Source organism: Amblyomma maculatum, chromosome 4 (assembly GCF_055883805.1).
Source record: "Amblyomma maculatum isolate TAMU_Amacu chromosome 4, ASM5588380v1, whole genome shotgun sequence".
NCBI lineage: Eukaryota > Metazoa > Arthropoda > Arachnida > Ixodida > Ixodidae > Amblyomma > Amblyomma maculatum.
The window spans coordinates 10021441-10147892 of record NC_139347.1 but is presented as its reverse complement, the minus strand read 5'-3'; the positions used below and the strand labels follow the sequence as shown (position 1 = coordinate 10147892).

Genomic DNA, 126452 nt, shown 5'->3' with positions numbered 1-126452 from the left:
GGCTATGGTGATACTCTTGGCTGTGCTATGTTTCTGCTATGTTTGGCATGGGTAAACACGCACAGACAAGAATGACGACACACACATGTTACTCGTTTTCATCTTTTATTCAAATACTCTTCGGTGATCTGTGAAGAAATTTTGACACTTGGTTTGCACATCACTCACTTGCTTCTGCCGCTGATTCTGCTGCCGAAGACGCTGAGCGTTTTTTTCGCCTGCAGGCTGCATCTTGAGCTCGTCGCTTGGAAAGCCGTTCTTCTCGTTCTTCTGTCTCCGTAGCTCGCTGATGCTTTCTCTTTGCAACCTGCCGAAGCGTCTGGAGGCGGCATCTCATGGGCTTGACGAGAAGAGCGGGAGTCAGGCCGCGGCCGTGGCCACTCTATGGCCGTGGCTATGCGCCGCGCAAGGCGACGGCGTGAGATGGGGCCCCATTTTTACACAGATGGTATGACGTCACGCAGCGAGGTCACGCGAAAGGTCAAGCGTGGCTATGCGGCCGCGGCATGGCACGGGCTGAGGTGGTAGCTAAAGTATTATTGCTTTGCAATACTACTCTTCTTTCTTTTTCTCTCCTTTCTCCTTTAAACTCCTCATTCCCGTTCCCCAGTGCAGGGTAGCAAACCGCGGAAGCTTTCCTGGTTAACCTCTCTGCCTTCTCTCTCTTTCTGTCTCTTTGCAATAAAACTCCGCGCCGTGCCCTCTTTGCCACGACCAACCCTTCTTTAATTCCCACTCCCCGCGTGGTGCAACGGCGGTTATTCCCTCAATAGAGGAGACAGTTGAAAGCACCACGTTACCCCCTTTCTACCATCCCCAACCAGAACATCAATCCTCCTCCTCCTCCGCGCCGTGCGCGTTGTGCCACGGCGCTTGTATAGTGCCTAGAATATAATATAGCGCTTGATCTGGCACCCATGCCTGGCCACGGTCGGTCTCGAGGGAGAGCGCGCGCTCACAAGCTCTCCCTCGAGACCGGCCGTGGCCTGGCACAGCCTTCGCGCCCGCTACACATCTTGTGGTAGTGAACTCTTTTACTGCGCCCCAAAACAAGGGACCAGTCAAAGGACCGGTTGCGCTGGAGAAAGGAGGTCGGCGCGGGATGCGGGATCCCTTGGGATGGCGCGGCCTTCACCGCGAGCCCCACCCCTCTACACGTCCCATCTCCTCATCCCCCGGACACCAAGAGTGCCGCCGCGACAGGCCGGCATAACCCGTGTCCGGTACCCCCACAAAACTTAGAAGAAGATAAGGCAGCGTTGGTCTGCTAGCTGGCTCGGAAGTATATGTACGCAGGAGAGACTCCCACGTCTCTGGGGTGTTGCAGTGTGTACAAGCTCCACGCCATGTGTATGAGAGTGGCCGGAGTTGAGCAGTGTTTACACATGGGGGCTATCTGTTCCGGAAAGTGGGGTGTGGGAAGCTGCCAGTTTGTAGTTTGCGCGGCCTCGCGTCAGATCGCGGTGAGCGGGAGGATATGTGTATCTTTGGAGTCGGTAGTGCTGGAGTATGTCCGGAGCTCCGGAGTATGTCCGTGTAGCAGGGTGGCTTATTATACTCTCGGCTCGGCAGCTGAGATCTCGAGCGAGAGTGTGCGCGGCGTTTCCGCTGAGCGACTCGTGGGCTGACATCCAGACATACGCTACCCGTGATTTTTTGCTCACAACGTTAATTTTGCTTGCGCTTATTGGCAGAGGATGACAGGTGCTAATGGTGGTAAAGTGAGTTATAATTTTAAAACTGGCAGGTGACAAGGCTGTTTCACACATACACGATTATAATATTTTTTTTTTATTAAGAATTGTATACACCGATTATGGTTATCATCAGCAAACACTGGCTTTCCATTCAGAGCAGGTTGATACCTTTAAACGCTTTTTTTAAAATGTTTAATTATTTCAAATAGTATATATTTCATCAATTGCACACTATTTTAATTAGCATCATCAAGCATTGGCTTTTCATTCCGAGCATTTTGACACATTTGAACCCCCCTTTCACAATTTTTGTTCATTTCTGCAATTCAGTTAATTGATTATAAAAACAATGATTTCATTAACTCATCACCACCTATCACATATCAATGAATCGTCAATCACTAAAACCAGAAATTACCATGATAAATTTTTTTTACGCAGCCCGATTATTTCTGACATACAGTGCCAACTATATGCAGACAGCTTCGCAAGTCCGAACGAGATTTGTAAGCTATTGCAGAAAAAAATTTTTTTTCCTTCATGGTCGTCGGTTTGTGTGACACGAAGAGATCACATGGCCAGTCAAGTTGGCAGCCTCTGCTAATAACTCCCGCTTTACCTCTGAGGTAGGGTAGACATACAAGCTGCCCCTAGGCCATGCAGTCTCGCCCATAACGGCCTGTTTAAAGTGGGGCTTTATACAACTGCAGGTTCAATGTATGGTAATAATGCAGTAAAATCTCACTGAAGAAATTCCACTTTGTACGTTTTTCGGCCAGTTAAGATATACTGCACACCGAGATCTGAGCATGTAGCTAATTAAGTGATGAAACTGCAACTTGTTTCAGCAAGTTTCAGAAAATTAAGCTTGAGTCTGGATATTGAGAAACAAAATGTCCAGCGCACAATAACAGGTTTTGGATTGCTGCAATAAAAGCAAATTCTGTGCCAAGGATATGTTTCGTCGCAACCTTTTGAAGCCAGTTTTTGATACATTCTCGAAGTTATAATTTGAAATGTCTGTGTGAACACTATCAACAAAACTTCACTGCATATAAAGAAAATAATTCTGATCCAATATGTATCTAATAAATTTTTTATTTAACCAGATATCTATTTCACGCATGTTCTTATAATGGTGCTGGAGTGTTCGATTTTTGGCCCACAGTACCTATATACTGGTCATAATTTTAAGCTAATTTTTCCCCGGAAAATAATTATGCTTATGCATTACTAAAAGCGAATAGCGACTGCAGTGATAGTTGTAATGGAAAAGCTAATTTTTAGGCTTCCCACATCCTTTTTACCACACTTTCATGCCATGCCACCTGTTCAGTTAGGTATATAGCTTGGGTCATCGAATCATTTTTGTGTGAAACCTTATTTCACCCAGTCCTTGTGCACCCTGATGAAGCATTTCTTAAAAATCGTGTGAAACCCAATTTCCACTTGAGAATGCACCTTGCTGAATTCATGCCCAACAGTAAAATACTTCGTTGCAAGCAGGCTTGGATCTCAAGTCAATCCTATCTATATGAGGGCAAGTCAGCCCTCATATATATATCTCAGGTAATTTGTTGATACCAAATGCATGCCTATTTTAGACGTACTAGAGGCAGGCACAGCTCAATTTTAAGAATGAAGGCTGCAGTTTCATCTTTGTCCCAGTGCTTTGCACTACACCTCTAGTACCTGGTGGCCTAGTTGCTCCATTTGTAACAAATAGACTATAAATAAAAAGATCTGAAAGATCGCACAACAGAAATGAACATTTACAAGTTCCTCGCAACCAGGAAGCAGGAAGACAGTGGCAACAGTCAAACTCTATTGCACGCAGATATTGCATCACTCAAGCAAAAAGAACTTTGACCAGATTCAGGAGCACCTGCCATTGTCTCGCCACAAGAATTTCAAGATGTTTGGCCAAGGAATCAGAGGTCAAAGGAAAATCCCAGCCTACAGTTTGATCTCTTATGTCGGCACCATGAGATATAAATGGAAGCCACACAGTGGAATCAGCACGGTCAGTCATCTGACTGACTTTGTGCAGATATACTGCAAAGCAGCAAAAGGGAGAAGCCAGAGATTTCAGATGAAGTACTTGAAAGAAGTAAACGAGAAGGGCGAAGAAAAAATGAAATGTATTGCACCAGGTCAAAAGAGGATGTTAGCATTTACGAGTCCCTGCACATAAAAGGAGTGCTGAAAATCAACACACGGTTCTATTACTACCCTTCCAGTGCAAGAAAGAAGCAGGCCATAAGACTTTGACAGAGTGAATGCACCAAGCAGCTACAATGTACATGGTGGCTGCGACCAGCAAAAAGATGTTATTGCTATGGACTATGCAAAATATGCACAAAAAATGAAGAATGATGTGTGTCAAGTTGAGAATGTTTAGGTACTTTTCACAGTGTTGTTCATTTTTATTAATGCGGACGTCAGTATGTAGGACAAACGGGTCGCTGCCTTAATGACCGTGAGCATAATCAATGTCATCAATAGAAACGAACAAGACGGTGAACTTGTCAAACATTGCAACACGTGTACAAACTATAGGCCATTACTCGACAAGTGTGTTTTAGTTGGCAAAAGTAAGTACCAGCACACCCATGAAATTATTGAAGCGGAAAAGATAGCCAGATTAGAAAATGGTTGTGTAAGCACTCCTTCCAACTCTAAAAAAAAATTGCCTACCTACAATACTGGCGATTAAACATGCTTTTGGTCGGCACGGCAATGATTCATGCATAAATTGTTGTGCATTTGTTTTCAGTAAAGTTGTTGGAGTGCTGTGTGTGTGTACAAGCTCTTCGCCCCTTGTCTTTTGCGCTATTGCTCCAAAGTGTTTGAAAGTTCTTGAGCCAAACTGAGGTGGAACACTATGGAGAAGATATAAGAAAGCTTCAAAAGCATTTCAAGCTTTAAATTCATCTGAGCACAATACATACCTTGCAATGCATGTTGAAGATCTCAAATTCTTCTGTAAAGTTTTTGGAAACTGGCAACCATGTATCAAGTGTTTTTAATCAAGCTTCACAGATTTGTTCTGGTAATTTACAATACATATATATGTGATTGTAATAAGTTTAGTACATATGCTAAATGGCAATGGTAATGACTTTTTTTTTTTTTTGCTAGGTTGTTCAAAACTTCAGATTGTGGTACTTCAACTGCAGTTCGATAGGCTTTTACAGTCCAGCCCACTTATAACAGCCGCAGATATAACGAACGCTCGCTTAGTACAAACAAAGGCGGTGCTACCGTCAAAATATATATTGGGGCAATGGCACAGTGTCTCACATAGAATGAACTGTTGTGGCCTTAACACTCGGTTAGAGCGAACCCAAAGCTGTCGGGCCCCCGTAGGTGACCAAGCCGGCGGTGTTTGGCGCGGTTTCGCTTGACTGCGAACCCGCGGCAGGCGAATTTCGCGCACTTTGTGTTCCCCTGACACGACGCAAACACAGAGCGCACAAAGCGTCCCCCAGCGCTCCTTTGCGGGTAAAATAAAGTAAAAAAAGAAAAAGTGCGCGTTGAAAAATGAAAATGAAAAAGCGTGCGCGGTGACGAAAGAGAAAAAGGCACCACCTGCGTTGCTGTGATGCATCCATGTGATCTGCGTCGGCCAATCGGGAAAGTCACGCGCCTGCTCTACCAACTCAAACCGGTTCTCCATTTGTTGCTCCGTTGCTACCCCGCGCTGAGGGCATTGCGCCGTCGATTCTTTCTGTGCGATGGCACTGCGTTGACATCGTTGCCGCATCCGTGGCTTTCCCAGATAGGGGAGTTAAAGGCTGCCTCAACACGCGAGCACAAGGACTTGACTTGCGCCTGGTGCGATGGAGGACTGTACGTCGACCTCTTCAGGTGCTAAAAGGAAAGCTGTCGAAATCGCAACGAAGATGGCCATTGTTAATGAACTTGCTCAAGGTGCAAAAAACTGCGAACTGGTCAAGAAGTACGGACTGTCGAAATCGACCATTTCAACCATTGCTAAGGGCAAGGAAAAGATTCTTGGTGCTACCGTGAATGCTGACCTGACGACTAGAAAGCGCCTTTGGAAGGCGACCTACGCGGACGTTGAGGACGCACTGCTGAAGTGGTTCGCTGACGCCCAGTCTCGCAACGTTCCGATCAGTGGACCGCTGATGCTCTCCAAGGCTAAAGACTTCACCTTCCTCTTGGACTTTCCTGATTTCAGCCCAGGCAATGGATGGCTCCACCAAAGGCTCGCCACGGAATTGTTTTCAAGGTGGTCGTCGGCGAGGCCGCGTCTGTGAACAACGAGAACGTCGATGCGTGGCTTTCCACAACCTCCCAACAATCACGAGCTATGCTCCACGGGACGTTTACAATGCCGACGAGACTGCGTTGTTTTATCAGATGTTGCCATCTAAAACGCATGCCTTGAAAGGCGAAAAGTGCGCAGGAGGGAAGAACAGCAGGATGCTGCTCTATCGCCGGTTGCTGTGAACGCTTCAACCGCGATCGGTTACATCGCGTCGCTTAAGGAACTCGTGTGCAGCAGAGGCCTTGGCGATGAACATATTACCGCGCTGGAAAAATTAGAAACGGCAGTGATGCGATCAGCTTTGAAGAAGCAGACATGCATCACGGATTTTTTTCAAAAATAAAGTTAACTTTCGTCTCGCTCTTTTTGCCCGTATTATAGGTGGTCCACTTACTACGAACTTTGGATACGACGAACAAATGCTGCGTGACGATCAAGTTCGTTATAAGCGGGCTGGACTGTACATCAGCCTAGTTTACTGCTTTTGTGACTCGGGTCAATGCAACAACAGGGAAAAAAAAACCGCTCTTTCAACATATAAACCTTTATTTTGTAACTCTCCACAATTTCAGGCAAGCTCAAGGAAAAAAAAAAATATATATAGCACTAGCATGGGAAAGAACAGTAAGAAAACAAAATCTGTACAAATGCTCTTGTTTACAAATTGGGTAATTACAGCCTAGTGTTCAAACACACACATGAACATGGCAGGCGCACTTGTAACTATGCCCTCAAAAACAATCCTATTTCAGCTTATGCTGCATGGGACCAACATGCCATGCAACATCACTGACACACATTTCCATCTAAGACAAAGCTAAACAGGTGCCAGTTAAATTACCCTCATTTCAGACAGCATGAAATACATGTGAAAACAGAAACACACATGAAACAAGCAAAAAAGACTGTGGGATAAACAAACACATACATTATATTAAAAAAAAAAAAAAAAAAAACTGCTGCCAAAATGCTGCCAATTTAAAAGATACTGCTCAATTTGTTCATGGCATTCAGGGCAGTATCATGAAGTGTGCTTGGAAGAAATGTATTTGAGAAATTGAACAGTAGACTTTTCATGCTGGCCATACAAGCATCTTACAAGATTTTTAATGAATGAGGTGCTCATTAATTACACTTACATTGTTCAAATTAACCTAATTTATCACACTGACAACAAAAAAATGCAAGCTTGCAAGGAAGATTGAGGTCAGGAGTGAAGTCACATCCTTAACTGGACTAGCAACTTGCTTCAATGCCACATGACGGGTGCAGACAGGATGTCCTCCAGAAACACGAAATAAACACTAATAACTCTCAATGGGCTTTGCTGAAGAAATTACTTATGTTTGACATTAGCCAAGTACGTTTTCAGAGATAAGTTGAAAGGTAAATAATCCGCTAATCCGAAGGGCGACTCTAGATATAAAAAGAAAACTAATCAAGATATCCCAGCATTACCAGTTGAGACTTTTCATTCCTTGTTCAGAATTCAGTTCTCAACAACAACAAACAGGTCACACTCTGAAGATGGGGCTCATTTATTTGTTTACCAGTGTCAGAACAGTTAAATATCATAGCATTTAATTAAAAAAATAACAGTCATTATGAATATTTTTCTCGCTACACAGTTTAATTCACACATTGAAATTAATCTTGTGATGAGGCAGATGCTTATATGCACAATATTCCTGTCTAGTAAAATTCCAAAACTCACAAATTTCGGTGCAAGAAACAGTATTTAAAAGACAATATGTCAGCTAAGAACGAGCAAATAGCATCATGCTTTTGTGTCAATCACATGATTAGACAAAAAAAAAAAAAAAAAAAGAGCCATGCAGGTAATACAGTAGGCTGGAATTTCGATGGTGCAGAGTGAGACATCAAAACATCCACAATGCTCAGAGTTCAATCAAACCTTAAGTGTGCCAATCTGCCGGCCCTAAAGTGTCAAAGAATGAATGTGTCAGACGAGTTCATGTCAATCTAAGGTTCAGCTGCAGGCGGTCCACACAGTAGCACTTTTTGCAGGTGGAAGTTCACAGACGATCACATTCAAAGGTCCTGCCAAATTTTACGCTCTAAGTGCCTTCACTTTCTTTGAGTGCACTGGAAGTGCAGACGGGAGCCTAGTACACACAACCAGATTCCACAGGGACAAATGTAGTGTAGCAGTAGTCATGGTTTATGCAATAAAGGCAATGTCAAAACAAAGTGGCCATGATGGTTCCTTTCCTCTGCTATTTATGACATAATTGCTGTGACATAGCTTCACCATCGATCTTACTTTATGACACCACATACTTTCTTCTTCGAAGCGCACATGGCAGAGTGTGCCTGTGTGGATGCTTCTTCTGGAAGCGACACCTGGTTTGCTTTCAAGCGTTGTCACTAATGCTGAGCACTTGCAATCTAATGTGCACAGCTGCTTTGAGAACAAATTAGATGACGAATTCCAACTCCATCACTTCAAAGTCTCCTAAAGCCACCTATTGAACTGTGCGCTGAAATAAAAGTGGATCCTTCAAAGAAAACAGGCGAGAGCAACAACAGTCAGGGAAAAGTGAAAAAGGCATAAGCTTGTGGTGGCAGATGTGTGCTTCAAGAACAATGAGTAGTGATGGCAGAAAAAAACTTCGCTGGATAGTGATTGTATATGATGGCAGTTCATGGGAAAACCCAACAAAACACACACGCACAACCACTCTCAATGAATGCGACTCAGTTCTTCAATGATCTTGATGAGGTCGTCCACGGTGGCATCTTTCTTCATGCCACTGCCATCATCCATCTGAGGGGAGGAAAAGAGATAAAAGTTTGAAAATGAAACTAGCAAAATGCAGCACAAATATAGTGCTACAAACACACCACAAGTCTGTCTACATGCCTAGTCCCAAATGCCGACTTTTCCGGGGTCACTGCAGGAGTGTGCTTTCCTCCCTTCAGGATAACGTCACCTTCCATTCACTTCTTTTCAAACCACAAACACCCAATTTGTGAAGGCTGCTTACAGCCAAGCAGCGCTCACATTCCCAGACAATTTTCTCACTGAAATGGGTCTCAAGTGGCCTATGCCAACTCTGCACAAACTCAAGAACGAGGTTAAAGCTCTGCATACTAATTTTACAGCTGTGGATGCAATCCTTTTGCGGAGGACAGTACTATTCTCTTTCAATACAAATCCCAACATACCTAATTGAACAATGAAGAATTAGTACGTACAGTTTCAACCTTCTGTACAGTGCTTCCTTTACGGACATTCCAAGGCCTCAAATGTAAGGCCGCAAATCTGCCGAATCCAATTCGCAATTCACTATCTGAATCATCCTCGCAGGTTTTTAAGGCGACAGCAATAAAGGCTCTGTTCTGCACAAAATCCAGCATTGTGTGAAAATAATTATGGGCATGGCTCCGGCAGGTGGCAGTTGGCACGTGACATAGCCGAGCACTGATTCTTCGATGGTTTGTGCGACATAATGGGACCACATTATATCACAAAGTTTGGAGCAGCTGCCAACTCTGGTTGTTTGTTTCAGGTGGGAGAGTGGATAGGAATCGACCTTCCAAGGGCTCTTGGATGTCAAGTCGGGCACTATACTGCATGCAATTATCTTGTCTTGGTTAAAGTGGGGCTTGATATTTATGTCAAATGGTCGGCTATGACTGGTATCTGTATAATGCGGTTAACTTAGGACTGTACACTAATTAGAATGTGTAAAATATTACAGGCATAAATTAAGAAATTGGTAATTAAATGAGCAGAGACCTACATGTAAGTGAATGAGAAACCACAAGTGCAGCCACAGATGGGAGCGATTAGCACTATTGTGTCATACCCTTAAAAGCGGAGCTTAAGCGTCTCCGTAATTTTTGTTCATTTAAACATTCTGAAAAAAAAAAAAAAAAAAAAAAAAATTCACAGATGATCAATGAGATCTACGCGGCCTATATGCGAGAGCGCTAGCTTTATACAGTTTGCGCCATGCAAAACACTCTTGCATCGTGACATGTGTGAGTGCTCTGTTGTGAAAGTTGTGAAAGAACGGTTGTCAGCGCGGGGAATGCTCGGACTACCGCCCCCGCTCTTTCGGACATTCGGGTGGTCTAATTTATGACCTCCTGGCTCCTTCGAGGAGGACACCGCTCGACGTTCCTGGAAAGTCCCGCTCAACGCAGGAGCCTCGAGTGCGGAGAAAAGAGGGGTCTTCGGGGCGAGGACGCAGGGAGCAGGGACAACAAGGAAGACGAAGGTGACAGTTGGACTCAATGGCAACCAGTCGCTAAACGAACTTTGTGTTAAACAGACGCGTTGGAAAGTGCTTCCTTTTTCATTACCCAGTAAATTCAGTTCATTCGTTTGCTTTTCTTTCTTAACGACAACATATTAACGAAACGATTAGACATAACATGCTCAAACACATCTGTGTCACGCTCATGAAAGTACAAGAACTCATCCGCGCCCCACTGCATTGTCTACGGGCGCAGTAACAGCCAAAAGAACCAGCTGGATTCCTGAGCACTATGTGCAACAAGCACGGCGTATGTAGAGAGCTCAACCACTGTGGAGCGTTTAGCTTACATCATGTTCCAACTATGACTTGCCTCAAAAATGAATGTCTGCAGTATAAAGAAATAATTTCAAGCGAAGCAGGAATGCACAAGTATGTAATGTGCTTGAAATGTTCAACTTAACAGAGTGGCCATCGCGCAAGTTTACCATTCAGTGAAATAATTATGGAACATGTAGGCATGCTTGCAGCATTTTGGCAAGCAAGCACTGATCAAGCAATATCAATTTTGCTTCTCGTGTACAAAAGAAAGATTAAACAAGCTTGCAGCTAAAGCTTTTCTTTGCTGTATTTGCATACTAGCGGCACTGATTTGTGTTGTAGCATTGAAATAGTGTGGCAAATGGTACTATGACCCATTGAAACGAACGAGTTTGGTCGAGTGGGGCGACCCACCGTGAACCCATTTTAGTCATTGGAATCACCCAGCTTGCATCTGTGGTTTTCGAAAAATTGAATCTTCTGAGTGGATACCGCTTCGCCAAAATTCCTCTAACTTTTCCCTTCTCGAGTTTTGTAAGTCGTAGTCACACAAGCATGTTCATAATTCATGACTCCAAACATCTGGCAGTCTAGGAGGGTTTGAGATAACAGCTTGACAAAACCACATCAGTCTGCTATATACATATATGGGTGTGTTCCGATAAGAACTGTAATTGAGGTCCCATGACCATATTTTGCTTTCAATGAAACTTTTATATGTGGTGGGCAAATGTTTCCACACAAAGGAATGGGCTTTAGTTTTTCAAGATACGGTGTAGTTTTCTCGGGGAAAAAAAAAAAAAAAAAAAAAAAAAAGAAAGAATAGTATATTACTACAGGTAGAAAACGCCGTTTTTGCCATTTCAAAAAGTTGCAAGTTTGGAGACCTGCTGCCAGCATACTAAAATTTTGTCATCTATTTTTTTATTTGCCCACTAAATCTATGCAACCATTAGTTTTATGAGAATTATTAAAAACATGTTTTGTTGCTGCAGTTGATTTAGTAAAAAATCACAAACATTGCTCCACAAGCAACAAACTACAAAAAAGCCCATTTTAAATCTTAAATATGGGCATGATGCATCATGCTCTTAGCATTAAGTCTTTTTCCGTTTACTATTCAGATAACTTTCTTGGAGCTCTAGACTGCTAGGTGTGTCCTCCACAATGCATCAAATTTGCCCAAGATTCAAAAACATCAAGAAAAGCGCAACTTTGATTTCAATTAAAAAAGATATATATAAAAGCCCCTCTGAAGAATCCTCATTACCTCAGATATATTATGGCCTGAAAAAGTGTTGCATTATATTGTTTAAAATTGTAAAAATAGGTATAAAACTGAGGACCAGTTTTGAAAATTGACAATTTTCAGCCCTACATTCTAGCACGACTTAATAAAGTGTTGCAGCTGAAACACTTATCCATATTAATCAGGACTAGTTCTCATATTTCTGCAAAAATTGGAAGCTCTAGACTTGTTTGTTCTTTCTCCACATTATTTTGAAATCGTCCAAAAATTCTAAATTATCAAAAAAATGGACAATTTTGACTCAAATTTAAAATACTATTGCATCTTCTATATTTATCGAATTCTCCTAAAAACAATCCTAACTACTTCATAAGCATCCGGTACTAAAATGCATTGCACTGTGTAAGCTAAAAATATCCAAAACAAACATAAAACTGAATGCATGATGTCATTTTAGAGAAGTGCTTATGTCTTCCCCTTAAGAAGTAGGCGTCAAAAGTTTAGTGTGGGTGGCAGATTGCACGAGTTGGTTGTTCATGATGAAGACTATTGCGCTCGGAAATATGGACAACACAAAGAAGAGTACACATGCGCCAACTTTCTTATGAATGTTTATTAATTGCATGTACATCTTTTTATACAAAGTAAGTGCATCAGAAGGCATCCTATCGCACTGCCATTAACAAAAACAGGACACATCTAATAAAAGAGATCATGGAGGCAAGACAGATAAAGAGCCTAGAAAGCAAATGTGTGAGCATGCCTTCTGTATCTCTTTCAAGGAAAGAATTGCTGTTTCTTGAAGGCACAAACAAAAACTAGTATCTGTGGCATTAGTGACTGCAGTGCGATAGGACTGCAAAATGCCTTCTGATGCACTCACCTTGTATAAAAAGATGTACAGCCTCGTCCACTTCTAGCTGTAACACGCTCACCGCCTTCAAAGCGCTGTTGCGTTCGAACCGGCCACACAATAAAGCTAAGTGGCAGGCCATGTGAAGCAGCACATCCGGGTCCCTGTGTGCGTGCATCGATTTGCATCGATATGTGGCTGTTTCGTTCGTAATGTTGATTTGAAAGCAGTGTCTGTGTTATAGCTAGAAGTGGACGGCCCTGTACGTGCATGTAATAGGTGGTTTCGCTCAGTGTTGGCTCGCCATTTTTCTGGGCTACATAGCCAAGTTGACAAGAATGCTCATCATCTCGGCTCATTCGTGCTGCTGCTATAAAGAAATATAAAATCCCACCTAAACTCTAATGTTGCAAAGTGTTTTGCTTATGATTGTAATTACGTGCACAATAAAAAAATGGTCTTCAAGAATAGAGAATTTTTTCTTATAAAAGAGAAAGGAAATACTAATATAACTAAGAACTGGACTGAGAGCACAACACTTCGAAAAAAAAAAAAAAAAAAAAAAGAAGAAGAAGACAGGATAGAGAAAGAGTTCAATCTTCACTTGTATTCCCCCATGAAATTGCCAGAAATAGTGAATTTATTCCACTTTAAGCAATCATTAGCACTGCCAACAAGCAGAAAATGACTTTACTAGCATTGAGAAGGCTTTGGATATTGCATAAGTTAAACTGTAACTAAATTCAGCAAATACTAAAACTTCTGGCGCCTTACGCCTTAGGGAGAAGACATAAGCACTTCTACAGAATGACAACATGCATTCAGTTGTATATTTATTTTTATACCTTTAGTTTACATCGTGCAATACCTCTTAGTACCTGATGTTTATAAAATACTTAGGATTGCTTTTAGGAGAATTCAATAAATATCAAAGATGCAGTAGTTTTTTAAATTTGAGTCAAAGTTGTCCATTTTTTTGGTAATTTTGAATTTTGGCCAATTTACTAATTCAAACACAAAAACAAAACATATTTTTAATAACTCTCATAAAAGTAAAAGTAGCATAGATTTAGTGGGTAAAAAAGAATTGACGACAAAATTTTAGTACACTAGCAGCAGGTCTGTAAACTTTCAACCTTTTGAAATGGCAAAAACAGCGTTTTCCACCTGTAGTAATACACAAATTTTTTCCGAGAAAGCTCCACCGTATCTTGCAAAACTAAAGCCCATTTCTTTGAGTCAAGACATTTGCCCACCACATATAGATTTCATTGAAAACAAAACAAGGTCATGGGACCTCGATTACCGTTCTTTTCTGAACACATCCATATACTATATATATATATTGTCGTACTACAGTCAATGCATTAGTGGACAATATAATATATATATATATCGACATGGTTTGCTTGTGACTAATGGGCCAGAGTTGAATTCAATAATTGAGAATTCTTCATTCTACCCTGAAGGACTGTCCACCCTCCGAAACTGTTAGAATAAAATAGATAATCGGGAAAGTTGTGTGACATCCTGTTCTCTCTCTCTCTCACACACGCACGCACGCACACGCGCAACGCGCACACACACACACACACGCACGCACGCACGCACGCACGCACGCACGCACGCACGCACGCACACACACACACACACACACACACACACACACACACACACACACACACACACACAGGTACTACTGCATCATCATGTGACGGGCAGGTGTACAGACGATCGGTTTTGAGGAATGCTGGCTGCCTTACTCAAGCCTGCCTGGCCTGGATCAAAGTCGTTCATTGCAAATTATGCCGATAAAGCGTCATGATGCATTTTGCAGTGTGCCAGTGTGCTCTTTGCAGTGTGCAGATGAAGCTATGTGATGTTAAGAAGATAGTGAGAGACCGGAAAGCGTGGCGTGACATGGTCCATAGGGTCACGAAGAGTCTGACACAACTGAACGCCTGAACTGAACTGAGTGTGCTCTTTGTGTCGGTCACCTCCCGTGGCAGTCCGCAAGCTGTGCTCTTCTCCATGTCCAATAGATGGCGTTAAGGAGCTTTCAATCTGTCAGCACCTAATTTTTCTCTCTGCTCGGGTCGATAGATTATGTCATTGCCAATGTAAAGAAATGATGGCGGTATCGATGGCCATTTGTGAATCATTTACTATAGCTTTTCAATTAGTGTGGCGGTCTTTATTAGCAGATGTAACTCTCACACACAACTACAACTGCTTCCAACACAGGGAGGTACCCCTCCACGCACATCTCACACCTTCAAATGAGTGCCAGCACAGCAGTGCGCCTTTGAAAAATCACCGCCCTGCCATATAACATGGCAGCCACCACTGCCAAAGGCATGTTCCTAATTTGCAATATGGGGGTTCAATCACTACCATGCTGCATGCTCGTGATGAGAGGCAGCATGCTATAGGTAAATTCTTTTGAAACTGCAAAGCTTCAAAAGGTCGCCATCAATGCTGACACCAACAGACATTTTTCTACAACATGGATGTAAAAACACTCCCACGTTAACTTATAAGTAGTATGATATGACGACATCATGTAAGGGCTACCATACATACAAAAGCGAGATAAGCTATGAGGTGAGGGGTGCTGTAGTGGACGATCCCAAATAACTTCCGACCACTTGGGGTTCTTTAACGCGCACTGGCATCTCAAAACAAGTAGGTGCCTTGCATTTCATCTCATTGAAACCTTCAAATGAAACCCTCATAAAACTCTGAGTAGACAAATGTTTATGGTGCTCCATGCTATGGCACATTTAATGTTTAACATCAAGAAAGAGCTGATTTTCCACATACTAGAAATGTACTTGAATTTCATCTATGCATTTGCATGCTTGAGGGTTTACAAGGCCCTTGTGACAAACACTTTGCACACCTTTAATTTGTTCTCCTGACCGGAAGAAGTTTTTCCAAGACATTGCCATGCACATACTTTCAAGATCTGCATTCTCAATACTTTGCCTGTCCGAACCTGTGTACGTCTGAACAAAGCTGCTAGCAAACTGAGTTTGGTTTAAGTTACAAGCAAATGGACAGCTGAAGCCACCATTCCAGATGCAAGGAAACTTTTTTTGCCACTGCAGCTATATGAAACGTGGCACACTGACCTGAATTCCCTGAACAACCTCCTGCATCTTGTCCCTGCTGAGATCGAGGAAGCTCTCAATGAGGTCACCGTCTATAAACCCTACTGCCTGCTCAGTCTTCCTCTCCGTCGAGAACGAGCGCCAGGTGCACAGGAGGTAGTCAAGGATCTACACTATGATCACATAAAGGGACACATCCCTTGTCAATGCTGACAAATATTTCCCAAAGCACATTCTCTTGTGAGACAAATGCCCAGGCTCTGAGCAGCATTATGGTATGAATAAGCATGCCTCAATATGCCAACCAAGCTGATAGCTCCTGGTACACGTAAACTGGACAAGCCAACCCAAGGCCACTAAACGGTCATTTCATGTTTTGGTTTGGTTCAATCATTAACAAGCCAGTTCAACAAAAGGCCATACTAAATCATTAGTGTGCTGTGAATGACAGAAAAAAGAAATGAAGATTAATCTGTACTATAACAGGACAAAGAGTGCACTACGCACAATTAACTACAGTCGCCGACCGTTTTTTCAGGACTCAGTGGGACCTGGAAAATGGCCTGAATGACAGAACAGTCCGAAAAATCTGTAAACTTGAAAAAAAAAAGAGAAGAGGAAAACCCAGTTTTCTGTGAAAAATCAGCTTTACAAACCATCAACTTCACTGCTCCCCATGTTTCGTTTATATTATTATGTCAATTACGCTGCGGCGCGCTGTGTTATGCATGTGCAAGAGGGACGATTGCCCTTGTAAAAAAGGAGAACGAAGTGGTGGCGCATAGACTCGCTTGGGGACAAGATTTGCTGAGACTGCTTGAGACTGTACGTAGCTTACATGAATCCCCGAATACTCTGTAAATATTAAACCCATTTCCCCTGTAACAACTTGGTGGAGGTGTGGGGTCGTGGCCGAGTGGTTTGGGCGCCCGTCTCGGCTGCGGGAGGTGGTCAGTTCGAAACCCGCTGCCGGACAACTACCGGTACAATTGGGTACAAGCGTCCCCCGGCCCGGCGTCTGGCTCTTTCAGGGGTGTGCGTTTGAAAGAGGCTCTGCTTACCCTGCTGTGCTCCTTTGAGGGCTTAAAGTTTCAAACAACTAATGGCCTGCAAAGGCCGGGCTGACAGAAAAAAAGGCCACATAATGGGCTTTTGCCGCACAAGGCGGACTTATTGTTGTCCGATGGCAGAACTGATCACTGGCACATCGGAGCAACTATTTGAGACCATTTCCCCCGTAACAATATGTCTACTACAGTGAAGCTTTACTTGAACGAAGTTCAAGGGACCTTAGGAAAAAGTTTGTTTAAATGAAAGTTCGTTGAACTGAAATAAATGTGTGGAAGATTGTTTCCATTAGCTCCAAGAAACGTAGGTTGTACAAATCTTATCTGAGCTCATTTGCAAGTGAAGAATGCGTAACCTTTTGCAGTACTTTTGAAAGGACTGCAGTGGTCATGAACTCAATCACTGTGTGCAAGCTCCCAAGAACCTTTCCCATCACAACGGCCTGCTCAGGAGAAAAGGCTGTCATTTTCTCCAAGCAGACCATGGTTAACCAAAATGCACACGTTTGCAATTCTTGCAGCTAAAAGGCCTAGTAGGGCTGAAGATCTGGCTTTGACTGGCTACAACTGTACAGCTAATTAAGCGTGCAAAGACAGCTATGGATTCAACTGGTTATAAGCTAGTTCAGACAGCCAATTCACTTTAAAGCTAAATAACAGCCAGTTTTCTTTACGCGATAATGAAGAGTGGTTCTCAGGATAAAAATATGCAACAAAGAGTGCGGGTTGTGCTTTTTTAAGTGCTCATTATGACGTTGAAGGTACAGGATGGCGCCGCAGAAATTGTTCGTAGAACTGAACTGAGCAATAACTGAAGTTCGTTAAAATGAAAGGCGTTTGCATAGTGTTCAATAGAGCTTTGGTGGGGGGTTTTAACAAAGTTCGTACAACTGAATACTACTTCGTTTAAGTGACGTTCGTTCTAGTGGTATTCTACTGTATAAAGAGTTATAGCATAGTGCGATCTGATACTGTGATCAAAGTTCATGCGCCGCCCATGCGCACGGGCTAGCGTGATCCAACGTGGCAGGTGTGTGCGTTGAAGAAGCGGATCGTGCTAAGCTGTAACCGCTATAACTCTCCAGTCAGGACATCTCGGTCATGCTTGTATCATGTCCATGCCATTACTTGACATACTGTGATGCAGCTGCAGGTCATGCTCATGCCGCGAATGAATGCACGCACTGCGCGAAGCAATAACAATCAGTTTCCATGGTTAACAAAGGTAGCAAAGACTGCGAGATGGAACTCATGGGAAAAAAACCTAGCGTAGTGAGAGCCTCCGTGAATGCACCAAGGTGCCACTGCCTCAAATGGACACGAACAGAGGACCAACTAGTCCGTCCAAATGGAAATGCTTCGCCTAGCTTTCATCATCATCATCAGCCTGACTATACCCACTGCAGGGCGGAGGCCTCTCCCATATTTCTCCACTTAACCCGGTTCTGTGCTAGCTGCATCCACTTGACCCCCGCGAATTTCTTGATCTCATCCGCCCACCTAACTTTCTGCTGCCCCCTGCTACGCTTCCTTCTCTTGGAATCTAGTTTATTACCCTAAGCGACCATCGGTTATCCTCTCTTCGCAGTACATGTCCTGACCATGCCCATTTCTTCTTCTTAATTTCCACTAGAATGTCGGTAACTTGAGTTATTTCTCTGATCCACTCTGCACGCTTCCTATCTCTTAATGTTACCCTACCATTTTTCGTTCCATAGCCTTCTGGGTTGTCCTCAACTAAGTAGAACTCTCTTGGTTAGCTTCCACGTTTCAGCCCCATAGGTGAGTACAGGTAAGATGCAACTGTTGTATACTTTCCTCTTGAGCGATACCGGTAAGCGGCTAGTCATAATCTGCGAGTGCTTGCCAAATGCGCTCCATCCCAATCTTATTGTTCTTGCTATTTCCTTTTTATGGCCTAGCTTTCACGGCCGCACAAAGTGGCTGTTTGTGACAATTATGCCCGCTCGCTCTATGTCAGGCTGAAAAAACGAGCTTTCAGCCTAAAAGTGACCTCTGCAGTATTGCTGGCGCCAAACTTGGTCGCCAAAATAGAACTTCCAGACACCATCGGTCGTGAAAGTGTGTACATTCTAATGGGGTGCGGGAAAGTTTCTGAATGAATTCCGAATTATTGAAGTCTGAAAAATCGGTTGGCTACTTACATACAAAATGACAAAATAATGGCAGAAAATATGGTGGCCTTCATTTAAATGTGTAATATACAGTGAACCCTCCTTTCCTTTGAAAACCATAAAATTTAAGCAATATTTGTCATTTTTGTTTTTACTCCACAAGCAGAGTGAAGCTCAATAAATGGAGCGAACATGCCTAACAAAAACATACGAACAAGTCAGAAATGCCTGACCAAGACCTCCCAATTAAAGCACACCTTGCAGTAGGTGCCCGGGTATACCACTTAAATGTTTATTGTGCTCCAAAAGAAAGCCATTGCTATGCATGTCTTTGCCTCATTAAGAATGAATTTTAAATGCACCTTTGCAAACATAAAAACACTTTTATGGGAAGCCCAGTAAACACTCGAAGCTCTCAACCACAGCAGCACAATTCAAGTTGTCATTTGACTTATTGGTCGTTTCGTAGTCATGGTGGGTCATGCCTAGTCATTGTAATAATTACCACTCATTGCAAACTTTTACTCATTTCCAATCAGTTGCGATCATTTCAAGTCGTCGTTTTGCATACTGGTAATTTTGTAGTCGTGATGAGTCATCCCTAGTCATTGTAGTGATCACCACTCACAGTTAAACATTTTTACTCATTTCCAATCAGTTGCGTCATTGTTTGTCCTACTGGCCATTTCGTAGTCATTAGCAGTCACGATGAGTTATGCCTAGTCATTTTACTCATTTCCAATCATTTTAAGTCGTTTTACATATTGATAATTTTGTAGTCATGATGAGTCATACCTACTCAATGTAGTCATTACCACTTATCGCTAAGCATTTCTAGTCAGTTGCGGTCATTACAAGTCGTAGCTTGACATACTGGCGATTACAAGTCATTTTTAATTATTATTAGTCATTAGCATTAGTCATTAACTATATTGATGTCTATTTATAGCTTTTATTCATTTCCTATAACCATCACTCGTTTTTATTTTAAATCTCCCTCCTCACACATCCACTTTTTGCGAGCGACACGTTAGCGCACAGATATGCGACGCACAGATCACGCGCACACATTTTCGCTAAACGGGCTAGCCTAGAAAGGTATTTCTACAAATCTTTCCGGACTCATGCAGCTTGCTGCAGCTGAAGGCGCTTTATTCCGGCCTTCTGCCACTAAGTACTTCTTACAAGAAAAAAAAAAATCCTGAGCAACAAAACACAGACGTGAAATACAGCAATTGCTGCACACGCACTGTAGTGAAAGGAGTCCACACTGTGACTGTTTGGAAGCTTGATGGCGAAAGCGAGCCGCGGCGCATCACGTGACCCATGCTGACTATTTGGTGGCGCAGCAGTGTGGGGAAAAAATTCGCGGTACTGTGAAAATTATCGGACTACAGCCCTGACATCGCGCACCCATACAGGTGCCTTTAGTTTTCGCCTCCATCAAAAAGCGGCCAGAATCCTTGGACACAGCAGTTGAGCACCCTAACTGCTGCACCACCATGACGGGGCTGTAAGCCTATTTTGAGTGCACGACAAAAGGATATAATGCATGGTCGATCTTGCCCACACTCTTGATGACTTTGGTTAAGTTCTCCTGTACTTCAAGGAGGAAAGTGTAGAAGTCGGCCGGCAGTTGTGTCACTAGACCTGAATGGCGAAGGATGAATAACAATCAATAACAACAAAAAAAAAAAAAAAAAAGCAAAACAAGGCAAAAAAAGGGAAAGGGACTCACCAATAGCACCGTGGATAGTGCCGAAGAGGACGGAGCCCTGCGTTGGTGAGGATGTCTCGCCAGGGTGCTGCATCACTAGCGAACCATGCCGGAAGACATTGACGAACTCCCCAAGGTGAAACTGCCCCACTTCTTGCAAGTGCTGCCGCTCTTCGTCTGTTGTGGCCGCACTGTTGGTAAGCACAAAATGCGAGAGGAATGCATACCATCAGGCAAAAAGCATCAAAATGTTATGCGACATGTAAAATTTAATGCCCCAAAGCTGCAAATGGGCTATGAGAGAGGCCATAGTGGATGGCTCTAGGTTAATATTATAGCGGACTCTAGAAGATGACGAACTGAGCAGTGAGCAGACAGAAGCGCTCGTGACAGATTGTCGGGTACAGTCGAACCCGGATAATTCGATTTTCGGTTATGTCGAAGTCACGGAATATCCCCTTGAAAATCCCATGCAAAAGTAAAGGAAAGCTGCGTCGTATATCGAACTCAATTTCAGCGGTCATTCGATATATCGAACTCCACACCACGCATTGGACGGTGTGCCTTCCCCAATGACGATCGCATCACCCTCGATCGTTTGCCGTGTGACGTTTTCAAGCCACGTGCGGAAGGAATGAGAGGGCACAGTTAGGCGACGGCTGGTCTAGGGCAGCGCCACACCCTTCCCCAAAGGCGCGTGCATCTGCCGCGCGCCAGCATGTGACGTTTGAGAGCCATGTGCGTGAAGGAACGAGAGGGAACTGATGCAGCTGTGGTGTTCGGGAGGAGAAAAACGCGATAGAGCGAAGCACAAGGGTGTGCCCACTCTACTGCCGAGCTTTATCTCTCCCCTTCCTCTCTCTTTCCCGGTCTTCGTCCGTAGCAGCATGCACTACACATGCGCGGATAAGCCAGCTCAGCCCGTGGTAGGCGGCTGACGCGCGATACGCATCTCGTGTCGTCGTGCTGAACGTGCGTAAGCTACTGCGACTGCGGACGCTAAGAAGCAGCAGATCCCTTCTTTCTTCTTTTTGCGAGAGTCGTTCATCCTTGCTGTCGTGCTGAATGTGCGACGTAGCGTATGCTATGGCGGCTGCAGACGTTAAGAAGCAGCAATTTTGAATTCTTTTGCTTTTGCGAGAGTTGTCCTTACTTGTCGTGTTGAATGTGTGGCGCAGCGTAAGTTATGGCGGCTGCGGACGTTAAGAAGCAGCAGATTTTTTTATTTTTCTTGCGAGAGTCGTTCATTCTTGCATCTATGCTTTGAACCAAGCAATCAAGCCTGCATCCATAGGCTGCAAGCCTGCACTGGTGTTAAGTGGGAGGAGAAAAACTTCCACAACTTCAGAGCTGTTTGGTATGCAGTGCAATTGTCAAGCACCAATGCCACCTTCCTGCCTTCACGCTGCATCCGCTGATCAAACTTGACCAGTCATTCACGGAAAAGTTCCATGCTTTCCCATTATGACAGTAGCAAACCGGGATCCTCGCGACACCACAAATACAGTGGGGATTCTTGGACTTCCCCATGACGAAGGCGGGGCACTTCTCGCTACTGCCCATATTGGTACACGAGAAAACGATCGCGCGCAATTCGCTTTGCTTGCCGCCCTTACAAGGATCACCTCTGACAGCGTGCGTCTTTGATGGTAGCATCTGGAAACACAGCCCAGTCTTGTCCCCATTGTACAAGTCCTGGTCAGGGTGTGCTTCTCGGATGCAAGGCAGTGTTTCCTGAAGCCACTTCTGCCTAGCGTCGACATCGAGCAATCCTGCCTCGTTCACAATTGCCTTGTAGACGATTTCATGTCTATCCTTGAACCGTTGAATCCAACCACCACAAGGCTGGAAATCGGTGCTATGCAGGAAGTATATACGAAGTGCTTCACCTTCTCTGCTGATATCGGGTCACTAACTGGCAGGTTTGCTAGACGGGCGTTTAAGAAACACTGGTAGAGCAGCTGTTCTACGTCTTTCTAGGCCCCATATTCGAACTCGTTTCCGGCCGTCGTCCATCGCATGAGCAGCACCGGCATAGCTTTCGTTCTCAATTTTGAATGCGTTGCGAATGATTGCCGATACTGTCAGTTGTGTCAGGCCATATTTGCGCACCAAGTTGCACACTTGCGTTGTCCTTGTGCTCACATACAATGTTCCACTCAACTTCCAGTAGTATTGCCGTTTGCTTCCTCTTTGCGCCAGTTGTGTCGCTCTTCCTGAAAAAGGATCCTCCATTACTGTTCACAGAAAACCCAGGGCCAGCAAGACCGTGGAAACGATGATGCCACACTAGGAGAGCCTCGCCAGAAAGACACGTGCACGAACGCTGTTGCGCGCCTGCCGCATAACATGTGCAACCGTGAAGCGTAGGCGTGGGCAAAGGAAATAGGGGAGGATAGTGCAGCGCACCCCGGTCAGTGCACCCTCAGAATGGACTTCTCCATCGTGCAGAGACAGAGAGGACATAAGTTCTGAGGTCTCGAAGAGGAGCGCTCAAAGTTCTCCCTAAGAACGGCCATACTTAGCAGCGTCTTACGCCTTCCCTCCTCCACCATGTGAGGAAGTGCTCCGTCCTACCCTGCGTCTCCACGGCATGCAAGCTTCCCCAGCACACCAGGCCAATGCATTGACTCGATGCGCTCTGTACTGATTTTCTTTTTCTCTTTTATGTCGCTGTCTCCTGTTGCTGCCTCCAAGTATGCGTGCACTTTTGTGGTCGCCGCATTTTTGCTGACTTTCAGTTACCATATTTGAAGGTTATAACTGATAATATAATATGCCATTGTAATAAGCGGTTCATTTGCTATAAAACACATGGCAAACCTGACGATGCAGAGGATGTTCATAGTTATATCTGATATATTGTTAAAACCGGTATTGTTATAAGTGGGTTTGACTGCATTTTAAGTTGATCAGGAAAGTCGTTTTAGCAGATGGTGACACCATATACTGTGTCCTTTCATTGCCACCAACATGTCATCTGTTTGGAGTGTAGAAATGATATACTATACTAAGCCACAATGTCATACAGACAGTTATTTGTGTTCATATCAACAAGGCAGCCTATTTTTTCCATTTCAATAATTTACAGCTACTTTTATTCTTTAATCTTGCTTAATTTGCTTTTAAAATGGATTCGAAATGAAAAATCACTCAACTAAAGACACCACCATACTTGCAGTGTGCTATAGGCAAGAACAGCTGTTGGTATCTGTGGTAAATGTTGGCGGGTGTGGTTATTTGTTTCATTCTCCTTCAAGCTACTGTGGTACTCTTAATTATAGTTTTAACAAAATCTACGCACTTCAGTTGATGACACGCTCTGCCCGCAGTTTAAGTGGCGCTGGAGTCGCTGTGCCAAAGCTGCATATTGTTTTAATACTAACCGTATGTCGTGTCCACGATGTGTGTTTGTAGACAAGAACTACCAGTAAGAAAATGAAACTACCCTATGGAAAAATTGTTTTAAATTGTTCTGCCATATTTCTCAGAAGAACGGCTGATTGGGCGAGTTGGTGAACCATGATGGACAGTAATATAAGTGCGCAACAAAGACGAGACAAAGAGGAGAAGTGGACAACGACGGCGCAGAACTGACAACTGATTTAATGGAAGAACGGAAGAGCATATATATATATACACACACTCGTTGTACCCACATGCGCAAGTCAAAATTTATAAAAATATATAAAAATATATCAGCACATGTAAAACGTCCCCCCCATCACATGCACGTGGTGAAAACTGCCGACGCACTATCGATTGTGCAGCATGGTCGTCTCTTTTTCTGTCAATGTGACAGATGTTTTACTGACACAAACATTTTGCTTCCGGTTAATATGGAAAGCCTCGGCGATTTCTCGAGTAGTCTGGTCTTTATGAAGAAACAGTATATTAGTATCAACAAAGAAAGGTACACACTCACACGCGCTACAATGTTTTGCTAAGTTTGTTTCATTCTTTTTTAAGGACTGCGCATGCTCCATCAGTCTAATGTTGATGCAACGGCCTGTCTGCCCAACATACGTACAGCCACAGGACAATGGTATTTGATATACTACACCCATCCTACAACTAACGAAACTCTTGGCGTGATTAACCTGGCATCTGTTCTTACTTCTTGTGCCACCCAGCTTTCTTTGAACTGCTGCACCTACCTTGCCAACCTTATTACAGGCGGAAAACAACACCTGTACGCCATATTTTGCACCTGATTTTTTAAACCTATGTGACAATGCATGTATATAAGGCACAACTGCAATTTTATTTCTTTCATTTTTTCTTTCTATCTGTCCGGAACACTTCAGAGAACGCAGGACCTTATCAGCACTAGCTACAAGCACTGAGTCTGGATAACCAGCCTCCCTACATCTATTAGCTTGGATTTCAAGGCTCTTAAACATTTGACAGCCATCCTAAAACAAGCTGTTACTATTCCAGATTTAACAAGTTCGGAGTGACATGACTTGTAGTTTAGAAGAGGCTTTACACTCCTAGGAGAGTACTGCCAACACACGATTCATATTAAAAGTAAACTTTAAATCTAAAAATTTCAATACATTTTTTTGAGGAACCTCAGAAGTGAACTTCAGTCCTGTACCATTCCGAGCAAAAATGTCAAGGATCTGAGGCACACTTACAGCATCCAAGGATCTAACTAAAACAAGGAAATCATCCACGTATTGGAATATACGAATGATCTTTCCAGTTAAGTCGCTCCCTATTTTTCTGTGAGTGAGTGTGAGTGTGTACCTTTCTCTGTTGATACTAATATACTGTTTCCTCATAAAGACCAGACTACTCGAGAAATCGCCGAGGCTTTCCATATTAACCGGAAGCAAAATGTTTGTGTCAGTAAAACATCCGTCGCATTGACAGAAAAAGAGATGACTATGCTGCACAATCGATAGTGCGTCGGCAGTTTTCACCACGTGCGTGTGAGGGGGGGGCGTTTTATATGTGCTGATATATTTTTATATATTTTAATAAATTTTGACTTGCGCGTGTGGGTACAACAAGTGTGTGTGTATATATATATGCTCTTCCGTTCTTCCATTAAATCAGTTGTCAGTTCTGCGCCGTCGTTGTCCACTTCTCCTCTTTGTCTCGTCTTTCTTGCGCACTTATATTGCTGTATTTCTCAGCTCCATAGCTGGATATTCATTAACTTGGGGATGGAACTTTGCAAAAAAGCAAGAAAAAAAAAAATAGTTTAAAAAGCCAGAAGACTGCCTCTTAAAAGCTAATTAAGCTTTTCGAGGTGACATAGTAAAGGTTTCAATGAGAAATTACAACATATAAAGCAGTGCTGATACCACATAATATATTCTGGTTAATTAAAAGTCATTGACAGGCAAAAAATATTCATCCAAACCAAGGAAAATAAAAGTAGAGGGATGCTTAAGCTTTGCCTTAAGAGTAGACATGATTACACTTTTGCTTCATTCTATAATTTTTTTTTAAAACCTCTGCAAATTAAAAGATTTTCTTGTTTATTATTAAAATTTTAAGAATTCTTAACACTGCAACATCAGTACACATTCCAAACACATGCTAGTAAGTCATACGCACCATAATGCATTTACTATAGGTGCCCCTTTAAAACGCTTAGTATCAATGACCCTGCGTGGCCTATGAATTACATGCATAGGCAAGCCGAGTTCGAACCTCAATAGTGACAAATTTATTTTACTGAATAACTTTTATCTTCTGAAATACGTCCTGGCCAATTTTGTTTCATTTGGACCCTCTCCCAATTCTTTAGCTACATTTCAATGTAGGGTGTTTGAAATACCCACGTAGGGTCATGAGGTTGTGACGTCATGACTCCGTTGACCAATCAAGACTTTCCTTGAGCTCTGTTTACGGCGGTGGCAGCTTTTTTGCGGAACAAGTTGTATATGCTATCATGAAACGAATTGGACCCAGGCAAAATATTTTGTTGTGGGAAAACACTACCTTTAGTGGACCAACTTTGCAGTTGCTGTATATTCAGACAACCCAACTGGTAGCACTTGCTTATAAAAAAATAAAAAGATTGGCATACACACTCACTACTGCTTACATTTAAGATTGCTGAAGCGTTATAACGACTGTGAGTCATAATTATAACTCATGACTGCGTAATGTTTGTACACTCTACACCTTACATTATGTTACTTGTAAACTGCTGAGCAATGATACTTTGAATGTACTGAGTCATGCATACAAAAAGTGTATAAAAAGTTGCATTGTTCATGACTATTCATACATTGTGACACTTTGCATTGTCGCGGTGACATCCTCCAAATTTCATACCATGGATGTTAATGGGAGACAATGATAAATGAGTGAAAAATCAAATTCCGTTTCTAACCTTGTGTTAACACTTGCTCACCAATATATCTGTACCCACCCCTTATGTAATACCCTTCGTGCATCTTTAAGGTAATAAAATGAAATGAAATGAAACCTGGTTCTGTTTCGGTTGGTTTCAACTGCCCAGCGGTGGCTGTGACATCAAAGTGGAGTCTAGTAGAGAGATGATACCGGTAAATTACCGAAGCAGGTGAAAGATTTGATTAAGAAATGCCAAAGCATGAAAGCCTCCAACTCAAGAGACAGGATAGAGCCAGCAGAGCTACAAAGCTAATCAACAGGTGGAAAGTGTTCGGCATAAGGAAGTATAACAAGAAAACCGAGCATGCTCTAAGAACAGCGGCAACCTTAAAGCAGCGTAGAGGAAATTAGGCCTAGGCAAAAGTTAGGTCAAGCAGGTTTTCAGAATGGGTACTGTACTATTGATCACATACATACTATCATAGAAAAATGTTTAAAATATAAAAAGCCCTTTACATAGCATTTGTTGATTACAAAAAAGCATTCGACTCTGTTGAAACATCGGCAGTCATACAGGCATTGTGGAATCAGGGTGTAAATGAGCCGCAATTGAAAGTACTGGAACATCTTTACAGTTGTTGCACGGCAACCATAGTTCTGCATAAAGGGAATAATAAAATTCTCGTAAGGAAGAGTGTTAGGCAAGAAGACATGATCTTCCCAGTACTATTCACGGCTTGCTTAGAGGAAATATTCAAAGACTTGGAATGGGAGCAGTTAGGGATAACGGTTGATGTAGAATACCTCAGTGATCTGAAATTCATTGATGACATTGCCTTGCTAAGTAACTCAGATGAACTGCAAGGAATGATTTATGACCTAGACAGGAAAAGCAGAAAGGTAGGGTTTCAAAATTAATATTCAGAAGACTAAAGTAATGTTCAACAGCCTCGGGAAGGAACAGCAGTTTACGTTAGGTAGACAAGCACTGGAAGTAGTAGGCGAATATGTCTACTTATGACAGGTAGTAACCGCAGATCTGGACCATGAAAAGGAAATAACAAGAAGAATAAGACTGGGATGGAGTACGTTTGGCAAGCACTCCCAGATTATGGCTAGCAGCTTACCGGTAGTGGTGAAGAAAGTATACAACAGTTGCATCTTACTTGTACTCACCTATGAGGCTGAAATGTGGAAGCTAACAAAAAGGGTTCTACATAAGTTGAGGACAATGCAGAGGGCTATGGAATGAAAAATGGTAGGGGTAACATTAAGAGATAGGAAGCGTGCAGAGTGGGTTAGAGAAATAATTCACGTTACTGGCATTCGAGTCGAAATTAGGAAGAAGAAATGGGCATATACAGGACATGTAGTGCGAAGAGAGGATAACCGATGGTCGCTTAGGGTAACAAACTGGATTCCAAGGGAAGCAAAGCATAGCAGGGGACAGCAGGAAGTTAGGTGGGAGGATGGAGTTAAGAAGTTTGCAGGGGTCAAGTGGATGCAGATACTAGTTGCACAGGACCGGGCTAATTGGAGTAACATGGGAGAGGCCTTCGCCCTGCAGTGGGTACAGTCCGGCTGATGATGCCCAACTAGAGGTAAATATTGCTCAAATGATTCATCATAAAGAACAGACAATATTAAAATAAACAGCTTTATATCTAAATTTATGTTATTTAAATTGCAAGGCTATGTTCATGCTCTCAGCGTCATATATGTGTTTTGGCAGTGGTAAACAAATGTGCAGGCTCAAACAGGCTTCCCAGTTCCCAGGCACGCTAGTTGCCTGGTGTCCTATCAGCGTGCACAAGGTCATTCACTAAGCGCTCTTGGCTGGAAGGTACCATGATAGAAAAACGTGCATGTGTAGCACGAACTTGCAGTCTTTCCACAGTTACAGCACATGAAGAGCACAGGAGAGCACAGGAACCAAGGGAACAAACACAGGAACGAGTCACGCAAATGGGCATGGATCTGGCTACTGCTGGCTATCGCAGAGTGTCAGGCCACCAATGCAATATGCAACAAGTTGTTAATTTTTTTTTTTTCTGGCCATAATTTGGAATTTTGCAGAGAAGCTTTATGTATTTTTATATACTATACATATATACTGCCAACTGATGACGATGATCATCATGTGTGCAGCGCCAGCACTGGCATAGCAATCTAACTTGTCGAACAGATTTGAGTGGGTACATGTAGCATGGTCCATCTTGACCGCAATACGAAGTGCCGTTTGACAGCAGAATTATATACCACAGCTCTGTTGAGAATGACAGTTATGTGTGCCCATTCAAGGAGGTGACAAGGCTGTCGGGAAAGGCAAGCACCTAGTAAATCAGCAAAAAAGCAGAGAATGCTTCGGTGCGACATGGAGAATAAAACTGTTTCATGCTTACATCTACTCTCGATTATGGAAGAGGCAGTTTTTTTTCTGGGACATGCAAAGATGGTGTGCTTTGCACACCGACCATTAGCATTGCTTCCCGGTGAATCTCGTTTGTTCTGAGGTGCTGTCACTTCACCCGCATGTGGTGAAATCGGGATCGGACATTCTTATACGGCACCCCAGGTCTCTGAATAAATTGGGCTGTTGCAAGCTAGTATTTCACGCTACACAGCCAAACCAAATTACGATACAGAAGAAAAATTTTCGAATTATCCAAAATTTTGAATGTTCAAACAAAACTGGAGTGGTATAATTACACTTTACTCACAATGCGGAGAAAATTATCAAAATGAAATTACCTTCTTCAAATGAGCTGTATTAGCAGATGCCGCACAACCAAATTATGCAAACTTTTTACGTATCTTGCAACTTAAGCCGCGTTGAGACTATACGCGCATCCGTCGTAAGTATCGTATTTATCGTAGTGCACATAGCTGCTGGAACTCTCGTTTATGTAGCTTGCGACCGTGCATGGTCACACTGGGCCGTTCGGTAAGGTACGTTCTTTACGACCGGCCAATCACCGCTCTCAACATGGCGCCGTACAGTAGCTAAAAAGCCACATGAGCTCATACTAGCTCCAAGAGGCACACTGCCCGAGCTGCGTTCATATCATGCAAAACGTCAGCCCCCGACAGGTTTCCACATAGGTAATACATTTGGGAAACAATATCCATGTGAATCTATGCAACTTAGCATTTTCGGGATGTGAAAATGTCACTAACGTAAGGATTCACTGGATTAACTGAACACTGTAAAGCCCAAGGTAAAAAAAGAGCGCGGTTCTTTATATTGTTACAAGCTTTGTACGCACGAGGGGTTTATTTACAGGGATCGGTACAAACAGGACTGCGGTGAAGCATACAAACGTTCCTCTGCCCTTGCTCTTCTTTCTTCTTCACCGATCTACCCGACCGCTCTTCTTTGTCTTCCGTCGACGTTCTACGAAGGCGCGTGACATTTCCCTCCTCGCAGACGAAGCCCGTCAGGCGAGTTACAGAGATCCTCTGGAATCAAATCGCTTGAGGCGGGCTACATGCACCACCTGCGACTGCCGTGACCGTCGACCATTCGCCGTTATGCGTGCTATGACGTAATTCAGGTCATTGATGCGTTCTAACACAACAAACGGTCCGGTGTAGTGTGACAGCAGTTTTTGACAAAGACCACGCTTACGGAGAGGTGTCCACAACCACACATAGTCACCAGGAGCATAGGAAACTTGTTGGTGTCGGGCGTCGTAGCGGTTCTTAGACATTCTTGCGAAGATAAAATTCGAACTCTGGCCAGCTGGCGGGCTTCTTCAGCTCTGCAGAGTGTGGTAGCAAGAGAAGGTTCGTCATGAATGAAAAATGGCAGTATGGTGTCGAGGGCACAGCGAAGCGTGCGAGCATAGAGAAGGTAGAAGGAACTGTAGCCTGTTGTCTCATGTTGCGCTGTGTTATATGCATGCGTAACGAACGGTAGAACGCCATCCCAGTCCTTATGGTCTGCAGCGACGTACATAGCCAACATGGTGGTAAGCGTCCTATTAGTTCGTTCTACCACACCGTTCGTTTGGGGATGATATGGCGTGGAGTGGCGAAAACTGCAGGCGCTGAGGCAAAGAAGTTCTTCGACAATGTCCGCTGTGAATTGGCGTCCACGGTCACTAATGATGACTGCAGGAGGGCCGTGCCGAAGAATGACGAGTCGAAGTAAAAAATTTGATACTTCAGACGCAGTAGCGGATGGTATCGTGGCTGTCTCACAGTAGCGGATTAAATAATCAACGCACACAAGAATTCATCGGTTTCCTTTAGAGGACCGTGGAAAAGGTCCAAGAAGGTCAATGCCAACTTGCTCAAACGGGGCTGTTGGAGGTGTGACTGGCTGCAGTTTTCCATGTGGGCTTGAAGTCGACAGCTTAAAGCGCTGGCATTGCACACAGCTGGCTACATATCGCTTGATCGTTGAACGCATCTTCGGCCAGTAAAATCGCTGCTGTGTGCGGTGGAGTGTTCGGGCCACTCCCAGGTGACCAGACGTGGCGTCATCATGCGTCATTTCAAGAACTGTGATACGTAGGCTTTCCGGAACGACAAGAAGCATACATGCTCCCCCAGAGGCGAAATTTTTCTTGTAAAGCACTCCTTCGCGAATGCTAAATGTGTTCTTCATAGGATCGTTGGCGGAATCAAACAGTGAAGTTAATGTTTTGTCTTTGCGTTGCTCGGTTCGGAAAACTCGGAGATCGGGGAAGGTTTGCGAAATTGGAGCCAAATATTCATCGCAATTGTCTCAGTCATTATCAGTCGTTTGAAGCGGCAAACGTGAAAGACAGTCAGCATCTGAGTGTTTATGGCCGCTTTTATGCACCACAGTAAAATTAAACTCCTGTAGGCGTAAAGCCCATCGAGCGAGCCGCCCACAGGGGTCACGAAGACTCACGAGCCAGCAAAGGGAATGGTGGTCAGTCACAATCGTGAAAGCATTCCTGTACAGATAGGAACGAAAGCGCTGTACAGAGAAAACAACGGCTAGACATTCTTGCTCCGTAACAGTGTAATTTCTACCACATTTACTCAACGAGCGGCTGGCATACGCTATCACGTGCTGATCGCGTCCATGGCGTTGTATAAGTACAGCGCCGATACCGATACCACTTGTGTCAGTGTGTACTTCAATTGGAGCTGATGGGCAGAAGTGGCGGAGGATTGCGCCCGAGGTCAAAAGAAACTTCAGATGACGGAAAGCTGAGTCACATTCGCTGATCCAATTGAATGGTGTATCTTTATGCAGTAGACTCGTAAGTGGGTAAGCGATGTCTGCAAACCTTGGTATAAGATCCCTGTAAATAAACCCCCCGTGCGTACAAAGCACGTAACATCTTGGTGAGAGGTGCTTGGGTAGCGACCACGGAGCGTTTCATCTACCGAAGAAGCCGTAGACTTGCTGGCCTACCACCAATACCTGCTGGCCTACCACCAATGCCATCAGACATGGTTGAAGACGGCAGTACCGAGCAGCCAGGACCATCCACGGCGAACAACTGGCCCCATTATCGAGAGCCGCGTACTTTTTCCGGAAAACCTGAGGAGGACGTTGATGAGTGGCTGAAGCACTACGAAAGAGTGAGAAAATACAATCACTGGACCGCCGCTACTAAGCTGGCTAATGTGGTGTTCTTCCTTGCCGCCACTGCCTTTGACTGGTTCGATAATCACGAGGATTCATTAAGTATGTGGGCTATCTTTACAAGCGAAATCAAGAAAAATTTTGGGGATGAACCTGCAAAGAAGAAGCGCGCAAACTTTGTTTCACCGGCGCAAGTACCCGGAGAAACTTGTACTGCATATATCGAAGCCATCTTAAAGCTATGCAAATTCGTCAACCCCACTATGCTTGAAGAAGACAAAGTCGGTCACCTCCTGAAAGGAATAGCGGAAGACGTTTATAATTTTCTTATTAGCAACGAGAACCTGAACACCACCGCTGATGTTATAAAGCATTGTAGAACATTTGAGGCTCTCAAGCTGCGACGAATTACACCTAAATTCGGAAGACTGGCCAATGTCACCTCTGTAGCCAGTGTTGAAACCTGTCCTTCAGTTTCCATGGCTGATATGATATGAGAGATTGTACGCGAGGAATTTTCAAAATCTAGGGACGCCATCTGTAGTGAAGAATATGTGCGGCAGAGTTGTGCACCGCAGGCAAATGTTGCCGCCCTGTCCACTCCGTGGGTTCAACCTAGCGGCGCTTCGCATATGGACAATCAGCGCAGCTGTACTCAACGTTATGACCACCAGCCGATGGAAAAGAGGCCCGTCTACTCTGAAAATGTGGTTCGTCAGCAGCGAGAGCCTCGCTACAACCAACGTCGCGACTTTGTTAGTGGGGACTCTTATGCTGATCGCTGGCGCCCTCAACCTGCGTGCTACAGGCGAGGCATTGCGGGGCATATCGCTAGATACTGCCGCCGTCGTTTTCCAACTGTCCAAGATTACCGACCCCACGCGAACATTCACGGACGGCTGCACACCGAACAACAGCGATCCCCGACTATGCCTACTGGGGACTCACACCATTCGACATATTTGCGGAATTCATCTCCTGCATCTGATCGTAGTGTGACGCCGCCACCCCAGCGCCCGCGCAGGTCACCTTCCCCTCGACGTCGTTCTACCCCTTCGCCTCAGGGAAACTAAGGGGTGCAGCCGATGGAGGTGAGGCCGCCGGCGAGTCGATGACGTCCATACCTCTGCCCGTGTTTATGTTAAAGAACAAATTGGAAATGTTTGTTGATGGTGTGAAAACAATGGCTCTTGTGGGCACTGGTGCTACAGTATCTGTTATGAGTTTGAGTTTTAAGAACTGTTTAGGTAGAAAAGTAATGTTCAGTGGTGACCGTGCAGTGTTATTCCGTGGTGTCGGTGGTGAACCTTTAGTTCCTCTTGGTGTGTGTGCTTCGGATGTTGTTATTGGCGGCCTCAAGTTTAGAGTAGAATTTGCAGTACTGCCTCGGTCTACGCATGATGTGATTCTTGGGATTGATTTTCTGCAAGTGTGTGGTGCAACTTTAGACTGTGGTACGGGAGAGATTGCTTTGAATCCTTCACTACTTTCGGTTCTTGTGGATGACTCGACACCTGAATTTGGAGCATTTGCTGTGGAAGAAGACACAATTGTGCCAGCGTTATCTGTAGCATTCGTGCGGGTTTTCTCCATTCGAAACCAGTGCGAATCTTTTGAGGCTATAGTAGAACCTACGAGATTCACCTGCTCTAAGAAGAGTATCCTTGTGCCTCGTTGCGTCATTCCCGTGACTAGACGCCGCACTGAGCTATGGACAGTGAACCACTCCGAAGAGCCAACTGTGTTGCCTCGGGGCCTAAAACTCGCCCGTTTCGAGGAAGGCATATCCGGTTCCGTCGCGGCGTTAAACAGCTCTGTCACTGAGCAGCAGGTGCGACCAGGCATGGAGACCCAAGTTACGACTATGATTAGTAAGTCTCTTTCTACAACTGAGCGTCATATTCTAGTGGAACTACTACTGAAACACGTGACAGTGTTCGACTTTGCCAAGGATGACTCAATGCCACTGCCTACCAGTCGTATTCATCACACGATCAACACTGGGTCCGCCCCTCCAATACGTCAGAAGCTCTATCGAGTCTCAGCAACTGAACGTAAGGTAATAGATGAGCAAGTTCAAGACATGCTAAAGCGCAGCATTATTCGAGAGTCCTGTAGTCCTTGGGCAGCTCCAGTTATCCTTGTTAAAAAGAAAGATGGCACATGGAGGTTTTGTGTTGACTACCGCCGTTTAAATTCAGTCACGAAGAAAGATGTCTACCCCGCACCTCCACCAAGATGTTACGTGCTTTGTAAGCACGGGGGGTTTATTTACAGGGATCGGTACAAACAGGACTGCGGCGAAGCGTACAAACGTTCCTCTGCCCTTGCTCTTCTTTCTTCTTCACCGATCTATCCGACCGCTCTTCTTCATCTTCCGTCGACGTTCTATGAAGGCGCGTGACAATGTATAATATAACCTATGAGAAATATGAACAGCAACAGTGACCCCCCCCCCCCCGCACACACACACACAATATAAAAAGCTCGCACAGAGTTCCAAGCCTCCAGAGAAATCCTACCTGTCCTTCTGGCAAACAAACAAGTTAGTTGTGGACTCTGCCCCGAGGAAAGTGTCATCGTCCAGGATCTCTACAGAAGTCATCCAGTTGGTCTGGTAGTCTCTTGCAATCTGGTAAGTGAACAATGCAGCAAATGTGGACAAGGCAAAGTGTAAGGCCTGTGACTTTACTTGCTCACACCACAAGGAAGCTAGGAATGCCCTTACAAGCCCACAGGTATACAAGCTGATGTATTACTTCAACTACATCAACGAAAACAAAGGATAATGCAAAAAGGACTAGATAAGGCAGTATACAGCACACTACAATAAATAGATACCAGTGTGTGTGAGAAAGGGTAATACTATATTGTCCTCTTCAACAAATGCAATTCACAGTGTCACATGAATCATCATTTTTTTCTTCTTTTACCTGACAGCACTCACCATATTGCTTTGCTATACTAATGGTACTTCCCATCCCCATCCGAAAAGCGTTGCTCATGAAGGCAAGAGCTAGCTGCGGCCAATGAGAATTCATGTGACCAGGCACAGAATAGAATTAAGTGCAGTCTTTTGCTTTCTCGAAACTCCTATCTTGGTAAAAATGACAGATCCCCTTTAGTGCCTTTAAAACAGTGCACTGATTAAGTTTTGCAACTTCTCAGTCATCAAACGTCAGGCAATGATGTTGACTTCCATGTAGAAGCCTATAAAACCTTATTCCATGTTAAGAATGCTAAGTGCAGCATGTTCCATGTCAGCATTGCTGGAACATGGAAAAGGTAGCCCTGCGCTGAGCAAAGGAAAAGCAACTTAGCGATGGACAGCCAGTAGAACCGACCGAGCAAACAATGATGGCCCTGTGAACTTGCTTGCCTAGCATTCCAAATGGGAAGCAAGGCGAGCACCAAACTGTCTATATACGACATTCTGACAGCATTCAATTCCGCACAGTGGGGGTTTCAACAAACTGTTCATCCCTTGGTGGCCTGAACTGTCAGCAAAACTTGAAAAGAAGTCATGGCAGTGCTCCCGAACTTTAGGTTATGCAGTTAAAACTTCACATACTGAATTCTTTGCTTTTACGAAATTTCTCAAGTTCCCAGTTACACTCCCACTGAAGTGCGCATGTTTGTGTGCTCTGTGTAGTTAAGGCATTGTAGCAATTGACCTTGATATAATGGCTAATACCTGGTGCTTGTTGTTGCATGCAATCTGAGAGAAACTTCTGTCACTGCAACGAGCAAAATGCAAGTGAATGAAGTTCACATTATGCGACAACAGGGCAAGTACAGCAGCCTCCAGAGCTCTTGCTTTTGTAGCATCATGCCAAGTGGCACTACAACACTTCTCGCTTAAAAGCATAGTAACGCAACAGAACAAAGCAATAACACAGACAGGAAATGGCAGTGTGTGCCCATGGCCACCGCATGGCTGCCTGTGTTATTCTGGTGCCAATAACTGCATTTCCTATGACCATGGCTGCTAGGGAGGCGGGTGCCTCTGAATCCCACCCAAAATTTGATTCGAAGGCTCATTGTGGTGCATGCAATTTCGCTGACTGAATAGCTTGGATTTTGATACCTTTTGTGCTAATAATAATGAAAATTACCTTTATATTATCACAATTAGGAGTCCTGAAGGCAATATGCGAGGCTGAAGAGAAAAACGAGACCATCGTCTGAATATGCCCACCAATTGCTCACTTATGGTTGAAAGAAAAATGTGATAAGCTTGGTTAATAAGTGCCCTTGAGATATGCGGTTGCTTATTTATTTAATGCTATCATAGCGCACGCATACCCCCAAGACAACCTATCTGCAGAACCATCGATCATAACTGAATATGTGGATGGCAAACATTTTGACTTTTCACAATTCTTTTTCAAAACTGCATTTGGCCACATGAACACTGATCAGTAAATAACGATAATGGAGAAACGCATAACTAAATGTTAAGATTCCGTGCGAAAGTTTGGTAAGTAAATGTTTCAGCAATAAATAATGCCATACTTTTTCAATTCGATAGAATTCTGGTCTAGTTGGAGGGCGTTCATAGCAAAAAATTGTGGGCGCATGTCCTCTTTCCCTGTACTTGTAAATTGTGCAACAAAAAAGTTTCATCGCAATCACCTTTTTTTAGCGTTCATGACTATGCTCTCCAAAGCAATAGCGAACAAGAAGCAGTGGCTGGCATTCTGTGACAAGCAAGGTGCTGTCGTGCGCTTTTAATAAAAAGAACCAAGAGGAGCCATTCTACACCCCTGGACACAATAACTTTCTTCCCTCTCTGAACGCCGTGGAATGCCAACCAGATTCACAGCGACCAGCAACATCTCTTTTGTGCACCTGAGAGGTGCATGCACACAACGAAGAGGGTGCCAACGACGCGAGCAGCGCACGTACCAGTCGAGATGTGTTTTTTTTTTTCTTTTCTCCAAAACAAAACACATTTATTTAAAAAATAAATACAATGCAGGTGGTGCATAGACCGAGTGTTATCTAAAGGATCTAACATTCATGTTTGCACTTATAAGCTTGTGTAGGCAAATCCGACAGAACAAGACAATAATTCTTGATTGCGCATATAGGTACATCAGTGAAAATACCCTCAAGGGGGCATTGAGAAAAGATCGGCGTTTGGAGGCGAAAAGGTGGGAGTGTTGGGTTATATAGTAGCGAGGACATGGGTTCTATCCTGCGATGTGCAGGGAAATATCAATGCGCTCTCCCGGCGACATTCCCGACCAGTATAGTTAAAAAAGGCCGCCAGAGCTGGTGTGGTGGGAGCAAACTTCAGGTGCGTTCCCCTATAGCTCTAACAACACTGCAAGGGTACTTGTGAAAGTACTTGTGAAAGGATGTGTGAGGTGGCTGTCACAGCGAGATGCAGAATGAAACTGCAGAGCAGTCTCACCTCTTCGAAGCTTCCCTCCAGGGGCTTGTACGCCAGCAGGGACATGGACCGCATAAGGTCTCCGACTAGCACAAAGTCACCCTTAGCCCGCAGGTAAAGTGCCAAGATGTTGTTGAAATGGCTGCACTCATTCCGAAGCTCCCGCTCTGCATTCCACTCAAACAGGCGCACTGTGCTGTTGATAGAAGCCAGAAGCTTGCCGTTGAACTCCAGCAGGGAGTAGGGTGCTCCCTTGATCTCCTGCTCCGCGACCTGCTCCAGCTTGCCTGCCAGAGCCAAAGAGAGCAGTCTTTGACAGACACACATGACAGCAGGCAGTGCAACTTATTGCAAGATGACATTATGGGGTCATGACACTAATTTTCAAACATTAACTGAGTACTGCATCTCATTTCTGATGTGGCAAACTACTAAACTTCAAAGCTTCAGTTCCAGTGGTGTTGCACATACTTAATACACATAACATACCATATTCATTGGAACATAGCGAGAGTTTTTGTGATAATTTTCTGGCTCTCAAAGTCTACCCTCGCGTTACAATCGAATACTGCGACATTGGTTAGCCTAAAGCAGCACGGCGGTGCAGTCATATTGGATTCGTCATCACTCGATTTTGGTTCCCGCAGTTTTACGATGTTATGTTAGCAACATGGTGCCAGGGAGCAAAATTCTTTTATTTTTCTTTTTTTTTTCCATGTTCCTTTTTTCGTCAGATCCCTTTGTGTGATCACACGTTGAAAAGGGTACGGCTTCATCGCCATCGCTATTGCCATCCCAATCCATGCCAAGTCAAAATGCTGCGCTTTCTGTATGTAGCATACATGTAGGCTCAGAATCATGTCACCTTTATCACGCGCTTGTCGCATCTTTCACAGTGGATTAGTGTGGCTACTTGTGTTCTTATCCCATTTCGCACGATAGTAACGCTCCGTGCACAATACGACGCTCGCTTCGAAAGAAAAGCTATTATGATAGCAGAAGAAATCGGAAATTCTGCAGCAGCTCGACGGCTAGACGTAAACTATATTTATTTATTTATTCATTTATTTATTTGTCCTTACCATCAGGGCCGTGCAGGCATTTCAGAGGGGAGTAGGCAAAAAGAAATACAGAGAAAACAATGTAAAAAGCAGGTACAGATCTGGGACCCACACCAAACTAACCTTACAAAAACACTCGAATCCGTCCAAAACAGAGCGGTAAGATTTGCCTTTCCAGACTATTCATATCACACAAGTGTTTCAGCATTAAAAGGTAAAGCTAACCTTGTAAGCCTATAATCTCGCCGTAAAACCACCAGGCTCTGCCTTTTCCACAAATTCTATCACTCACCTCTGCGCAATACCGTTATCACCCCTGCGCATCGCCACTCAGCCCGGATCAACCATCAACAAGCCGTCCAACCCTCTCGTGCATCTACGTCCTCTCATCTGAAGTCATTTTTTGTTCTAACCGCAAAAGAGTGGAACTGTTTGCCTGCCGAAGCTGTGACTCATCTAGACAATACGCGCTTCAAATCATTAATTGAAAATATAATAACTTGACGTTAGCCCACCCCTCATGTAATAACTCTCGTGGGCCTTTGAGGTACTAATAAATAGATCCTATATATACAATATTAGCTATGAAATCGGCAATAATTGTATTAGTAAAAACAAAACTAGTAGTGCTTATACAATCCAAGTTAAAGCTTTGCGAAAGTTGTTTGTATCAGTAATAGATGTAATTTCATTAGAAAGATTGTTCCATTCTTCGGAAGTATGGGGAACAAATGAGCGTAAGAAAGCATCTGTTTTACATAAGGGGATGGCTGCTTTGCAAGGATGATCAATGCGATGTGATATGTAATAGGGTCTCTGAAAAAAATTGCTGTGTAAGACGGAATGATAATATAATTTGTGGAATAGGGTTAGCCGGCAAACTTTTCGTCGTGAAGCCAATGATGGAAGACTCAAAATAGTTTTCATTTCTGTGATGCTTGCTCCACGGTTACAGTTAGAAAAAATGAAATGAGCAGAGTTATTCTGAACGCGTTCAAGCGCAGTAATTAAGTAGTCATGGCTAGGATCCCAGAATGCTGCTGAGTATTCTAATTTTGGAAGTATTAAAGTTTTATAAAGGACTGCTTTCAAAGTAGACAGGGTGCAGGAAGAATTATGTCGCAGATAACCTAGCGTTTTGTTAGTGTTGTTGATGACATAATCTATATGAAGCCTCCAATAAAAAAAATTGCTGTGTAAGACGGAATGATAATATAATTTGTGGAATAGGGTTAGCCGGCAAACTTTTCGTCGTGAAGCCAATGATGGAAGACTCAAAATAGTTTTCATTTCTGTGATGCTTGCTCCACGGTTACAGTTAGAAAAAATGAAATGAGCAGAGTTATTCTGAACGCGTTCAAGCGCAGTAATTAAGTAGTTATGGCTAGGATCCCAGAATGCTGCTGAGTATTCTAATTTTGGAAGTATTAAAGTTTTATAAAGGACTGCTTTCAAAGTAGACAGGGTGCAGGAAAAATTATGTCGCAGATAACCTAGCGTTTTGTTAGTGTTGTTGATGACATAATCTATATGAAGCCTCCTAGTTAGGTCGGATACCACACTTGGGTGACGGACGAAACGGGATGTGATTTTTAAATGTGAGCCTGACCGCGAAGGCTTCTGACGACATTGTCTGGGAGGATGAGAGCGAAAATGATGATTCTGTTTACAAGAACTCTGCTTCCGATGATGCCGATGAATGAGCGTTTTTGATGAGACTGCAAAGGCCATAATGCCTATTAAAAGCTACTTTTTCAAAAGCTTATCTCGCGTTACATTCATGGTTTTATTTTTTCTCATTGGGCAATATGCAAGGTCACCCCTCGCGTTAAATTCGAGTAAATACGGTGCATAACAAATTTGTTTTTTTTTTTCTGTGCAGCCTGCTGGCCTGGCAAGTGGCTTGCTAGGTTGCTGATGACAAACAGACTCTCCCATACACCATGTTGTTTGCTTCACTTTTGCGGTGTACAAGGCTGGCATGCTGTAAATGGTGAGCATTTTAAAGCTTTCTTTGTTCATCGAAGTAACAGCCATTGTCTTTCTTCTTCCTTCTGCTTGCCTACAGTACAGTATGTGAACTTAGTGATCCTTGGGAAATCAAATGATCATGGGGGCACCCTGAAACAGTCATAAATGAGCAAATCCTTGTCACATATGTAATGTAGTTGATCAGATATTTACATCATCCATGTGCTTTGAGAGAAATGCCCTTCAAGAATTGAGTGACAATGCTCTCAGGGTACGTGGCACATCACGTGATCATCTCCACTAATACGCCCCGAGAAGGATGAGGCAATGGGCTGCATTCTCGACTGACACGATTGTGTTGTGACAAAGTTAAACCAGCATTAGTCACTCTGTATAGATCAACACCGTGCTTACAAACACAGGGCACGCTTGCGCCACCGCAGAAGACTGGGGAGGAAAAGTAGGCTCATTGCCCATAGGAATACAAGGAAGAGAAAGTTTTCAAAGCAGTTTTCTAATTTCACGGGGCACCTTTGATGTCGTTTTTTGGTACAGAGCAACCATGAACGTCCTAGAACAAATTTTGAAAGCATAAAACGCTATTTCAAAGGCATAGTATTTTTCAAAAACCACGAAAAGTATTGAGGTTCGAGTTGGGAGAGCGACTCATAAAAGCGCATGTAAACACAACTTAGGTACTGTTCTCGCTTAGCACAGCACCAGCACACATGTCCAGTCGTTAAACATTAGCACGAGTTTTAAAGAAATGTGCGACAAAGCATGCTATGTCATTTAAGAAGGCAATTTATTTTTAAAACACCAATTTATTTTTAAAACACCACTAAAAACGTGTTGTGAAGCTGTACATACCGCCAACAGGCTGGCAATCAGCTGTGTGTTTCAATGAATTGTGCAAGCTTCTCTTGTAGCCTGATATGCTGCCATGTGCATTGAATATTCTTACTCATAACGTTCATTCAACGTGTGCAGCCTAGGGAAAACTATATTCAAAAAGCAATTTTCAAATCACCGTGACGAAAGAACGAAAAAGAACTGCTCACTGTAACCGATAACGGCGCAGATGCTGACATCCGCGAATGCGACTTGTGTGAGCACGCAGAGCATTTTGGCCGTCTGCTGCTGCATGCAGTTCTTTTGTAGTATTGTGTTGTAAGTTTGTATCATTTGAGCAGCAGTATTTAAGCGGGAATGTATCCTGCGCGGCAGCATGTCGAACAACACGAGAAGCTGTTGTGATTGCGAGAAGCACCCAGCAGATAGCTAGTTTTTCAGGGGTATGTTGGGCTTTACAGTATACATTTATCGAGGCACTTAAAAATTGATTGGCTTCAAGATGATGTGGCAAGCTCTGTCATGCAGTTTCTTCAAAACATACGCTAACGTTTAAGCATCTGCTGTGTTTACCGGTGCTTTCGAAGCCTGAAAATTATTTTCGTATGTTTTCCTTGCATGAGTTTCTATGAGCTCCCGAAATGTATCCCCACACATTTCGCAGTGTTTTAAACATACTCAGCCTCTGTAATAAGGTTTCATAGTTTCACAATGGATTCTACAATGTTCATAGTTATTCTGCACTAAACGATGACAATATAGGCACACTGTGAACTCAAAAAACTGCTTTGAAATAATTTGGTTGCATGTATTCCTATGCATGCTGGCCTTCTTTTCACCCAGTCGGCCCAGCCTGGCGACAACAGTACCACCGCATCTTGCTCACGTCATAGATCAATGTTGGTCTATAGGCACAAAAGAGGCCGCTAAGTCTGCTGAGCGAGACAACCTCAATCGTTGCTAAGGTGTCATGCACTGCAACTGAAGATGGATTGAAACCAAGACAAGCACACTTTAGCTTGTCCTTGCATTTCCAAGCATAGCACCTTGCTGGCATTGCTGTCATAAAATTAAGGATATGTGAGAAACACATGTGAGCAGGTGCACTTGCAACGACCTAGGTGTGAATCGATTAGGGTTAGCAAACATACCATTTGTACGACCGAGTAATTGTGCATGGTTACAGGTATGAGAAACATATAAGAATAATGATATTCATGCCTACATTTTTTAGCTTGAGTTGCTTTGGGACGTTAAGCCCTGCAAACTAAGCCAAACCACCTTGCGAAATGTTTAGGGGTTGTCAGCAGGTGGTAACATGCAATCTACTCTGATGAGAGACGGTTCCCCAAGACAATGTCAATGTGTTTTCATCACTGTGGTCTTCCCTGTGTCGCCTGTGCTGTTTTGCTGTAGCTGACGATCATGTCGAAGATGGATGTGGGGCAAGAACTAGATTGTGCTTCCCTACAGTCTGCACGCTGTTTTTATGAATCTACTCTGTAAATCATTAAGAGCCATGATGGGTCATGACTCGTAAGCAGGGACACAATTACGTGTGAAAGTGCGAGCATGGCTTGCACGGTGTATTGAGAACTTATTGGAGCCAACATTGCAGATGACCTGGCAGCCAGTGCTGGTTCATGATATCACCAGAGGCATTTCAACTTGATGGTCATTGTCAGTGGGAGCATCTTCATGGTCTGAATTTCAGTCGCTTATTTTGGAACAAGGAACGCATCCAGGACATCATATTTTGTAAATAAAATAATAAGGCTCATAAATATCGCCGCATAGAACCGCCGCATATTGCCGCATTATTAGCCAGAAACTGGCTGACACGGTGCGCAAAGTAAAAACCGAATGGACTGGGCCAGTAATAAGAAGTGCTGGGGGCCTGCTACTGGCACCGACAGGGAAGTGCACTGCTCGGATAGGGATAGGAAACGCGGTGTTTGTTGGCAGCTCGTTATTCTCCCTGACTGTTGCAAAGATCTCATCTTGGGCATGGACTTTGAGTCTTCATGGGGCTGTAATCAGCATTCGTGACAGCGTCGTTGCCTTCACCAACAATTATGAAGACCTTGGTTATGCGGAAGTACCATTGATGCCCTTATGCGTCACCAATGAGACAGTGACATTACCTCCGCGATCATACTCTCTTGTTGAAGTGAAGTGCGACATGGCGCATACCGGCGATGGTATCGCCAAAAGGGCAGTTGCCCTGGTACTAAGTCGAGGTGTTTCTATAGCTCGAGGGCTAGTCAACTTGACCAATGGACAGACCGAAGTGCTGCTGACAAACTTCAGCGACGAGCGTCAGCAAATTCCGAAAGGCACAACTGTGGCCTTTTTCAACAGCCTCCCAAATGCGCAGCACTGCTTCGCACTGCAACAGGAAGGATCAATGTGCAAGTCGCCCGTAACCATCGTCGATGTGAGTCCAAGTTTGTCTTCTTCAGAACGGGACCGTCTTTTGGATCTTATAGATCAATTTCGAGACTGCTTTGCTTCCGAATCGCGGATCGGCCAAACGCCTTTGACAAAACATCGAATCATCACGAATGACTCGATTCGCCCGATTCGACAAAATCCTTACCGTGTAGCTCCGAAAGAAAGTGAAGCCATTCAGCGCCAGGTGGCCGAAACGCATAGAGACGACGTTATCCAGCCGTCACAGAGCCCTTGGGCTTCCCCCGTGGTACTTGTTAAAAAGAAGGACGGCAGCTTACGATTTTGCATAGATTACCGCAAGCTCAACCAAGTAACTAAAAAAGACGTGTACTCTCTTCCTCGCATCGACGATTCCCTTGATCGCCTACGAAATGCACGTTACTTCTCATCAATGGACTTGAAAAGTGGATATTGGCAGATAGAAGTAGATGAGAGAGATCGGGAGAAGACAGCATTGCATGATTTTGTACGAGTTTGTATGAGTATGGATTGTATGGATTGTATGAGTTTAAGGTCCTTCCGTTCGGTTTATGCTCAGCACCAGCAACATTTCAGAGGTTGATGGATACTGTGCTCTCGGGACTTAAGTGGCAAACATGCCTGGTGTATCTTGACGACGTGATTGTGTTTTCGGCCACATTTGAAGAGCATCTACGCTGTTTGCTAGCTGTATTTCAGGCCATAAGATCTGCGGGCCTCACACTAAAACCCGAGAAGTGCCACTTTGGGCACGAGGAGCTGAAGTTCTTAGGTCACGTCGTTAGCCAAGAAGGTGTCCGGCCTGATCCTGAGAAGCTCTCCGCAGTCGCCAAGTTCCCGACACCTACGGACAAAAAGACATTGCGGTGTTTCCTGGGTCTTTGCGCCTATTACCGCCGGTTTATTGCTGGTTTCTCACGAACTGCCTGGCCCTTAACTTCGCTGACGCGTGACAACGCTGTCTTTCACTGGGGTGAAGAACAGGAACAAGCTTTTAATGAGCTGCGGAGACGTTTACAGACACCACCTGTCCTGGCGCACTTTGATAACGACGCCCCTACACTGCTTAATACGGATGCCAGCAACGTGGGCTTAGGTGCTGTGCTGGTGCAGCGCCAGGATGGTGTGGAAAAAGTAATTGCTTACGCCAGCAGGACCCTATCTAAAACAGAAGCGAACTACTCGACAACCGAAAAAGAATGCCTTGCAGTGGTATGGGCGGTTATGAAGTTCCGCCCTTATTTGTACGCTCGCCCCTTTCAAGTCGTTAGTGACCATCACTCGCTCTGTTGGCTGACGAATCTAAAGGACCCTTCAGGGAGACTTGCGCGTTGGAGCCTTCGATTACAAGAATTCGACATGGCAGTTATTTACAAATCTGGAAAAAAGCACACGGATACTGACTGCCTTTCGCGAGCGCTGGTCGAACCTTCTACTATGTGGGGATTCACGATCCCCTTTCTCCATTATAACGCCCGCGCGTAATTAACACGCGTGATTACGCGCGCTGGCAGAGAGGTTTGCAGAGGAGAGGGCATGCTGGCCACCCCCCGCCGCCTCCCAGGCCTGCGGCGACGCTGCTGCGGGCTTCCCTTTTTCCTGCCGGCGTAACCGGAAGACCTCCTCTCCCGTTCCGTGTCGAGGAGCGCGACTGTAGCAACTCGCTCGGGGGTTCTTCGGCGAATGGGCGTGCACGCGCGCGGTTCATGATTTCCGCCGAGGAGACCACTGCCGTCACCGAGAATCGCCCATTGACCGTAGGCACTTACCGCAACGGGATGTGAGCGAGAAGCAGTGTCAGGTGAGAAGACTCTTCCTCTCACCTCCCTGGCGCGCTTCCCTATTAGGTGGTTTTTATTTCACCCCCGTACGCGGCGTTCGCTTGCTATACGGTGGTTGTTCTTGATTGCTATTCCCTTGCCGTGTACTCGAGCACAATAAACTCTGTTCGAGTACATTACTCGTGTTTTTCCCCTCTGGCCCGAACCCGCCGCAGCGATTTCTCGCACCGCGGGTTGGGGGTCACAGCTCTGTCTGCTAGGGCTGGCACGTCAGGGCTAGAAGGCGACCTAGCGTCTAGCCCCCCCGTGGCGCATTCTTGCGAGAATAACTCCCATAACTATGACCGATGAAGACACTGCGTTTTTAGGTGTCATAGATGACGCAACGCTTTCCCAACAGCAGCGAGAAGACCAGGAATTGCTCCCTCTTATTGATTTCTTGGAAAAACGAACTACTGTTGTGCCTACGATTTTCACCCGAGTAATCTCTTCATTCTTTATTCGCAACAACGTACTTTACTTGAAGAACTTCCGCCCTGGGGGAAACAGTCATCTCCTCGTCGTCCCATCTGCTCTCCGCAGTGAAGTTTTGCAAGCGTGCCACGACGAGCCAACCGCCGGTCACCTAGGCTACACCCGCACGTTGGCTAGAGTCCAGCATGGATACTACTGGCCAAAACTGCCGGCGACAGTGAAACGCTATGTACGTAGATGCATAGACTGCCAGCGCCGTAAATCACCCCCTGTAAAACCAGCTGGCCTACTCCACCCTCTTCAAGTGCCAACAACACCTTTTAAGCAAATCGGCATGGACCTCCTGGGACCATTTCCGACGTCCACAGCCGGGAATAAATGGATAATTGTCACCACCGATTATCTAACTCGCTACGCGGAGACCAAGGCTCTGCCAAGGGGTACCGCTGCCGAAGCAGCTCGGTTCTTCGTGGAGAACATTGTCCTGAGGCATGGCGCTCCGGCGCTCATTATAACTGACCGAGGAACTGCATTTACGGCCGAACTTTTGGAGACCGTTCTCCGCCTCAGTGGTACCAGTCACCGTAAAACTACAGCCTATCACCCCCAAACCAATGGGTTGACGGAACGCCTCAATAAAACCATCGCAGACATGATTTGCATGTACATTGACGTGAACCACAAGAATTGGGACGAAATTCTTCCTTACGTCACGTTCACCTATAATACAGCACGCCAAGACACCACTCGTATGACATCATTCAGCCTCCTTCACGGGCGACCAGTAACAACTATGCTGGATGCAATGTTGCTCCCGAATGCCGACACCGACGATCTCGATCAGGACGCCAAGGAAATCGCTCAGTGTGCAGAGGAAGCTCGCCAACTAGTGCTTGTGCGGATCAAGAATCAGCAAGAGCATGATGCACGACGCTACAATCATAGACGCCGACATGTCATGTGCGAACCTGGCGACAAAGTGTGGGTGTGGACGCCTATTCGCCGCCGTGGACTCTCCGAAAAACTATTGCGGTGATATTTCGGCCCATATGTTGTTCAGCGACGTTTAACCGACGTCACTTATGAGGTGGTGCCAGACAAGGTGTCGACCTCAAAGCGACGCCAGCAACAAGCCGACGCCGTCCACGTTGTACGCATGAAGCCATACAACTCGGACTGACCTTGACCTCCTACTCCCTTTTATGCTCATCGGGACGATGCTTCCTGAGGAGGGGGGCAAATGCCGCATAGAAGACGTCGCCAAAGATGATGACTGGCCCCACAAGCGCGAGCCTGGAAGAGAAGGAAGTTGGAGCGCAAGACTCGTCCAGGTTGATTATTAAACCCGTCCTATCTTTGGGTCCTCCTTGGCGTTCTATCGAGACGTGACAATATCTATTGGGATACCAAATTGCAATTAGTCGGATAGCTATGTCATGACCCCTTTCAGTCAATGTGGGCCAGCTAAGCCACTATTTGTAGGTGAGGCAAAAAAGCACACCTACAAATAAACATGAAATGAAGCGCACTGCTCAGTCAGTATCTTGGGGGAATATGAGAGTGTTTCGACTACCACAAATATGTCGGATAAAAAAACAAGTAAAATAGAGCACTATTTGATAGCAGTCAATTAATAAGGGAATTGGCAATGTCACCGTAACCAGTGTTGGCCTCTAATGTAACTGCATTATGAAGTTAATCAATTAATTAATCAGGAAATTGGCATTGTCACCGTAACCAGTGTTGGCCGGCAATGTAACCGCATTATGAAGTTAATCAGTGCCCCACCAAAGACAGGCGCACAAAAGAAAAGGTAGCCTTGGGGGACAGATGCTGAAAAGGTACAGCAAGACACAGATGCCACTCACCGTCCACCCAATGGAAGACAATCAACCGGCCCTGCTTGGGATCTGACTCATCGGGCAGCACATTTGCAGTACCAACTATGTAGTAGGTGTTGGGGTCGTTGCCCAGACGAGTAGACACAATGCTCATCGCATATTCGGTCTGCATGAACTGGTGGGCATGTAAAACTGAAAAGGAAACAAGAGACCAATCTACTTTCACAAGTTGATCACCACAATGATGTAGGCTATGAGCAGTGTTTCAAACAGCCACCCGTTAACAGCTGTGCACAGTTCTGAGACTTCAGCTATAAAGGATAACACTGCACTTACCAAAATTTAACACAACCACAACTATATAAAGCAATGGCCCTTTTTGTTACCACAATATATATACACAAAAAACAATTAATTTATCACATCACACAGTAAACTCGAAATCTTTAACTGATGCTAAAGGTGCTCTGGACTTGTCAACACCAGGCGTATTAAAAAACGCTACTTTATTCAGACTCTGCCCAATTTCAAGAAATTTTCTGTTCGCTCTGAGTTCAAACACGTGGGGTGACTTTGCATTCCTGTGAGCATAAACCAGTAGAAAAGAATGCACACCGTTAGAGAAAATATAGTGTCAGCATCCAAGCTGGCAATGATAATGAGATTCTAACGGCAAACAAAGTAGGTTTGTGGTTCAGTGCTGGCAACTCTTTTTTTTTTTTTTACAATACAAAAAAAGTAAAAAGCAACAAAGAGAGCAGAGAGACAGAAATGCATCAAATATTCTCGTGCACCTGACAAACACGGGCACACGCCACAAAGGGCCTCCTTACTGGTAAACAGGTTTTCTACACCTAAGTATGTACCATTTCAGCTAAAACCAAATTTCGAATTGCAATAATGCTAGAGAAAAAGAATACTTTTATTTTAGAAATGCTTAAAACAAACGAAGAACGATACCCATGAGAAAATTTTTCTTTATTATACAATTTCTTCTTTTTTCACGAAAAGCCCACACTGAATGAACTGTTGCAATTAATGCTGAAAAGCCACTGGCTAGGTTCAGAAGAGGTTGCTCAGATCTAGAAATGTTTAGCAATTTGGCCTGCAGGGAGTTGATCATTCTCAAAGCTTCCTGGTGAGACGCAACCTGCAAAGGTTCAGGTTCGTCGACATCGCTACTCTCACTATCCTCTATGCCAGTGACTGCTGCGACGATAGCCTCGTCAGTCAGCTCTTCATCTGTTGCGACTGTATCGTTGGCATTTAAAAATTCCTGAAGTCCTGACGCATCGCCGTCACTACCGCTCAATGTGGACTAAAGTTTGGTCATCACTGTGTCGACAGGAGCTTCGCAACCTTTCACGTCGCCAGCATCCACAGCAAAGCCCAAATTCCTGAAGCAGTTCATGATGGTGGAAGAGCTTACTTCTGCCCATGCTCCAAAAATGAACTGCACTGCCATCAGGAGTGAGATCTGCAAGCCTGGTGCCGGTTGGTGTTCTCGGACAGAAATATCAAAGTTCAGCGCGAGCCTGCTCAAAACACGTTGGTGATAGAGTGCCTTGAAGCAAGCAATCACGCCTGCATCCACAGGCTGCAAGCCTGCAGCGGTGTTAGGTGGGAGGAAAAAAAATTCCACATGCGAGAGCTTCTCACATGTTTGGTGTGCTGTGCAATTGTCGAGCACCAATGCTACCTTCCTGCCTTCGCGCCGAATCCGCTGATCAAACTCAATCAGCCACTCGCGGAAAAGTTTGCACATCATCCATGTTTTCCTGTTATGACGATAGCGAACCGGGATCCTCGCGGCAGCATGAAAACAGCAGGGATTCCGACATTTTCCTATGAGGAAGGCGTGGCACTTGTCCCTGCTGTTCATGCTCGCACACAAGAAAATGGTCACATGCAACTTGCTTTCCTTGCCGCCCTTACAGGGATCGCCTTTGATGGAGTGCGTTTTGATGGTAGCATGTGGAAAAACAGCCCAGTCTTGTCCCCATTGTACAAGTCCTGGACCGGGTATGCTTCTTGGATGCCGGGCAGTGTTTTCTCAAGGCAATTCTGCCTAGCGTTGACATCGAGTGACTCCGCCTTGCCCACGACTGCCTTGTAGACGATGCTATGTCTCTCCTTGACTCGTTAAATCCAACCATCACCAGGTTGAAAATCAGTGTTGCGAAGGAGGTATGCGAAGTGCTTCGCCTTCTCCGCTGAAATCGGGCCACTAATCGGCAGGTTCGCTGCACGGGAGTTCAAGAACTACTGGTAGAGCACCTGTTCTACATCTTTGTAAGCCCCGTGTCGAACCCTTTTCAGGCCGCCGTCCATTGAATGGTCAGCACTGGTATCGCTTTCATTCTGAATCTTGAGTATGTTGCGGATGATTGTCATGATACTGTCGGTTTCAACAGGCCGCACCAAGTTGCATATTTTATGTTGTCCTCGTGCTCACGTTACATGTTCCGCTAACTTCCAGCGGTGTTGTCGTTAACGCTTCCTGAAGGAGGATCCTTCATTGCTTTTCATGGAAAATTCAGGGCCAACAAGATTGTAGCAACGATGATGGCATGCTAGGAGAACCACGCTAGAAAGACCCGTGCATGAACGCTGCTGCAAGCCTGCTACAAAATATTGTTACGTGGTTTATTTACATGATGGGTGTTAGATGCGCTGGTCGTTAGCACACCCAGAGCGAACCAAACCAGCTTCCTCTTCAGCTTCTCCTGCAAACCCTCATCTTCCTCCAATACAGGACCACCGCGGGACGTGCGTGACACTGCCCCTTCACAGACGAAGCCCGCTGGGCGAGTCAAGGTTAGTCACGCTGATAGCAATGCTTCATGCGGGCCACGTGAACTATTTGAGTCTTTCGAGAACGACGACCATGGGTGGTCAGGCGAGAGACTACAAAGTTGACTGCGCTGATGCGTTCCAGCACAACGAAAGAACCAGTATACTGGTGCAACAGTTTCTGGGACAGGCCGCGTTTATGCAACGGCGTCCAAAGCCACACCGAGTCACCAGAGGCCTAATTAACATCTTGGTGACGCTTGTCGTAGCGTTGCTTGTAGCGTTCTTGGGAGGCTAAAGTGCGGAGTCTAGTGAGTCGGCGAGCTCCTTCAGCCAAAGAGAGATTATGCGCTAATGAAGTTTCAGCTGGGAGCGAGAAAGGTAAAAATGGGTCCAGAGTACTTCGTGGAAGTCGAGCGTAAAGAAGAAAAAAAGGACTGTAGCCTGTCGTTTCGTGCTTAGCAGTGTTAAATGCGTATGTTATAAACGGAAGGACTTCATCCAAGTTTTTGTGGCAGGAGACGACATACATTGAGAGCATATTGCTAAGCGTACGATTGGTGCATTCGATAAGGCCATTTGTTTGTGGGTGGTAAGGAGTTGAATGGCGAAAATTACATGAGCTGAGACGAAGAAGTTCTTCTGCAACTTCTGCCGTAAATTGTCGCCCCCGGTCACTTATTAGCACACGAGTAGGCCCATGTCGAAGAATGATGGACCGTAGGAGGAAGGCCAAGACATCAGAAGCAGTGGCAGACAGTATGGCAGCAGTTTCACAGTACCGCGTAAGGCAGTCTACGCACACCATGATCCAGCGGTTCCCGTTGGTGGAACGGGGAAATGGTCCTAGAAGGTCAATTCCCGCCTGTTCGAATGGAGTTCGTGGTGGCGTTATAGGCTGGAGATGACCCGGCGGAGAGCAGGTTGGGTGTTTGAAATGCTGGCACTGGAGGCAGCTGGCCACATAATGTTGAGTAGTTTGACTCATCTTCGGCCAATAAAAACGTTCCTTAGTCCTGTGTAATGTCCTGGCAAAACCCAAGTGTCCAGCCGTGGGATTGTCGTGCATTACCCGAAGAACCTGACACCAAAGACGTGTAGGAACTACCAGAAGAAACCATGTACCTACTGACGAGTAGTTCTTTCTGTATAGTAGACCATCACGAATGCAGAATGAGGTCGCAGGGTTCGGGGAACTTGCCGCATCAAAATGCGGCGCCAACTCGCTGTCGTTCCGATGTGCAATCTCGAATTCACCAACATCAGGGAAGCTTGGAGAGGTAGCAGCTATATATTCATCCAAGCTCATCTTAAAAGACGCAGTAAAATTGAATTCCTTGAAGGCGCGAAGCCCACCGCGCAAGGCGTCCTACTGGGGTCACGGAGGTTTACAAGTCAACATAAGGAATGATGGTCCATCACAATTTTAAATGCACATCCATAAAGATATGACCGAAACTGTTGCTCACCGAAAACAACAGCTAAGCATTCCTGTTCAGTTACTGTGTAATTGCGCTCAGCCTTGCTTAAAGAACGGCGTGCATATGCAATGACATGTTCATTGCCATTGTGGCGCTGTATGAGGACTGCACCAACTTCGACTGCACTGGCGTCAGTGTGAAGTTCTGTTGAAGCTGATGGGCAGAAGTGGCGTAGTACAGGTCCTGATGTCAAAATAAATTTTAACTGACGAAAGGCGGAGTCACAATCAGTAGTCCACTTGAAAGTCACATCTTTTTGCCGAAGACAAGTAAGTGGATGTGCTAGATCAGCAAACTTCGGAACAAAACGTCAGAAGTAGGAGCAAAGCCCCAAAAAACTCCTGAGCTGCTTTAAAAATTTCGATGGTTTAAAACAAGTGACAGCTTCAATTTTTTTCGGATCAGGCCTGACCCCATCCTTGTCTACAAGATGTCCAAGTACCCCTGTCTGGCGTTTTCCAAAACGACATTTCTTGGAATTGAGTACCAGACCAGCTTTCTCAATACATTCCAAGACAACCTCTAATAACTGTTGTGTTCACGAAAGGTAATTCCGAATATTACTACATCCCCCAAATAGCACATACAATGTTCCACTTCAGTCCGCGTAAAACTGTATCCATGAATCTTTCGAAGGTGGCTGGAGCGTTGCATAATCCACACGGCATCACATTAAAATCATATAGTCCGTCTGGGGTAATGAATGCCGTCTTTTCTTTGTCTTCCGGGTGCATGGGGATCTGCCAATAGCCTGATCGCAGAGGAAAAATAGGAGGCAGAATGCAAATAATCAATGGTGTCATCAATACGTGGCAGAGGATACACGTCCTTCTTAGTAACAGCATTCAGCTTTCGATAATCGAGACAAAATCGCCATGTGCCATCTTTCTTTTTGACTAATATCACAGGGGCAGCCCACGGACTAGATGATTCTTGAATGATGCCCTTATGCAGCATATCACGAATTTGTTCTTCGATCGTCTGACGCTCTGATGGGGATACACGATAAGGCTTCTGACGGATTGAATCAGCAGTCCCAGTATTGATTCTGTGCTGAGCACGGGAAATGGGAATCCGTGGTGGCGAGTATCGAGAGAAATCGAAAGCCGCAGCATGTTTCAACAGAACTTCCACTAATCTGTAACGGTCACTTGTTGGCAGAGATTTGTTAATCATGGTAAGAAATTTTGTCTTATCTACTTCTCAGCATGCGGTAGGCTGGGAATTGTCTGTGCTGAGTACTGCCACTGATTCAACAGCGTCTTCGTCAAAGTTGGCAAGCTTTAGGCCACGTGGTAATACAACAGGTTCATTAGAGCAGTTGTCGTCCACAAAAAAGAATGGCAATTCCTGACTGAAATGATGCAACGAGAAATCGGAACATTTTTCCTCGCGGTTGAGAGTGAGTGGTTCAACTACAGCGTCGAAGGCATCACTGGTACAGCTTGAACAAACAACTTGCATAAACTCTGCTGACATTGCAGGAATGACTACATCATCCACAATCGAAAGCGTGCCAGGATTGGTTGGCGAATTTTCACACAAAGCAGATTCAAAGTGAGTATTCATAGAAATGTTCCCATTGCGGAAGTCGAGGGTGGCCCCACATTGTTACAGAAAATTGAGACCAAGAATGACGTCATGCATTGATCGATCAAGTACTGCAAATTTGGTTCGGAATATGCGGCCGGCGATTACGAGGTTCACGGAACTGACTCCAAATGGGTTAAGTGATTCGCCACGAACACCACACAGTGTCGTCGCTCTATCCCAACCAAACATAACTTTACGACCAAGGCAGTTTTTAAAAGCGAGGCTTATAATAGAAATGGTTGCACCTGTGTCCACCAACGCCATAGCCCGTACACCGTCCACAAAAACTTAAATTCTGTTCTTTAACATTGAAACGGGTAGAGGCATAGGTAAGCTCAAAAAATTTGCGACCTCACTTTTATCGGTCGTACTGACTAGCATATATTGCAGCGTACAAGTCGACCTTTTTTTTTTTTTTTTTTGGTTTGGTTTGGTTTAAAATGTGCTTCCAAAAGTTGGGGGGTCAACTTACAATCGGAGTCGACGTATATGCGGAGTCTTAAAGACTGCTTATATGCGGGGTCAAAAGTAATTTCGACCGAGTCGCGGATAATATCATGCCCTGTGCGCTCGTAATTCCATAAAAGTTGTCAGATACAATGCGAAAGTGGAACTGCTTATAAAAAAAAAAAAAAAATTTTAATCGAGGTTTGCACCAAAGGTCTGTTTTAATGCGATAACAACTTGTTATCGACAAACCGTGGGTGTTCCATGGAAAAACGGCCAAAGCTGGGCGGGCTGGCAATGTTTGATACAAATGGGACAGCTACAAATCCAACCCAATCCAAAACGACCACAAGCGACCAGTCAGAATACTTCAGTCCTTGAACATATATATTTACAATCTACAATGCACCCTGGCCATTCCCCCGCCGTGGGTATGTGCCATTTTGTCTGAGATCATCATCACCATGAGCCGAGAAGCATTTTTGCGTGTTGTGTGCATTTCGCCATTTCTTCTCGTCGCACCGCCTGGACTCTAGCCGACATGACAGCTAACAGCAGTGCATGTGGTTTGTGTCAATCGACAGACGCCTTGCAAGATGCCGTCGCAACCTCGGCAACAGTACAGCGCTGCTTTCAAGCGGCAAGTCATACTCTACGCCGAGTCGGAAAACGATGTCGAAGCAGGGCGGAAGTTCGACATCTCAGAAAAGTGCGTGAGAGGCTGGAGAAAACAAAGAAGTAAGCCTTTTGCGTGTGCTGCTACATGCCATTCCTTTCGCGGGCCGAAGTCCGGAGGAGGCGGTTCGAGATTGGGTTCACGACCAGAGAAGCATGAGCCTGGGTGTTTGCTACAATGACATTGAAACAAAGGCACGCCCTGTCGCGGAGGAGGTGTGCATCCCGCGTACCGAGTTAAGAAATGGTGTAAGTGTTAAGAAATGGGTGACGAATTTCATGAAGAGAAACGGCCTAAGCCTAAGGCGACGAACGACTGTATGCCAACGGTTGCCCGAAGCCTACGAAGAAAAACGGAGCGCCTTTCTGCGCTACGTGAGTGACCTGCGGGCAACACATTCATTCCTGCTTGGTCAAATATGCAATGGTGACCAGACTCCAGTCTGGTTTGATATGCCTAGCAATAGGACCATGTCCGCAAATGGGGAGCGCCAGGTCCGCCTGCTGACAATGGGCAACATGCACAACCGTTTCACTGTCATGTTATGCTGTACGGCAGAGGGGCACAAGTTACCACCATTCCTTCTGTTCAAGAGGAAAACGATCCCGACGAAGGAAAAGTTCCCGCCAAAAGTCATCATGCGGGTGAATGAGAAGGGATTTTTTAATGATGAAATGGTCCTTGAATGGTTTCGTCTTCTGTGGTGCAGGCGTCTGGGGGCACTGCTGAAGCCCCGCAGCATGCTCATCCTGAACTTTCCGCGGCCACATAACCGACCATGTAAAAAAAGCGGTAGCGGACGCGGGATGCGACCTGGTCATTATTCCGGGCGGATTGACACTTATTCTTCAGCCACTGGATGTGGCGGTGAACAAACCATTCAAAGACCACATCGGTGCATTCTACGAGTGGCTCCAGCAAGAAAACCCAAAGACACCAACAGGGCGGCTGAAGCGAGCTTCTTTGGGCGAAGTGGCTCAATGGGTCAATGATGCCTGGTATGGACTACCAACAGACATGGTTTTTGCGGTGTTCTTCACGTGCAGCATCTCGGCACTGCTTCCGACGACCAGCGGCAGCAGTGGCTCATAAGATGATCACGACTGTGTTCTCACAAGCGATGACAGATGTCTCGTGAATGAATAAATGTTTCTTTATGACTCAGCTTTCTGAAATACCTTTTGGGCGAGCTAGGACCGCACAGTGCGGTAGCATCGACCTAAATTCGGAGTATAACTTTTTTTTGCCCAAAGGGGGTCGAGAGTTGGGGGGTCGACTTATAATCGGAGTCGAATTATAATCGGCAATATACGGTAGTTTCCCGAAGGTGGCGACCATCGTCGGGGAGAAGGTGAGAGTCGTAAGCGCCGAGATGGTGGTGTCAGGCTGCGGTCAGAGGCCGGTGATTCATTTTGTTTCAGCACCATTCTGTGCTCTTGTCGGCTAGGTATTGCTCTGTACTCATTACCGCCAGGTGTTCTTCTATATGGATCAACATTGTCAGCGGGAAACCTTGTATGGGAGTTTACCCACTGTCGGCGATACTGCTGGTATGGACGGCGGTTGCAGCAAAAACGCTAAACGTGGCCCATCATTCCACAGATATAGCACACCGGCAGCTCACATTCACGTGATGACTAAGGCTCATTGTGGCTTGGGTCGAACGCTTCATGGTCTGGATGTTGATGAGGAGGACGAGCGTGCTGGCTGTTGTAGGCATTGATGGTGGCAGGTTGAATGTTCGGGCCATGAGCAGCAGAGCATCGGATGTCCCAAGGAGATGTATCAGAGGGAGCATAACAGGCAAAAGGTGGACAATCGTCTGCCAAAGAGATTCCACTGTAGACGGGTCTGCCATGACCCCCAATATCGTGAAGCCTCCGAAGCTCTTCGCGGACAATCTGTCGAATTGTATCTGCCATGCTCGTCGCTTCAGGCACATCCACACTGGCGACAGTTGTGACATTCGGCAGCCGACCAAACTTCGGGATGATACGGCGTCGCTTCAAACCTTCAAAGGTGCGGCAGTGTCAGGTAACATCAGTTAGTCGTTTATTCTTCCACGTATGAATCAACGAAAGCACGTGGTCAGCTGCGATCATGACGCCCGCCCTAAGCGCGGCGTGATAAATGGAACCAGGCTTGTGCAACCAAGCCATCACGGGCACTCTGGCAAGTTCGCTCCCCGCCACCGCAGGAGCTAACAAAAGATAAACGCACCGCCCCGCGCCTTGACGTTATCGTTGCGCAGCGTCTTGGCACGCTGCCAAGAAATGAGCTGCGGATGAGACGACCGAAATGGAGTGGCGCGTGCCTTCGACATGCAGCGAAAACGCTCGCGATTTCTGCCGCGGCGACACAGAAACCTTGTTCCGAGCTGCCGCGGTGGCTCGAGCGGCGAGAGGGACGCAGTTCCAACAATTTGGAAATTTTTTGCTCTGTCGCTGCCGCTCGTGGCTGAGATCGCTCAATCGCTTGCAATGTGAGCGAGCTGGCCTTAACGCTTTTTTTTTTCTTTTTCCAAATTCTCGGGTGCAAAAGTGAAGGGTGGGTTCATTATGCGAGTGGGTTGATTAGGCGACAAATACGGTATCGTTTTTTTCGCATCGTAAGTGCCGTCACAAGGCGATTTCTGTATATCGAATTATCGATATATCGAACTATTTCGCGATCCCCTTCGAGTTCGATATATCCGGGTTCGACTGTAATACATGACAAACTTGACGGTGCAGCGGCTGCCCATTGTTATATCCAATATATTGTTAAAGCCGGCAATGTTATAATTGAGTTTGACTGTATATGAATTTGCAGCTCTTATTACAGTAGAACCCCGCTATTGTTAACTTGCATATTGTAAATACTCCAATATAGTAGAGTGAAACTGAAGTCCCTGTTCATCTTTCATAGACGAATGCACATTTTCCCCCCTTTATAGCATTCTTGGTAAAAATCGTATATAGTAAAGTGCATCTGGCCGCAGCGACGACTTCCCAAGAAATGCCATCACCGCATGTTCGTGAGGCAATTTTCTTCTTTTTTTGAAGAAGAAGAAAAAAAAGTGTTCTTTTAAATGGCTTTACCACCAGGCTTCGCAGCACTCGGGAGAACCCAACTTTACGTAAGCCTTGGAACCGTGAGGGAAAGCATGCACCATATAGGAAAACAAAGAAAGTAATGCTGTCTGCAAACATGGAAAGATGGCAGATTGGTCCATTCAAAAAGTAGAGTCAAGATGCAGCGAGAAATAGAGAAGGGAAGAAACAGCTTAACATTTGCAGCACTGTGCAGCATGAAGCACAAGGCAGCGGTGGCAAGAACTGGGGGCGTGCGTGGTTTCGCAGCACTTGACTGCGGCATGCATTTCTCATCTATTGCCTTTTAAAAGACAGAAATAGCGGGAGATAATGCCATGTTCATGAAAGGCTCTGGCTTTCACATGAAATCAAGCTTGGCTATATTCGCAGCCACGTTGCCCTCATGCTTCCTTCCACGAGATGTAAACAAAACTGAAAAAATGACGTGAGGAAATGAGAGAGATAGATGGTATTTTAGAGTGCCTTTTCATTAAGCAACAAGACGTGCTCAGTAAGTGGCCATTTAATTACCAGGCAGCATCTTCAGGATCTTTTCATCATCAAAAACTGATATACTAGTAAAGACCCTGATATAGTAAAGACATCTGCCGGTCCCCGTGACGTTACTATAAAGGGGTTCTACTGATATACAGGGTGTCCCAGCTAACTTGAACCAAGGGTTACAAAATAATATATTTGAGGTAGGTCAGTGAAACCAATTGCATACAACTGCCAGCCTGTTTGCCAACTACAGGCAACTTTTTGTTTTCCAATTACTTAATTGGCTAATTATGTAAATTTCTCTAATTTATTAAATATAGACTTTAGACCAAAAATTTGAATTGGAAAGTTGTAGAGCACCTTCAGAAACCCCCATTCCATTAATTGCGATAAAGAAAGTCTCACGTGTATCTTTTTTTCCGGGCTCAGAAGAAAGCCCGCGAAATACAAATAATACCACGTGACTAGTGCATTTGTGCGCCGCGATTGTGGTGCTCTCAGTCGTGGTTTTAGCGAACGAAATTAGCTGCGGCCGTGTCTCCTTGGCCCCGTTAAAGCGGCAGGCCGATATGCCTGCGATGGCTTCTTCGCCCGCTTCAGACAGCCGGCCCACGTGACGGGGCAAGTAGCAGCGAGAGCGGCAAGCTGACACCACCGAGATTCTAACAAGGCCTCCTTCTCTCCCATCAGCGAACGTCGCGACACACGGATGAGCGATAAGGTATCAGCCACTGAATCTCAACATACAGGCTTGGGTAAAGGGGTGAGATGACATCATGTGACTCGACTAAAATTAGCGCTGCACCTTCATTTGCCGGTTCTTTATCGCCATCCGCCTGTCGCAATGTAGGCTGCTGCGGTGCGCAGGCCTGGCCAAAATCACGGTGGCGACGGGCGAGCTCGAGCTCGCTCGAACCATTGCCAACATTTCTGCCTGCCGCTGCAACGGGATCATCGGGTCACGACCGCAGCTGATTTCGTTCGCTTCAAACCACGACTGAGCGCACCACAATCGCGGCGCACAAATGCGCTAGTCACGTGGTATTATTTGTATTTCGCGGGCTTTCTTCTGAGCCCGGAAAAAAAGATACACGTGAGACTTTCTTTATCGCAATTAATGGAATGGAGGTTTCTGAAGGTGCTCTACAACTTTCCAATTCACATTTTTGGTCTAAAGTCGATATTTAATAAATTAGAGAAATTAACATAATTAGCTAATTAAGTAATTGCAAAACAAAAAATTTCCTGTAGTGCGCAAACAGGCTGGTAGTTGTATGCAATTGGTTTCACTGACCTACCTCAAATATATTATTTTGTAACCCTTGGTTCAAGTTAGCTGGGACACCCGGTATATGGCATATATATGATATACTGGAAAAGGAAAGAAAATTCAGTATTAAAGAAAAGGAGTAAAAATTACGCACAAAGTATTTTTTTTTCTGAGCACATTCGAAACGGTTGGCAGCGTTGAACCGTTTGAACTGGAACGGAATGTGTCTTCGGAGCCGAAACCATTTCTAACCCGAAAAATTTACGGTTGAACACCCTAGTTCTAGGTATGTCCTGTTGTGCCTGGCTAAAGCCGCCCAGAAATTCAGCTGGACGCCAAACTTCTTCGGCGAACGCCTCCTTCACAAACTTTGGATGCTTCTCTGCAAAGCACCAGTGCACTGGAGGCGAGCCGTACCAAAGGGAGAGAGGCGACGTGTTTCAACATGAGCTGAGCATCCAGACAGCACGGCGCCATGGCCCTGACGGTGAACCCCTTCTCGCCCCGCGGCATATTTGAAGCGAGAGCGCAGCGAGCTCTCCCATTGGCCCTGCGAAAGTGCTGCCGTCGGATTGGACCATTTTGAGCGTCAACGGTTCTCGGCGACGGAGTCTCAAGTGCTTCCGTTCGAGACTCCGAGTGTGAGTTCGTCACTAGCGTCCATCGGGAGCAGTTCGCCCCCTGACAGTGCGGACGCGGCGGAATCTCCCCGGCCGTCGCTGCGCGAGAACAGTCGCGTACGGCTATGTTAGCTTTCGGCCCCAGAGCCGAACTCGTTGTTTAAATGCCTGTAAATAGTGTATAAAGCCTTTTCTTCATCTCACCAGCGCCGACTCGGATTCATCGCTACCGCCCAGGGAGCTGACAGCCCTCGTTCACGAAACGGGTGACGAGCGCTGCGTTACCAACTCCTTGGCACAACCCTGTTGACGGTGGGCTACTGTGTGATAACCCCACCGGCACAACATTGGTGGCAATTGCGGGATCCACTGGCACAACCCTGTTGATGGTGGGCTACTGTGTGAAAACCCTACCGGCACAACATTGGTGGCAGCGGTGGGATCCACGGGCACAACCCTGTTGACGGTGGGCTACTGTGTGATAACCCCACCGGCACAACATTGGATGGCAGCTGCGGGATTGACCGGCGTCAGGCATCTCGGCGCGGTGAGTATCTGAAGTTTCCCTCAAATGCCAGACTTCTCTAACACACAGGGTAGCTTAGAGAAAGGCTGAGCGTAGCATTGTGTTAACCTGGCGTGTTTCAAGCCTACAGGAAGTGTTTTGAAAACCAAGGGATGCGAAGAAGGGAATCAGTGTGAGAAAGGCTTGCGCATCTCTAGCTAGGAGTGAGATAGCGAACGTATAGTACACTATTCTAAAAAGGCAAACAACTAGAGGCCGGTAAAAGATGGAGAGTTACAAGGTCAAAGAACTTCTCCAAATTTGTGATGAGTTGGGCATCGATTTGGGGTCAGCGAAAAGAAAAAAGGACATTCTTGCGATCATGCAGGCAGAAGTGACGGTTGAGGAAGCCGCAGAGGCCTGGGATGATATTCAAGAGAGAAAAGGGAAGGAGGAAGCCAAAAGGCTAGAACTCCAAAAGCGCGAGGAGCGTGAAAAGCTAGAAAGGCTAGAACGCCAAAAGCGCGAGGAGTGTAAAAAGCACGAACTCGAGTGCTATGAGCGTGAGAAGCTTGAACGCCAAGAGCGCTATGAGCGTGAAAGGTTAGAACGCCAAAAGCGGTTTTCTCGCTTGGAGAAGCTTAGGCAGCTTGAGCTTTCGGCATATGAAAAACGTGTTGAAAGGCATGACGCTTTAATTGCCATTCAAGGTAACAGTTCGAAGCCGCGAGAGTGTCTGCAACCGTTCCTCATCGCTGAGGACATGGCAGAGTACTTGGCAGATTTCGAGCGTGTCTGCAAAAGTAAGCGCTTCGAGCGAGATACTTGGGCACAAAAATTGGTCGCTCTTCTCTCCGCTGAGGTGTCGGAAGAAATCAAGCGCGTGTTAGACGTTGACTTGAAAAACTACGATTACTTGAAAGAGTCTTTACTGAAAAGACATCGGCTGTCACCAATGGAGCTTGGGGACAGGTATCGGCGTGAGAAAAACTGTACCAAAACGTTTTTGGATTTGGCGTGTCAATTGAAAGCCGATGTAACCGAATGGCTAGAAAGTCAGGAAGTCTCGGAGCAAATTGTGCTTGCACAAGAGAATGAGACAAAGCTTGGGGAAGCGGCCGAGCAAAGCGACCGCAGCAGCGAGCTGATCGAGTCTCGAATAGAAGTGTCTAGGGTTACCTTGGTCGAGCCACTGGCAGCTGAGACGGTTGGAGCCGACTCCATCGGCGAGAAATCCACAGCGACACCGTCCTGCACGCCGCCCCATGTAGCTGTAAGCAATCCACGAAACGAGAGTGGGGAACTGGCAGTAAATGAACCGCCTGACAACTCAGAAGCAGAAGTTGCAAAGCGTGGCGGAGATGTATTCACGCTAGGAGATGGCAAAAGTGCAATTTCCAAAGTCAGCGTCGCCATCGATCATGACACGCGGAAAAACGAAGTGGCACTCATGGAGATTGCGCAGCCCACGAGTGTTGAACAGCTAAGGCAGACCCATGACGTGGATGCTGTCGAGAGCCACAACAGCGAGCACGACAGCGAGCGACTAGACAGCAGCCATGAGTCTTCCTGTGGCGGAAACAACCTTGGTGCGAACATGGACCTCACGCGATCCGAAGCGCCGCAGCTGTCGGACGAACGTGATCGTGCGCCGGTTAGCGCTGAGCGATGTGGCACACTGGCAGATCAGTGTAACTTGAGTGGCGAGCCTGCAGACGATATGCTTAGCTCAGGGGCTGGCGTGAGCGAGCCTTGTCCTTGTTCGGACAAGACTGGCAGTGAGTCATGCGCTGCTGGCCGTGATGCAGGCGCGGCGCCGCACTCCGACGATGTCGGCGCCATACTATCTCCGGTTACCGGCAGCTTGAAAGAGCTGGCACCAAAAGAAAGAAAGCAAACATTCAAGTGCAGCCGCCGAAACGAGCGGAAAGGCAGGTGCATGAAAGAATGCTGTCACCGAAAGGTGAGAAAACGCAAACGATCGCGAAAGGAAAAGAAGCGGCGATCTCAGCGGCACAAATGGACCTGTGCTCTGAAAATGCGCGATTGGTGCGCAAAGCGTAAGGAACGAGACAGATCGTTCAACAAAGCGAGTAACTTCTGCTCGTCTGTTCTTTTACGCACAAAGTGGAAACAAAGGTCTCGTAGAGAAATGGACAGCCGAAGCTGTAGCGGAGGGAGGAGAACCAAACCGCCCGAATACTGCTTCGCGTTCTGCCGCTTGCCGAAGAGAGCAGCACAATGCGAACTCGGATGCTTTGAGTCATGCATTCGAGACATAGCTACCTTCGACGAGCATTTCGTCGCTAACGGTAATGCTCTAGGCAGATCGGGGCAAAATTGAATGACATCCTTGCTTCCTCAGTTATGGTCTACGGTCTAGGTGATTTCAAGGAGACTCTTTTCCATTACTGATCATTAATTTTCCATCCTATTTATTGTATCATTAATGTACAAAATTGTTGTTTGAACCTTGTGTACTGCATCCTATACACTTGTCTCTTGTTGTTGTGGGAGCAAAAAAAAAAAAGGGACAACAATTTAGCTAATTGAATTTGAAATTTTGCCTCTGTCTGGTGTTTGACGGGTGACCGAGGGTACTTGCTTGAGTTGGGTGTTGCCTGTTGTCTGTCGGTTTTGCAAGCCGCAGAAAAGTCTACCGTTACCAGTGGCGAGTGACAAGGGCATCGGAGCGACCCGAGCGAAGTTGATCGGCGTGCCCCGGCAACAAGGCTGTCGGCAGAGATCCTCACCTGGCGAGTGGAACCCGAGGCACGTGAGGCTGCCTGGCGCCCGGACACTGGACGTGAGCTTGGAGGAACCTGGCGAACGAGCGCGCCCGGCATCCGAGCCACATGCGAGCAGCTCGTCTTCCCGGCGCATTGTCTGATGGCGGGGGTGCTGTTGTGCCTGGACAAAGCCGCCCAGAAATTCAGCCGGACGCCAAACTTCTTCGGCGAACGCCTCCTTCACAAACTTTGGATGCTTCTCTGCAAAGCACCAGTGCACTGGAGGCAAGCCATACCAAAGGGAGAGAGGCGACGTATTTCAACATGAGCTGAGCATCCAGACAGCACGGCGCCGTGGCTCTGACGGTGAACCCCTTGTCGCCCCGCGGCATATTTGAAGCGAGAGCGCAGCGAGCTCTCCCATTGGCCCTGCGAAAGTGCTGCCGTCGGATTGGACCATTTTGAGCGTCAACGGTTCTCAGCGACGGAGTCTCAAGTGCTTCCGTTCGAGACTCCGAGTGTGAGTTCGTCACTAGCGTCCATCGGGAGCAGTTCGCCCCCTGACAGTGCGGACGCGGCGGAATCTCCCCGGCCGTCGCTGCGCGAGAACAGTCGCGTACGGCTATGTTAGCTTTCGGCCCCAGAGCCGAACTCGTTGTTTAAATGCCTGTAAATAGTCTATAAAGCCTTCATCTCACCAGCGCCGACTCGGATTCATCGCTACCGCCCAGGGAGCTGACAGCCCTCGTTCACGAAACGGGTGACGAGCGCTGCGTTACCAACTCCTTGGCACAACCCTGTTGACGGTGGGCTACTGTGTGATAACCCCACCGGCACAACATTGGTGGCAGTTGCGGGATCCACTGGCACAACCCTGTTGACGGTGGGCTACTGTGTGATAACCCCACCGGCACAACATTGGTGGCAGCGGTGGGATCCACTGGCACAACCCTGTTGACGGTGGGCTACTGTGTGATAACCCCACCGGCACAACAGTCCAGAACTAGATGTCAAATGGCTGGCACTTGCATACAGCAAGTTTTTGCTAGGAAAAATGTGAACAGAGTAGCTGACATAAGCCTGCAAAATTCATGCCACAATGAAAATTGATCACGAATATCAGGATGGAGTTACTTTTAAGCTGGCAGCTTTGGATGCCAGATGTAAGAAAGCTTGAACAAATTATTTTGTTGGGAATTGTCCGATTCAAATTCAAAGCTCACACATTCACTCCCACACCTATATCTTCTACACTCAATGTGCTCCTCAGCCACTGGACTTCTTCGGCAACTTGCAGTGTGTCGAAAGGTTTGCAATCTAGAGGGACGAGAAACACAACAGACTTGTCCACCCTACCTTCAAATGTGTGCTGGTCGATGATGAGAAGGTTGTGAACTTCCACCTCTTGGCCAAGCTGGTCATTGCCGGTGCTGACTGCACCAGGCTTGAACACAGAACTCATGTTGGAGCTGCAGAGACAGGCAAAAAGCAATCCAACACTACTCGTTCCGCTTAGGCTTGCATACAGCTGCATACCCCAACTAATATGGTGGCCAGCATCTTATCTGACTGCTTCATTTTATGCCATCCATAGTAAAACATGTACCCATACTTCACAGGGCCTCCGTGCAAAGTATGCAAAAATTTGGGGGATGAGCAATAAGAATGGCCTTCTGCATAGGAAATTCAAGACACAGGGGAGAACAGACCTGTAGGTGACATTCTGTGCCTGGGTGCTTGCACTGGGCCTTACGGGTGTCAAGCCGTTGTTGCCTTGGATGTCGTTGCGGATGGTGATCACTCCAAACGTTTGTGTGGCTTCCTGGTAGGCGATTCTCCTGCAGAGCATGGCATCAATATTTGCGGGCGTCAAAGTGGCGACAGGTGCTGTAGAACAAAACTTGTCATCTTTTGTTATGAATCCGTGCTAAGCAGTCAAGCACATAGAAATGTGACAACGAAACTGATGACATGGAAGAAATGGTCTTCAGGCCTGTCTACTGGAGAAACTCATTGTTTCTGCTTTCGTGTATTTCTTTTTTTTCCCTAGTGAGCATGGCACGGTGAGTATGATGATCAACCAGTGCAGCCCTGGCCTTTAAAACTGAGCTCTCGGCTGGTCCAAGCAACCATGCAAGCTGCTTTCCGAAGTTTGCAATCATGTATGGCACTTCTAGAAGTGCTGCAAGCAATGTGCGAAGACAGCAAGCAATCTGCGAAGACAGATTATGTTGTAAAATAAAAAATGCAAGGCAACACTGCCAGACATGGCACAGATTCATATGAGCAGCCCATCCAATGGGTGAGTGGGTCAATTCCTTTGTAGACTACACCAATGCAAGTGCAATGTTCACCGAGTATTTCCAGCTTCAATGAAGCTAGAGAGTAATGACTCGCTTCTTAGCAGGGCAAGGAAAAAAGTGTTTCGCTAATGTTTCTGTTGATCATTTTAAAATAATTATCCACAACAAATAAAGGAAGAACAAGTGACCAAAAAACCTATACCATCCGCGAGGTGCAGGCTGTCCTGATCATTCTCTCAGCTTGGTGCTCACTTACTACAAGTGCCTGACTGATGTCAGAAGCAATAGATACTTCTTTTGTTGGGGGGGGGGGGAGTGAAATGTTTTTCAACAACAGCGAAGAACTAAGCGTCCAGACTTGCTTTTACTGCTTTCTACAAAAAACAAAAAAAAAAGAAAAGAAAGAAAGAAAGAAAGAAAGAAAGAGAAAGAAAGAAAGAAATGGAATGGAGACAAATGCATAAAAGACGGCCAGAACTTGCCTTGGCAGTTCCCCGAGAGGGACAGTGCGAATGTGGAGCTTCTGGATTTCATCAATGGTGCCAATGAGAAGGGTGTTGTCATTGGCGAGGGCAAGGCTACAAACAAGAAGAATAAACATAGAAAATTTTTTTGCTCTTAGTACAGAATGAAAAACACGTGGTGCCTATGCAAACCCAGCACCAAGGCTTACACACAAAGAAAAGCAAGGAAAGGTACCTGCACTTCTGTTACTGTCATTCAGGAATACGCCAATGTGAATCCAGCAACGGCTGGAGAGGGCAAATAAGCTTTGAAATGATCCCCCAAGGTCATATAATGAGAGTAATTAAATCAGCTTCCATAGAGTGGCATTTCAGGTGACGTACGTAAACATCATACTAGATCCGTTGAAAAAGGATGCCTGCATCTGCTGCCCAGCATCAAGTAAAACACAGGTACAAATTCATCTATATTTAAATGTGTGCGCATGAAGGGGTGACTGCTGTAGTCTGCTTCCTGCTGCTCCATCGTACAGTCTGCCAGGGCCACAGCTGTCCTCAATATGGACTCTGCCCTTGACTCGCGCATGTCACGCACTGCAGACCAACGGCGATCGCATGCATTTCAGTGCAGTAGTACTAAGTACTCATTCGCTTATGACATGGACCTGCATAAATGGCGCCGGCAACATAAGGTGTGCCACAAACAACTGCAGTCAGGACATGAAGTAACCACAACAGCTCATTTGAGTTAAGGCGAAAGCCTTTCTAGGCTCATGAAACGAAATCCCATGCATGAGATTTGTGCACCAGATCTGTAATATTCAGTGAGATTCCACAAGATGTGTTCTTGTCTAGTGTTTCTGCCATCTGCAATCCCACATTTGAATGCGTGCCAAGGAACGCCACTTGCCGGAGAAAGTGTGACAGATACTGCGCCTTTCCTTTCCTGTAAACCAATTATAGTTACATGTGGCAGTGCAACAAAAGCTGATAAGAGGTAAACGAAGAGAAGAAGGGTAGGCTTTCGCCATTCTTTTCTTAAGAGACATCTAAGAGACCCTCTAATTTTTCGTCAGTGCAATATGACAGAGATGAAATCAGATTTTTTTCAAGCCGATTTTGATATATAAAATATCAGGAAAAGAAACTTGTGTAAGCGACCCTTTGCTGACGCTATCTAAACAAGAGCAGGAATTCTAGGAAAAATAAAAAAGAGAGAACAAAAGAGAGAACAAAAGAGAAAAATTATCTTTTGTGTCAGATGTACACATTTATCCACAGATACGATTGCAACATTGCTGACTTGATGGTTTTTGAGTTGTTTTTATGTGTGAATCATGTGTGTTTTCTGCAATAAAATTTCAGTAGATAGTTTGTGCTCCAGTGTCTCGTGTCGTTTTCTACGTCTGTTGATCAAAAGCGCAACGATGTTCGAACATGTCAATCCAACTAGCCCAATTTGAAACCCTTTTGACGAAACATTCTTGATGGCGACATGATTTCCATTCTCCTAAAATGGACTTTATAGAATGCAGCTTGTTTATTTCACCCTCCTTTTACCCTCCCATGCGGCCTACCACTTACCATATTTTACAATGTATAAACCCCCGACCCCTCCAAATTTTTTTGTCCGTGTGTCTTATCCACCGGTGGGCTTATACGCGGAATAAACTAGGGCGGCTGCGGCCGCTTTTGTTCCGCGCCCGAAAAGGTCCTTTAGCGCTGCACGATATGGGCGCAATTAAGCGACCCAGGTGATCTAAATTAATCCAGAGCCCATAACTATGACCTCGCTCATAGCCCATATGTCACTTCGGGACAAATCCAACAATTTGCAATTTTTACAAGCCAAAATATTGGGTGGGCAGCGCAGGCATGCGCCCAAGGCGGAAAATGCCACACCCCAACTGCGCGCCATCTTCTGCCATGCACATCAATTGCATTTCGAAAGAACTCAAAAGTAACATCAAATTGCTTTGCAAAAAAGAAATGCAATTCATACATTTTTACAGACAGTTTCTTTCTAAATGATGAAAGTGCATTTTTAATTTTGAAATGGTAGCAGGGCTCCCCCGCCTTTCACAGTGTTGCAAATATCTTGTGAAATATAGTACAATTAATAAACAGCAGGCGCGGCTAGAGTTGGACGCCGATGGCCGCATTCCAGATCCTGTCCTGCCTTGATTTAGCACAGACACAGTGGCTGACATGTCCGCTATGTCCAGCATTCAGCTGCTGAGCATGGTGGCGTGAGATCGGTGACGGCTCTTGAATTTCAATGGAAGAAATTTATATGTGCATATGCGGTGGTATGTATTTTTGTTACATTTTCTCACAGCGGGACCTTCAATGAGTTTTCTACCGAGTGCAAAAGGTGCGTCTTATACACCGATGCGACTTTATGTTTTTATTGAAAAAACTGTCTTTTGGAGGGAAGTGCGGCTTATACAAAAGTGCGAGTTATACACAGGAAAATATGGTAGTCCTCAGTTTCTTATGAACTGATTTCAAGCAATCTCTGTGTGGCATGTTGATTTGGTTTATTTGCATATTTCTTGCTCATGCAGCCCATACATATGCTCTTTCATTATTCCTGATCACAATGTGATAGGGGATCTAGCAGAATTTTGTGGTATGTCTGTGTCGTGACCTTTGCTATATTGCGTATGACGCTTACTATCAGTGGTTCAGCAGCATTTTTGGAGCTTAATGCAGTTTGAACACGTAAAGAATCCATGTAGACGATGCCTCTATAGTAAAGTCACTCTTATCAGCAAAAATATTTACTATATCAACGTCTTTGCTATACTGGTTGTTGCTGATGGCAGGGTACTGAGGATGCTGACTAAACACTACAGTGTTGGTTTATAAAAGAAGCACTAAGGAATATCTTATTATCTCTTTTCGTGAAAATGTTTCATTTTTGGCACTCATGTTGTACCCTTTCTATGTCATTCATATCTAATGGAGGTACCACACTTGCATGAATGCGACGTGAATGCAATGCAGCTGCGAATTTAATATGAGTTTGATTCTATATAAAAAGTAAAGCTTTATGTGAACATTTTCTGTTCTCGACTCGTGCATAGCCTTAAAGACTTTGTAAAGTTGGCTTCTCAGTGAAGTCAGATAGACAGTGGCTAAGCCATCTCAAAAGCTGCCGCTAATTGTCTCTGGTATCTACCGTATTAACTCGAATGCAATGCGAGTTATTTTCATAATTTTTAGCTTTCGAAGTCTACCCTCACGTTATAATTGAATACTGTGATTCAGTTGGCCTAAAGCCATGCCGTGGTGCAGCCATATTGAATCCGTCGCCACTCAGTTTCGGTTTCCGCGCTTGTGTGTTGTGTTGGTTTTTATGCCGCATAACCAACTAAGGCTATCATGCGCCAAGAGCAAGGTTAATATATGTTTTGGTTGCAAAAGAGGAAATGGATATGTTAAATACCTATAGTTTGTTTAAAAAGTTTCCTTCTAGGAAATTGAAAACAGATGCTAGGTCTACCAGTGCTCTTTCTCTTAAAAGTAAGGTGGGGTGGAATGGGATGGTACGATTGTAAAATATAGTAAAATGTTTTCTCCATAGTGCCTCAAATTTTGAGCATGTAATTAGAATGTGGTTTACAGTGAGTATCTCGTCGGATTCTTCACAGGTCGGTTTGTTATGTTTCATTAGCAGAAAGTCATGTGTAAGATGCGTATGTCCAATACGAAGACGGCATACTATCACTTCCATAAAACGTCGTTGATGCGTGCTAGATTTGCATTCACCTAGTACAGGCTTTATGAGGCGCAACTTATTATTTTCTTGGTTGTTCCATCTGGACTGCCATTTATCCATCTCTCTATGTTTTATTAATTTCAAGCAATCTCTGTGGCATGTTTACTTTCTGAATCAATTTGTTGCGGGCAAGTGCAGCACATTTGTCTGCTCTTTCATTCCCGTCGATGCCTATGTGACATGGGACCCAACAGAACACTATGCCCTTGTGTCAGTATCATTTTCACATTATTTATTATGTCACCAAGTGGAGGCATAGCAGCATTTCTATGATTTAAAGCCATGAGTACGCTCAACGAATCGGTGTAGATGACACTGTTCTCAATGCCTTCATTCACTATTCTTTCTACAGCTGTCAGGATAGCATAGGATTCAGCTGTAAAGATTGATGCGCACTGAGGAAGCCCAATTATTTGTTCCTAGTTCTCTTCCACTACGGCACAGCCAACATAAGTAGAAGTTTTTGATCCATATTTATAAATCTCTGTATATTTACTGTACTTTTCTTAGATTGTGCAAAATTCTTGTATTATATGCTCTTTAGGAGTTTGGCTTTTATTGAAGTGTGTTAGAGTGAGATCACAGACTGCTGGAAGTTTGTACCATGGAGGCAGGGGGCTGTTTTTTGGTGCAGTATCGGGCAAGGTGTCCAGAATTTCTAGCTCACTGCAAATGTCTTCGAAACGCATTATTAGTGGCCTTGCTGCTTCTGGTTTATTTGTGAAAATTATTTGTGAGCGGCATGTTGAAACTATTGGATAGCAGAGGTGTTTTTTCTGTGACCTTATTCTAAGGACATAAGCACACGTGAGTAAAGCCCTTCTATTTTTCAATGGAGGCTCATTTGTCTCCACATACAGACTATCAACAGGGGATGCTATGTAAGCGCCACAAGAAAGGCGCAAACCTAAGTTATGTACTGGGTCCAATTTCTTTAGATATGACGGTCTAGCTGACCCGTAGACAATGGACACGTAGTCCAAGCTAGACCGCACAACAGATCGATATATATATATATGTAGAAGACATGCCCTATCAGACACCCAGTGTTTCCAGGACAAAACTTTCAGTATGTTTAGAGATTTCATGGCTTTCCTTTTTAGAATGTTTATGTGAGACAGAAATGTCAGTTTTCTGTCGAACGTTACACCCAAAAATTTATGTTCGCTCTTTACTGGTAACTCAATCCCATTTAGGTGTAGGTTGGGACTGATCGGTATACCTCGTTTCAGCGAGAACATTACTGCCAGTCTTCTGTAGGGAAAATTTGAACCCATTTTTATCAGCCCATGAGGCTAGTTTATTTAGTGTTAATTGTACTTGTCTTAAACATATCTATATGTTTGAGGATGTGCAGGCTATTTGAAGGTCGTCGACATACAGCGAGAACATAATGAATTTTGGGATTACCTTGCTAATCGAATTCATTTTAACGATAAACAAAGTTGTGCTTAAAATAACCCCTGAGGTACCCCATTTTCTTGAATAAAGTTCCTTGAGAAGGTGGTATCGAGACATACTTGAAATGAACGACCTGATAGAAAGTCCTTCAGAACATTGAGCATCCGGCCCCGGATGCCCAAATCTGCTATGTCGCGTAGGATCCCGAACCTCCAAGTCGTGTCGTATGCATTTTCCATGTTAAAGAAAACAGCCAGGCAATTTTGTTTATGTATGAAAGCTTCCCTGACAGTATTTTCAAGACGCACTAAGTGATCGGTCATTGCGCATCCTTTTCTAAAACCATACTGATGAACATTAAGAAGTTTATGAGATTCTAAGATGAAGGTTAGCCGGATGTTTAAGACACTTTCAAAACATTTTGCTAAACAAATGGTCAGAGCTATAGGCCTGTAACTGCCAGCTGAGGTCGGCGGCTTTCCCGGTTTTAGAAACGAAACAATAACAGCTTGTTTCCAAGCCTCTGGGAGTTTGCCCAGAGTCCAAATTTGGTTAAAGAAATTCACAAGTGCCTCTACAGAGAATTCAAATAAATGAGCCAGCATTTTATAATGGATTTCGTTAGGGCCAGGCGCAGTTTGTTTTCCAGCAGCTAGGACATTCTTTACTTCTTGGAGTGTAATAAAACTATTATATGATTAATTTCTGCCAGTCCTTGTTCGAAGTTTTTGTTTCTCAGCTATGTTTTTGTATTTTAAGACTGTTTCTGTGTAGTGTGACGAACTTGAAACGTGTGTGAAATGTTCGCTTAGTATGTTGGCCTGTTCTTCTATGCTAGTCTGAACACCAGGGGCTGTGAGAATGGGAATTGTAAAGGGGGAAAAGTTTCCACTGAGTTTATGAACTTGTTCCCACATTTTCTTTGACGTCATTGAGCTATTTATTGGCGTGGCAGCGAACGCGTCGGTTAGATGGTATCCTCGAGGCACTGCAGATGAAGTTATGTGATGTTAGGAAGATAGTGAGAGACCGAAAAGCGTGGCGTGACATGGTCCATAGGGTCACGAAGAGTCGGACACGACTGAACGACTAAACTGAACTGAACTGAACTTCTGTCAAGATTCTTTTTTGGAGTTGCAACGGATGTATCAAGCTTTAGCTTTGGCCTTTTTAAAAGCTGTAAAATTTTCGTGTGTAGGGTACCTTCGGGAAACACCCCATGCTTTATTTTGTCGCTTTTTGGCCTCCTTACATTCCCGAAACCACAGCATCTTGTGTTTTTGTCTCACCACCCCTAAGGACTGTGGAATGGCGAGGTGTGCGGCAGTGATAATGCATGTCGTGAACAACTCATTTAGTTTGTCGACACTAAGGGCACCTGAGAAAAGTGTTTCTAAATTTGCCTCTACTTTAAAAACCTCCCAATCTGCCAAGTGAAGTTTCCACCGTTTCGGTTTGGTCGGCATAACTGATGGTGAGAATGATAAGCTGATTGTTGCTGGTAGGTGGTCGCTACTATATGGGTTGTTCAGAACATTCCATTTAAAATCATTACAAAGGGAAGGTGAACTAAAAGCCAAATCTAAAAAACTTATTTTTCCTGACCTTGATGAGCAGTATGTGTGGGCTTACAGGAGTTCAACAAGCAAATGTCTGAACTAAGAATAAAATCCTCAATAAGCTGTCCACGTGTGTCGCTTTTTTCACTTCCCCACAAAGGAGAGTGTGCATTAAAATCTCCTACTACTAGCTAGGGCTCTGGTAGTTGGCTAAAAAGGTTTTTTAAATCATGGAGAGTTACTTTAAAATTTGGCTCAAGATAGACAGAACACACACTAAGAGTTTTAAAGGCAATTATTGTGGCTGCTACAGCTTCTAAGGGAGTGTTTAATTTCAGTTCTTGAGCTAGAACTCCGCTTTGCAATATGATGGCCGCACTGCCCGAAAGCTTGCTTGCTTGCTCTCGATCTCGGCGGAAAACCTGATATTTTTTCAGTATATCTGTGTGCTTGGAACCTAAATTTGTTTCCTGTATACACAGTGCAACTGGCGAGACTGTATCTAGGATGTCTTTTATGTCATTAATATTCTTTAAAAGTCCTCTACAGTTCCACTGTACCAGGAATGCCATCTTATTTTGTTGAATGCTGGAAAACTAAGTTAGGTTTTTTTCAGGGCCCGTGATTCGGGCCTTGTCTGTTTTGGTTCGTTCCAAGGAGCTCCGCCGTCTCTGTGACGAAGGCGGCAAAGAGTTGTCCTGGCCTGTGTCCATAACCTCTTCTGGGGTGCTGGACGAACGTGCCAGAGGCACGTGTTCTTTCTTTTTGGGCAGAGGTCTTGTGGCCCGCCGACCCTGAGGGACGTGTAGCCTGTTTTGGGGGTGGTGGAGGAGCGTGAGCTGCTTCCACCGGGGCAGGTGATGGCACTACCCCAGCCTCGTTTGAGGCCTGGGTAGGTGCCGAAGGCCGTTGTAGTGCCCCGCCCTGTCGCACCACATCGGCGAGATTTGGTTTCGCTGTGAACTGAAATGTGTTCGTGGTTTTGTTGTACTGGGTACGTGCCTCTTTGTATGCGATGTTCTTTGTTGTTTTGTTGTTTTCAGTGTTATGATCTGCTTTTCTTCTTTCCATTTTTGGCAGGATCGAGAGTATACAGGGTGATCCCCCTCACAGTTTGCACAGCATGGGTCTACAGTACAGTTGTCAGAGTTGTGGTTGTTCGCAGCACATTTCGCACAAGTTTTGCGGCCACGGCAACTTTGCGAACCATGGCCATATTTCTGGCAGTTGAAGCATCTCCTCGGATTCGAAATGTACGGTCGGACGTTTATGTTCATGTATCCGACTTCGATTGACTCTGGGAGGGTGCAGCTATCGAAAGTCAGAACCAGATGTTTTGTAGGGATCTCATTATCATCCTTTCAGATTTTTATTCTATGAACAGCTATATCGTTTTCGTCTGCTAGTCCTTCTGCCATTTCATTTTCAGTGAGAGCAATGAAGTCTATTTCAGATATTACTCCTTTTACAATGTTCAAGGATCGGTGGGGAGTGATGGCGACGGGGATGTCTCCAAGTGACACAATGTTTTTCAGGTTGGAGGACTGGCACTTGGTTTGTACTTCTAGCAAGAGGTCACCATTTGCAAGTTTTGATACTTTGTATCCAGGGCCCAGGTTTTTTGTGAAACACTTTGACACAATGAAAGGGGAGATTTTTCGAGCAGGTTTTTCAAGTTCCTCACTATGTACGACGTGAAACTTTGGGAACGACTTTCGTTTTCACAAAGAAATGGCTTGTAGCATCGGTCTGCCCTCTTTTGTTTGGGATAAAAAATCCATGAAAGGGTTTGTGTTTTCGGTAGTTGTGCCTGCCACCCACCATGGAGCCCAACGAGGGGACGAGACAAACTTGCAAGAAGTCCTGCCCACGCCAGTAGTACACCGCTACTATAACTAAATATAGGCAACTCAGGGTAGCTACTACACAAGGTTGACCCTCGCCGCCAAGAAAAAAAAGGAAAAACAAGAAATGAGGAGGAGACAGGACAGTGCATCTTTCACAGTGGATTAGCATAATTACTTCTGTTATCACATTTCACATGATGGCAATGTGCCATGAACAGTACGACGCTTACTTCAACAATGCTATTTTGATAGAAGAAATCAAAAATTCTGCGGCAGCTCGATGGTTAGGCGTTAACTAATCTACTATACATGGGTGGCGGATGCAGCAGGAGGAGATTTTTAAATGTGAGCCTGACCGCAAAGGCTTCCGACAACATCGTATGGGAGGACGAGAGTGAAAAGGAAGACTCGGTTACCAAGAATTCGGCCTCCGATGACAACGATGATTGAGCATTTCTGATGAGACCTCAAGGGCCATATGTCTTAATTTGCCTGGTGTAGATTGGGATGCACGTGTTCCAGGGACTATGGACCGGTCTCATTGTGACACCATGTTAGAGATTATGACTAAGTACGGCCTCATTCAGACGGTCCAGAAACGCACCCGAACGCAAGGAAACTGTAATTCGTTGTTGGATCAAATATTTTTGTCAGGAGAAGCTTTTGATTACAAAATAGATATTTACGGTGGAATTTCAGACCATAAAATTGTACTTGCTGCTATAAATATTAACAAAAAATGTACCTCTAAACAGAAGACTGTAAACATTTACAGTTTCTATGCAGCTGACGACACTTCAGTTATTGACTACTTGGGATCTGTCTTCGATGCAATGCCACAAGATGATAGTGTAGAGAGCCTGTGGCAATATTTTATCTCAACAGTGAGGCATTGTTTGAAAAAGTTTATTCCACTAAAAAGAAAATGGTTTCGAAAACAAAATCCGTGGATGACGTGAAATATTATTCCCTTAAAACGTTGCCTGCAACATGTTCGTAAAAAGAAACCCAGACGTGACAGTGTGGTTGCAACTCTCAGTGCGCAAGTGCGAAAGGAATTGAAGAAAGCCAAAACGCATTTCCTTTCTACCACACTGGCAGAGTACAGTTGAACCTGGATGTAACGAACCTATATAACGAATTCCTGAATTTAACGAAGTTTTTAAATTCCCCAAAGCCACACCTATTGAAGCCAATGTATTTTCGACCTCTACGTAACGAAGGCATTGCGGCGGTCAACCTTGATGTAACAAACTCGCGAAGCTGATCAGCCATTAGCTTTTACTAAAAATTTGGCCGAAGAAATGCATTTTAGTGAATATTTTAGTGAATTTAGTGAATATTAGAACTCTAAGAAGCCAGCAACTTCGTGAGCGCCTGTAATCACAGAAATTAAGCAAAACTGGTGATGATGATAGTACAGTCGAACCCGGTTATATCGAACTCGGATATATCGAATTTTGGTTATATCGAACTCACGGAATATCCCCTTGAAAATCCCATGTAAAAGTATAGGAAAGCCGCGTCATATAGCGAACTCAATTTTACCGGTCGTTCGATAGATCGAACTCCGCACCACGCACTGGAAAGTGTGCCTTCCCCAAAGACGATCGCATCACCCTTGGCCGTTTGCCGCATGACGTTTTCAAGCCACGCGCGGAAGGAATGAGAGGGGACAGTTCTGGACAGCGCCGCGCCCCTTCCCCACAGGCGCGCGCATCTGCAGTTATCGTTTCTCGCGCGCCAACACATGACGTTTGCAAGCCATGTGCGTGGGTCTGCTCATTCTTTTGCCGAGCTATCTCTCTCCTACAGCACGCGCTACGCATGCGCCAAGCCAGCTCAGCCCGTTTTCAGACAGACGTCGGACGCTTTCTCCAGCGTGTTGCGAACCCTCTGCCTGCAGCGGCTGACGTGGCTATGGCGCCTGCGAACGTTAAAGGGCCACTGTCCAGGGAAGGCCCTTTTGAGCAAAGGAGCCCAGTGTTTCGATCAGGTACCGGAGATAGTTTGTGCGAAATGCTACAGTGACACGCGCGCCGCAAAGCATCGAAAATACAATTCAAAGCTCTCTCATGCTCTCCTTTGGGAAGCCAGCTCCCCCTTTTCCTGCGCTGGCCCGACGGGCCACAGTAATGACGTACGTACCGCGAACGAAGTCCATTGGTCCATCTCGCTGACTGACGGGAGAAGGATGGGTGTCTACCGCTCGCTGCGCGCTTTTCCCTCGCCACGGCCAGACTGAATCCAGCGGAGCGCGCTCCCTCGGCCGGTTTTTTTTTTTTTTTTTTTTTTTTTTTCCGCGCTCGCAGAGTGCCACGCCCCACCTCCCGCCAAGCGCGGGGGAGGAAGGGGAATTTGTCTTGCGGAGGCTAGACGACCTCGGGCAGGAGAGTGAAAAACCTTTGCGAGGGAACGGAAGCAGAGAAGCATGACAGAATCGGGTGATTGCGGTGGCTGTAACTGCGTTATTAGTCACTCTTTTCAAAAACATTTTGCGGCCTTGCATTCTAGGGGCGAAGTCTCACAGTCACCGAGGAAAAAAATATTTTCGACCGGAGGGTGGACAGTGGGCCTTTAAGAAGCGGCAGCTCTCTATGTTTTTCTTTTTTTTTTTTTTGCGAGCCATCCTTTCTTATCGTTGTGCTGTACGCGCGACGTAGCGTAAGATATGGCGGCTGCGGACGTTAAGAAGCGGCAGGCCTTTTTTTCTTTTTTTTTTTTGCGGGAGCCGTTTATCTTTGCATGTATGAATCAACGGAAGCACGCGGTCTGCTGCTGCGTTCTGCTGCTGCGTTCATGACGCCCGCTCCAAGCGCGGCGTGATAAATCGAACCAGGCTTGTGCAATCAAGCCATCACGGGCACTCTGCCAAGTTCGCTCCCCGCCACTGGAGGAGCTATAAAAAGATAAACGCGCCCTGGCGTTATCGCTGCGCAGCATCTTGGCACGCTGCCAAGAAATGAGCTGTGGATGCGACGACCGAAACGGAGTGACGCGCGCCATCCACATGCAAGCGAAAACGCTCGCGATTTCTGCCGCAGCGGCACAGAAACCTTGTATTGAGCTGTCAGTGTTTGCTCGAGCGGCAAGAGGGACGCAGTTCCAACAAGTTCGAAATTTTTCGCTCTGTCGCTGCCGCTCGTCGCTGAGATCGCTCAGTCGCTTGCATGTGAGCGAGCTGATCTTAACGCATTTTTTTTTTTTTCAAATTCTCGGGTGCAAAAGTGGAGGGTGGGTTCATTATGCGAGTGGGTTAATTATGCGACACATGCGGTATCGTTTTTTGGCATCGTAAGTGCCTTCACAAGCTGATTTCTGTATATCGAATTATCGATATATCGAACTATTCGCGATCCCCTTCGAGTTCGATATACCCGGGTTCGACTGTATTAAAGCCCCTTGATACTTGGAAAGTTACGCCAACGATTGAACTTTGCCGCCGCCGCGCTACCTCCTCGCCTCCTCCTCGCCCCTTGCGCGCCCCTTCGCTGAAGGCCGGCTCTCCGCCCGATTTCCTGAGCGACGATTGGTCTCCCTGCCGTTGCCATTGGAAACCGACGCGCGTCCGGCGTTTTCCTTGTGTTTTATTTTTCCTTCGCGCCATTTTTCCCCCAGTCTCTGCGAGCGAATATTGCGCGCTGTGCTTTTATTGCAGCGTGCAAGCTCTATGCCGTGCTGTTGCGCGTACAACTGCAGCAAGCGACCTGAAGATGGTTATGCGGTATTCATGATATCTCAAGGCAAGCGTGACGGCTTGCGCACGAGTCAATGGATTCACAAGATTAGTCGAAAGACGTTTATTCCTAGAAACAACAGAGTTGTTTACGACGTCGAGTGCCTTTCTCACTCCCCGTAATAACACGTCACCTGACGCTGCGTTTTTATTCCTGCTTGCTGCTCAATATTTTTGCGGCGGCAGCATGTTCATTGTATAAAAATAAGGTTGTCCTCTGCAGCATGCTGAATATTCTGCGAGGCTCCAAGGCTCCATCATTTAACACGCTTCGACTTCTGTACAGTGAGAAACAGGGCGCTATAATCTGATTTTTGCTGTCAGAAATAACTGGAAAATTACAGTCTCTCGATTGCATTTGTCGCGATTATGCTAGGATCCCTGGCCCCCTTCACTAAAAATCAAAATTCGGGCTTGTAGAGGAGCTAGCCTTTCCAGCTTTTACTTGTAGTGTGCGTCGGTTACTCGGGAGCATTGAATGCTGGCCCTGAAAAACTCTTTGGCAAGTAAACCCGAGGTATTGCGGGTAATCTGCACTAGTTAGGTCGTATGGCATTTTTTTTTTTTCAATTCTTGAATGTGTCTTGCCATGCTTCGACGCACGCGTGGGTTAAAAAATATGCGTTCGTTTTATCAGGGATACGGCCAATGTGCAGGAGGTGTTCATATGATCACACACGCTTCACTTTGACCATGACTACAAGGCGTTGGCAGGTTACCTTCGCTTTGAAAGCTGGAGCTCTAAAAGCGCGATTCCGCGTATTCATTTATTGCGAGAAAAGTTATCCCATCGATGTCAAATCAGCCGGAATCATTGCATCAATTTTCTGTATTTACGATACTTAAACAATCAATGATGATTATAGTTATTATGTAAAAATAGGGGAACATTTTGCGAGCAACAATTCTTAACACTGTAACATATTACTCATTTCAATTGTATGCAAGATTTTTTTTTTTACCTAGCCTGAGTAATTATCTCATCGCTCTATGTTCTAGCTACATTTCACTGAAGACCAGTTTGAGCCGCCAATATTACACGAACTCGAAAAAAAAACAGACCAAACGCAGTTCCATCAATTTTCTCTCACCGACCTGTCCTGAAGTAAAGGAAGCCTCCTCGACAGAGACATGAACCTCGCGCTGATAGTAGTCAGTTATTTCTGTGGCTTGCTCTTTTCTCACCTCCATTTATGAGAAAACAAGAAAGTATAAGAATTAAAAGTCAATGTATAGTTGTCTCGTCAGATATTATGAGATAATAGAGATATGACTGACAACGTAAGTCAATGAAAATTGAAGTATATCAATGGGTCATGGGACGGCATCAGATTAAATAGTGATGGTTATGAATAGTGATAGGTAATGATGGTGACTGTTACGGATAATAATAGTAAATTATAGTAATAGGCCCGGATAGTGAGGTGATAGTGTTCGTTGCGGATAGTGACAGTTACGATAGGTCTCTGGCATTAGTAGATATAGTGATAGATAGGATAGCGATAGTTAATGAATTGGCAGTTATATGCTTTCTCATTTCCGCACGTTGAAGACCTATGTGCACCTTGTAATTTTTTTATTTGATTGTTGCGTTCAATGAAATCAAGCTCTTTTACACAGCGCATGAGACCACAGCATGCTTGCCCCAGAACTTCAGTGTATCGGCAATAGGGCCCACCACTTCTCCCAGTGTACCCTGCTGTCTTTTAACCACACGCGGTCAGTGAGGGGCCACGTACTCATAAAATTATTTAATTCCTCCATCAGCATCATATCAAGACTGCCGTGGCAAAACTGTTCCTTGCCTCGAAGCAGCAAGGAACAGCTCAAAATTTGATTTTATACAAAATTAACTAATGAACGCAGATTATCGCGGATCGCTAACTAGCACAGTGCCATTACACTTGGCCTAAGCTTTCCAACGGTATACGGTTCGGTGTTGCAGCTAAAATTTAGATTTTAATTGCAATTTACTATCAATTAATTTGGCCCAGTAATTGATTGAAATACATGTACAATTAACCAATAATCCAATCTCATGGTTGATCACGTGACATATACTATGCTTAGAGAGATAGCTTGACAGTAGCGAAATAGACTAAGTCCTGCTTTAACCTTGTCTAATCTTGAAGCTCAAAGCACCAGCCTGGATCGTTTTCTGAAGTTTTACCGCGGTGACAGATTTCACGCTCTAAAAAAAACAAACATAAAGTCAGAGGTAGTACTAGATTAAGTGCACAAAGTAAAACCTTATCATGAGACTTAAAAAGTGTCTGCAGCACAGAACTCGCCTGAAAGCTTTGTTTATCAGCATTCCCCATTCAAACAGTTCTAAGAAGAAAGCAATCAATTCATGAACTTTACTATAGGCATTCTCAATGCTTTTCTCGCAATTTTTCAAAAATTTTGTGCACTCCTGGAGCGCAGACCTGGCCCAAAAGCTCGCGCTTCACTCGCTGCTGCGGCCGGCCGGCGGGCATCAGGGGGAAAAAGCGTGTCGTGCGCAGCGCTCGCCGCCGCCGCGCGAGGAGAATCGAGGAGGAAAGTGCGGCGCGGAGGAGAGTGTCGTTACTTTCAAATTATCAAGGGACTTTAGACTGTATTACCTTCTAGCGCCGCTCCGTGGCTAACGCAGCAGCCTCCTCAGGCATTGGTAGTGTAGTGCAATACCAGGTGGCATTAGTGGCTGCAGTTGATTTCTTTGTTGGTACTATACGTGCGTGTAGCACATGCAATTTTTGCGCACGTTGTGCATTCGCCATTCTGTCTGTTGTTCTACGTCTCGTGTGTCTGCGGATTTGCAGCGTTGGTTCGCCAGACGTGTTTCGGAAGTGTTAGGCCAGCCTTTCTGCTTGTATCCGTTGGGCTCCGCTTGTATCTGCGGCGTCAGTTCGTCGTGATGAGTTAAACGGCCAGAAAACGAAAAATTTTGTCATTTCAAAACAAACGCTATTTTAAATGCAGTCTCCGCAGGCGAGAAGAAGAATGACGTCGCAGCTCGTTTCAACATCCCAGCGCGCACCCCGTCAACAATTTTGAGTGTGGAAGAGAAGATTCAGTGGAGTTGGGAACAAAGGCAAAGAAAAGATTGAAACTGTCAACATATGATGTAGACAAGGCAGTGTTCACGTGGTTTTTGGACACGCGAGCCAAGAATGTGCTCGTAAGCGGAGCGATATTACAACAGAAGGTGAAGGATTTTGCGTGCATTTTGGGCCATGATGACTTCAAAGTAAGCAACGAGTGGCTACAAGGTTTCAAGAGCCGGCACAATGTCATCGGGAAAGTAATCTGCGGTGAATTTGCCTCTGCAGACAGCGATGCTGCTGCTTCATGGGTGGCTGATACGCTTCCTGGAATACTGAATCGCTTCGATAATGCCGGTGAGACGTCTCGGCTCTCTTTTATCAGATGCTTCCGGGCTGCACGCTAGCACGGAGATGACTGCCGCGGCGGAAAGCAGAGCAAACTCCGCGTAACAATTCTACTGTGCACCAACCTCGACAGCACTAACAAGCGAGTCCCGCTAGTTGTTGGAAAAAGTGCCCGCCCCAGGTGCTTTAAGGGGATGAAGCGCATGCCTGTGAAATACACGGTGAACACTAAAGTGTGGATGACTCGGGCAATATTTTCTGAATGGCTGAAAGACTTCAACCAGGATGTCAAGCGGCTAGGCCGTCAAGTTTGCCTACTTCTGAACAATTGCACTGCACACCATGTTCAAAGCCTGCAGCTGTCTCACATTGAACTGCACTACTTCCTGGCTAATTGCACATCACTAATACAGCCGCTGGACAAAGGAATATTCAGCAGTTTTAAATGCTGTTACCGGCGCCGACTGATACAGAAGCTTCTTCTGAACATCCGTCTGGAACGTGAGCTGAAGATCGATCAGTCAGTTGAAATGCTTGCTGCCTCCTGGCAAGAAGTCACGGCTATTAGGAAGTACTTTATGAAGGCAGGGATTACAAAAAACGCACAGGCTGGTACCGACGACGAGGAAAAAGAGACTTCAGCTTCATCCGATGTGGCTGAAGTGTGGGATGAGCTACGCAGCAAATGTGGTGTCCCCGACGACGTCGACCTGAGCAACTTTTTGTTTGCCGACAACGCCGCTGTAGCTACAGAAGAAATGAATGATGAGGCACTCGCCGAAAGTGTGCAAAATCCCGATGTCTGTGATGATGGTTCCTGTGAGCCAGATCGGTGTGACGTGCCCACCGCGAAGGAGGTGATGAACGCAATCAACGTATTGCGCCGTTTCATCGGCTTGCGCTATGACGAAGGAGCATTACATGATTTAGCTTCATTAGAGTGCCGTGTTGTGCCTTCGCTCACGCGAAAACAAGCAGAGATTACGCAGTTTTTTACTGTAAAATAAATGCCTGAAGGGTGTGTTCCCCTTCACTGATATCTGTAGCCTTTCGGTTTCTTTTCTGCATTATTCATGCGAGCCTTCATACAAAACCTGCATGTAACGAAAAATTGCGAATTTTTGTCAACTTCGTTATACAGTCAAAGCTCGTTATAATGAACACGCATATAACTAATTATTGAATATATCGAACTCTTTTGAAATATTTTTGTCAAACACATGTATTTTTAACTTCCCATGGCGAACGTGGTTCGCCATGAAACGGATATAACGACCTTCGCAACGCCAAGCACTACCTCACTTTAATAACAGGAGGCAGGCTTTGTTGCACTACAAGTGTGTTGTGCGGCGCAGCAAACATTCAGGACTACCTCGCAGGCGCTGACAGTGCCACAAATGCTACGTCGGCATTGAGAGTTGTCAGCCAAAGAAATCGTTTGCATCTCACAATCGCTGACAGCGCCTCTTTAGCAGTGGCGTGATCGAATGTTGCTTTTGCCCTTTAGTGTTAGCAGCGGCGTGGCCGTCGTAGCGTTCTGTGGAGGCTGCGTCGGTGGTCGTGCTGGTGTGCGTAAGTGCTGTGGCGGTGAACGTGAAAAAAAGAGCAGCACTGATGTTAAAGACCAAGCTCGAGATATCGTATATACGCGTGTAATGGCCTCACTTTTCTTGCCGAGATTGGGGTGAAAATCAGGGGGTGCGGTGATTACATGAGAAAAAAAGACAGCGAAAAAAATTATTTGCGGTGGTACCTGCATTTATTATTGTCAAAAAACTCCTCGTCCTCCTCTGCTAAACTCGTTGGGATTTCAGGCTCGTCCCGTGTCCAAAACATCACTCCTCGTCGTCGTCCTCCTCCTCCTCCAAACTCGTCGGCACTGCAGACTCGTTTTCCTGAGGGCATCTTCTTGGGAGCACCATCATCGTACACATTTTTCGTCAACGCCGAACTTTCGTCCAGCCGCTCTTTTTCCTTCTTCTTTCGCGTAGTGAATCACTTTCAGCTTAAAGTGAGCGGTATAACTAACATATTTTCCCATCGAGAAAAAAGAAAGTCTTCAGCTCACGAGCGCAGAACAAATCAGGGCAGCGATGCGTTCCGATTGCGAGATCGCACGTGATATGCTTCGGGCGATCGAGGAAATGGCTGTAAAACGGAGGAGCGAACAGACTTTGATTGGATTGGATTGGATTTGCTGGCCTCATCCTTTGTAACGGGCGGGCATTGCTGCGGCTAGGAGCGCCCCCTTTGTAACGGAGGTGGTGGCCGCTGCCCACATGCTCGACTTTTTTTTCCTCAAATATTTTGTTCTTAATTCTTATTGGCAATTCTACTTCTAACCTTACGCTTCATTTTGGCTTTCACTTGATTTTTGGGCCCCACCTGGCGGCAGTAACCACTAAACGTTCCGTATTTCTTGCACCGCACAGTAGACTGCACTGCCCAACTTCCTGAAATTCATGGTGCGGCTTTTACTCGGGAAATTTTTAAAGTTTTTTTTCCCTATTTTCTTTCTAAAGTTCGGGGTGCGGCCATTACACGCATGTATACGGTAATTAAACGTGTTGAGAACGATGAAAAGTGAGTTCTTGCGGACTTATTTGGCATAACAAAGAGCACTTTGAATACCATTCTGAAGAACAAAGCTGTCATCAAGGCACAAGCACAAGAGACTACGCGGACAAGTGCACAGGTCTTCGGCCCCCTGCATTCAGCGACGTGGAGAATAAGCGCTCTACAAATGGTTTTTTGGATGTCAGAGCTCGAAACATACCGGTGTCAGGACCGATGTTTCAACAAAAAGCAAAAGACTTTGCCTGTATCCTCGATGCCGAAAACTTCGTCGCCAGCTCCGGATGGCTGCAAAGGTTCAAGGCATGCTATGATATCGTAGGCAAAACGATCTCTGGCGAAAGTGAGACGGTTAACTGCGAGACCATCAGAAAGTGGTTGGACGAGGAGTGGCAGCAAATCCTTACAAGATATCAGCCTAAAGACATCTTTAATGTGGATGAAACGGGCCTATTTTGGCAGATGCTACCCAGGCATACCCTTGACGCGCATGGAGGGCCGTGCCATGGCGGGAAGCAAAGAAAGGCCCGGATCACTGTTTTGCTTGCCACCAACATGGACGGCACTGCGAAGCTGCGACCCTTTGTCGTCAAGAGATTTAAAACCCCCGAGATGCATGAAAGGGGGCCGCATACTCCCCGTAGGATATGCTTCTAACAAGAAATAATGACGCGTGAACTTTTCGCGAAGTGGCTGCATGCTTGGTACTGCGAGCTTGGGCGCAAGGGTCGCAAAGTGTGCATCCTCATTGATAACTGTACCGCACACAACACAGATGTAGCACTCAATAACATTGAAGTTCGCTTTCTTCCGCCTAACTCTACAGCCAAGCTGCAGCCTTTACACCAGGGCGTCATCAGAGCCTTCAAGACAGTTTACAAGAGGAGACTGATTGACACTCTTCTCGTGAAGTTTCGTATGAAGCAGGACTCGAAGATCGACTTGCTGGGAGAATTAAAGCGGCATGGGACAACGTGAAAGGCGAAACGATTGCCAACTGCTTTCAGCGCGCAGGTTTTGTTCCAGCAGAGGCCCGTGTATCAAGTGACAATGGTGACGATCCCGACGAAGCAGAAGTGGAGCTCCGCGAGCTCGATGAGGCCTGGAACGATTTTTCGCATCTTGTTGGTGACATGCCCACAACAATGACTGTAGAAGACTTTGTAGGTGGCGACGACATCGCAGTGACCACGGCTGTACTGACGGACGCTGAAATCGCTGCGGAAGTCTCTGAACATCCCGCAGACGAAGCTCAGGCTGACCCTGCAGACGATGAGAACACTCTGACTTCACAAGAAGCGCTTGCTGCATTGGATTTACTGCGCCGCTACTGCAGTGCTATTGAGGACATTGGGTTTGCCCTTGTTGAGTGTTTGCAAACTGTAGAACAGGGCGTGATATGGAACGCGATCAACACAAAAAATGAAAGGTGGCTTAGCTCTGCTATGCCTGGATATACGTAGCGAAAAGCAGTGACTACCTCGGGATCAGAAGAAGTTAATTTCTCCAGTCTTCTGCGCCATTCTCCAGCAGCAAAACTCTCCTTGGCTTCCATGTCTAGCGCGTCTAAGTTCACCAGCGTTCTATAATTTGTTTACAGGAAAGGAAAGGTGCAGCATCTGTCACTCGCAGAAGGCAAGCGCCGGCCGGCGGCATTGGAGTGCACTTGTTCCCTCTTGATCCTCATAGCTGATGGCAGATGGGTGACGTCACATCGTTGACGTAACCCTAATTGAGTGACTTTCAATTGGTACCGGGTTAAGTGGAGAAATATGGGAGAAGCCTCCGCCCTGCAGTGGGTATAGACAGGCCGATGATGATGATGATGAATTGGTACTGTCACATTGCGTGCCAATCGCAGTATTTGTCACTCACGGAATCCCGCTATCATCCTCCCGGCAGACAAGTGGAATTACCGGTAAAGCACTTGGAAGTAGCGGTAAAGCACTCGGTTGGGGATCCAAAAGATGCAGGTTCAATTCCTGGATGGATACTACAATTTTTTTTTTTTAATCAAGAGGAGTCACGCACCTCTTAAAGGCACCTGCGCCTCTTCTAGTGACGTCACTCAGCAAGTTCGCACATGCGCAGCTGTAGCTAATCACACGCAGGTCAGACTCTGTGTTGACTAGCCTAGTGAAGCTTTTCGCTTCAAAAGCAGGCCGCGATAACGCAGTTCTTTGCATGTAAATAAATAAATGTGACCTAAGTAAGCACCCTCAGAGTTGCTGTGCCTTTTCTTATTGAATTTTGCTGCTCTTGCATGTAATTTCAATGAAATTTTATATTACAAGTTATGGATATAGCGAGCTATTTCCCGATTTTTTAACTGTTCATTATAACGAGGTTTCACTGTATCCAGGTTCAACTGCAGGGTTCGTACAGATTCAAAACGGGCAAATTCAAGGACATTCAAGGAATTTCAAGGCCCAGTTGGAGTATTTTCAAGGACTCAACACAATGTGCAGCAGTTTTCAATATCAGGTACCAATTTTACTGAACAAAATCGAAAAAGAAACATTTCAAGGAACAGCTTGTATTGCACTAAGCCAATATAATTAAAAAATGTTTCGTCTTGAAAAACACCCTGCAATCATTGCACCAATGTCGAAGAGCAATCCATTCTGCAAAACTGCTAATGGCAACTTCAGGGGAGCTCCTGCCGCTTTTCCTGTATCTTCTCGTTGAGGCTACACAGTTCCTCAGTCATGCTTCGTGCAGCCTTCCTCAGACTATTGGATCTGAAAATGTACTTCAGATCGTTAGCTGCCTCTGCCTTTTCAGCATACGTATCTGCCGAAGCCTGGAGGTCAGCTATTGTTGCCTCGAGTTTCTTTTTCTTTTCTTTTTAATTGCGTCAATATCTTCATCGATACAGCACCTCTGATTCCTTGACATCATCACACTGCTTCTTTTTTACCGCCTCCAGGTGTGCAGCATATTGCTACCGGGCAGCTAATACAGCAGTCCTCAGGTCTTTCGTAATAAGGACGTTAAGAATGCCCCCTGTCTTATCCACAGCGTCGCATACAATATGTTGCAAAATATGCGAGAGGTCCTTCAGGTTTTCTATGACAACCTGGCGGTTCACACTAAACCCTCGCTCCACAGTGGCCTGCCCGTGGCTGAGCACAAGCAAAAGCTTGACAACTTTCCAGAGTTCCCCATATGATGGATTAAACTTCATCAGTTCAGACAAGAACTCGTCCAACCTGTTTACATTCTTCTCAAACATTCGCAGGTTATGCATCTCTTCCTGCAAGAACTCAGTGTACTTCGCCAGTACACTGTCTTTTTGGTGCTCAGACATTTGGCCTGCTGTAATGAGGGCATCCAACACTCTTCTGAAGCCGGCCAGGCACTCATCTGGTTTAGTACACATTCGTCGTGGGTGCAGAGACGACAAACTCCTACCGATTGAGAATCTCAGTGGGCTTCGCTAAGCACCTTCTTTGTCACACTGAGCAAGAAGTGTTTGCTTTCCATGCGGAACTGGAACACGTCCTTCTGGCTTGCTTTAGTTTTCCTGACAGTTTGTTCAGCAGCATGGCCTACATCCTCCTTTTCAAGCAGAGTGTGGTTCTCGGTGCTTTCAATGTCCACCAACGGCAGACCAGTGACTCTTTTTGCTGGAGAGAAGATCGAGCACTTCAGAAACTTCGTCAGTAGCTTTCCGACTACTGTTTCCAAGTCCCTTGCAAGAAAGAACACCATAAGCTGATCCGTTTGGCACACAGTGAGGAATGGCTTGAGGGTCATGGCCACACCTAGTGCAAATTGAAGCTTTGCTAGCAGTAAGACATCACTGGCAAACTCACACAAGTTTTGAAATTATACACATTTTGGGGGCTTACTTCCAGATTCCTTGCAGCTGCAATAAACTTCTTAATATCACACCACAATAACAAGGCTTTCTCTATCACAGGTACATTCTCTAACCACCGGTGGGGAACAAAGTTCAGGGGAAAAGTCTCCTGACCAGTAACTGCTGAGAAGTCTTCCCTCCTTGCAGGAGAACCATGGAAAAGTGCGCTCAGACTGGAGAGCAGACAGTCAACTCCCCACTTATTTGCTATAACACCTGTCCTGTAGGTGTTGTGCATGATGTGGAGGCCACAGGTCCCAATGTCCAGACATTGAACTTGGTATGCTTGATGCAGGTGTTCTAGGAAATTCTTGAGTAACTTAAGCTTAACATTGGGACCAGCCATTGAGACCTGAAGAATTTTCTAGAGAGGGAAAGGCTTGAGCGCACTCAGCAGCTTTCCTTGAATGCCCTCGGATGTCGAGTGCCCCATAAACACTGAGGTATAGTACCTCGTTGCCACCTTGAGAGACGAATTCCAAAACTGGATGTGAACATCCATTTGTTTCCACTGAAGATAGCCGTTCATAGACTCGTCGAAGAATACCAAGTAGTAATCACAATCTTTTATCTCCCGCTGCAAAGCAGATAAAAAAAGAAGGGCCTCAGACCATGGCATGTCAAGTAGGCAAATTTATTCTCTCCGCAAGAAAATGCCTTGGCCACGTCACTGTCCGGAAACATACGCTGAAATAGCTAGCCTGCTTCCGATGATAACTGATAGGGAAAATGCGGTGTGAAAACCTTCAAAGTCCGGAGAATCTCTGCGTTCGTCACCAGCTCGTGTGTCTTGCAAGCATCGTCTAGCTTTCCCGATTGCGAAGGAGGCGGGATGGCTAACTGCTGGCTGCAATCTTCATGACACCAGCATGCTTAGCACTCTTCATAAGGCTCAACGCCAACTCGCCCATAAGGCCTGCATCATGCGCGGTGCTCACTTGTCGTATCTGGTGCAATCCAGTCTTTGTAAGCGTTGTTGTGAAGCCATGCGCTTTGAAATTTGTAATTCCCAGGCATTTGCTTTGCAGTCATGGATGCTTCAGCCGCAATAAGTCGGGTGCAGAACCGACGTAAAAATGCAATGCTGTCAACTACCATAACAAAGCAGCAAAATCGGATTGGATTGAATCGGCTCAAGTTGGCTCCAGAGCGAGTGGCTCCAATGTGGCTAACCATCGCATGTTGGCTATATTAGCACAAACTTGCTTGAAATTACGCTTGAAATGTAGATACTGAAACACGATATTGAAAACACAAATATTTTAATCGCACTTTTTTCTGATTAATAACCATTTGCATGCAGAATGCTAGGAATTCAAGGATTTTCAAGGAGCACCAAAAATTCCAGGATTTTCAAGGGCCTTGAAAATGAAATTTTCGAATGCAAAGGTTTTCAAGGTTTTCAAAGACCTGTGCGCACCCTGAACTGTATATGCAGAGCGCTCCGCAGAAATTTTGGAGGTATCTCTCTGACTCCAACCAAGGAATAAACGGAGTATTGATAAATGACTGTGAACCGAAATCAATTGCTGAAGCCTTTAATAGCTTCTTTGTATCTGTATTTACTCCAAAAAGAGACGGACCCTCAATGAAAACGTCAGACTGGCAGCACGTTGATGATATTGTCATATCACAGGGAGGTATAGTTTCCTTGCTCTTAAAGCTGCATTCTAAGAAGTCACCTGGTTCTGTTAAGATACCTAATAAGTTTTTGAAGCGTTACTGTGAATGGGTTTCCTATTTTTTAGAGAAGATATTCGTAGAATCGTTACGTGACTGCACTGTACCGAGTGACTGGCTGTTAGCAAGAGTTGTTCCCATTTTCAAATCTGGCGAAAAATTTGACGTTTCCAATTATCGTCCAATATCTATCACATGCTTTGCATGCAAAATACTTGAGCATATAATATGTAAATATCTTGTAGACTATGTTGAAAGTAATCGGCGTTTTTACAGTAAGCAGTATGGCTTTTGAAGCTGTCTGTCAACAATAACACAACTGTTTGAAATCACTCATGCTTTTGCGACAGCCATAAACTCAAGAGAGCATAATGATGTGATTACAGTAGACCTGGCAAAGGCATCTGACAGAGTGTGCCATACGAAACTTTTGCACAAGCTGCAAGGGTTCGCTATCGTCATGCAAATTATCAGTTGCATTCAGGCTTACTTAATCAACAGAGTACTGTTTGTAGTTACAGATAATGATTGCTCATCACCAGTATCATCCAATGTTCCGCAAGGGTCCGTTCTTGGTCCTATATTGTTTTTACTGTATATAAATGACATTGTAAAGGACATACACCCTCTCGTCGAAGCTCGATTATTTGCTGATGACATTGTGTTATTCTGTCGCATAAAAAACCTGCAAGATCAAGTTTTTTGAATGACTCTTTAAAAGTTGTGTATGAATGGTGCGTTAAAAGTGGGACATGGAAATCAATTTTGAAAAGTAAATTTCTATGATTGTGTCGAACAAGAAAACTCCATTAGTGTTCCCTATACAATAATATTGAAATAAAATGTTCCAATAAATTAAAATAATTAGGTGTTACGATTTCCCATGACTTGAACTGGAGTGATCATGTACAGAATATTTGTGGAGTAGCCCAACGAAAACTCGGATTCTTACGGCGAAAGCTAAGAGATGCGCCATCGGCTGTCAAACTAAAAGCTTATACAGTCGAACCCAGTTATATCGAACCCGGATATATCGAATTTTGGTTATATCGAACTCACGAAATATCCCCTTGAAAATCCCATGTAAACGTATAGGAAAGCCGCGTCATATATCGAACTCAATTTCACCGGTCGTTCGATATATCGAACTCCACACCACGCACTGGAAAGTGTGCCATCCCCAAAGACGATCGCATCACCCTTGGCCGTTTGCCGCGTGACGTTTTCAAGCCACATGCGGAAGGAATGAGAGGGGACAGTTCGGCGACGGCTGGTCTGGGTAGCGCCGCGCCCATTCCCCAAAGGCGCGCATCTGCAGTTGTCGTTACCCGCGCGCCAACACATGACGTTTGCAAGCCATGTGCGTGGCTGTGCCCATTCTTTTGCCCAGCTCTCTCTCTCCTTCAGCACGCGCAACGCATGCATGCGCCAAGCCAGCTCAGCCCGTTTTCAGACAGACGTCGGACGCTTTCTCCAGCGTGTGTTGCGAACCCTCTGCGTGTGGCGGCGCGGCGGCGGACGTGGCTATGGCGCCTGCGGATGTTAGGAAGCTGCAACTCTCTCTGTTTTTTATTTATTATTATTATTTTTTGTGAGAGTCATCCTTTCTTATCGTTGTGCTGTACGCGCGGCGTAGCGTAAGATATGGCGGCTGCGGATGTTAAGAAGCGGCAGGGTTTTTTCTTTTTATTTTTTTGGAAATGTTTATTATTATTTTTTTTTTTTATCGTTTATCCTTGCATGTATGAATCAGCGAAAGCACGCGGTCAGCTGCTGTTATCATGACGCCCGCCTCAAGCGCGGCGTGATAAACCGAACCAGGCTTGTGCAATCAAGCCATCACGGGCACTCTGCCAAGTTCGCTCCCCGCCACCGCAGGAGCTATCAAAAGATAAACGCGCCCTGACGTTATCGCTGCGCAGCATCTTGGCACGCTGCCAATGAGCTGTGGATGAGACGACCGAAACGGACTGACGCGCCCCATCGACATGCAAGCGAAAATGCTCGCGACTTCTGCCGCCGCGGCGACACAGAAACCTTGTTTTGAGCTGCCGCGGTGGCGCGAGCGGCGAGAGGGACGCAGTTCCAACAAGTTTAAAAATTTTCACTCTGTCGCTGCCGCCCGTCGCTGAGATCGCTCAGTCGCTTGCATGTGAGCGAGCTGGCCTTAACGCATTTTTTTTTTTTTTTTTTCAAATTCTCGGGTGCAAAAGTGGAGGGTGGGTTCATTATTCGAGTGGGTTGATTACGCGACAAATACGGTATTGTTTTTTCGCATCGTAAGTGCCGTCACAAGCCGACTTCTGTATATCGAATTATCGATATATCGAACTATTTCGCGATCCCCTTTGAGTTCGATATATCCGGGTTCGACTGTATATCAATAGTGAGGCCAATTCTGGAATATGCGAGCATAATTTGGGATCCAAACCAGAAATATCTCATAGACAAACTTGAACGGGTTCAGAGATAAGCAGTGAGGTTCGTCTTTTCCCGCTATAGAAGAACACAGTCCACAACAGAACTTTTCACTTGCTGATCTACCAACCTTGGCTACTGGCAGAAAAATTGCTAGGCTCAAGTTCCTTTACCAGTTCCTTTACCAATTCAATTTGTATTCCGGCTTGTACTTGCGGCTACCCAGGAGACTGTCATCTCGTACTAATCATCCCTTTGCAGTGATGTCCTGTGTGCCAAGAGTTGACGTGTTTAAATTTTTGTTTCTGCCTAAAACAGTCATTGATGAAACAACCTTGACCGACGCATATTTGAAAAAAACTTGTTCTATGGAAACTTTTGAGAAAGAATTGGAAATTTATTGCACTGTTTAAATGTACTTTGCCCACCATGTAACAGCCCGGAAGGGCTAACAGTATTCGTAAATAAATAAATTAAGGGGAGATGGATAGCAGCCATAGGTGTTTAGCTATGTTCGTTAATATCTTCACAGTTTTTTTGAAGAATTGAGCTGAAATTTTGGGAGCTCTCTGCAATAAGAGGCTATTAATATAATGCTGAAAATCATACCAAAAATTTGATATTTAAAAAACATGTATACAACGAAAAATAAAATTTCAACCATTTTCCGCACAAAAAAGTGTCAAAGAAAAAAGTAATTGCGACAAAACGCTTGCTTTGGTTTAGGAAGTTCTATTGGTGTTTATAAACAACTCCCAAAAAAATGATTGTACACACTTGCACGACAGCAGAGACAATGTTCCTTTTGGCCGCAAAAAAAGGAATTTCGAGAAATCGCAGTTTGAAGATTTACATTCAGGCCAGCTGTTCTAAAACACCCCTGGTGCATAATCTTCACCGTTTTTAGCTTCGGATTGCGCTGTAAAACCTTTTCTTTTACTTGCTTTCGCCTTTCCTTTGCTTTCAGCAGAGGCTCGAAAATCTGCCTTTCTTATTCTGACTCGGTCTCTCCGGCTCAGCTCAGCACCGCAAAACATGTCTGGTATGACACCAAGAGCCTCAAGGACTTTTTTTCTAGCATTGTAGCAACTGATGGCATCATAGACAGCAGACGTTTTCGGGCACCTACACCAAATGAAGTTGTTCAAGGATTCGTTTTGAGTCTGCCCATGGAGACACTTTCTAAAAAGCTCAGGGGCGGCAAGTGCTTGAAAGGCAGGCTTGATGCATTTCATCACTGTTTCTGAATAGAGTTCTTGTGCTAGTACACATCTGGGTTGCCAAGGGCAGTGCCACGGTTGCAACTACACCAGGAAGACTCCCCTGTAGTGTGCGCTATATATTTTCAGTTTGTGAAAATACATAGCCCACACTGCTTTTTGCATAGCATCGAGGCTATGCGTGTGGTCTCGTATGGCTTTGCCATAATAAAATTGAAGAGAATCTATGTCTCTCTCAGTAAGCCGATACTTTCTGCTGAGGCGTTTAGCGTCGTCTAGTATGTTGCCCTTCATGGACTTATGTTGCGCAGCCTTGTACCCATCATTTTCTGTACATGGCCTATATATACATTCCATGTTTTTCCACACCACAGTCACATGGATTGTCTTCCTTTACAGCTAGGGAGGCTTTGCTGTCTCTGTCCGCAGTATAAGTTGTGTACTTAAGTCCATCCGTGTCCACAAAACGCTTGAACACTTTGACTGCACCACTGGCCTCCATGGCGCCACTCGAGCCATTGTGTGTTATTTCGCAAAGGTGCTTGTTTTCTTCATTATGTTGGCTCCGTGCCCAAAAGATACAAAACTTGCTTTCAATTTCACAGTCAAGAACCTTTCCTGTGTTGGCAGAAATGACTGTCACAACGCTGTATACAATGATGAATGTCCCCTCTTCATCCAAGTGCCATCTACTGTTACGGCAAGCGTCCATCAGTAGCATCACTTCAGCTGCAGCAGCATGTGTGCTGTCTGTCTTTCGGGTAGCATGAAGAATTTTGTTGTAGCTTGCGATGGAGGTGGTGGCATGTTCATGAGCACACACAGCAGTGCCCCACTCTGTCGGCCTTTCCCAATGGACCGCAGCGCGTACGCAAATCTCACATTCACTTCGTGCCCGCTTTCAACCTGGTTAGAAGTACAGAAAGAAAGTGTCGGTGCAAGAGTCACAGGTCACTGTGATAATGGACACAAGACCGCGGCGTATTTTTAAACTCTCTTCAAGCCGAAGGCTACCGACCCCACACTTCTTGCACGTGGCAACACGCATGATGACCTGATTCAGCAGGGAAATGCCTATCTTACGGTAATCAGTTGATCCCGCATCCAAACTATCAAAGTATGCATCATGTACAGCGCCTCCAAACTTCGCAGCGCTTGTACTCGGGCCCGACACGTTGAGGCTTGAGTTTCATATGCTGGTTTCTGCAGAATTTGCGCTTCTTGCGTGGATTAAGAGAAAATTGAGGCATTGCTACTTACACATTATAAGCTTATCACACAAAACACCTGCGGTTCGGCTAAAAGTAACGACCGAATGCTGACAAAACGCGCCTGGCGTTAACAAACGCTTTGCGCCAAAAGCGGCTTTCACGATCCTATCCCCCCTAACACAGCACCGTTGCAGCGTTAACTGAACTACAGATAACAGTAACTATACATAATATTTATCAATATTTATTGCCGTAGTCGCTTCTGTGCGTTGTTAAATCAAGAGTAACAAGGGAGACACAGGTGCGTGTCGTGCAAACTTGTAGTGAGCAAACAAAGACACAAGGGAGGGGGGAGGCGTGTTTGGCGCCATTTTTAAAATACTTTTGATGCACATCTGAGGATGCCACTCGGTGAAAAAATTTTCAATGAATTCTAGAATATTTTGCCACTGAAATTAAAGAATGCAAATTTTGGTTGATTTGACCCTCCATCCATTCTTAAAGGTACCTTTTCAAGCGCTTATCTCGCGTTACATTGGTGCTTTTATTTTTTCCCATTGGGCAATATGCAAAGCCACCCCTTGCGTTACATTCGAGTAAATATAGTGCTTATTTATAAACCACAAATTCTGGCCCCGCAATTCTGGATGAGGTCATCACTGCACAAGAAATTTGTTGTCATGGTCAGATGTTCTTTATGGTGACTATTTTTAGCTAAAGACTTCTTTACTGTAACAGGAAAAAGTATTTACTATATACAGGTATATATATTTGTACATATTTACTATATATACCTATGGAAGACACAATGGGGCTGTAGGTTTACTTTACTATTGGCCTCGAGATTGAGCAGAGTCGCCACCTTGCAGCTCAGCGGCGAAATCTACTCAGTGTGGATGCGTTTTCGCGTCGCGTGCCAGCCCGCAGTGATTTACGCGCGTGCATGAGGCGTGTACAAGAGTGTTTTTGTTTGTTTTGCGGTTCCTGTGCGCTTTTGCTTACCTATATGCCTCTTGCAAAAGAAATATGAACAGTCTATAACCCCACACTTCATTAAAAAAAAATATTTGTCCGTATCGAGTATGTCATGCTGTGAAAAGGACATCATCCATCGCTGTCTTCGGCGCTTGAGATCCTTTGACACGCAGTGTCTCAAACGAAGTGGTACTGTCATTAGCGCCGTGTCAAAGCAAGACAGGTCACTGCCGCCAATAAAAGTTAATGCAAACGCTCAGAAATCGCATATTCCCGTTTCTGTTTGGAATACCGCAGTTACTAAAACATATGCCACCACAGACTGCTTCAAATAGCAGAATGCAGTTTGAACAGACCACTCTATGCCTGCTATGCCTTCTGTATGCACGATAGAGTTGTGTGAATACGCTTTTTTTTATTTTGTTTTTATACCTCTGTCGCGGTGTCTCAATGGTAAGGGCGCTCGACTGCTGATTTCGAGAACAGGGGATTCAATCATGACAGTTTTGAAAGGCGCTCCTCTGCTGTGGGATTCGACTGCACTGTAAACAATCCCACGTGGTAAATGTGATGTTAATAATGCAATAAAAACGACACCAAAACCAGCCTCTTCAATCATCCGTCATAACCGATGCCGCTTTCATGCGTTAAAACCCGGACCAATATGTTTTTTTTTTTTTTTTTTTTTTTTTTTTTTTTTTTTTTTTTTTTTTTTCTGTTGAAGGCTTCTGTGCATCCGTAAAATGGTAGTGAGCACACTTTGCTTTATAGAAATGCTCGAATGTTTGGGAAACATCTTCCCTACATCTAATTGTTACACTAAATAATAATACATCTATATCAATGTACTTTACTGGTAGCCTATTATAATCATAATCCCTTTTCGTCCAAGTGCTGTCTTCCGAGCAAACTCGTCGTTTCTGACAAGGGGAGTAAAACAGCTTCATGCGGGCTTAAATGTCAGTGTTTAGTTCGGGAATAAATACATTTTTATAGTCGCATAATAGGATGACCTCCATTTCTTTCGGAATAGTTTTATATCCGGCACCTGTTTTGTAAGCAACCCTAATATTTTACTTTGCGCAAGATTTACGGAATAATAATTAGTGATAAAGAAATCTTCAGCCTTTAAAATTGCTTCCCAGAACATGACAGTGCCCATGCGCAGCTTATAATGATGTCTTCGCAGCGAGTAACTCGTAGCTTGAACTTTAAGGGGGGACACGGCTCTTTGGCACCGAAAATCGGCCTGAAAATCGGATTTTCAATTTTTTCATTTTCGTATTCCTCGCACCATTCCGCATCTGCACGCAAATTTTCATCCTTATACCCCGCGTATTTATGAAGTTATAGCGATTAAAAAATGCAGTACCACACCCACTGCCCTTTAAATTGTGGACAAACGACACCCAATTTCGATCGCCCGGCGCATGAGAACTACGCGCTCCACCGCGGCGATTTTGGTCTCGTTCGAAAGCGCGCGCTTTCGGCTTATTTTTTCTTTCGGAAAGCAACCCTGTGCGCTCCGCCTTCCCCATAAAAAACAAACAAAAAGATAGCATGCAGCGCGCGCTACTATTGGCCGGTTAAGGCACGTGATCAAAATGGCGTCGTTTGGTTGGTTCCGGCAAGCTAGCCCTGAAATGCGGACTCCCAGTGACGCCATTTTGTCTTTCTGCCGACCACGCTAGTGCAACGCGAGAGTCATGCCAGGCGCGAAGAAGTACCGCTCTTTGCACAAGTTCGGGCGAAAGCAACCAAAGAAACGCGTTAAGAATGCGACTTCGTTGCATACTGTGCAAGAAGCAAGTGCCAGTGCTGCGGGATTGTGTGACGATCACGTTGCGGGCGGCGACGCTTCTCCGATTCCGCTGGACAACGGCGCCGTTCTTCGTGCCGACTGCAGTCATGTACGTATTGATACCGCGCCTGTCACTAACAGTGACATAACTCAAGTGAGTGCCCGTGAGCAGGCTACGCTTGATAGACTGGTATCGACGCCGGCGACGGCACGAAAGACCGCGCTGTTCGCCGATGCAAGTGGTGCGTCCGCAGAGTCAGATGCGGACGGAACAGCCTCCTATGCGGTAATTGACCTCAGCATTGTGAATATCCTTCTGGATGCCGTGCGGTGCAAAACGTGTCGTGGATGCGTGCGTTTAATTACCAGCGACCGGAGCTATGGCCTCGCCGTAAAACTGATCGTGCTGTGCGACAACTGCGGTGAGATTGCGGCCGAGTGGAACTCGCGGAGGGTTGACGGCGAGAAAAGGTGCAATCCTTTTGAGCTGAATATTCTGGCTAGTCGAGCAATGCTGTCGACCGGTAACGGCCAGACAGCAATGAACGATATCTTTTCGGCGATGGGGTTGTCGCGGCGCGGGATGCACAACAAGACGTTTCAACGGCATCTGAAGAACACACTGCAACCCGCTGCTACCCGAGCCGCCACGACCGCTATGGCACAAGCCGCGCAGGCAGTGGCGAAGGTCTACGATGACTTGTGTTTTGGGCATAGGGGGAACATTGCCGTGTGCTACGACGGCACATGGATGACGCGCGGACACTCATCACATATAGGCGTCGGTGCCGTGGTGGAACTCTTCACTGGTTACGTGCTTGATTATGTGGTGTTGTCAAACTTTTGTCTGGGCTGCGAAATTGGTCCCAAGCCAAACACTGACGGCTACGAACTTTGGAAATCACGCCACCAGTGCCAAAAAAACACCAACTCCAAGGCTGGTCAAATGGAAGTAGAGGCTGGCAAAATTCTGTTTGAGATCTCTGCAGCGCCACAACATGCGCTACACAACCATGCTATGCGATGGGGACAGTCGCACGTTCAGTGCTCTTAAAGATGCTGCAATCTATGGCTACATTGAAATAGTCAAAGAGGACTGCATAAATCACGTGCACAAGCGTATGGGAGCAGCTTTGCGCAACCTCTTGCAGAGACACAAGGGTGCAGGGAAGCAAAGTCTTGGTGGCAGAGGAAGGCTGACAGCTGATCTAGTTGACAAGCTGGCAATATATTATGGCCGAGCGCTTCGATCAAATGTAGGTGATGTGGATGCCATGCAGCGAGCTGTGATGGCGACATATTACCACATCACATCTACTGATGACTGCCCCAAACACAGTTTGTGTCCTACCGGTGAGAAGTCATGGTGCCGCCACAACGCTGCAAAGGCAAAAGAGGAGCCTGCACCAAAGCACAATTACAGTCTGCCAAGAGATGTGGCTGATGCTCTTTTGCCTGTTTATAGTCGTTTATCAGAGAAGAGCCTGCTGCAGAGGTGCATTCGGGGGAAGACCCAGAACTCGAACGAAAGCTTCCACTCGGTCATCTGGACCTTGATCCACAAAGAGCGGCACTCATCACTGTTTGCTGTGGAAGCAGCCACAGCAGAAGCTGTGCTGCGCTTCAATGCCGGCTGCAAGCATACAGCAGCAGCAATTCTGCAAGAATGCAGTACAAATGTGACAGCAACTGGGTCCAGGAGAGCTGAAGAAAAGGACTTGCACCGTAGCGTACGTTCTGCAAGGAAGCGGGCGGCTTCGCTTGGCGTTGCTAAAACAGAAAAAAGAAAACACCGCGACAGCATGCACCCCGACTATGCTCCTGGTGCATTTTAATAGCATGAGGTCTTTGGGGTTGCCCTTCCTGATTAAATGCCGTGAGGCTTGAGTGCTTCCGACAATCCCCCAATTTTGGTAGTGTTGCATTTTTTAAAGATCAATATCTCTGGTCCTGTTCTTGCTATTGCTTTAAAAATTTTTTTTCTAGAAAGGGAATCCTGCGAGTCTCATGAAACCAAGGTAAATGCAGTGACGACAAAAGAAAATTTGCTGAGAAGGTTATGTTGTCTTCGGTACCCAAATGGAATTTTCCTTTCAAGCGTTTCCTATTGCGTAACTTTGGCTCAAATTGGCATAGGCCATTAATTTTCGCTTCAGATCACTTTCCACCTGTTTCTGATCTTGTTGACATATCAATCATTGACATAATTTACACCTACATGCTGTGAAGTGTTTTTCCTCGTTTTCTCAAAACTGCAATTTTGAGGGTGCTGCAATTTTGGAGGAGAGATATCTCTTAGTCTATTTGTGCTATAGCTCTCATTCTTGTCTTGTTAGAAAGAGAAAACCTTTGACAGTGCCGTAGGACAAAAATATGTACAGTTATTATGCGGCAACATTTACCGAATTAATTATCAATCTTAGGTGCCAACCTGGGCTTTTATTCATAAAAGTTTGACTTATTGTAACTTTGGTTCAAATTCTTCTACCACGTTAATTCATGACTAGCGGCACTCTATGATCCTTCTAGATCACTCTGGCAGGGCTATTCTCCTCATGCCATAAAGTGTTTAGTAATTAACTCACCTCCAAACGAAGAACATGAATTAGGGATTATTTTGAAAGCTATTTCATCTACAAGAAAACTAATCAGATATTTGAAATCAGCATGCAAAAGTACTTTAATGGTGCAAGTTTCAGTCAGATCCACCCATAAATAAGGAAAAAAGTTTTAAGAGTGGTGTCCCCCCTTAACGTTACTGAAAATTAATCGCTGATTATTGTAAATTCTGTCAAGTATGTAAAAGTTCTCTCGCGCGGTGAAATTTATTGGCATTGCAAAACAAAATTATTACACTACTAATATATTGACATTATAGATATTAACCATATTAAATATATTAACCATTATATATTAACATCACACATCAGAAATCCCTTATACTTTCCTCGGTTTCAGGAAATCATTTACAGTTATTGGCACATGCAGTAATACGCTATCACATTCTATGACAGTGGCCGCAAAAAGCATCTTGGCAAATTCAATCCACTCAGCACTGTACACTTGAACAATCAGCTTTCCTGTGCGGCGAGGTTTCCTGTATAGTGTCGGCGTGATCTCATTTTTGGGGAATACTTGTGCCTGCTTGTCTGGGCTGCAGAGTTGATGTGCACTCAGTCTAAAGCAACTCGCCATGCAGTACGCTGTCAGTGCTACATTTAACCTGCTTAATCCCCGAGTCAAGTACGATATAATGAACCAGGCTTTCTCGATTCACTCTAAAGCACTGCAGGTCACAGCACAAACTTTATATCTGCGTGGGCTTGACACTAAATTTGCTAGTCTCACTCGCATGAGACACGTGCAAACTGTTTAAAAGTCGATAAGAAAAACAAAGCTGTCATTAGGTAGGCCCAAGTATTAGGCGCATGAGCGCGGTACAGCGCAAGAAACGTGCAAAGTAAATCTAAAAGACTGGTGGTTGCATGCTTTGTTTTCCTAAAATCCGCACTTCTTTTGCTGCACTGGCGAAATCCTTGAATTTTTTTCTGCAATATTGCAGAAATACTGCAGAAGACATGTTTTCATCGCTAACCAACCCGCCGTAAACCCAGAAGCAGACCTACGCAGTGTGCGTTTCTGCGAGCGCCGCCGGCTGCCTATCCACACTACCGGAGCGACGGTGGCGCCACCTCTAGGTCGATCTCGCGGCGAATACCTGAGTTCACTACAGCAGAGTTCTACTATATAACAAACAGAACAAGAAGGAAAAGTCAGACAGTGCAAAGTCACCTGTCTGGGTAGCCCTCTGAGTTGAGAGGGCACATGTGGTTGACTTCTTTGAGGTTCACATTGGAGAACACCAGTTTGTGGTTGCTCGAGTAGATGACTGTGGGCCGGTCTGAGCAGGCAAACACATTGCTGGTGGAGAGCGACTTGAACGTCTTCAAGACTGTTGGCTGCGTGCCCAAGGTAACCTGTGCAACATACGAGTTTTTCAATGCAGCGAATCAAACCCCATTTGAATTCGTCCCTGACATAACACTGCACCAACTGTAAGGGCTAGTAAATAAAAAAATTTATCAGCATTTGTTATACTAGTACTGATAGCTCATGTCATGGCCAACAAGGATAAGTAGCTACATGAGAAGATCGAGACACCCATATTAAGATAAAAGTAAAAAAAGCAGCAGCCGGAAACAACTACCATGGCCATATCATTATGCTGTACAACTCTGGTAACCAATTATACAACGAAAAATGAAATCCAAATTTTAATGTTTAACTCCATTATTGTGTTTATAATTCCCTCTTGTTACCACCTTTCTGCTTAGCTAACAAGAAAGCCTTAAAAAAAAATTACCTGCATGTCGTTAAAGGGCCATTAATGGAAGTCATGGATATGAGTAGTGCTTCCCTAGACTTTAGCCTGCCTCGGCTTATACAGTAGAACCCGGATATATCGAACTCGAAGGGGATCGCGAAATAGTTCGATATATCAATAATTCAATATACAGAAATCGGCCTGGGACGGCACTTACGATGCGAAAAGCAATACCGTATTTGTCGCGTAATCAACCCACTCGCATAATGAACCCACCCTCCACTTTTGCACCCGAGAATTTGAGAAAAAAAAAGAAAAAAGAAGGAAAAAAAAAAAAAAGTGTTAAGGCCAGCTCGCTCACAAGCGATTGAGCTATCGCAGCGACGAGTGGCAGCGACAAAGCGAAAAATTTCCAACTTGTTGGAACTGCGTCCCGCTCGAGCCACCGCGGCAGCTCAAAACAAGGTTTCTGTGTCGCCGCGACGAGGCGTTTTCCCTTGCATGTCGATGGCGCGAGTCACTCCGTTTCAGTCGTCTCATCCACAGCTCGTTTCTTGGCAGCGTGCCAAGATGCTGCGCAACGATAACGTCGCGGCGTGTTTATCTTTTGATAGCTCCTGCGGTGGCGGGGAGCGAACTTATGGCTGATTGCACAAGCCTGGTTCGATTTATCACGCCGCGCTTGGGGCGGGCGTAGTCCACTGCCACAAAATAATTGGAAAGCGTGATAGCTAAATGCTGTTTGAAGCGAAAAATGCTAAAAGCCGGTGTCACGATCGCAGCAGACCGCATGCTCTAGTTGACTTATACATGCAAGAAATGACTCCTGCAAAAAAACTGCTGCTTCTTAACTTCCCACAGCCGCCATATCTTACGCTACGCCATGCAGAGAGAGAGAGAGAGAGAGAGATCTGCCGCTCATTGGCGCCATAGCCACGTTAGCCGGAGCGCGCAGAGGGTTTGCAACACGCGCTGGAGAAAGCGAGTTATGCCTGAAAAGGGGCTGAGCTGGCTTGGCGCATGCGTAGCGCGTGCTACTGATAACGAAGGCCGGAAGAGAGGAAAGGGAGAAATAGCTCGGCAAAGGAATGGTCACACCCTTGCGCTTCGCTCTATCGCGTTTTTCCCCTCTCGTTCCCACCGGCTCTCCCTGGTTCATTCACGCACACGGCTTGCAAACGTCACGTGCTGGCGCGCGGGAAACGATAACGCAGATGTGCGCGCCTTTGAGGAATGGGCGCGGCGCTGCCCTAGACCAGCCGTCGCCGAACTGTCCCCTCTCATTCCTTCCGCGCATGGCTTGAGAACATCACGTGGCAAACGGCCAAGGGTGATGCGATAGTCTTTGGGGAAGGCACACTTTCCAGTGCGTGGTGCGGAGTTCGATATATCGAACAACTGGTGAAATTGAGTTTGATATATGACGCGGCTTTCCTATACTTTTACATGGGATTTTCAAGGGGATATTCCGCGAGTTCGATATAACCAAAATTCGATATATCCGGGTTTGACTGTATAGATTATAAAAAAGTAGCCAGCCTATTGACTTGGAGAGAACAAAATCATACGTGCAAGATGGGATGTTAGTTTGATACCTACATTAACTGTTGTACTCATAACTGACGGTTAGCTTCATCATGCTTCATGGGATCATCATGATTTCATGATGAGTCCATGACCTGACATGGCCTTTCGACATCCAGCTCAAGATCTCAACAGCACTGAATTGTCAAGTGCGAACGTGGTATCCAGAGAGTTACAATGCACACAAGGGTTAAGGTTTTTATCGTTAACACACACTGAGGTTTCAGTACATAGAAGCTTTTGCATTTTTCTCCTTTTGAAATGCACCCACTCCATACGATTAATATGAGGTTTTTAGCTGTGAATATCGGTAAACATCCTAGTGTAAGCAATAATTGCACAGCGAATAATAAACAAGTAGCAAAAACCTCCTATAACAAAAGCAACACCCACAGAAGAAGTTCTGCACATCCTGATAAACATGCTCACCTTTTTCCTATCTGAGAGAGCACCAGTTGCGGCCTCAAGCAGGAAGTAGAAGAGTGAGCCATCGCCGAGGGCGCACAAGAGGTAGTGGATGCCCTCAAATGTTGTGATCAATATTGACCTTGGAATTATCTCTGCATGACGTAAGGTTAAAAGAACAGGCAGGAACAATATCAGCAGTGCTTCTCTACAGACACCATTCTTAGCTGACCATCATAACCCTAACACACATAACCACAGGACATGCCACACTAGAAAGTAACCTGAAGCTGACCAAACAGGGTCTTGCTTTCTACAGCACACTTGCTCAAGTTGCCTTGAAAGTGTCAGATTTGAAAGTAAAAGTGTTGTGGGCAGGCAAGAGATATAGAAACAGCAGATGAGACATTATGTTAAAAGCAAAGCACAAAGCACCCCAGGCAAACACATAGCATTTCTAAAGATGCATTCTGAACAGAAACCTGCTTTGTGGCCACTGTACACCTCCAATGCATTAGAAGGTAAAGAAAGAAAGCAGTGCAGCCATCTCCAGGTTCATGCTACTACCAAACTCAATCAGAAATATCGCTTCTTCGAAAGGTACTGAAGCCCATGGAACTCATTTCAGCATTTAGCAACTGTAAAGTGCATGGCAAGGAAAGAAGTGGTGGCCCGAAGGATCCTCACCGCCTCCAATGTTCTCCTTCTGCAGCTGCTGAAGAGATGGCAGGCTGAGGATGCGGATGGAGATGTCTGTCCAGAGACCCACCGCACAGAGTGTCGACTTCTCAGAGCCCTCTGAAAGGGGCGTGATGTCCAGGCAGGCCACTTCATTTTCTAGCTCTGCATTACTGCGATGGAAAGACAGATTTTGCACAGTCAATCCATCATTCCTTTCCCTGAAACTCAAGGCTTGCAACACTCCCTGATGAATGCATCTCCCACAATTTTGCTTCATAAGGGCCTGCACAGAGATTCAACGCCAATTTGAAAATAGGCTAATTTACCTGCCAACATGAAAACTTGGAAGATACTGAAGAGAACAGTGTTCAGGGGTTGTACTTGGCTCTTTAAGAGCTACTTTGACATACAAGACCGCACAATTCAGTTTCCTGTGGTGCGTTTTTCTAGGGTATCTTCATTGGCAGTGGTACTTCTCCAACAAAAACAAAACCACACACACACACACACACACACACACACACACAAAAAAAGAAAGAAGAAGAGGGAGTGCAAGACCCCTCCCTTCAAATATTTTTTTTCCTCCCAAGCCTCATGTCACATGGGGTAGGAACAGCGGAAAGCGTCTGCAGATAATTTGTTCGCAAGATTTTAAAGGTTGCTGCATCCACTGAGGGCCATTTCTGAAACACATACTACTTCCAAGGGTTTTTACACACCAACACAGACAACGCATGCAGGAAACAAGGGCCACCCATGAGTGCTGCTGTCCTCGCTCTGCATTCTAATTTGCAGGACAGGTGTCTCATTTTGAAAATGACAATGGCTAGAAATATTTGCCTGGATTGCAGACTTCATGCATGTAGCCTTGTTGAATGATGCCTATCTATTTCAGCACAGATGATGCATAGCAAGCCTAATACCATCTAAGGATGCCAACAGTTTTGGGGTGACAACCACCACCACCATCAGCCAGACTACACCCACTGCAGGGCGAAGGCCTGTCCCATATTCCTTCAATTAACCCAGCACTGTGCTACTACTATCTGCATCCACTTGACCCCTGCAAATGCTTTTTCGTAATTAATGACCACAATGCCCAAAACCCCTGTCACATCACAAGGTGTAATATAGTCATGATAGTCATGTCTGCTACTGCCATCCATTGATAAACATCAATGACTACCACAGGTGTTAGTCTGAACTGTTACCACATTAAATTATCACCATTTTCAAAATAATGAGTCGAATCAACAAGGCTTTATTGTACTTTGCTTTTATGTCATGGTTCGTAGGCAGTGACCCTTCTCCCTTGAGCCGTCATCTTGTTGCGCCCAACACACTGTTGTCAGCAAGAGGAGCTGCACCTAAGTATTTGGTACCCATCGTACCCACATCAAAGCACCATGACAAATGTCATTAAGGCCAAGGCATTAGGCAACAAAGTCAGTGGTATCATCGCAATGTGTTAGTAGGTACCTGATCTGGTTGAGCACCCCGTCCCCGATGTCTAGGCAGAAGACCTCCTTGCGGACCGCGCACACCACCTGGCTCTGGTTGCACGTCACAACGCTGATGTTACGGCCCCCTGGAGGCTTCCACTCGTGCAGCAGCTGCTTCGTCTGGCTGTCAACCAAGCGCACGGCTGCTGCTGTGACCTAGGCAGCAACCACAGTACTTTAGTGTAAGGCAGTGTGCGATTGTTGGCCAAAAGGTTCAGGGCAGAATTGAACAGGTAGGTTTTTATTTCCAAACACAGTGCTACAGCTAGCTGGGTTCATCAACCCTTTGACTGTTTTTGCCGTACGGGTACTGCGCTAAACGCATCGTGTTTAAAAAAATTCAACACTGGAGCTGAACTTTTTTTTTTTCCGGAATATTCAACAGTCAAAAAGTTAAATAGAAGCAAGATGTAGAGGGAACCATATCTGACTAGTATGTAAAGGTCTGGTTTGGCTTGGTTTGTGGGGTTTAACGTCCCAAAGCGCCTCGGGCTATGAGAGACTGTAGTGAAGGGCTCCAGAACAGCCCATGGGCGCCTTGCTTTTCACCTCCATCGAAAAGCAGCCGCAGTAGCTGGGATTCAATCTAGCATCCTTTCAGACAGTAGTCAAGTGTCCTAACCACTGCACATCGCAGCAAGGTTATTATGTAAAGGCGGCTGAAACAAAGTGCCTATGTGTATGTCTTGCATGCTCCCCAGTCAACTGTTTCTTTGTGACACCTTTACGTAAAGAATGTCTCATGCATGCTCCCGTGCAGCATGAGCCCTGTTATATTAACGTGGCAGCATTCAGTGGTGAGAAGGGTATCAGTGGCATTGACGCAAGGAGAAAACCATAGCTGGCTGTAAAGGTTCAACGTCACATGGTTCGCTGCAAAGTAAAGTTTAGGGAGGGTAACATGGGAATCAAAACCAGAACCTTGGATTCCAAGTCACACGCACTGCTCCTAGGCCAAGCAGGAACGTCTGATATACGGATAATTCGATATACAAAAATCTCCTTGAGACGCCACTTGTGATCGTGAAAAATGATACCATATTTGTCGCGTAACCAACCCGCTAGCATAATGAACCCACCCTCCACTTTTGCTGCCTACAAATAAAAAAAAAAAAAAGCGTTAGTTGGTGGCGCATCTCTCCGTTTCGGCCGTCGCATCCACAGCTCATTTATTGGCAGCGCACCAAGATGCTGCGCAGCGATAACGTCACGAAGTGTTTATCTTTTGACCAAACTTTTGATATTAGTTTCTGCGGTGGTGGGGAGCGAACTTATCAGAGTGCCCGTGATGGCTTGATTGCACAAGCCTGGTTCGATTTATCACACCATTTATCACACTTCGTTTGGAGCGGGCGGAGTCCACTGCCCCAAAATCATTGGAAAGCGTGTTAGTTGCAAATGCCATTTGAAGCCAACAATGCTAAAAGCCAGCGTCATGATAGCGGTTGACTGTGTGCTTTCGTTGATTCATAGATGCAAAAATAGACTCTCGAAAATAAAAATAAAATCTGCCGCTTACATTACACCGCACATTCGGCGCGATGACAAGGATGAACGCCTCTCGCAAAAAAATAAAAAAAAATAAAATAATCTGCCACTTTTTAATGTCTGCAGCCGCCACGCTAGGTCGCATATGCAGCACAACTCAAGAAGTGCATCGCACGTTGCCCGCCGTGCACAGAGGGTTCAACAACACACACTGGAGAAAGTGTCCAATGTGCTGTCTGCCCCGGGCTGAGCTGGCTTGTCGGCGGCTGGCTTGTCAGCTTGTCTGCCACGGGCTGAGCTGGTGAACGAAGACCAGGAATGAGAGAGAGAGAGAGAAGGGGAGAAAGAATGGGCACACGCTTGCACTTTGCTCTATCGCGTTGTTCCCCTCTCTTGAACACCATGGCTACATTGGCTATGTCAGCTCCATAGCGGCCATTGCCAAACCAGCTCCCTCTTGTTCCTCCACACACATGGCTTGCAAACGTCACGCGTGGGGCAAACGATCGCCAAAGATGAGCGTGCTTTTGGGGAAAGGGTGCGGCGCCGAAGTGTTCTCTCTCATTTCTTCCGCGCGTGGCTTGAAAACGTCCCGCAGCAAACTGCCAAGGGTGATGCGATAAGTCTTTGAGGAAGGCGTACCTTCCAGTGCGTGGTGCGAAGTTCGATATATCGAACGACGGGTGAAATTGGAGTTCGATATGCGATGCAGCTTTCCTATACTTTTACATGGGATATTCAAGGGGATATTCCGTGAGTTCGATATAACCGAAATTCGAATTTCCGGGTTCAATATATCCGGGTTTGACTGCATGTTTCTCAGACAATCTGTATGTTTCTAAAACTACACTTCACAAAATTTATCATTAGGAATTTCGCCATAATTTAAAGGTGTCCAAAAGGAAGGTTAGGCAACAGTGTGACCAGGCAAACAAAGCAAAATCATTCTGTAGAGAGCAGAAGCATACATAGAGGTCACGTGTAAGAGGGGCATGGAGAGGCTTCAAAAATAAATTTTAGCCAATGCGTCCATCCTACGCCAGGACATCCGTCCTATGCCACGTCGTGCTGGGCAAAGGTTTTGGGAGAGAAATGCGGAACACAGAAAGATGACGGAGGAACGACAATTTAAATAATATGTGGTCGCTCGTTTGGGGAAAGAACAGAAAATGTAAGAAGGTTATTACTGTTAACGAAGAAAGGCAGAGTCTTCCAGATAACCAGATAAAATATTCAGTGCAGCTGAATAGCAGCTAGCAAAGGGGGAGGAGAGGAGAAGCATGCTCTCCAGACAGGAGTCCAAAAAATGAGAGGGGTTCAGCCCTACTAAACCGAATGTGGAGTAAAGGCGAAGACAACCGCCAGCAGCTGCATTTCGATGAAGGCAAAATGGAAAGGTGTCGATGTGCTGTGAGATGTCAGTGCATGTTTGAGATCCCCAGATGGTTGAAATTACTCCGTTCTAGGCAGAATCCACTTTCATGTCCTGCATATGCGATGTCTGGAGACGTTTTCCTGCTCCACTCGGCCAGCTTTCCGCAGTGGTGTGCGCATGCAGTGCGGAAACTACCCTTTTCTCTTCCTCTCCGCACCAGCATGTGCATCTGCTGGGATGCTGCTACCCTCCTCTCTGTAGCGAGCGCAGCGGTGAACCACCTATGGAATGACGCAGCTGGTTGCCATGGTAAAGGTGCATGCATAGTATCGGTTTGTGCCACGCATGGCGACCTTAGCTTTACATGGCGTGATGAAGCTTTCGCCTCAAAAGTGCAATGCATGGTGCTGCTGCATGCCCTATGGTGGCATGCACTTGCCACAGGGTGTATGCCTCTGAGGGATTCAAGCCCAGAGGAAGACGCACCTGAATGAGCTGCTTGTTGCAAACATTGCCACAGAAGAAAGTCTGCTGAGAGGTGTCGAAGCCAGCCAGCTCTGTCTCCTCCACCTCCTCACCACTCAGCATGAGAACCCTGAAAGGAGAGAGCGATGGTCTTGACAAGCCTCTTTTCGGCAACGTTTTAGTGACAACCGGATGAATGTGGACGTCTTGCTGCGTATCATTCATTCTATACAACTCAAGGAAGTGAAAAGTTCAGAAGTGAACCCAGATAGACAAGCTTTCGACTACATAGCTTGAAGCAGCATCTGCTGCTAACCTTCAATAGCTGTCTACACACCGAATGGCTCAAAGCAGAAAGAGCAATGATAGTAGTAACATGGTACATAAAATTTGACAAAGTTCAATAAATATATGACAGCACTTGCGTTTTTCTGGCTCATATATTCGATGTCTAAAAGGCTGCACAAAGGCTGCACTGCATCGACAATTTTTCATCTTTTCCTCAAGAAACAAGCAGCAAGCAACGATTTTCAACAGCAGCAAAAAGCAAAAAAGAAAAACATATATGCTTGCTTGGAAGTGTGGAATGTGTGACATGCACTTCCAATACCGTATTTACTCGCATAATGTTCGCACTTTTTTTCGCGGAAAATTGATGCTAAGTTGCGGGGTACGATAATTATGCAAGGAAAATTTTCGAGCAAAAGTTTTGGAGCGCTAAAAGCAAACTTAAACCGGTGTGAATTGGGATTCTTAGGCCAGCTATTGTAAATATAACCATAACATTACTTTCAAGCAGAACTTACCCTTTTATAAGAGTATAGGGTCGCCCAAAAGTACAAATTGCTAAAGCACTTTATTTGCCACACGCAGCCTCATCACTCCCCGCGTTTTGTGGTAAAACGCTCACAGCAGTCCATATAGTTCTACTCTTGATCAGAGACTTGACCCGAGTCCGTGTCGATCACCGTCTCCAGAGCGTACTACGCAGAACTCGTTGATGCTAAAGTACCGGCTGACAGCGCGGTTGCTATGCTGTAGCGCGTACTGGAAAGCTTTCAGCTTAAAAGCAGCTGTATAAATTCTATACCGCGCCATCGCGATGCGGCACCAAGAACACGGTAGACAGTGGAACAAAGCAAGGAACACGGACGAAACAAAGAACAATAACAACGAGACACGGAGACATCTCGCAAAATGTCAGCAACTACGAGCGTCATGGAGGTAAAAAAGAAAAAAAGAAAAAGATGAGCACGCTATCGCCACCTGGTAGCGAGAGCACACGAAGGCAGCTTGGTTCAGTAGCGTTCCAAAGATGGTGCTTGTTACTAGTACTAGCAGACGACTCTCGCGGTGGTAATATTGGTGGTGCGATGATTATACGAGGAAAAAAAAAGATTCTAATTTTTGACACCTAATGTTAAGAGTGCGAGCTATACGCTAGTGCGAGCATTATGCGAATAAATACGGTAATACATACAAAAGAGACATAAAACATTGATCATTACATTCCATTCAAGCCTCATATAAATTTTGTATTGAATATTGGTCAGTTTGCACTCTTCTCTATGTATTCTTGTTCACTTGAGTTTTTACTAGACCATGAACAAAATAAAACACAGTGAAATCTCAATTTTAGGCTTCGCTAATTCATACATCTGGTCAACATAAGGTGTTCTGAAGGAGAACTGTTAAAGTGTACACAATATGAGCAATACCTTGACTCCTTCCAGGTTTAATATTAGCGAAAGATGACTGTATGAAACTTAAGCGCCAACTCACGCCATGTACCGCCTTTGTCAAAAGTGTGGAGCCCAGGGGGTCTGATTCCGAGACGTGTAATGGTGCTGATTTAGCATTAGTAGAGGTCCTTCCCATTGGAGAGGGTAGGAAAAAAAATCTTACCATCAAGGGATTTTAAACACTAGAAACACATTAAAAGCTGCATGAAGTGGCTCAGAATCAGACATCCTGGGCTCTGCACTTTTGACAAAGACTGCACTTGCCATTCTGACACAAACACACCTCGTCTGACGCACGAACGATAGCACGAGTGTGTTGTCCCTTTGGGCACTGCTGTCCCCAACGTTCTTGCCGTCCCCCAAGTGGGCGGCCACGGCTGGCCCCACCCTGAGTGGCCACATGCCCTTGATGCCCGGAAGGTCGATGCTGGCGTGCTCGTGGATGCCGATGCCGTTGCGGATGATGCGCAGCGAGCCTTCCTTGAAGGCCCCTGAGCAGGTGACAAGCTGGCCCTGGCCCTGCCTCTCCAGGTCCACTACACACATGTCCACTATGGGGCCCAGGTTAGTGAACACCTCCATTATCTCCACATACGAACCCTGCAAAGTGGCACACTTGGTGGTGAGACACAAACAAATGAGCCCATACTTCTCAATACCTTTAAAGGATACTAGAAAATCTGCCTTCTGTTGTGCTCGGTTTATTGGCGCATAAGCAACTACGGTTAACGTGTGCCACGCATAAGGTTAAGCATCGTTAATTCATATGATTCATACCTGATCATTGCGCTCTGAGTTGAGCTTGATGAGCTGCGAGTCTCCGAGCCGGGATCCGACATACACAACACCGTTGTCCAGGTAAGTGATGCACTCAGCGATGGTGATCTCGCCAAGGAATTCCAACTTGAGGTCCTTGACAGCCGTGGTGCCATCCATCTTGTCCTCCCGCTCGAGCAGCAGCATAAAGAGCCGCCCCGCCATGTCACCCAGTAGGTATCGGGAACCATTGGCGTCCACCTTGTCAAGTTCAGAAAATGATGAAAATAATATTAAAATATGTTTTGCCAAACCTGTAAACAGCCAATGCCGACAGGTAGGCAGCTAAAAAGACGTCTCAACAACAGTCTTATAGACCAATTGTTAAATTTTGATTAATAGAATTTCACACTAAACAGGCCAAAGCTAGCCTTAAAATGGTGTAGAGGCCCAAAATTTAGGTTGTCCATTTGATGTGCAAAAGCTTAACAAACAAGCGTCATGTGGGATACGCCTATGCCCTATGAATAAGATACCAACTTACAATCAAACCTTTCTTTCCCATACAAATTTAGTCCCACTTTCAATAGTCAATGCTATAACTTTACAGCTGAGTTAAGCTCCCAAGAGGCATGCATTAACTTCACTATAATGTCTGCTTGTCAATTCATTGTCATTCCAGCATTTGGTCTTGATCAGTCTTGCACACATTACAAAGAATAAAAAACCGATTAAAATTACAATTACACCATTTCAAATGTAGCTAATTACAGTGGTCAATTACAGCCACAGAAAAGTAATGGATAATTATAAAACAGTAATCGATTACAATTATGTTACTTTCCATCAAACTTAACTGCCATAACACAAAGTCATTCAAACTGCAATAACTAGTGCGGCTTGCTTTAATTTTTTTTGCACGCAGTTAATTTTCAACAGAATTTGCTATTCAAAGTTGTCGTCACTGGTTTTGCACCGTTTCCTTCTGAAGACATCAGCTGCTACACGTACATGCTCTGCATGTAAGTGCTAGAGAGTAGGGTGGTGCTATACTGTACGAACAATGTACCCACCCGATTGTGGTTGCACAATGCTTCAATACTATATTTTGATACATTTTGTGTATTGATATTGGGTATCATGTGCTGAAAATGAGAGCATTGTCGGCATCAAAAAATACATTTTTAGTACATCATGTATTTTAATAATACTCTATACTACAAGTGAAAAAAAAAAAAAAAAAAAACTGCGAGTTTTCAGGTTGCTGTGAGTCAGACTGGGTCATCGGCACTCGCTCAAGTGAAGCTTATCACCCATATCGCGGGGCTCTTTCAAACCGGTGGTTTGAGCAAATGGTGTTACTTCAAGTAATGGTAACAGATATGTTCTGCCTAATATGATTGTCAAGATGTTTTACTTTTTGTTGTTTTCCTCATAGCATTTAACAGCAAATATTCAGCTTCAAAAGTCTGTTATTGCAGTACTGGTAAAGTACTGCAATAACAGATACAAGAGGCATGCAATAACAGTTAATGCATGCCTCTTGGGAGCTTAACTCAGCTGTAAAGTTATAGCATTGACTATTGAAAGTGGGACTAAACTTGTATGGGAAAGAAAGGTTTGATTGTAAGTTGGTATCTTATTCATAGGGCATAGGCGTATCCCACATGACGCTTGTTTGTTAAGCTTTTGCACATCAAATGGACAACCTAAATTTTGGGCCTCTACTCCATTTTAAGGCTAGCTTTGGCCTGTTTAGTGTGAAATTCTATTAATCAAAATTTAAAAATTGGTCTAAGAGCACGGAGCTTGCACCTTTTAGCACAAATGAAAAGCAGCAGAATAATTTCAGGTTTATTAGTATGCAGCTAGGTGCTCACGGATCAATTTGCACACCTGAAGAACATTAGGCTAAAGACATTTTTCTGCCTATTGAAGCGATCGCTTCAACGTACCCGTGCATCAATCCCATAAGCTCCAACAAGGCTAACTGTGCAGACAGTGGAGCTTCATTAAATCCGGGCGGTCGGATTTGTTTAAGCCCCTAAAAAAAAAATGTGCATCTGTCATAGCCTGAATCTCTTTGGAACCCTACAAGACAAACCAAACCATGCCAAACCAAACCAAGCCAAATGAAACCAAACATCCTCTATGAAGCACCACACTTCGTATTTGGTGCTGTGAAAAGGTTCTGCAGGTAAGGTCACTGAAAGAACTGTGTTGGTGTTTTCTTTGAAACATTAGAGGTTGCTTCTCAAGTGGAAACACAGCAATACCAGTCGAATTCTTTGGGTGAAAGATGTTGAAGCTCTTGACGCCATTGTTCTAGAACCAGACTTGGCCTTAAATCGAGGAACTGCAACAGATGCCAGAAGAAGCTGCACCAAAAACGAAGACCACAGAGACCGCAAAATACCAGGCAGCCATGTGCACCATTGTGTGCCCAAAAAATCTGACACAGTCACATCGTCACAGACACTTCGCCCCTGTAGTCATTTCTGTACAGAAGTAGTTGAAAAATGACAACAAATTAATGCACAAATTAATTGAATTACTCAACATGTTATGTTTGAAAAAGCAATCAAATGGTTACAAAATCTCAGAAGTGTAATCACAAAACTGATTACAAGTATTCAATTACAACTGTGGTCCCAACTGGCATAGATGATGTGAATTGAAATGACAAATCAAAAATATGACCTGGTTTTAGTACACCTAATGACCATATTTTACTGTTTACATTTAAACTGAAACCGGTTGAGGTGAGAGATTCAATAATTTATATACTAACTCAGTCACTAAGTGCAGGCAAATTCTGCCTTATAGTCCATGTATACTAATGTCTCGCATAAAATTCCAACGAAAAAAAAAAAAAGGTCAAGCAAATATGCGGTGTTCCTACTTCTCGAAGAATAATTTTCCTTCACAGCCTCTTAATATGATCAGCATTTTATCAACAAGGTCATATAGCATATCATCATGCATACCATGCATACCGTGCATATGATTGCTTATTGTGAAAGTTCTGCTCTTATACAGCAAGCTCTCGTGCTTTTGCCGGTAAACAATTTCCAAGTGTGCCGCACTGTTCTCAGGTGTGTAAACACGTTATACACTGTAATTATAAGCGCACCTGGAGAGCAGGGTGTTGCTGCGGCTTATGGCTAATCATAATCAGCTCTTCGTAATTTTTGGTTCTCTTTCTCAAAACAGAAAGTAGTTCCGAAGTTCGAGAATTTCTTTTCGAATAAACGAACGGCACTTTGATCAGCTGTTTCGGCTAAAGGCGTCGGTTATTCTAGACTTTTCTCACAGAGTTCCCCTCTCACAACAAAAAACAAAAAATTGGCCAATGGTGGCATTCTATTTGCACTGGCATGGAAGAAGCTACCCCAATGCAACACAAGACATAAAGTACTAAAGCAAAAAATTGAAATACACCAAATCGTCACCAAAGAGATTTTGGCAACGGTCCAAGAAGTTCTCTTCTACCTCTTAAAGGGCAGCTGAAGAGGTTTGAGATTCGATAAGCTTAAAGGGAATACAATGTATGAAACTTGCAAGTAAACAACGCAAAGTCTTTTTTTGTGCTAGCATTTGAATTGCTGATGTGAACATCAAATAAAGTGACGTAAGCGTTCAGACTTCTCCGCTGTGCACAGCACCAGGTTGGGGCCGCAACAATGACATCATGTATAGCAGCACTACATTGCAAGCTTGTTGTTTGAAGGGAGAAGACCAACACCACTGAAACATACATCTCATGAACAGTTGTTTGCCACATGACGCACGACAGCATGTGGACAAAACCAGTGTAAATCTAAAAATCAGCAACAATAACATATTACGAGCTCCTCTGCACTCCTCTGACACACTGAGGAGAAGCCTGAACTTCTAATCTCTGATTACGTCATTATTTTAAGTGCTTGCATGAAACTGCTTCCCATGCTTTCCCTAGGAACGTCATACACCTTCAAATCATTGAATCTCGTCCAAATGTCGAAAAACCACTTCAGCTTCCCTTAACTTTTTAAGTGGTTTTGATACTGTAGCCGAATTCTGTTGCACGGGGTTTGCTGTACGCATACTGTGCTGAGATGCATTTGAAATTTCGTGCCCTTCTGAAGAGACAAGCTTAATGGGAGGTACTGCTACCTTCGAAAACATGCCAGTATTAAAAACTACCTATGATACCATTTGTGGAGGAAAAGAAAACTGGTCGTGACTGTCGTGTTGGAAGCTGTTGGTGGCGGCGCACTTTCGCAGCTTCAGTTTCCTCTTTGTGATTGCAACAGACGCGCAAAATTTGATTTTTACCTTTGCTGCAACACTAGAAGAGGCCCGTGAAGACTTCCTAGGGCTTACAAGTGCTGCGAAATTGTTTAAGCTACCATCCTGCAATAAAAATAAAATAAAAAAAGATGGTGGCCTTCAGTGCTACAGATGGTTTGCGGAGATTTGCCTTCGTGGTTTCGTTTTCTTGGCGCAACTGCAACAGAAGCACGAAAGTTGATCGCTATCTGTTGCGATGCTAGCAGAGGCCTGTGAAGGCTGATTTTTATCTTTTTGTTCCTATAGACAGCCTATCGACACTCTCAAGGTGTCACTGCTCTCCCGCTTATGTGCTGTGTTGGGTAGCTCAGGCTATCATGCACCAAGCACAAGATTATATCTTGTTCCTAGTGAAGTATACTATACCTATCGTACAGTTTCTTTAAAACATTTGCTTCCTTTAGAGAGTTAAAGACGCATGACAGATAAACAAGCCCACTCTCACCTAAAATCAATGCTGGATGGAACGGAATGACTTCGCTGCAAAAACGAGTAAAATACTTTTTTTTCTTTGCATTTTCAGTCCTGTGCATGAAAATAAAATGTGGTTGGTTTACGGTGAGTTTCCCTCTGCATTCTTCACACAGGAGTTTGTTTTCTTTTGTCAAAAACAAAAATCGTGTCGTCCAATGCAGAGACGGCATAATATCACGTTCCTGATGACAAAATGAAAGAATAACTTCACCAATTGCAGTTTATTATTTACTTTGCTCCTCCATGAAGACTGCCATTCTTCCTTTAGTTTGTGGTGCACTAGTGTCATGCCGTCTTTGTAGAGCATATTGACATTCTTTATTTGTTTTTCAACGCAAACGTCTGTTCTCTCATAGCCTTCAGTGCCGACATGACCCGAGACCCAACAAAATATTATGTTGTGTCCTTGAGCAAAGGCTGCTGGCATATTGTGTATGATGTCCCCAAGTAATGGCACAACTGTGTTCCTATGGTAAAAGGCTGCGAGAACACTGACGGAGCCTGTGTAAATAATACTGTTTGTAATGTTCCCGCTGACTTTTTTTTTCATGGCCACAGCAAGTGCATAACACTCGGCAATGAAAACGCTTGCAACTGAAGTAGTGTTACAGTTTTTTTCCCATTTTCCTTGTACTGCCTGCATTTCCAACATGTTTTATTGCCTTGACGCCATCTGTTAAAATTGTGCACAATTCTCATATTTTTCTTTAAGAGCTAGGAACTCTTGCAGATTGTGTTCACGTGGTGTTTTCTGTTTACAAAAGTGATTTAATTTGAAATCACAAAACGATGGGAAGGCCACGGTGGCAGTGACTCGTGCCTTGATGCAATATCAGGAGGCTTTAGTATTCCTAGTGCTTGGCATTTATCCTCAAATCGAAGGGTTTGACTGACTAAAGTCTATTGTTGAATAATACTCCGGAGGCGCACTTAGTAGCAATAGGGTAGCATATATGTTTTCGTAGGGAGCGTATTTTCAGGTCATATGAAAATGTAAGCATGGTCCTTCTGTATTCTAAGCAGGGTTCGTTCATTCCTAGATAAAAATTGTTTATAGGTGATGTCCTATAAGTGCCAGTTGAAAGAAATAAACCTGAATTATGTACAGGGTCCAAGCGTTTCAGATATGAAGGTCTTGCCAACTTGTATACTATGCAGCCACAAGCTAGGCAAGAGCGAATGACAGAGCGGTAAATGTGCAAAAGGCAGGTCTGGGCAGACTCCCAGTGTTTGCGTGAGAGGATTTTGAGTATACTGGGAGACTTCGAAGCTTTCTTTTTGAGGGTCTTTATAGTATAAGGAAAAAAAGGTCAAGCCAGAGGTGCAGTCTATGGGAAGCGTGGGCCAAAATGGTATGTTGCCTCAGCTGAGGAGCCTTTAAGGTTCAAACACACTGCAACGGCCCAACCACGAGGATACCCATTTCCCCAGATTGGGGTCCGTGATGTCGCACAGTACGAGCAAAGAACTGCTTTAACAGATGTCCTTGCAGGGCTCTCCCAATTAGCTAGTTTCATTGATGCTATGACTGTAATATCTCCCTGTATATTTTCGCCTATTTATCCCCACTTTGAGAATTTTGTTTGTTTAAAATCACAAATAAAAAATTTGACACTGGGGATAAATTTTTTAGAAAATATCAGACACCCAAATGGTTAAAGGGACAGAACATTGGCCAAAATATGTCACGAGATTATGGCGGAGATGAAAAGATCTTGCCTCATATACTACAGATCGAGCACTTCAATATCAAAGAAAAGAGGCTTTACAATTTTAATTTGCCATTGAAAATTGCATAAAAACAACCGAGACGCTATCTAGCGGAGAAACCCTAGTACTTTCAGTGTAACCCCCCATGTGACTACATGTTAGCAAAATATTGCTGATTTTCGTAACTGCACACTGTTCTTTTTTCTTCTAGGAGTGCTTGCCATAATACATTCTATTTTGCGCTCTCTCCAGTGCGCCCTTAAATAAAAACCACCCCTGCTTTCGCACTGTGAGAGGTATGCTTTCAGGTTTTGCCACTAGATGGCGCCACAGTATTAGCAATTTCGTGACTAAAGCAGTGACAGTGCCCACTAAAACTTTCGTCGATGAGGGTGTGCGCTATTGTGCTGTAACAGCATTGAGTGTGAAACTGAAAAGGACGTTACTCTACACAAAAAAACTGCTGATTACTGTCCGGCGAGTGAAAGTTATATTTGCTTTCGGTGCGTCTTTTTTGTCGACCACCAGTCATCATCGCGGTTGCTGCTCATGGTTTCCAGCATCGGACTACACAAAAACGGGTGCACACAATGATCGAAGGATCGAAAAAATTCCCAGTAAAAATTTTCTACAGCATTTCTAACAAAACCGTTATGGTATCGAACATTTTAGACATCGATCTTTCCACTGCAGTGAAAAAAAATCGAGACCTAAATTCCAGTGTTCTGTCCCTTTAACAATAGGCAAATGGCAACCTGTACCAAGTCAAAAAAGTGAACTTTTGTGGGCGCAACCACATTTGTCAAAGAGCATTCTCATCAATAACAGTGCTTCTCCATGCATTCATTTCATAGGACAAATCAGCAGCCTGCCAAATACAAACAAAACAGATAAACGTACCTTCCCATAACAGACGATGGTGCTCTGCCGAATGAGATGGGGCGTGATGACGACGTACTGGTCCCCGTTGTGGTAGGTGATGGACTCCTGGCCAATGACAAGTGCCCCACAGAAGGGCTCCGGTACAGCCACCACTAGGGTAGCCTCACTCTCGACGTGGTCCTGCTTCCATGGGCCCCGCACGAACTCTTTGTCCTTGAGGGACACCTCATAAGTCTTCATGTGGCGTGCCTGGCTGTCCTGGTGCAGTAGCACAATGGTGGGCGTCTTGCAGCCGTGCAAGAACTCCATGTCCTGCACTGTCAGCTCTTCCATTCTGCACACAGGGAAGGGTTCTGGGCTTTCTGATGTGCTGTCCAGCATTACTTATGAATAGAGAGACTGCAAACTAGGAATCGGTAAATCGAGAAAACAACCGGAGAAAAAAAAAAAAAAAAAAAAAAGGTTGAATCATCAGCATCAAAAAGTGCTTCAATATGTAGCTCAAACAAGCTTCACAACGAACAAGAGAGTTAAAGCCTTGAGAGTGATGTTTACCTGGGACATTTGCAACAATGAGAGGCAACAGCTTCAAGTACTCAAAAGGTTTTTTAGAATGCTTTTCAAGCAACTCTACACGAAGTGCAATCATAGGGGCGTGTATAACATAAAGCAATACAGAATAAGGAAGGGGCAGGACACAACATGAGGACCTTATAACATTTAAAACAAGTTAACGATTGCCCACCTGATGTTGAAGGCCTTCAGTTCTCTGTTATCCCTATCCAACGGAATGACCTTGAAGAGGCCATCATAGAGTCGTAGGCCAATCACACGGCACTCAGGGTCAATGATGCCAATATTGCCAGTCTCGGACGGCCTCGAAAATGTGTCCTGAATGGAAAGACATTGCCGCTTTCACTAGTGCTATTGCACAACCAAGAATATAAGAAACTGACAAAACCACAAATGAACTAAATTATAATGTATAATATACTACATCACGATAAGTTTATCGGTTTTTCAGAGCTGAAACACGCGCTTCTGATGGCAAGAAAAAATTTGAGACAGGTTCTTGTTGTAGATGAAATACACACAAACACAAAAGAAACGCAGTGCATTTTTACCAAATGACAGCACAGTACTTCAAACCTTTGCTGCTAGCACTGTCAAAGGCAAAACATATGGTCTGGTATAAAAAGAAATATTACAATGACCATCTTCTAGACTAATACAAGAAAATTTCAGAACCTCTAAGTACTGCAGCTCAGTAAACACACAAACATAACCAGCATGCTTTGGCTCTTTTAGCTGACCAACAAGAAATCAACTAGCGATATCACACAGACTGTACCTAAAAATCCAAGCTTACATACAGCCCACACCCAGTAAGAGAAATTATTTTTCACTGAATAAATGTCTAGAGTATCCCATGTGGCTTCCAAAATAAAAAAGCACCATAGTTTTAAACCTGCCAAATGACACGACTTCATCTTTAATGACCATATGGTTTAGCAATACTACCAAGAGTATTCAGAAGCAAATGGTGACACATGTGACACTGTCAAACACTTGAGATAAGGTAGTGAAAACTGAAATGTCTGTGCAGAGACAGACTCTTCAGGCACACATAGAAACTCACAGCAATGTTGCCGTGTGCTCTGGTGATAATTTCAATGCTGTCACCATACTGGACGCATTCCAGGATAGCTGCATTGTACTTGGCAGTTAGAAAAAACATCAGATCTTTTTTCTCCCCCTGCAAAGCAACAAAATATTTCTTAAGGTTGGTATGTCACAGGTGATGGCACCATGTCAACTTCATGCCAGTGTATGGAGTACATACAAGAATGAAAACAGGTTTATGGTTGGTTGGTTGGTTTTTGGGGTTTAACGTCCCGAAGCGACTCAGGCTATGAGAGACGCCGTTGTGGAGGGCTCCGGAAATTTCGACCACCTGGGGTTCTTTAACTTGCACTGCCATCACACTGCACACGGGTGCCTTGCTTTTCGATTCCATAACCCAAAAGCGACCACCACAGCTGGGATTTGATCCCCCATCCTTAAGTTCAGTCATCGAATGTCATCTCTGGGCCACCGCAATGGGGCAGGTCCATAGTTCTCTTCAGAATATAAGTGTTCTTAAAATGCAAAAGAGAAGCATAAAAAATAATAAAACAGTGAGGACATAAAAGCTTTCAACTCAGAAAAACCTTGTTTTTCAGAAAAATACATAGAGAGAGAGAGAGAGAGAGACGCTGAACAAAATTAAAGCACAGAAATAAGCTTCTTTATCAGCAGAGCTGAAACAGCCACTTTTGATTCCAGTAAAATATTGGAGACAGGTTCTTGTTGTAGTTGAAATAAAAAAAAAAAAAAAGAAAGAAACACACAATGCAGTGGATTTTTATAAAATGAAAGCACAGTACTGCAAACCTCTGATCACAGACTACTGCTAGCACTGTCAAAGGCAAGACATATGCTGTGGTATAAAAAAATATACTATATATTATAATGACCATCTTCCAGCCTAATACAAGAAAACTTCGAACCTTCAAATACTGCGGCTCAGCAAAGACACAAATATAACCATGTGTTCTTGCTCGTTTAGCTGACTAACATGAAATCAACTAGCAATATCACAAATACTCTACCTAAAAATCTAAGCTTACAGCACACACCCAATAAGTGAAAATATGTTGAAATAAATAAACTTCCAAGGTATCCTATGCGTCCCAAAAGGATTTTACGGTATCCCAACAGGATATCGCACTGATTGAACCAGAGAAAAAACTGACACACAAGAAAGAATGACTAATTAAGGGTGTGCTGAAATTACTACATAAGTTAAAATTAGTTTATTAAGAGCACATGCCCTACACACCTCCGCATTGACAATGCAAAATGTAAAACTGTGCCAGTTTTTGTAATACTTCTCAATGCGCCACTAACTCGCCTGAGTTTACGTCCTAGCTAGAATGCAAAGAAAATTTGGTACACAGCGCCTCAATGCAGGAAGGGTCCAAAAGCTGCATTCTCTTATTTAGTGCTAAAATGAATGCACTCGTGCACAAGCTTTAAACTTCGTTCTTGCACAAAATTAGCCTTATCTTAAGCCCTTGCTTTGCACTATCATGCAGTAAATCAATGATTCTTTGTCTTTCATGGTTTTCTTATGAAATGGCAGGTTGCATCTTCAAATGAGGTTTCCACCACCAAAAAAACAGAGAAAATCTCTCTGGTAATTTGAAAAACAAGTGTTTAAAGGATAGCAGAATTGACATGTCACAAGTAAGAATATTGCTGCAGCAATTAGGGCAAGGTATGCGTATAAATTCCATGCTGTAGCACCATTATGTATGTTAAAATTTCCATTGCTTAGAGGGAGGCCAAGCAAGATTAACAGTACTTTTCATACTGTAAGATTCCTGCATTCAAAACATTATGGCCTTACCTCCTGTTGCATCCTGAAACCCTCACACACTACCACTACTAAAATCCTTTTGGAAAAAAAAAAAAAAAAAAAAAAAAAACAGTTTCTGACATCATAGCTGCGTGAAAAAGACACACACAAGACAGGGTACGGGACGAGCGCGTGTCTTTTTCGCGCAACTATCATGCCTAAAATATTGCACCAACTAGCCCGACAACACATCCCACTGAAAAAAAAAAAAAAAAAAACATTTCGGCATCAAGCTTCGTCACTCTTCCTCCACAGCTTTCATCAATAGCACTGATTATAATTTCTGCAGAAATGCAATGGATGCCATAGGCACTCTACTTGTTACTATGAGCAAAGCCCTCTGACAGTTCACTTGATATGTTTACCTAAAGCGTAACAAATCACTCCCAGACAAACAAAGCAAAGCTCGCAGCGGTGGCAATTGCGGAAAGGCGCTCGAAAGCTTACCGGGGGCCTAAACAGCTTCATGATGCTTATCCTCCCATAAATTCCGATCTCTTTGACTGGCCTGAGGCCCTCAGGAGACACCACATAAATCTCGAGGCGAGTGTTCTTCGCGAGGATGAGGTTGATGTCATCCGGAGATGTGAAGTTACCTGAAAAAGAAAGTTAAAGCTCGTCACGCTCGATACATGCATTAATGCTGAGCTACTCGCTTAAAAGCAACAACGCAAACCAAAGTTTATTCTAATGAACTGAAAATAACAACCATCGTCCAAACATCCACTGTCAGCAGGTATGTCGAGATAGCCGAACGCTGTTTTGAGCGGCGTGAGATGTGACAGCATTCTTACTGTTCGCGTACTAACTACAGCGTTGTAACAGGAAACATGGGGAAATTAGTTACTTAAGAATCACTCGGAGCAACCCTGCTGGAATGAGTAAAAGTGTAAATAGCAAAAGCCCCTAGCATATCGAGACAGGCGCGTTGTGTAGTAAACATTGCCACGAACCGGTGGCGCCAAAGGCACTTTCACATTTAAGAGCGCATGGTACAGGTTCATCACCAACACAAGTTAACGTCCTGGCCCCTTCGAAGCCATTACTATTATCATCGCAGAAATCGCGTTCAGTAACAACGTCAGGCAGCCAGGGGACGCCAAAGTGCAAGGCATGTGCTCGCTGGAAGCGAGGTAACTGCAATGAACAGCGCTGAGAGCCGTTCAAAGTGTAGCCAGGATCTGGAAAACTTTTTGACCGACCTGTAGCGCAGGCAGACACTCCAGTCGGCTTATGGGCCGTCACGACGTAATTATATGACATTTTGCACCATATAAGCTACCGGACTTTGAAACGCAGGGCCTGTGAACACTTTTAGAAGAACGTCCTCCCGCCCTCTGGCAACCGCTTAATGAACCAAACCCAGTGTGGCCGAGTTCGATAAAAAGCTTCGCCAAAAAGCACTTAAAGAAGTAACACCATTTGTGTGCGTGTCTGTGTATGTAGAGCAAGATGACATATTAGTAGTAATTTCAACAACTAAAGTTTTAATTTAACACACACAGTTTTTTTTCTCTTGCTGCCAACCGTTCCTTAGTTTTACCGCAAGTTCGGTGTTTTTTGGCGCTCTTTTTGAAAGCTGGTTTCACAGGCTGATAGAGCACATGCCTCTGTTTCTGAAATTTGTGGTTCGGCTCCCGCTGCCGGCCGGTTATTTATCGGTTTTCTCAAATCGTCATAAGCCATCACTAGGTCTGGTGCTGGGGTTCAACGGATACATGATCTGAGAAATGAGTCTGTGAACCGTGTGTTTGAACAGGCAGTCCGAAAAAGAAAAGAAAAGGCCCAGTTCACCCCGCAAGGCAGATTTAAGTTGCTTGTCAGCGGAACAGATCGCCGACCCGTCAGAGTTTATTGACAAAGCAGTGAGAGGGAATATTTTGCCTCACGGGGAGGTGAAGTGCAAAGGATGCCCTTTCTCAATAAACGCGGACGCAGCAGACGGGATTGTATCCGGGTCCTCCAGATTAGCACCCGGATTGTCATGATCATTTCGTGATAAAACAGCACAGGAAAGGCACGGACGAGGAAAGATGCTCCCATGACGTCGTTTCCGTCCTCGCCCGTGTCTTTCCTGCATAGAGTTTCTTAATCTTACCAAAAATACCAAAATACTCAACCCAGTCATGATTACTTGGCCATACTGCCTTAATTACATTGCATAATGACTTGCAACAGAGTCATATCCCGAATTGGATTTTGGATTGGAAAACATTTATTGTCAGCATTTAACGATATGTGGGCACTACACTTAGATGGACTCGAATTCATTGCTCTTGGCGACCTTATGAGCCCATTCAGTAGCCCGAACTTGCGGCGACGGAAAGGACTGGTAGTAGATCCGCCAGTGGCGGCGCTTTTTTGCAGCTCCATAATATATGTGATCGTATCCGGCAATCTCACCGCGTTCTTTACAATTTCGATTGTATTGTGTTGATACATGTGTGCTCATTTAGACGGGCTAAAGAATTAGGGAGCGCGTCAGGAGCCGACACCAAATTACTTCCTGCCTTTTGTCAAGATTCTTGTTTGGTGAAGGATATATATCCGCCTTTCTAGCTTAAGTGGTTAGTATAGTCGTAAAATGATATGATGTTGCATCTCTCGAGAAATTGGGAGAATCAACTTGGCTTACGAGTTAGTTCCCAGTATATAGCTCGAGGTTGTGTCAGCCGAGCAGTGTGCTCGGCTGACACAACCTCGAGCTATACTGTGAGCCAACTCATTTCCTCTGTTCCCCAAGTGTGCCGGCATCCACATTATTTCCACCTCGTTTTGGTTCCAGTCTTGATATCTTAAAATTCGCTCTGTCTGCTTGGAGATCACGCTCCTCGCAAAATTGTTTATAGCGGCTTTGGAGTAGCTATAATTATGGTACTGTTGCCGCCTCCTCCGCCGTCCCTGAATTGTTTGCTTTTATCAAACCTGCGATAAATGTTTTATCTGAGTCGTTCACACCCACGACCCCGAGTTGCCTCCTTCGTATTCCACCGCGTCTACA

At 45.0% G+C, this 126452-nt stretch overlaps 1 protein-coding gene and 1 pseudogene across 1 annotated transcript; both read right to left on the bottom strand.

Annotated features, from left to right (window-relative positions):
* Positions 1-6575: 6575 nt before the first annotated feature.
* Positions 6576-124811, bottom strand: pic (DNA damage-binding protein pic). Its single transcript, XM_084600723.1, has 22 exons — positions 124654-124811; positions 123899-124047; positions 121631-121747; positions 120737-120882; positions 120010-120325; positions 112615-112854; positions 112121-112437; positions 110117-110225; positions 106745-106923; positions 105272-105435; positions 104609-104739; positions 102064-102248; positions 66845-66940; positions 65769-65897; positions 65416-65528; positions 48398-48562; positions 37979-38244; positions 35082-35191; positions 20694-20863; positions 20503-20605; positions 15775-15898; positions 6576-8779 (listed from the first exon to the last, which is right to left on the bottom strand). The coding sequence occupies exons 1-22, from the start codon at positions 124712-124714 to the stop codon at positions 8696-8698; spliced, it is 3474 nt and encodes a 1157-aa protein (XP_084456849.1). The 5' UTR covers positions 124715-124811; the 3' UTR covers positions 6576-8695.
* LOC146190272 (uncharacterized) lies at positions 87587-89775 on the bottom strand (annotated as a pseudogene).
* Positions 124812-126452: the final 1641 nt, after the last annotated feature.

Bases quoted from the DNA above. Each gene is read 5' to 3' on its own strand.
- pic (XM_084600723.1), bottom strand. From the start codon at position 124,714: ATGTCATATAATTACGTCGTGACGGCCCATAAGCCGACTGGAGTGTCT. The intron at 120,883-121,630 runs GTGAGTTTCTAT...CTTTCCATTCAG, and splicing joins GAGCACACGGCAACATTGCT to GACACATTTTCGAGGCCGTC. The intron at 66,941-102,063 runs GTGACTTTGCAC...TCTTGTTTGTAG, and splicing joins TCAGAGGGCTACCCAGACAG to CCTTGCCCTCGCCAATGACA.